General features: G+C 38.9%; 2 protein-coding genes across 7 annotated transcripts; one reads left to right on the top strand and one right to left on the bottom strand.

The window, feature by feature from the left end:
* Window positions 1–1,902: 1,902 nt before the first annotated feature.
* Window positions 1,903–96,171, bottom strand: dock4b (dedicator of cytokinesis 4b). 5 transcript variants are annotated; one of them, XM_047803774.1, is made up of 54 exons: window positions 95,978–96,170; window positions 64,753–64,836; window positions 61,816–61,856; window positions 61,594–61,649; window positions 61,144–61,240; window positions 60,750–60,898; window positions 59,719–59,803; window positions 55,511–55,662; window positions 51,287–51,368; window positions 51,118–51,178; window positions 50,774–50,906; window positions 50,366–50,454; window positions 48,489–48,614; window positions 45,849–45,973; window positions 45,420–45,582; window positions 44,509–44,615; window positions 42,463–42,616; window positions 42,177–42,274; window positions 41,558–41,641; window positions 40,906–41,006; window positions 38,916–38,997; window positions 38,125–38,295; window positions 35,213–35,278; window positions 34,397–34,589; window positions 33,880–34,007; window positions 32,611–32,745; window positions 31,574–31,672; window positions 31,100–31,194; window positions 30,915–30,990; window positions 30,594–30,694; window positions 30,439–30,497; window positions 29,967–30,115; window positions 29,778–29,863; window positions 26,966–26,992; window positions 26,698–26,793; window positions 25,304–25,364; window positions 24,711–24,804; window positions 24,433–24,581; window positions 23,560–23,646; window positions 23,332–23,436; window positions 22,686–22,827; window positions 19,735–19,901; window positions 18,406–18,492; window positions 18,139–18,315; window positions 15,072–15,155; window positions 14,659–14,778; window positions 14,413–14,534; window positions 13,963–14,083; window positions 13,430–13,511; window positions 12,426–12,535; window positions 9,714–9,786; window positions 8,794–8,895; window positions 6,869–6,930; window positions 1,903–4,391 (listed from the first exon to the last, which is right to left on the bottom strand). In XM_047803774.1, exons 1-54 carry the CDS (start codon window positions 96,012–96,014, stop codon window positions 3,990–3,992), a joined length of 5,934 nt encoding a protein of 1,977 aa, XP_047659730.1. In that variant the 5' UTR covers window positions 96,015–96,170; the 3' UTR covers window positions 1,903–3,989. The 5 variants fall into 5 exon arrangements, with proteins under 5 accessions (XP_047659730.1, XP_047659734.1, XP_047659732.1 ...); XM_047803778.1 differs by lacking the exon at window positions 8,794–8,895 and having other exon boundaries at window positions 95,978–96,171; XM_047803776.1 differs by lacking the exon at window positions 35,213–35,278.
* A 29,023-nt stretch (window positions 96,172–125,194) lies between these two features.
* Window positions 125,195–129,648, top strand: ifrd1 (interferon-related developmental regulator 1). 2 transcript variants are annotated; one of them, XM_047804288.1, is made up of 12 exons: window positions 125,195–125,427; window positions 126,494–126,631; window positions 126,753–126,831; window positions 126,937–127,061; window positions 127,147–127,304; window positions 127,385–127,435; window positions 128,087–128,265; window positions 128,423–128,531; window positions 128,619–128,753; window positions 128,845–128,973; window positions 129,067–129,162; window positions 129,281–129,648. In XM_047804288.1, the coding sequence occupies exons 1-12, from the start codon at window positions 125,397–125,399 to the stop codon at window positions 129,365–129,367; spliced, it is 1,317 nt and encodes a 438-aa protein (XP_047660244.1). In that variant the 5' UTR covers window positions 125,195–125,396; the 3' UTR covers window positions 129,368–129,648. The 2 variants fall into 2 exon arrangements, with proteins under 2 accessions (XP_047660244.1, XP_027007647.1); XM_027151846.2 differs by having other exon boundaries at window positions 125,196–125,427; window positions 126,518–126,631.
* The last annotated feature ends 14,531 nt before the right edge of the window (window positions 129,649–144,179 follow it).

A 144,179-nucleotide genomic window follows, 5' to 3' on the forward strand; every position in this document is an offset into this window, starting at 1 on the left:
TCTATTATCCTAAGCTCTCTCCGAAATCTCTTTTTTTTCGATCAATGGATCATGCTCCCTGAAGATGAGCAGGAGTCTGAATTCTTCCTCAGGGATTTGTCCTACCAGAAAAAACACCTCATGCTTCTCCCAGCATGTGTGTTACTCTAAAACCACTGAAGACATCACAACACAAAGGTCTGCTTATCAACACACACACTTTCTCCAAGTGTTTAGCATTTAGAGGCAGGGCATGTACAGTACAGTAGATCCAGCATTGCTGATTTCAGGGTTCCAAGCAAAAATCCTGCTCGAGTCTATGAAATACGAGATGTTTTATATCCGTAGCAGCAAGTGACAGGTTTCTCCAACAAACCTTACAGCAAAGTCACATGAATAAGGTGATCTAATAATCACGTGAAATTTACTTTAATTTGTCTGAAGGTTCAGTTACGCTTGTCATTTTTTTCACATTATAACTTGCGACTAAGCTTATATTCAAATTTCTTTTACAAGATTCACTTTTCTTTTTTCACATTTTTTTAAAATATATTTTTTATCAATTATTTCTGATATATTCCTATTTTCACAAGTTATTTACACCTTTGTCGTTTTGTTTTCAGATGCGTTTTATAGTTTCCTTTTTCTTCACATGGGATTCGCATTTTCTGGCATTTCAATGTGACAGGTGCAATCTCAGTGCAAAACATACAGTAAATATTTATGTATTTGATCAGTGAACGATTTAACAAAGTACATATGACATTAACAAAAAAGTTGCTTCAGATTGCCTGAAATGTTTTGCATTGTGATAGAACTGGCACTGAATTCATTTATGGCTATAATTTTGCTATAGGTAATTGTGTAATCCTACTGAAAAAACCTGGAGCAAGCCGAATAGTAAATCCAGGTCTCACACAAAGATCTGACAACTGCATGAATAATACAAAACTTGTCCGCTCACACACACACGCACACACACAACAAGAAAAGCTAATTAGCAGTGATCTGTTTTTATATACATCAATAAATTCAGTGCTCATGTTAGCTGAACAATATGAAGATTGTACATTCCTGCATCATAATTGTATATCAAGGGTAAATACACCTGAGAAAATGTCAGTGTTGGAAAATATCTTCCTATTTAATTTTTAACAGCTCATCAAATATATAAAAACAGATTTCAGGTCAATTACAAAGACTTTCGTCAGGTTATGGCGATCAATTGGAGTCGGTTTGATATGAGGTTCGATAATCCGTAGCAATAAAAGCAGCAGAATATCAAAAGGAACACGAAAGCAGCTGTTTTGAACAGCAGTGCTTTCAGCATTATAACACTATCACGATCACACACACTTCTCTTTTTCTGTATACATGATGCACACAAAGAGGTAAAGTGAAGAAAAAGGTGGGGAGAGAAATATTTGTAACAATAATGTGCTTGTTGAAAACTTTATTACACAGAAGGTCATTAGAATTTACAGTAAGGACAACTTCATTTGTTCTACAACCCAACACCCACCCACCCCCACAAAAAAAATCATAAATATTTAACATTTATAATTATAATTTGTTCTGACATTCAAAGCTGTAAATTTGTTATAGCTACACTTTCTTTTAAAAACATTATATGTACAATAGAGAAGGTATTGTATTTGGCATAATTACAACGTTATAATATAATTTATATATTTTTTCCAAGCACTGATTCTTCCGAAGATGTTTATTTATAGATCTCAACAATTTCAGATTCGAAAAATGACTTACAAAACGAGAACATCGTTCAATTTTAAAAAGAATCAGAAACAACCAGAGTTAAGAATGTAGCAGTGAGAGAAGTGATCAATATTTCTCATTAAAGGTTTACAGATTGATGCTTGAACTCCTGTTCATTTGCAGACCACAAAACAGGCTCTAAGACTGTTAGAACTGTCCAAATCATGCTGTAAATGTTTCCATATAAAAAAATGTGGTTGATAAAATATAGATTAAATTATAAATGGGGCTGTAACAATATACAAATGTATACAAATGGCCATTTTAATCAATTATGAGGCAAAAAAATTTTACATTTTGAATTTTAAAACCATTTTCCTAAAAACAGACTACAATTATATCACAGAGCTCCTGAATCCTGATATCTGATTGGTCAAAAGCTAGCCGTAGCTATAAGGTTATTTACAGGTGTATATTGCAGTGCTCACAGAAGGTAAAGCTCTTTTAGGTTTTCTGCCAGGGGAAAGTCTTCAGGATGGACAGATTGGCTGTTTCTTGCTAACAAGCTACATTTTATGTCCTATTAACTTCATCAGAAAAAAAAAAGACAGGTGGGTGAGGAACTGTTTATAGCTGCTATAATCTACCTCATAACAGTAACTAATTTGTTTTCCAGATGCTCCATGACATTAAAAGTAACTGTAAATGGATAAAAATGATGACATTTTCTTTAATTAAAAAAATAATTGCTGGCAAACTGTTCTTAGAAAATACATTTCAGGGTGTTAACTGTAACTTTGCATCTGAACGACCACATCAATGATTTTTGCCTGAACATCATACACCTTTTTTTTTTTTTTTTCATTTTATTTCACAGCTTAAAACTGATTCATAGGATAAAATGTGCAGCATCTGTGAGGCTGTATGGACTAGTCTGAGAACCACTGCCTTAAACATCAATTAATGAGGCTGTACATTATACAGTATATGTGCTACTACACAATGTACTGTGGGTAGAATCCTGGTACAAATAGAAATGGTAAACTCGTAACATTATAATTAAAATTTGCTCGGATATATTGTCACAGCCCACTATGCGGTCTTATGTTTGGGACTTTTCAACCAACAGTTCCATTAAATACCTACAGTACTGGCAGTTTTATGCAAGTGAGAATCGAAACAACTTGGGCAAATCTCAACGCTTTTAATTGGTGAAGCTTGCGAATGGTACACGTAATTGGCATAACTGAATGTGAATACGAAGAATGCCAGGCTTCGCTTCTGTAAAGACTCCCGCAATTTCAGTACATGCTTAAAAAATTCAGTTACTGTGCACTGCACTGTAATTAGGCTAGCTTCTTCCATGCCCACAGGCAGACGCATCTGCCTTCAGCTCTTTTCCTAAATATTACTCAGGTGGTGTAACGTGAGTACCAGCCTATCATGGCATATCCAGTTATGCCGCTGACTAATCCAGTCGTACTTTAACATGACTGTCCATCAAAATAAAAATGATGAAACAGACTTAATGTGAATCTTGAACAAGAGAATGGAAATACAGCATGACTTTCAGCATAGGTGCAGTTTCCCTGTCCCTTTGGCACAGAACTTGGTAAACTCAAGCGTTCTTGTCTGGTCAGTCTTTAATTCTAAAGTGTCAGCTATGAATACTGACCAAATCATGCATGTAAACCATAAACCTCACCCTAATAAATGGGTGATGGGCTAATGTTCTGTATAAGCTGATCATGGAATGCTGTTCTATCTACAGGTCATGGAAAACCCGCTCCTGCAGATGAATAAAAGGGTTTGGAAGCAGCCTCTTTTGAGTCCAATTGTGTGTGTGTGTGTGTGTGTGTGTGTGTGTGTGTGTGTGTGTGTGTGTGTGTGTGCGCGTGCGTGAACAAAGCCATGGATATCATCTAGTGCCTACACAAAGAGCCGAATGGAGGCTATTAGCACCTCTGAGCCATTTAAAAAAAAAAAGCCGAATGTACTCAAAATGTACGTAGAAACGTGCATTACCCAATGGTAAAATATTCTGTTTTCAATACTTAAGGCAAAACATACATTTCATATCAGTATTTACATAATGTAAAAATGCCCTGATACTCAGAGCAAGAGCATCTCGATCTGTGATTGCTAAAAAGTGCAGGAATTAGCAGTGATAGCCCTGCCATATACTCCTACATACTCAGTCTGTTTGTTTTCTAAATTTGTAAATTGAACATTTGGGTTCATCAACCCAAAGAAACAAAGTGCAATTGGTGGTGGTGTATCTTCATCCAGCAGCACTAAAGCTGAGAGACTTTTCGTGGAAGGGGGCGTGGTCTGGGCAGCGGCTCCACAGGCTTCACACTGCGAAGCTGGCGGGGTTTTGGTGGAATGGGTGGAGCATCAGCACTAGTTGGAATGGAAAGGCTGTGAGGGAGGGGCACAGGTCGGCGCGGGTTGCTGCTATAAGGAGGCGGAGTCTTGTTCTCACGCCGAAAAAGATCATCCAAACCACTAGAGGCAGAGGTAGGGAGAGCATGGTCGGTAGAGGGCGTGGCTTCAGTGCCTGAGGCTTCAGAAACGCTGCAGCGGCTGAGAGAGGAGATGCCACTGCTGTAACTGCCAGAAAGCACTGGGGAGTTGGGTACGAGTCCTGTTGGTGGGCATTCCGTGGGCGATGGTGTGAAGGAAGGCACAGAGTACTGCACACACAGTAACAAATGTCACATTGATTAAAGACAATCAGATATTAGACAGTCAAATCTCACAACTATAATTTGAGCAGTTTCAGCTGATCAAAAACTGAATCGATCACGTCTTTGCTATAAATTAAAAATTACATGTTGAACTGAAGTAATACTGATAAACACACACAGCTTTATTCCATATATTTAGTCTACCACCAAATAAAGTAGTTTATTAGCATATTATATATACCTGGATGCATACAGTATTTCAGAGGTAGAACACGGAGTATAATTGAAAGAAAGAAAAAAAAATGAATGGTGTTCAATTTTCCATGCAACAACTGGCACAGTCAGACCTACTCCAGAGAAGGACTTCACAATTAATTTAGCGAGTGTATACTCAGACATTTTCACAGCCACCCACTCTTTGGACTTTATAAATGATGCATATTGTATGAGATGCCTAATTTAAAACAAACTGCTAGCCAATTCATTTTCAAAGTGCTGTTCAGCGGTTTTCATGGCTCTCAAATACACGCTACATTCCTGTTAAAGGACAAAAGTCATTTCACAGTCTGCAACCTGTGAACTGACAACTCAGTAACAGGCTCTCTGAGGACTTTGTGCATGTGTGTGTGTGTGTGTGTGTGTGTGTGTGTGTGTGTGAGAGAGAGAGTGAGTGTGTGTGTGTGTGTGTGTGTGTGTGTGTGTGTGTGTGTGTGTGTGTGTGTGTGTGTGTGTGTGTGTGTGTGTGTGTGTGTGTGAGAGAGAGAGTGAGTGTGTGTGTGTGAGTGTCAGTAGCTGTCTACCTGGACTGATAGAGGAAGCTGTCTCAAAGAGAGTGAAATATATATTTTACACACTTTGAATGTTGCACACTATATATTTTTACAGTCTACACTACACCAAGATTATAGCATATCTAAAACCTTTCAGCACTGCCTCAAAACACATCATCCAGCTTGCAGTTTCTACACAAACTTTTTTTTTTAATGTAATGCAGAATAAATGGGTAATTAGTAATAATCTGACTTGCAGAAAGACTGGAATGAAATCAATATGCATTGCTCGATGAAAACATGACAAAGGGGAAAAGGGCACAATTACTGGCTCTGGATCAAATGGATTCTAACATCAAGCGCATGAAACTGATTAGTCAGAGAAGCAGAGGATTGTAGTGGCTTAAAGCCTTTTCACCTCTGAAGGCAAATATATTCCTTTACACAATGATACTATCTGCTTGCTCATACAGCAGAATGGATTAAAATGTGAATTTAAAGAAGTCGTATTACCCATTTTACAGTGTGGCTCCCCTGCAAATTAGTGTGCACAAGTATTCAAATGCTGAAATCACCATTCGGTTATTCATTATACACAGCATGAACATGGAAAGTCTATGAGAAGTAAGAAAAGAAATGCCATGTCGTAATGTTCTACTGATGTTCAAATGTGCATCAGGATTAGAAATAGTTTCAGAAGCAGGGGTTTTACTCTCATGCTGCTAGAAGGAGCTGGTGAGATATAAAGCTTGGGGAAGAAAAGAAAATAGAATATATATATATATATATATATATATATATATATATATATATATATATATATATATATATATATATATATATATATCTCCAACTGCATTCAGTGCATCCTCGAGTGTTAAACTACACCAGAAATTTCATCAACATCACGGCTGCTCTGATTATTTGTATGCTAGCAAGGAACATTCGCTTATGTTTTAATTCAATTGTTCAGTAAATATAACATATCTGTATTATCTGTCAGATTATTATAAACATCTAATGCCATGGAAGGTTTGTCAGTCCAACCAAAGTCAGTGCACAGTGCCACAGCAGGGCTACAGTACATGCTGAAATGTTATTGTAAAGTCATTCAGTAAAAGTTTAATGGTGCGTTTAATATTTCACATTTATATTGTTCTCACACTATATTAAAACACATGTCAAATGCAAATCCACGTGCAGGCACCAACTGGAAGAAAATGATAATATATTATGCCACGTCAAAGACTTTTCTTCCTCTGCATGCAGTTATCCAAGCGATAGCCATTATATCACATTAATAATTAGTATATGCTAAAAGCAGAGAGTACGTGTGTGCTCGATGGGGACAGGCATAAAGAGAGATTTCACAAACTGGTATGATTCCTCGTGTGGTGTATATAATGACATATTTTAGATCACGGGTGGTTCTGCCTAAAACATTGCATAACATTAAAATAAACGTATATTTGTTCAGTAATTTGGATAAACCCTGGAATGAATAAACATGGTTATATAAAGTCACTGGTCATTTCCGCTGTTTTCCGGCTGATCTGATTTTACTAGGTCGTAACCCGGTTCAGGCGACTCCACCATCATTTTCACAACAGTGAAACTAAAAGGATTATCAGATTAAACTGAATGAACATTACTATAAGTGCCATCAAAATAAAACACTGAAACTTTGAGAGAAAAACAAAAACAAAAACCTACCTTTTGTGGTGACTTTGATACTGGACCTGGGGACTGGGATCCCAGACTTTTAGCAGGGGAACCTGTTCAATAAAGATGCATAAATATTCCTCAGTATTTTACAAACATTTGAGATAATTAACTTTAGCCATGAGCCATATGTCCACAGCCATCTTGGAGGGAAGGAAACATATTGCTATATTCTGTGGGTCCCTGCTAAGTGGCATGCACAACTCCCAGCTGTTATTTTTCAGGAAAAAAGGCTCCATTAAAAGCCACCACTGGCAGCTTTAAAGGGGGGTATATAACAGATTATGGTCTATTACATTCTTCCTATCTAGGCTGTGTTCTGAGGTCCAGTCTGGGCTTTATAGCAAGACGGTATCCATGAATCCTTCGATTTTAGGTAAGGGCCAAACTGATTTAACACAAACAATACTTTTATATTAATGAACCTTAAACAGTATGTTTTACCACCTCGCTCACTCATGCTCAGTAACTGCTTTATCCTGGAGAACAGTCCATTAAAGAGAAGCATTTATAGACAGACACACAGACAAAGGAAAATTCTTAGTTAATTCACCGTCTGGAATGTTATTGAGAAGTGGGATGAAAGCAGAGAACCCAGAGGAAACCCACATGGACATGGGGAGAACATTTTACCAATATTTAAAAATTTAAAGCATGGACTGCTGAATATCAGATCTATTGGGGACTAGGCAATTAATCTTCATTCCTCATCTACTGCACTGGATATTTATACAGTAATACAGAGCCATCTAAAGCAAAGGTAGCAACAGTCTGTAGCAGTAATCTTACTTGAGTAAAGGGAATGTCACTTTATAGGTTCATAACTTATCTGCTTGCTCAGTGTAAAAATATTTAGTGAATTTTTTGCGGATATAAAAATGCATGCCATTGCTCAAGGTGCTGTTTTAGGACCGCCGCTGTTTTCCTTTACAAATGCAGCTATTTGTACACCCGGCAAACGATCGCTCCTATTCCTACAGTGATGACATACTACTATATTTATCAGTCATACCAGAAGATGGGAGCAATTTACTAAAAGTGTGTGAGGATAAAATTGTGTAAGAATATAAAAAGATGCTGAGTAAATATACTAGTAACTACAGGACAAATCTATCTAAGAAACGTACACAAGAAACTTGCTATGCTAGAAAATGTTTCCTTTATCACGTCTAGTTTGGACAAAATAACATCATGTTTGTTTTTTTTTAGATTTTTAACTGTTCTAGTTTATCATGAATGCAGCAGATTGCAACACCTTGAATATGTGCTCCCTCGTGTTGTCTCGTTTTTCACATCTCTATTACTGCTAACCAAGATTTTTTGGATGCTTTGTAACAATGGATGTAAAAGGAGCTACACAAATAAGGTTAAAATGAACTCATTGAAGATAAGCCAGTTGCAAAGTGATGAAATTGTGAGAACATACTAGAGCAAGGAAAAAAGAAAAAAACAAACGCAGAGGCAGGTTGGAAAGCAGGAGTTTTAGATCACCATTTGAGGATTTAATTAAGCCTAGAGGTGTCATGCAGATTAGAGAGAAATGCTATGAGAAGGCTCAGCTCTTCAACCAGGATTATATCATGAGTGAAAGCAACTGCAATCCCTTTAAAGCAGACGTGCTTTTTTTCACCTTTACACATGCAGGTCAAGTTTACTTTCAAATTCCAGCTGACTGATCCACTTAAAACCAAAAAAGTCTTGACAGCGCAAGCAAATATAAGCCCTTTGAAAAAATATACTTTTACTGGCTGAATACTAAACACAGACGTGCAATAAGGATAGAGTAGGAATAATGTTAAGGATCGTGAGAAACCAGGAAGAAGTCAAAGCTGACGGTAGATGTAAAGTCAAGGAGTTTACAAAGGTATTAGTAATCAGTTTACGGCGGGGTTTTTTTGTTGTTGTTGTTGTTTTACCTGAGTATGGAGGCCTAGGAGGGACAGGGGGGCAAAACTGCTTTCCGACAGAGTCAGAGAATGTTGTGTCAAGACTCCAGCTGCTTGGGGCAGGCTTGACCACTTTCACACACAAAACATGCAGCTCTAGTCAGTTCAGATAGCTTAGCATCATCAAAGTCCATTAGACTACAGAGGATTCTTATTTACAGTTTTCAAAAAAAAAAAAAAAAAAAAAAAAAAAAAAAGAACTGCCACAGGCATGGTCTGCTACACATCAGGTAAATATGGGAAAACAAGTTGTATTGAACGTGCAGCTGTCACAGGAGACCTACTTCTACTTTCATGCCAGGATAATAAAGCCTTCTCATTTTAAATTCAATTTCTGCTTCAGTTTCATGTCTTCGAACCTTTATCAACAGTTCAAAGCGAGCAATCCCTTTTTTAATTAAACACGGGACTATCTTAAATATATTTAACGAATCCCATTGGAATATACAATGCTAGGCTGTGCCGTACCTTTAGAACACATGCACATACAGTACAAATTCATAAATAAACATTTGACTTAAATCTTCCATTCAGAGTAACTCAAAACAGAGAAAAACCCACTGCTCTTGGGAATCTAGTCCTGCCTCTGCACTCAAATGACATTAAATCCAGGTTTCAGTGAGAAAGCAGATAAATGGACAAAGATACTCTCTGTATCTGATGACAGCAGCACTGAAGAACTTGGGTGAGTCGCTCACAATTTTTGCTGCTGAAAGACCTGGAGACTGTATAAGAAAGTTGAGCTGTCAGCCATCCTCAAATCAGGCTAGGCAATCTTCAGAAGGTTTCACAAAACAATCCTTTCAACCGCACTGCGACCTGATGTATGTAGGAGTGTGTGTGTGTAGGAAGAAGCAATGCAAAGTTGTGCACTGATAAATGTGGCTCACCTTTGTCTGGAATGGAGATGTTGGGATCGCTGCGAGGCAGAGAGGCATCACCTGCCGGATGTGGGATCGTCCTCTGCAGAAAGGGCACATGAGTATGCTTACGGAAGCCATACTTTATTTTAAACCTCTCATATTTGTGTGTCAACTTTTGTTAACACAAGTGCTATTAAAAACTGCAGCATGAAACTTCTAGAAGGCAAATAGACTGTGTATTGCTGCAGAATCTATGAGTTATATGGAGTTATATAGATTTATTTTCCTGTCTGAGCTCCACAAATATATTGAATATACCCGTGTTATATAGAGGTACAATACATTTATCTGTGTGTTTATTAGCGTAGACTTTTATAGGTCTCTTTGAGATTAGAACTTGCCCCAGCTTGCCCCAGTACAAATATCTGACATCCGTCGGCAAAAACGTATTGTGTGGCTAGGATAGCTGTGTTTTAAGTAGCACCATAACACTGTTGCATTTCACTGCATTTGTACTGCATCGGTTATAAATGGTTGAAACGACTGTTCCTGACTTGACTTAATTTAAGAGATGCCGACAAAAGAACACAGCAATGAATTGGTGATGCAATTAGTGCATTCGTTTTGGCAGCACTGCCAGGGTTTAAACTGGCTATTTGTATTTGTATTTAATAGCAATAATAATTATATATATTTATGTCAAGTGAAAAATATGTCAATTTCTGATCTAGTTTTAATTTGTACCTATGGATGAAAGTGATGTAATTACATGTAAATAACAAAAATCACTTTGTTTTCACTTATTAAACAAAATAAGCCAACAAAAATGGAGTATTTGATGGGAGGAAAATGTTAGGCCACCCTATGCCCTAATAATTAGTGCATAGAAATAATAAGATTAATAATTAATCAGAAAGTTTCCCACACTCCACCATGCAGAATCTTTTCAGCTGTGATGTTTAAGTGGTTTCTTTAAGTGGATTTAGATCTGGGCTTTGACTTGGTTGTTCCAAGAATCTCCATTTTTTACTTTTCAGCGAGTCCTTGGTAGATTTACTGGTATGTTTCTGTCATGTTTCTAGGTTCAGTTCCACTTCAGCTTCATATTTTTGACAGATGGTCTCATGTTCCTTAAGCAGCTTCTGAAACAATGTAGAATTCATAGTGGATTGTGTGATGGTTAGCTGGCCAGGTCCTGCTACAGCAAACATCCCCAAACCATAACATTTCCACCTCCATGTTTTACAGTTGGTATGAGGTTCTTTTGCTGAAATGCTGGATTTGGTTTACATCAAACATGCCCTCTGTTATGGTGTCCAAATAATTAAATTTTAGACTAATCTGTTTAAAACACATTATTCCAGAAATCTTGGCCTTTATCTCAGTGTTCTTTGGCAAACTTTAGTCTTACCCTCATGGTTTTCTTATACAGTAAAGGTTTCCTTTTTGCACACCTCCAATGATAATGGCATTTGTGCAGTCTCTCTGATTGTAGATTCATGCACTTTCACATCTACTGTAGAGGTCTTCACGGGTCCACTTAGATCCGAAAACCCGAGGTTCGACCCGAGACCTGAGCGGGTTCGGGTCTAAAAATTTCACGTGTGCCTCGAACACGGGTCGGGAATAATTATAGCGGCATCGGGACTCGGGTAATTTAAAATGAATGTGTTGTTACTGAACAGACCCGAGAAGACCTGAACTACTGTATCTCACGTGTGTTCATCGACTCGAGTCCTTTTCCAACCTCTCCTCTGTTTGCCGCTTGCGACATGTGGCTGGTGACGTGTGGCTGGCGGTAAGCCAATTTTCGTTGAAACAGACCTGTCAATCAATGTTGAATCCACTCTGTAGCGGTTACTTTAGTGTAGAGTTATGCAACATTCGGGTCCAGTCGGGTTCGGGTCTTTCTTAAAAAAATAATAAAATTATGCACGTTGGGTTCAGGTAAAAAGTGATTCGGGTCACTTCGAGTCAGTTACATTTCTTTAGACCCGAGAAGACCTCTAATCAACTGTAACAAGAGCTTGCTGTAGGTTCTGTGATGATATTTTAGGGTTTTGGAGACTTTTTGAGCAACTTGCGGTCTGCTCTTTGGGTGAATTTGCTTTAATGGAGTAACCTGGCCATGTTGGCAGTTTTTTTATGTGTTCTCTACTTGTAAATCATTTCAGAGTGTGGAATACCTGATTATAAATTCTTTTAAGATCTTTTTATTAAAAAAAAAAGGTAATTTTGTCAATTCTATGCAAGTACAAATAAATGTGGGGGTGTCCTTACTTTTCCCTCACAAGAAATAATTTTTTTAATTGCAGTTTTACAGATCATCATTTACCTTTCTTTGTTTTTATTTTTGTAGGTATATATTCCAATATTGTTAAAATCAGATAAAATGCCCATATGTTTAACTATTTAAAAAAGAGGTATCCTAATTTTTTTCACATGACTGCATATATATATATATATATATATATATATATATATATATATATATATATATATATATATATATATATATATATATATATATATATCCAGTGTTTGTGTATGTATGTACGTATGTATGTATGTATGTATAAAAAATAAAAACCAAAAAAAGACAAGTTATATCCACTATATTTTTTCACCAAACACAGTGGCTATAAATGGTCTACACATCCTTACAAAATTGCAGGTTAAATATAAAACAGAAATACGCAATATATATGCATACATACACATATGAGCTAGTATATTTACCAGTGTGGGATCAAGTGGATTGGGAAATACAGCACTGCAGGGTCTCTCTCTTGGAGAGAGGCAGGGGTTCTCTCTGACATGTTTGTGTTTCTCTGACAACTGAGGGGAACCTGAGAAACATATAGACAGAGGTAAAAATAAACCACACAATATGCTCATGTACATGACACACAGCCCTAACTCCCCCTCTTTGTGCCACATTTTCTGTCTTGCTAAGTAGCCAGCACAGAAGCTATATTTCTCTCCCCACGTATCCCTCCTGTCGGGGTGAGAATTGGCCTCCGATTGTGACAGGCGGCTATTTGGCAGCGAGATGGAGTTCCAGACGGACAGAACAGCTCGTGCTCACTCTGCTCCATCACCAGGGAACAGCACTCACATGCCACTTCACCTCGACTCGATAGCCACCGGCCCCACGGTTGGGACGCTGCTGCCTGTAATTCTCCTGAACACATTACAGGTAGCCTGAGCTTCAGTGAAAGCAGGACTAAGAGAGCCTGGAGAGAGGAGGCCATAAATGCTGCCTTATATTTCTATTTTTAACCATCTGTTTACAATAAAGAGCCAGATACAGCTGTAGAGCTGAATGTTTTGAGATAAACAGGTTTTCGGGCATGTGCTTATATGTGTGAGGATATACGTATATTTAGATAATATACATCCTGGTTACTCTATAAGGTTCAAACCAATGTACAATGACACTACATAAGGTGTCTTAGTGAGGTGATTACTGGTTGTAAGAAAAGCATTCTTCCAACAGATCTCCCCATAGTTGGTGGCTTGTGCATGCTGGAGAAATAACAGATGTACAAACGGGTACCACAGTATTTGGTGAGCTGGTGTGAGTATATACATGCACACCAACACAAATGGATAGCGTATGTGTTAAAACAAGGAGTGAGTATAGTTTTACCTAAATAAGTCCTTAGGCAGTGTCTTACACTTGCAATCATGATGAAATACACACTCTGAGCTTTGTGGCCATGTGAAATGTATGTCCTCACCTCGGGCACTGGAAGGGGCTGAGCTGGTCACGTTTGGAGAGGCTGAGTGGTTGGAGCTGAGACTCGAGGTAGATGGGCTAGGCTGAAAGTCGAGGGGGAAAAAAAAAAAATCAACGCACAATCACTTTATCGTGTGAGAAATCGGCGAGACACTCTGACGGAGATATAATCCAAGATAAAAGCTTGAGGGTGTCATTATCATTCTAATCCAGTTTATTTTTCAGCTCCTACCTCAGAATCTTATTGTCATTGAGCAAAAAAAATAAACGTGAGAAAAGATTAAGCAAGGGTTTGAAATAAAAAGAGATGAAAAAAGAGTGAGGGCAATTGACGGGGAGATAAAACCGAGAGTAGGGAGTGTGATTAGAGGAAAAGATGAAAGACTGAAAGGGAGGGAGAGTATAAAGAGATCTAAGAGGAGGTGTAGTTAGGGTTGAGGGGGCCGGCTGATTTTGAGCCTGACTGAGCCTGTGTGTGTGTGTGTGTGTGTTGAGCTGTCTGCCAGGAAGTGTGTATTTGGCCAGAGTGCTCACCTGCATGTTGAAGACTTCGTCTGAGCTTTCTGACTGCCCGGTGATGTTGCTCACTTCATTGGAGGCTTGCGATGACAGAGAGGATGAAGAGTACCGGTTCACTGCTGGATAGCTGAGTGGACTGTGTTCACACACACACACACAAACAGGGTGTTAGAGTTCAGCTACCATATGCTGTTTTTATATAAATATAAAGCACTGATGGACTAAAAATGTTGGAATTTAGCTGGCATTACAGCTTGACAATTTTTAAAAATTGTGCTAAATATGACAGCTTTGCAGCTTAACGAGTGTGAATGGATATAGATGTGGTGCCATCATCTCGTAGCAGTGCTAGGTTTTATCTCCACACTCCTACGCAGCTAAACACCCCATCTTACATCTTGAGACTGACTCCTACTCTTCCATATGGATCACTGGATCAGATCGCTCAGCCACCAAGTCTCTCACCTGCGGCGGGCCACCACGCGTCCACCCTCTATATTCAAGATGTTGGGCATTGAGTTTCGACCGACCCGTGGGCTTCCGTTGGGAAAATGGATCGGACTTGCCCTCATGTACGCTGGGAGCTCCTGTACGACGTACAGGGAAATAATAAAATAGGCAAAAGTGAGATATTACACATAACACATGACTATGCAACACAATAAATCTTTTCCTGATCCCATATATTTGACTGCAGCTTTGAGGTTTTACCTGAATCCCTAAGCTAGATTTCATGAGATGGAACTGATCCACCAATTTCTTATGCAGCGGCCGCATATCCTGTGGAACAAACTTCTCATGGACAGTCAAGCCAAACTCGAGTATTTGTGCCTGAGAGAGAGAGAGACAGAGACAGAGACAGAAACAGAGAGTAACTCCAATTTTGTTGAATATGTTGACATGCATACCATGTTACTTTAACATCACAGCATGAACTTATTTTATACTACAGAGATGACATCAGAGTTTCCTAATCCTAATTTTATCACTAATACATTTTTATTTCCCCTATATGTGCATTGGATGAGTTAATTTGTTGCAAATGATGAAGTGAGTTAGAAGAAAGCAAGGACTGGGAGGGTGAAGTATATTGCCTTTGTGTTAAAAGATGAATCAATACTGACCTGTTCAAACATGAGCTCTCTGAGGCGTCCAATCTTATCTCCGTCCTCCGGGTGATTCATCATGTAGTCTTTCACAAAGAACGCCTGCATAACACACACACACACACACACACACACACACACACACACACACACACACACACACACACACACACACACACACACACACAGTTACTTACAATCAGTTACTCCACCCAAACAACCAAACATGATTGATGTTGTGCACACACACATCCCACACACTCTTCAAAGCAAAATAAATAAATAAATAAAAATGGAGGATGGTAATCTGTAGCTGCTGCTTTATATGTGAAACCTTGGCAGCTAAATCAAAAATAAATTACAAAAAAGGGAAAACTTTAAAAGTTCTATCAGTTGAAAGATAAAAATTTCCAATGCATCTAATAATCTCTGAGTTTGGAATCTCATTTGAGTGCCAGTTCTTTGGTTTATTTTCAGGCACATTTATATCAGCAGCCATTTTCTAGCCTCCGGGTCCTTCGTGCTGCTATGACATGCACTATTTCTGCACTGTATTTACATTTTACTCTTTGATTCTACACATTTTGATGCTATTTACAGGTGTCAAGGTGACAAACAAAAGGCTTTGTTTCTTTACAAATGTAGTGCAAAAAGCATGTTTGAAGAAACACGACACTTTAATGTAATGCCATTGAGAACAGTTCTCACAGACGTTTCAAAATCTCAGAGAGAGAGAGAGAGAGAGAAGGAGTGAGAGCATGAGGAAAACTAGAAAATGGAGCTAGATATGTTTGCAGTCTCTTCCAAGAATAATGGCTGCGTATCTCCAAAGAGCCAGCCAGAGAGGAGAAGCTGCAGGAGGGTGCACCATCCTGCCACCACAAAGAGTCACACAGAGCAGCTTCAGTGCTGTAAATCTGATATGCCATACACTCCAGCATCACTCTTAACATCTGAGGATAAGCTAATAAACTACTACTGTTTGAACTCCTACAGACTGTTTCCCAGGCAACGATTACGCCGCTTACTACATCGAATGACGTTCGGGGAAGAATTACCATTATCGCTGTAATTAAGTGCAAACCTTAAGGCTCAATTTGTGTCTAGCTCTACTGCGAATAAACAAAAATGCCTGCAAATGCTAAGTATAAGTCAGTGAGCAAACCTTTATTTCTCACTCGATGAAGATAAAAATGCACTGTTTCATAAAATACATCAAAAATAAAGGAGATTATTCATAGTCTTGTTTCACATCTTTTAGGAATACAAAATAATGCCGATTTGTGAATTTACTGTTAGGGAGGGATTTTAAAAAAAAAGAAACAGATGAATAGAGAAACAATTAGAGTGAGTCAATTAAAACTGAGAGGTTTACAAATGTGAGCAGAGAATTAGATTTTTCCTCATGGGCTGAAATCAAATAGCAGCAATAAATCTAAATAGTAATTAAAAAAAAATCTGATCGGTGAAAAACAAGCAGAATGAGGCTACTATAATAGATGTAATATTTCAACCGGAAATTTTTCTAGTGTAAATTAAAGCAGTGTTGCAGGCTTAGACAAACACACATCAACACTAATGATTCCCTGCCATGCCATACCTCGCTTACCTGTGCGCGCGCACACACACACACACACACACACACACACACACACACACACACACACACACACACACACACAGGTGGGCAATGCCACATACAGGCTTCACCCCTTATTAAAACAAGGTTGCTATGCAACAGCTGTCCATCCAACACTTCTGAGCATGGCAGTTCTGACCCGGCTCAGCTTTCAACATGTTGAATATTTTCGCAGTTTTAGCACCACGAGAAAAGAAAGTGCTTTGAAGGCTACACTCTTCATTTATTTCTCTACTGCACAGCATGCACCAGGAGTGAGGGGAAAAACAGCAGGCTATCTAGAAGATTCTATCAAAGAGACGACATAGCACCACAAACTATAAAAGTCGGATGCACCGTTTTGCAATTAATGAAGAAGTGTAGAATATCCTAATATATTTCTAAGCTTCTACAGGAAAAGTTTTAAAGCTTGGAGTCACAATCCTACATGGTGTCACCTGACCTCAGAAGTCAGCAGAGCACAACAGTGTCCAGTTACATGTCCAGCTACATGTCCAGCTACATGTCCAGCTACATAGTGTAGAAATAAAAATCTCTTTGGATTATGGTGTGTGTGAGTGCATACAAAGGTAACATTTGATTAGAATATTTTCAGGTATTTTCGATATGTTATTTTATTTTGCAAGAAAGCATAGAAATAATCATTTCACTCCCTGGTGTACATGGGCCAAATTCACTTTGGAGTAAAATGGGTTTTAAACGCAAGCAAATATTAAGTGAAATGCAATGTGATGCCTGAACCTTCGTACCCAACCATTTGGTAGATCTATATACGAGATGCTGGGTTTGCAGGAATTGTTGTCACAGGCTGAAAACGTTTGAGACAGCCTGAGTCTACAGCTCAACCTATTGATAAGGAGCCGTGCTGAGGGGAAAGGAATTACAGCGTTTTATTTATCTTTAACGTTTGCATGCTTACAGTACATAATATCTTTATTATAAAACTTAAATACTATTCCTATACACTACACATTCACAGTAGCACTGTGTGTGTCTTTAGCTTTGCAGGTGTCCATCTTACTTTAGTTTATTCCATAATTCTGTTTATTCCATAATAATTACAATAAACATGGTGGACCGAACTGTCACTCTGAGTATGTTTACATACAGTGAAACTGCTGGTGTTGTTGCTAGCTTACATTTATGTAATGCTTTAGGTAACAGTTCTATTTGAGTTTTGGGGATTGCCAGTAATCATGTATGCATCCTTGTTCGATTATTCCGTCAACATAAAGCTACTTCTGGTCCTATTTGATGGGGGGAGCCGTAAACACATGACTGTAATGAACGCAACATCCTACACATGAAGCATGCTAAGATTCTTTTTGGTTAAAATGCTGCCCAAGGTATATTGCAAGCTCTTGTAACACAGCTATTGGTACATTTGAAGTACATCTTCACAACCCGAAATTGAAAGTGGATCATTTTAGCAAGATCTCTGCACACCTCCTGGTAGCGAGCAAGGCCTCCATTCACAGCAGCGTCGATCACGCCGTTTAAGCACATGGTGAGCGGGTTGATGTTCTGCATCTGGCGTGTCTGGCACTGCGTGATGAGTGTACGCAGCTGCAGGTTCTTGTTTTCAATCACCTCGATGGCGTTCTCCAGCGGGCTCACCTCCACCTGCGCCACAACACAACCGTTACAGACAGGTCACTGCAGAAGGGCAGCTCAAAATCAAAGAGCAGTGGTGTCCGGAATTGATTCTCTCACCAGATCTCTCTTGTCCACTTCAAACCAGCGGGAAATCCCTGGGAGACTCTGCACTAGGGTCATTGTTGTCCTCTCCACCCACAGACTCTATGGGCCAAAGCAAAAACACACAGACACGTGAGCTGCTTGTGCCCTCAAGTACAAGTCATATGTAGTTAAAAGGCTAATAACACTGACAGTTTTGCGCTGACTCATGCTCGAAATACAGTAGCATCACTGCCTACGCGATCATTATCATCTCTTACTTGACAGCTACTTTTAAATGCTGTTCTGAGTATTGAATGCCATTTGTATTGTCTACTACAATGCATTGTACATTTCACTGTTTTTTTTTGTTTTTTACATGCAACATGAGTTATTGTGTAAGACAGTTTTACAGCATGCGCAGTAGCAGCACAGTAGATTCAGAAGATACCTGGGCTAAATCAATCAGCACTAAATATTTTAGGTCCTAATAACCCTGCAGCATTACTGCACAATACCAGTGTACAAGACCAGATTATTCCATGGGGCACTGCAACTTACAACTTACTTCTTTCTCCCCTTCTCCTGAGCATTGCCTGCACTCAATTTCCACCAAAACAAAAGTTTATCCTCGGTCTGTTAAGTGTTTTTTTTTTTCCAGATTAAATCTCATATACCTAGGTCTTACTCCACCACATTCTGACTACGTGTCTTGGGCTTGGTTCACCTAATGCATAAAGAACAGGGAATATTATGAAAGGAGAACTTGCCAAGAACTTTAGTTACTGAAGATGAGACTCAAACAAACTGCTATCTCCGGTATAATCTTATCATCTAAATATCGTCTCATCTTAAGTTAGCTTCTTAATGAGATTTCTCGAAAAAAATATTACTTGGTGATGAGTGAGGCAGGACGAGACACACCTCGGTGTCAGGGAAAATGTAATATCTGGCAGGCTAAACTGTTTATTTCAAACGTTATACCCACTAGAGGACGCCGGAAATCTAACCCCAGCGGTAGATATGATCCGCATTTTGGATGTGATTTTCTGGGCTGGGTATTGAGCGAGAGATGAGGGAAATGATATTTGGAATGAGAGCGTCTCCTGGACTCTAAAACTTTAATTAGCCTCACTGGGCTGAGAGTGAATAATGCAACACATGAGAGCACACCTGAGCTCTACAAACATGCCGAAGACCCCCCCAACACACACCGCATCCACACACACATAACAGGCATAAATACCCAGGTCACATAGAGAGGAAATAGGGCTGATATACCCGAGACGGGAAATGAGAAAAGAGACAAAGCAGCAAGTATAGAAGAAAATACTAGCTATACTACAGCGTGTGGTGTCTGCCCACCTTAAACTCATTCTCCTTGTCTTTGGTGCCCTTGTGGAAGGGGCGGTCATAGCGGAAACGCCAGATGTTGTTGACTTTGTAGAAACTCTTGATGTTGTCCGGAACACCATCCCTCTGGAGGACGTCCTGGCTGTCTGGGATTGGAGTCACTGCGTAGATTTGTAGGTCTGAGTCAGGATTGTGTCAAGGAGTGTTACAGAGAGGTGTTCTGGTCTGAGAATGATAATCAATAGATCACTAAACGCTGTTGCCGATACTGAATACAAAATATAAACAACGCCAGAAACGCATCAGTGCATCTCTTAAAGGTGCATAAGGATAAAATTTTCTTCCCCGCTCTGTCTGATCAATCCGAATAAATACAGTGCATAAGTATTCGACCCCATGATCATTTCTACATTGTGAAATGTTAAACCTGGAACTAAAAAGCACGTTGCAGGTACTGTATGTCATGAAATTACATAGAATTGCCCATAACACTGATAACTGTAGCTTATAAATGCTTGTAACACTGCAGCTATAATTGTATAGAGTATAAATGTCTATTACTTCTCCTTACACACTGTAATTATTATTCATTTGACATTTGATTTGTGTTCTGTTCCTGTTGGGATTTATTTTTCAAATAAATACATTTACTGATAAACAAGTGTCCAGTAATGATGGGTAATGAGGGAATTCTTTTCAAAAATGTTTCAACTCAAAGTATAAAACCCTTTTTTTCCTGTCTAATGAGCGATGGAATGTCTGCTTCAACATGAAGGCAATTCATTATTTTTTCTTTTCTAATCAATTCATTTCTCCAGTCCATAAATGCTATTTCCATTGCTGCCCCATTATAACACTGAATGGATTTTTATATAGATAAATAAATGTCACATTCTCCAAGAATTTGTACAGTGGCATTCATTCAATCACTCACTGACAAATAAAACTAGTGGTATGCAGGGTTATTCTCACCCTGAACAAGCTCAGACATCAACAACTACCAACTCTTTATCAACCAAGTCTTTATCTTTATCTAAACCTCTAAACCAATCGGACTTTAAAGCAGCACATTTCACAGAATCTGCCAGTAATGGAACAAGGGCACTTTCTGTGAAATGTGCTGCTTTGAAGTCTGACTGGTTTAGAGGCCACAATCAACCAAACTATCCGTCCTCATTCGGATCAATTCAGTTTTATTGTATAAAGGTTTTCAACAATGTCAATAAGCAGATTTAGAATTTAACAATTACCAACAATTTCTATTTTTTTATTTATCCCTAATGGAAAAAAAAACAAGTGGCAATAGTGACAGGAGAAAAAAGTATTCATGCTTCTCAACCTTTCAGTAAACTTGTGACAGTTTACCACAATAGTCCTTGTGCTTCCTTCCTTCCTTTCCGTAACACAGAGGGAATCTGATTCTGCTCCATGCAGATTCTCCAGTGGTGTCCCACAAGGCTCAGTGCTTGGTCCCCATTAATTCTCTCTCTTTACATTATCTCTTGGTGAGGTCATATCCTCACATGCGTTTTTCACGTCACTGCTCTATCAATATCGACAACTTATTCTCTGCTTCCTTCCCTCACGCACTTATATTTCTGGTCAGATCTCTGTGTGCCTGGCAGATATCTCATCATGGATGGCAGCTAATCAGCTGAAACCCAGCAAAACTGAATTGCTGTTCATCCCAGGAGACAAAGCTCACAGATCTCACCATCTGTCACTGCAACCTCAGGGTAACCATGGACAACTGTCAACTGTCCTTCTTTTCTCACATCACTAAACTCACATGCCATTAAGCAGAAGTTTTGTAGATTTCTGTTCACAGAAGTCACTCAGATCCTGGTCATTGTGGTACTGAGCTACCCCATGTTGTCCCACATTGCCCCATTCCTACAGTATATTCCCTCCATTGGCTTCGTAAAGCTACCCACAACAGATTTAAAACAGAGAAGAGCCTTGATGCATTCCTGAATTGTACCCTGATGGCGGGTCGAGCCGAGCTGCGCTAGCAGATTGGAGGGAGTGTGGTGTAGGGTGTGAGAAGTGCTTTATGGTAGGTGGGCACTGGTCCATTTTTAGCTTCACAATGATGCTTGCCTGATGAAGCTAAAAGTGGACCAGCACCAACCTACCATTAAAGCACTTCTCCTACCCTACACACCGCTCCCTCCAATCCTCTAGCACGGCTCGGCATAAATTAGCACTTACAACATATTTTTAATACTCTTGTTCCCACTGGATAAGGGCATCTGACAAATATAACATAAATGTAATTGCATACAGGCTCTGCAGATTCAAAAAAGTTGTTTTCTAAGACAAAAAAGTTTTTTTCTACACTGAATTGTACTGTATGCACTAAGGACAGTCAACTCCATCATATCCCCTGAGCAAATGTTTGGCACTGTGTGGGTCACAGAGCACATCTTTGAGAACTCATCAGCACAGAAATATGAATTAAATATGGCGGCAATCCAGGAAGGGTACTGATTAATTGCTTGCAAGGATAACAAAGCACTAGGCTAATGCAGTTTGACCGCACACGTCTGCTCTAATTGCACTCAAGAGAAAGGCCCACATTCTGCATGCTCCAGCCTTCCACATATTTGTCCCGCCAACCGTGCAAGATTGTGTCCACTGCCTGGCGTCACCTGAAGCCAGCTCGCAGTCGCAGTGGGACAGAATCGATTTTCTGCCACCATACAGATGCGTATTTACAGCCATAGTCCTGAGCTTGCACAAAATCCTACTTTCCCCTCATCAAAAGCGCTGTTCACATCAGAAAAGCATCAGCAGCTGTGATTCATTTTATACTACATACAAACATCTGGTCACATGTAGAGCTCATAAATAATGCAAGAATTTTAATTTGTAATAGTCATTATTTTGTAGTGTTTGTGTGTGTGTGTGTGTGTGTGTGTGTGTGTGTGTGTGTGTGTGTGTGTGTGTGTGTGGAAGGATACACTGGGCCTCAGCCTGGTAGATGGTCTGGTCAGGCTGGTTGGCATGTTGCATGGCGATGGCATGAGGGAATTCGTTAAGCATGCGCTGCTGGAAGGCTTCTAAACGCTCATAGTCGTGACCACGACATACAAACTCCTTATTCTGAAAAGTACACACATACGAGCACACATGCAAATACCCTAATCAAATACACAGAGTGGGTAAGAGTGCCACCAAGTGGACTCGAAAGCAATCAATGAAAACACTGTTGACAGTAACATATATTCTAAACATAGGGAAATCTAGACTAACACTACATCATGTTAATAGCTTTGGTTCTCATTTAGATCTATAGACATTTCGGGGAAAGAAAAAAAAAAAAAGTGTGTGAGTAACATCGGCAGTCAGTCCATCATCAATCAGTGGCTTCCAGAGCTGAGTAGAAAGCCTCGCAGTGACTGAAAACTAAACATTTCCTAATAATTAATACTCTAATACCTTTAGTTCATTATTCTTAGTTGCCAGTGTACATACTGTAATTCCCAACATTTTCAGTGACCATAAAAATCTAAAGTATGTTCAAAAGTCTCATCTGATTGTGTGTGTTTTTAAACCTTTAGAAAAAATGCCCGACAATGGAAGCTTTTTGTAGGCGTTCCCACTTACCCGTAGAAAGAAAGGAAACTTCTTCCCGTAGAAGCCCACTCGAAAGAACTCGGGCTCCAGTCTCTGCTGGTCCATTATTTTATCATACAACGAGGCCTCCATCATCTGCACATATTCCAGAAGAAACATGTAAGTGCACAAAGATCAGACAAAGCAGAGTGGCTTTGTGTTTCTCTGTAAAACGAAACAGCTCTTGAATCTAATGATATAATACTCAAAGAAGCCAACCTTCATTTTGCTCAAGTTCCTGTAATCATAGTACGCTTCGTACTGATCGGCCAACTCTCGACACAGGAGGATGCCGTTCTCCCAACACTGAGAGGAAAAGATAAAACAGGCGTCATACCATGTAAGCAGCCATGTTAACTTCCAGTGGAGGGCAGTAGATGATCATCAACAATTACTTGCAAAGAAAAAGCATTCACGGTGGAGCTAGAGTGTTTTGTTATGAAGCTAATTAAACGAAATATTTTCCTCCCTGCTGCTTCCTAATCCTTTAGCAATGTCACACACACAGGGCTTGATTCAGGAGTACAGAAAAAGACAAGACAGTGGGTGCAATGAGCTTTTATTTTCATTCAAGCTGCTTTTGATGAGGGTGCTAATTATGTAAATGCCATTGTGTTGTGATGGGTAACTAATGAAAAGACGATCTCCAGCTGATATTTTGATCAGTAGGTGATGAAGTCGAAGTCATGAGATGCAAATGCTGCTATGCAACAGGCGGACTACAAACAACCTTGAGAATAAAGAAACAAGCTGAAACAAGAGCATTGCCTGAAGGTAATACTGCACTTTTAAGGAGATAAAAGTGACTAAGGGGTGACATACGGTATAGAAGTCTAGTCCTAATAGCAACACAAATGAAATAGAACAGAAGTGTTGTTCAAAAACAAAAGGGTAAGAAACAAAACACGAGAAGGAAGGAAGGAATTAAAGAAAGGAAGGAAGGTGGGAAGGAACAGGAAAAAAAATAGACAGATAGATTGACAATCTGAGAATGACATCGAAAATAAAAGGGACGGAAGAAAGAAAGAACGAAAAAAGAAGAACGAACGAATGAAAGAAAAAATAAAAAGTAAAAATCTATAATTAAAAGACCTTGCCACGGTCAAAGTTCTGGATGATGGTGAGGTGCAGGTACTCTTTCCTCTGCCACTCGCTCTGCATAGGGTAATTCAGGAACTCCCTCAGTGGCCTTTCTGACCACTCCAGCAATTCGTCGTACAGCAGCAGTGTGTAAGAAGCCTCTAAACACACAAAAAGCACACAAAGTCACGACAAAACACCCACCAGGCTGCCATCATTCTCTTTTCTTTCCAGCATCCACCCCACATGCCCCTGCAGAGCATCGCTCTTCCACCTACATGTGCCATTACCTGTGTAGTTCTGTGCTTTCAAGTGCAGGTCATATAGCTTGTGGATGTAGCGGATATACATCTCCTCCTTATTCAGCTCTGTTTTATAGAAGTTCTGCACAGACAGAGAAAAATGGAGAGAAAATAGAGAGAGAGAGAAACAATGAGAGATAGAGAGAGAGAGAGAGGGAGAGAGAGAGGCCCAAGGACCAAGTGTTTTCTGCTTTAGGAATTAATGAGACCCGCACTGTCCACCCACATCCCCAGGCTATTGCGATGGATTCTTGTATGGGGAAGAACTCAGAAAATAAAATTAACAAAACACAAATTGTTGCGGGGGAAAAACTCACTCATTGACACGAGCAGTAGAAACCTTTTAAACATGACATTTAAAGACTCAAAGGATAAATACTCCGGGACACTGCTGCTCTGAAAACGATTGTTAAATTAGCAGGTTTACAGAAATCAGACCTTATCGGTGGCCTGTTAGGTTTGGATGTGTGGTTGACGGCTTGTTGTCTCCACAGCAGAAGGATGCAGTAAAGTGTGAAAGCCAGTGTGGGCTGGCAGGTGTAGCATTAATGCTGGTGATGAGCACGCAGAAAGAAACTCACCAACAGACTGACAGTACAGCCAATCTTCTTTCCATCCACTTCTCCAAGTTTCATACAGTCCCTGGAGAAAAAAGCAACACCGAAAGCCATAGCCTTAGACTCGGGAATTAAAGGATGTTCGCTGTTCCAAAATAAATGTCAGTTCACAAGAATATTTTGTAGGGTTTTTTTCTTACATCCTGTGAAGATAATTGCATTTGTATTTAATGTTTATAGTCTGCGTCAGAAAGTGTAGAATTACTTAAACTGCAATTACGCATGAAACGTCAACCTAAGTGTCCTGCTTCCAACCAACCAATCTGTACACTTCCTGAACTTTGTAGCCAAAGGATCTTCTGCCGTTGAGTAGGAGCAAATCATTTATGGCACACAAAAACCTCCTATGTCATTTTTTTAAAATGTTTGTTTTATTATTATTTTACCTAAAAGTAATATTATTATATGTAACAATTTTCCACATGCAACTGCTATAAATAACTAATTTGTATTGTTTTTTATATATATATATATAGTAATTTTTAAGGGATAGTGTAAGGGATAGGGAAAATTTCTGCTGTTACAGGAAAACAATCAACAATGAAGTCATTTTCTAACAGAAGATCCTGAAGTGTTTTATTCCATTTCTCCTGCATGAATTTTCAAACATTTTTAAACTATTTAAGGTTAAAATATTCATGAAGGACAGAACATATTTGAATCTTTTTTTTTACGCATACTTACTGCTGAACAACAACAAAGCCGTGATTTTAAGTGCATATTATCCCTTAAATTACAATAGCTATTAACATCATTGTGAAAAATCCCTGTGAATAGAATTTCTGCAATATAGAAATATGGTAAAACGGTAAGCGCATGAATACAAGCCGGTGATTTGAGTTACAACCAGCGTTGTAATGTATTTGAGTTACAGCCTGAGGTGCTGTTATAGAAAAGTAATCAACACCTTCTGACCAATCAGATTCGCCTGCTGCATGATGTAGGCTCTTGTATGCCACTGTGTTAAACCCCATATAGTGTCCATGTGTAGTGAACAGTAGCTCGTTTGGAATTTGACGTGAAGATGGCAGATTTTTACATGGATTCAAAGTTATATACTGTATCAGTGTAACATAAATAACTATGAATAAATTAAAGAAAAACAAAAAAACATTTATAATATAATATAATATATAATATAATATAATATATAATATAATATAAGAAACTGTTACCTGTAAATCTTTGCTGTTTATGGCACATTATAAACTCATTAAGCTTCAAACACATTAAAAAAAACCTTGAAGGTCGTCCTTTGAAACGCACTTTGAAAGAATTTGGGTGAAGACAGTCATTGTGTGGGTGTGTGTGTGTGTGTAGAGACAGAGAGAGATAGTGTGCATGCATGTAACACTCACCTGTAATCGAGCAGTCTCTCCATTAGACGTGTTACAGTCGCGATTAATGAGATTCCGCTCTCTCTCCACGTCTCTCTCTCGATCTTCTTCAAAAGACTGAGACACAAACACACCCAGAAGAAAGCAAAAGCCAATGATTAATTCCAAACTAGCATCATGCACACAAACTCACAGTCTTCCCATAAGCATTATTCCCACACAAACACAAAAACACACACACACCCTACTCACAGGTCTAACCACAGAAACAGCGAGTAGTGCGTCTTACCTAGGATACGGACCGAACAGAGGAATTCTACTCCAGGAAAGCAGAGGCAAGACAAAGTCATATTAATAGATTACAGTCAGAAACACTCACTCATACAAGTTAGTAACATGGTTAGTAGAGTTAGTGTGGAAAAGATAAAGAAGAGAGGACATGAGCGAGCGGTTTAATAAATCCTAATTAATACCTGAAATATAGATTCTAAAGACAGAAAGGAAAGACAGTGGGCTAAGGCAGCTAGTAAATGTCATGTTGTGCATATTAAACAGAAATGATATTTCGGGGATTCTTCTGTTTGGCACCAGCTTAAACAAACAGAACAGTGTAAATACAGCTGTGATGTGCCCGCAGGCAATGTGATCAGAAACTGAAGCTGCATACACAAGCCTCTCTTTCTCTTTCTGACACACACACTGGTAGTTCAGCACAAATCGATAAAACACAAGGAGCTCATAATCCCCCTTTATGTTAAATATTTATAGATAAGTACCACACAGACATGCTGTTTGCAGGTTGACTATAAACTGCCCTTATACTGATGTATGAATGCAGCCATATTTGGATGCTGGGAGGACTGCATGATAAAGGCTAAACTAATAAGCATGAGTATTTATAATGATAATTATGCCAAAACATTAAAGTCAGACATGTAAAGCCTGTATAGTTTACAAATTACTGAAAGGAAACAGTATAAAGTGAAAATTGAAGGCTAGTAACAACCTTTCTAAAATTCAGAATAAGGACAACTTCCTCTACATTTACATACGGTTACTACGGTGACCTGTATGTGCAAAACACAAACAAGCTAGAAATACAACAACAACAACCCCAAAAGTAGAATACCTCCAAAAGTATCTGAAGAGCAAGAGCTATTCTTTTGTTTTTGTTCTACACTAAAGACGTCGGTGTTCAAGATAAAAACGGGGGCAAACTAAAGGTGCCACGTTCTTAGTTGTTGAATACATCTACATTTAAATATCAGGAAATTAATGCTGAAATTCTGATCTCAGATCACTTGATCTCAAAACCAAATGTCTTCAGTGAACAGCAAAAACAAAAGAATTGGCCCTCGGATTGACGGTGCCTCGAACAGAGAGGAAGCTTTTGAGGGGGAAGAGGAAGGAAAAAAAAAAATCACAGCACTTCACAATACAGTGTCCTTTGACCCTTTGGATTACAAATAAATCCTGCAAATATTCAAACACTTGTTCTTGCGCCTCATCCGATCATTTCTCTGTAACCTAGAGCTCGAACCATTAATACACAACAGCAAATTGAGACCCGCTACATCGTTAACTCAGAACAGAAAAGGCCACTCCATACTGAACACCACATGCGCACTGATGATTTAAGATGTCTCACATACCCACTTAAATAAAGTATACAACTTGCAGTGAAATGAAAACCTGGCCTAAGTCGTGGCCTAATGGTTACAGAGTCTGACTCCTAACCATAAGGTTGTGGGTTCGAGTCTCAGGCCAGCCACTACTGAGGTGCCCTTGAGCAAGGCACCGAGCCCCCCAACTGCTCCCCCCGCAGCATAAATGGCTGCCCACTGCTCTGGGTGTGTGATCACGGTGTGTGTGAGTGTGTGTTCACTGCAGTGTGTGTGCACTTTGGATGGGTTAAACCCAGAGAGCAAATTCTGAGTATGGGTCACCGTTCTTAGCCGTACGTCAGGTCACTTAATGTGAAGTTAAAGTCATTACAGCCCAGAATAAATCTTTATTTTCAGCACTTACATCCTCATATTAATGTTATGTCATGTTTTAGATAGGTTAACAGCCTGAAACATCAGCATACAAACAATTTTATACTAATAAGGACAAGTAACAAGATTCAGTAGAAATACCGAGGCTGATATTTGCTCTTTAAACCTTGTCCAGTGTTTGGCTCCATCTCTCAGACTCCTGCTCTCTGTAGACCATCAGCAATGATCTTGTGATGCTCAACAGCTTTGAGTTAACATTGAGGTGTTTCTGATTTGGCGGTTGAGTTTGTTGAGCACATTCATTGTGGTGTTTTTGATGTGTTAATGTGTACTGCACTTACAGGCCATCGTACACTGCAAGGTCACACATTTATATGTTTATCACACTTCCTCATATCACTGACTGAATGTATTACTAAAAATAATGACTCGTTATAAACTGCTCACTTTGGGACTTTTGCACAGCTCACTTTAGTCATTTTAGGTCAGTCAGTGTATTCACAATGGCATACAGTATATCCGCTCATATTTCATCTATTATTTTACTTTGTACAGCCTCCCACTTTATTGTACAGCTTTACTGTGCATCATTTTATTTTGACATTACATTTGACATTTTTTAGTATTTTATCTAATTTCCTCTTATTGAAATTTTACATTCCTTTAAGAGTCTTGACCTCATCTCGATCTCTTTCATACACGGACGGTCGTAAAAAAGGATTTTAGCGCACGTGCCAGCGTGTATGGTGACGGATATTATCCAGATTTTTATTTGATAACAACATGCTTGTCTTTGTCTAGTTAAACTGTGTGTATTAGTCCTTTGAATTATAAATACACTGATTTGGAATTCCAACGCATTTAGAATATTAAAGTAGCTCTAGATAGATTAGTAGCTCTAGATAGTCAGATACACGGTCACATCCTTATAAAGTTGAAAATATTTTCTGAATAAAACAGATTCAATTTAGCAACGCTCACACATCACGAGTGTTTAAATAATCACGGACTCATAACTGTGACTACTTCACTGTGAACTCCCAGCTGCCCTGTAATAATGCTTAGTGAATAAGAGAAAGGGAATCGGCATGCACTCTCACTCACATGCTGTTGAAGAGCTCTCTGTAAGTTTCATCGCCCTTTCCCTCTGACATCAGGCTGTCGAGTTTGTCTATAAGTTTGGCCTCCACCTAAGGCAAATAATCATCCAGGGTTATAGGTTAAATCATCCCATGTGCAATTAAAGAGAATTTGTGCACTGGCTCACTGAAGCAGCAGGGGGCACTGTTGCACCTGTTTAAAGTTGCCGCTACGCCGCTGTTCCCAGTCCATCATATCGTGAAAGATGGGGATCATCACGTTCCTCAGATCCGGCTGAGGAACCAGCGTCACCTCGAGAAATGGGCCGATCATAGCAGGGATGAAGTTTAATTTGTGTTCTCCTTTGAAAGCGAAATAGAGAAGTTGTCACAGAGAGAGAGGAGAAAGACAAAAATGGAAATTCTTTACGTTACATTAACCACATTTGTCAGACGAACTTATCCAGAGCGACTGACATTTTTTTATGTCTTATTTATACACCTGAGCAATTGAAGGTTAAGGGCCTTGCTCATGGGGCCAGCAGTGGCAGCTTGGTGGACCTGGGATTTAAACTCACAACCTTTTGATTGGTAGTCCAACATCTTAACCACATGTACCAAATTCTAAACATAAGCTTGATTTTTTTTGAGCAGGAAAAAAAATGAAGATGTTCTCAATCTCCTACCTAGATTCTGCCACATACTGAAGATTTCACAACCCATCATCACCCTCATATCTCCATACCTACAAACACACATGGCAAAATAGCTGCATTACAGAAGTGCACGAATGTCTATTTTGATATATAGCTTGTAGAACAGGAGTGTGTGAGCTACTCACTTTTCTAGAATTTTCTTGCGTTTTGAAGAAGAGAAGGTCTCAAGCTGGAGGCAGGGCTGGTTAATGAACATGACCGATAGATAAAAGTACGAGTCCCAGACCTAAATTAAACACGTGAACACACACCCAGTGTCAGTGAGGAAGCATTCATGTTAAGTACAACCTTCATCTGTGATTGTTTTAATAAAATGGAGTTAAAGGTGTGTGTGTATGCGTGTGTTGACACCCAGGAGTGCATTTAACACACACATCAGGAGCCCGCAGCCTGAACACACACACTGAGCCGCATGCACATACTCAGACACTACAATACACACATACCTTGTAATCAAACCTGTCATTGAGAAAGTTTTTCCTCAGAGCATCTGACAGGTAGAGCACCGTTGTGATGATGACGCTGTAAAGGAAAGGTGTGTATCGATCAGCGTGAGCGCTAGCACCACCACATTCCGTTATTTATTTATCTTTATCAATGTTTAATCATCATTAACTAGCACTGGACTTACTTATTAGTGACGAGCCGCATGACCGTCCAGTCTTTGGGAAACATCTCGGGCCGGATCAGGATCCGGAATACGGTGAAAATCTGCAGGAGGAAATCCTGACAGGAACAACAACTACTCAAAAATCAAAGTCACCCGCTTCAGTTACTGAAAACATGAAAATGTCCTGACTTTAACATGATATAAACATAAATACGAGAAGATATAATGCACTGAATAGCTCCAAATCAATCCATTTTAAAAGCCCACTGCTCTCAGTTTTACTGGTGCTTGCAGAACATGATGCTAGATTCAGGCTTGATGCAGCCAACAAGGTGTAATTCTATTCATTAGGGCTTGGAGGCTCGGTGACTGTACGCTCAGCAGTTTTGCAAAAAAAAAAGTACCATTTTAAAGCAAGTACACAAGTTGCTGTTAGTATATTCTGTGAATAAGCATATTTGTTCACGAAAAGCATTACTCCTGGGTTATTCTTACCCTCAGCTCATCTTTACTGGTGAAACGCTGCAGATGCTTCTGGTAGTGATGATCTCCCATCTGCTTCAGGAGAGCCAAGAGACACGATACAAACTCCCCCTGAAACGCAGAAAAGTTACATAAACTTAGACAATAAGACAATTTCAAGTGCCTATGTATTGTTTTGTGCTTGTTTAATTCCCACTCATGCCCACTAAAAACTGACCAAACCTGCCTACACAAACAGCTGATTTTAGAGAACATTTAAAAGGTGGCTTTATTTCCCTACATACACAAAAAGTTTACCCAGACTGACTCAAAGCAAATACGTTACTGATGTTGCACGAATGGATGAAGCAAATGCGTCATTTTAAATGCAGTACATTCGAGCTGTAATCCTGTAACCTGTTAATGAAACAGCTTTCATATTTAACTGCCGGTATTCTGCTCGCTCTCATGATTACAGTACTGTTACGTAACCTCTAAACCGACGAGGCTAACCACTGATTCCTTATTAGGACAGACATCCTGTTTTACCTAACCCTCTCTCTAGCCCTGTGGCTCAGAGTGGACCTCAAGCCCCCAGCTGATGACCTCTGAGCTGATAGCCAAAAAAAAAAGTAACACACGATTATAAAAAGAAGACAAAAGAACAGCTCTGGTGAACACGACTAAAACATAAAAAGACAGAATTTGCCTCCAAACTGATCTCCTTCTCTATTGACACAGTGTTGACTGAACACATCCTGCAGACTAAATACCACAGGAAGATCAGTGCAACTATAGAAAAGCAGCTTTCTGTAAAGACACGGAAAGGCTGGCATCTACAATACAATACGACACGACACAAACACACATCACGTCCGAAGGAAAAGCTCTCCCACGATTCACCTGACACACAGCGGCTTTGATGTAGAAAAATCTTTGTCTGCTGCACAGTAATTAATAGACCCTCGGGGGCTTTTGTCTTTTTCTTCTCTTTATTCTTTATTTCCTGCTCTGTTAAGTGCAGTATTGCTCTCACTCTAAGTCTCACGCTGTATCTTTTGTTTCCTCACCGTGACATCCTGACTCTGCGGACGCATGGTCGACGCTGGGGTTTGGGGACGATTGGAAATCTCCAGTATGGTCCTCAATAACACGCTCAGCAAGCTCTCCACTATCAGATCCACTTCTTCAGACATGGCTGGCTCCTACGTGCACACACACACACACACACACACACACACACACACACACACACACACACACACACACAGAGACACACAAATGAATAAGAACGTATAGATAGCATACTCTTTTAAAATTGCATTAAAATATAATTCTTGGTGCTATACTGCAGGGGTGTCAAATATACAGCTTACACTAACATTCGTCTTATATACCGTAAATAAAAAAAAAAGTAATGTAGCTGTGTCTCTCCCTCTAAAAGAAATAATTTAGGGTTTAAAAACAATGGAGGTGAATACTTTTTCTGTTTTATTTGTGGCCTGTCATCTGAACTGAGGCTGCTCTGTCATGCTACAAGAATTTTGGAAGTGCATAAATAGATTAAACCCTCTGCAAATATAGCATTCGAATAGAGCTGTTCAAAAGTGAATCTGATTATAACAACAAGGCTTTAAGTAGTGAGGTTAATAATGAGAGCAGTGGAGCTGATGCCTCTCTTAAAAATACACACACACACACACACACACACACACACACACACACACACACACACACACACACCTCTTCTCATGCCAAACAACAGAGCAATCAGACTACTAATCTACAAAACCATGCTTACTCACAAAGAACTTTTTTTTGGACGCTCCTCATATACTAGAACATCATAAAGTTAAGAGACCTAAATATTCAATTATGGCAATTTTTCTAGAACATTGTGCCATCAATTTAAGAAGAACAATTAATTAAACAAACAAAAAAAAGTAAATAAAAAGAAATATATACTTTTTTACCTTTTATTTGGATTTTATTTACCATCTCAGGTTTTTGGGGATTGAGGATGTATTTTATTACGCAATTGTGTACATTTGGTCTACTAATTGTTGTAGATTCTGTCCAAATCTACCTCCAAACAGCCATTCGAGAGCATGAGCTGATGTCTTACTGCGTTCATCTTACCTCTTTTAGATCTCGCTTAGCAGTAACTCAGTAACTGTGTTGTACTCTAGTTTCAAGTCCTCACTCTTTCCTGCCATTATTTAGAGAACTGTGTTTCTCATAGATTGCATCACTCTCTCAGCTCAAAAGCATCTCTCTTTCTTCCTTCCTCTCTCTTTCTTTCTGTATAGTTCAGGCCACGCTACTGACTCGTGTCTCACCGTATCGTATCTCTTTATGATGGACATCATGCTGGTGAGTATTTGTGCGCACATCACCAGATCCCGCTGCTCCTGCAGGTGAGTTTGTAGCAAGCGCAGAACCACAGGAAGCAGGATAAACCTCGATTCTGAAACGCATACAGACGCACGTTCGTTAAAGGTGATGTCAGTGACCTGGGAAGAAGCTATCAGGAGGTAGCAGTTTTGAAATCATTAAAGCAATACAGCCCCTCTGTTTAGTGTTCTCTCCACAGACAGACAAACAGAGACATGTTCTTGTCTTGACTGGTTGGATGTTGGTGCTCCATATTATCTGTCTTTTTGACTCAAAGACCTTGAGGCCTCCATTATAAATGATCCATCAATATATCTTATTTATATAGGCCAAAGAGTTCTGATTTTAAAAAATCACTTATGCCACCTTTAATTATGGTACAAACTTACAACCAGAAACAACATCTAATCAAATAGCCAAGTATAAACCTGCAACGTGGAAGTGTGTGTGTAATGTATGTACCTGGATTTGTGTAGATTTGGCTCTCTACAGTTTTGGAAATGCACTGTAATTTGACAGTTTCTAGGGGGCAGTCTGGCTGTGAGGAGTCTGGAAGACTCCCCAGTGTCTCCCGTACGAATGAGGCCACCTCTCTGACCGTGAATAGCTTCAGCAGCTCCCCATAGACTGCAGGAAATGCCTGCAAAAACACTGCCTGTAAACACACACGTACACACACACGTACACACACACATTCACATGAAACACACACACAAACACAGGTTGTAGTTTATTACAAATATGCCAGATATTCTTCACCAAAGATTATTCTTAAATGAGCATCATCACAGCAGTCACACCCTCAAATTTTAATAAAACATTTTGAATCATTTTAATACAGAATCATTGACATGCAGTCATCAGCTACCCTTTGGTCACGGTTGCACTAAATCGTGTGCTTGTGAGATTTGTCACATTGTGTTCTCAAAGATCTCAACACACTGAAAATTCTTTTACCATGGTGCCATTTGTTTTGTCTGTGGCACTAAAATCAAGCCGGTAGATTAGGATTCTATCTGTTAAGATCATTCTAAGATTAATCTGTGCCGGTCCACAGCTTTTAGTGGACTGAGATCAGACCTCCGATCAGATTTACTGACTTTGATAATTTTCCTGAAGCATTCATGGGTTCAGTAGGTGATGTGTTTTGCATTATCGTCCTGTTGAAAGCTAAAATAACTCATGCTTATGCCTTAGATAATGTGAATCTTTTATTGTTAAGAAAACACCCCTGTCACAAAAAAAACAGTCCTAAGACAAGATTCTGTTATCACAAACCTTCACTGGAAGCTGTGTGCATAGAGGTGTTTGGGTGATGAGCAGAGTTGGCACTGTGCCAATCTTCTATAATCAAGACCAAGACAATGCACATTAGACACCAAGATTTTGGATTCTTAGTATTTCACAAATACAGACATATTGAATTTCCTCTTCTTTCTCCCATGAGTAATAAAATACTCGTAATAGTAAGTGAGGGTCCACTTTGGGGCTCATTTTAAGGTTACCACTGGACTCACAGCAGCTCATCTAATGACCTTTGTCTTTCTACAGCAATCAAAACGCACTTCTAATGATGGGTCTTTACAGTGTTCAGTGACATATGAACTGAACTGGAATTAACTATTTTATATACAGTATATATCTGCTAAGTTATGCAATTTAAAAGAATGGGCCCATAAATCTTTAGATAACTCTTACTGGACTACAGTAATTTACATTTACGGCATTTTACATCCCTTATACCACATCATTTCTCCACTCTTCAACAAAGAACCTGTCAGGTACAAGTTGATGGAGACAGAGCCTTGTATTTAGGTCCTAGAGAAACAGAGTCATATTCATTTATGAGACATGAAGCATTATGTTTTGTCCACCCCATGACTTAGTGACTTAGGTAATGCAGAGTGCACACAAGTATGCAACTAGCTAATCAACTGGACAGGTTTAAATACATCAAGGTCCAGCGTGCATGCTTTGCTCGCCCACAAATGATACTAAAATTAACCAGCCGCAAAACCTTTTCATGCGAGTTAGAGAAGTCTGTTAGACAAGTGTCATTTCCAGCAGTACACACAACCCTGTAAAGCCACTCATTACAGTCTTCTGATGTGTGTAGTGCAGTGTGTGGAGCTGGTGCTAATGAATGTATTAAACATGCATGTCAAACGACAATTTTTGCAACAAAGAGTATCTTTTTTTTCTAACAGCTACTGATTTTCGCACCACAAATGATTTAAGACATTAAAGGTTTGTTAACATTTAGCCATGACTTCTAAAAGTAACTAAAATGCTGTGTACAAAATGACCTATTGTACAACACATATTACTATAGGCACATAGTCAGTCTGCAAAAAAAATAAAAAACAAAATACACAACAATTCAGTTTAACAATTCAAAGGAGAGAAATTAGAAAGCAGATGTTATAATATATTTATAATAGTACCTATAAGTATTATAAGCTCCACCTGCCCATTTGCCAGTCTCAGCAACCCTACTGAGGGCATAATGTTTAAATCCAGAATATTTAAAGTGTGTGACAGTGCATATATCTGTAATCTCTAAATTCCTCTGGTTAAAGTTAAAAACACCTTCAGGGTTTTCAGAGTGTGTATGTGTGTTTGTGCACGTGTGTGTGCTTGTGCATGTGTGTGTTTGTGAATGAGTGTGTGTGTGTGTGTGTGTGTGTGTGTGTGTGTGTGTGTGTGTGTGTGTGAGAATGAATGAGTGTGTGTGCGCTCGTGTGTGCGTGTGTGTATGTGAGTGGGAGTGTGTGTGGAGAAGGCCAGGGATTAGCGCAGATTAAGACAGCTCTGACCTGCATTCTCTTACTGCCTTTGTCCCACTCTGTATAAAGATTAAAACACTCAGGCTTAACAACACATGTGGCAGCAACCAGATTAACACCTACAAATGCTCTTCTTCCCCAGTAAAATAAAAACTTTATGGGCCAGAATGCACAAGGAATCAAATTAATTAATTAATTAATTGTTTGTTTGCCTGCTGCTGCTTCCTCTTCAGTTCACACTTCACCAAAGTGTCAAGCAGATCCAGTAACACAGTGTCTCAATGCAGTCCTTGACTATCATTTATGCGTTTAATAATAAGGACTAGGTCTAATTAAGAGTCTACTTTGATAAAATAAGAGTCTAATTTGATCTGAATATTAAAGCTATTCCTAAGAAAGGGGGAGTTAAAAATAATACATTTAAATAAATACACAAACAAATAAATAAATAAAGTCAAACAAACAAACAAACAGACAAACAAATAATTAAATAATAACAAAAATGAAAAGTAGAAGAAAAAATACATATGTTTAAAAATACATTACAAAAAGAAAAAATGGAAAAAATAGTGTGTGTACAACTCAACCCCACTTTAGCAGCAAAACAGCAATAAACAGATGAGTTTTTTTTTTAACCGTATTTTTTTTCTATCAGAGAGAATACAGAAAAAAGTTAAAACAGGTCACGTGTAGCACGTGTAGTCGTTCCAGATTTACTTCTATTCTCTCAGCTGTGTGTGTTGCTCTGTCTATCGAACCCCTGCTAATGGATATAATCTGATGTAATGAGAAAGCAGTCGATACATCAGATTATATCCATTAGAAGGGTTTTATTCGAGGAGTTGTGGAGTTTGAGGAGTTGTATTTCCTCCTCCTCTAACAAACCAGAAGGGATGAATCATTTTCCTCAAGGACAAATCTTCAGAAATTCAGTTAAGGATATTATACAAAGAAATAAACAAGTTTAAGTACAGTAAAGTTCTCACTAACTTATCCTGCTTAAGGGCTAACGAAAACTAAACTTTATCATTTGCATTGCTGAATATAGTGGAGGAGTAGGTAAGTCCTCGAGCTGTGTGGAATCTGTCTTTAAGGATAAACCACTGATCAGGGAATAGTACTATCAAATCACAACTTATTTATGAGCTGATATTACAAAGCAAACGATAAGAAAGATGAATTCTCTAACCTAAAGAGGAGTAATGTGTAGTGTGACATTCAGGCCATATGTTCCACTGTTCACCTGCAGCTGATGCTCTAATAGCTTAAACTCATCTGCTTTATATTTGCCTTTTTTGTTTGTTTGTCCAAGAACCAAATACATGAAGTTCCCATACTAAATAAAATTTAATGATATTAATTGTAATTAATAGATAAAGCTGCCTAATGTTTAAACAGTCTCACCTGTGTGTGTGTGATAGGGCCGGACCCTTTGTTCTCCTGCGACAAGAAGAAGCGAATGGACATGAAGAGTTCGTGCATACAGCAGCGAAACTCTTCGTCATTCTGGCCCCCTGTGGCGAGTGCAAACAGCCTCCGAGATTGGATAATGTATTTAAAGATGTACTCTGTTGCCTGCAAAAATAAATATACACACACACACACACATATATTGGAGTTCAAAACCAAAGAAGAATTTGTGAACACTTTTATTTCTGAAATATTGTCATTCATCATTTGGTGCTCAAAATGTGAAGGAATATCACTTGTTGGTTATATGAATGACTTCGGCACATCTGCAGCTGCAGGACATCACTAGTATCTCACACTGCTCTGGTATAAACTTGGTCTACTCTTATGTCAGTCTCATAACACCAGTAGACCAGGATCACACCAGAGCACAGTGAGAAACCAGTCGTGTCTTTGAAGCCAGATCGCCACACTTCCTGAATTTCTGACAGCTGTAAGGCTTAAAAATATAGAGGCAATCTTTTGTGCTAAAGTGGTTTCTGTTCACTAATTTCGATCACTCTAGTAAAACTGTGGTATACACTCAGCTAACATTCCTGCCAATTTTGAGCAACGAAGACCTAAAAAAAAGACCTACACACTCACACACAAATAATGAAACTACTATATTATCAGAAGCTCTTAATGTCCAGAACAAATACAAAGAAAGGACCTTTATTGTTATAGCATAGAGCAAAGTGCTCACAGCCAACAGTAAAACAATAAGAAACTGCATAAGCTCCTGCCTTGAGTACACGCTGGATGTGGTCCTGGTGTTCGGCTTCAATGATGCGGTCCACATACCACTTCAGTACCTTAATCAGATCCCTAAACACAAGACATCATGGTGTCATGATCATTAATGCAATTTCCAAGTCATGGTGTCATTTTTACTATTCTGATAGATTTAACAACACTGTGAGAAATGACAGATTTTGATTTGCCACTGAAGATAAATAGAATATATGTTAAAATGAGGCACTGTGGATGCAAACTGTTTTCAATTTCCCTCCTAGAGGAAACAAATAGAAACGGCTTCACCCAAAACACTTAACGTTAGACTTCTGTTTCTGCGAGCAAGAAGTGTGTGTGTGTGTGTGTGTGTGTGTGTGTGTGTGTTACGTGATTTGTTGTATAATCTAAGAGGCTGTGTAGGAGTGTGTTCCTGATAAATCCATCACTAAAACAGAGGAGTTAGTGATGAAGCCTTTATGAGACACCACGGTGTAGCTGGTAGCATAAAGGGCAAGAGAAGTTGGAAAAGTGATGGATACGCCAGTATAGGAAACATCTGCCTTCCAGGCAGGAAAAGAATAAGTGTGTATGAAATGAACAGTGTGTGTGTGTGTGTGCGTGTGTGTGTGTGTGTGTGTGTGTGTGTGTGTGTGTGTGTGTGTGTGTGTGTGTGTGTGTGTGTGTGTGTGCCTGACTATGAGCCCTGAATCAGTGATATTTCTGTAAGTAAAGATAAAAATCAATAAACACAATAAACAACATGGGAAATAATTGAATGAGTGTTTAATTTATTTATTAGTTACAGTAAGTCTTCTACCAGACATAACCATGTAACCAGAAATGTGTCCGAGTTGTGATTATCATTTTAAACTGTAGTGATTAATTATACTGGCACTGGCAAAAACCTATAATGGCAAAACTGAAGATATGCTGAAGACCACACATTAGGTCTACCATGCAGTGATGTAAACGCACCACAGATTTAAACCTAGATTTAACGCATAAACCTGGTGTTAATGCACATTTGTGTGGCAAGGCACAATGAGGTTTATGGGTAAGTGTTGAATACAGAGATGTATTTTGCATTTTCTGCTAGTCCATGTAAACTGACAGTGTGTCATTTGTAACAAGGGTTCCACTAATATTGTTCCAAATAACTCTAATAAATGTTCATGCTGCCTTACCCAACACGATGCAAAACATATATCTAACTTGTATTATAAATGATATAGACATTCTCAGCATTCTTGTTCTAAGTCGAAGTTTTAATAAAACATCTCCTAGGATAACAATCTTGCTTTGGCAAACAGCAGATAACACTCAGATTGCATGCAGGTATGTAGACTTCACCCTGTATAAGTGTCTGTGCACAACGCCCTGATGTGCTTGTTCATAGACGTACAGTATAAATCAGCTCTTATGCACCACAAAAATGCTATACAGCTCTACAGCCAGAACACACCATTTCATTTAAAGACAAAATGAAGATGTTAGACAGGCTTGAATAATGTCTTGTAGCAGATTCAGGCTTATGGACAATGCTAACAGTGTAGGGAGAACATCACAGATGATAGTAAATGAATTGTTGCATTCAAGAGTTTGGTAATGACACAAACACAGTGGACTGTATCATGATGATAAGATCAAGCCCAGTCTAGTCTTCTATTTCGGATTAATCATGGTGTCACCCACTAGAGGGACACTCTGTGTATGCATGACTGTGTGAGAATGTGTCGAAGACAGAAATCCTGTTAGGACTGTGTGAGGAGGGAGAATAAGAGACTGTAGAATCACACCGAGACCCAGACCGCTGGTGGAATGTAGGTGACCAGTTCACACTTCACCAAAGTGTCAAGCAGATCCAGTAACACAGTGTCTCAATGCAGTCCTTGACTATCATTTATGCGTTTTATTCAGAGACACTGTGTACACTAGTAACATAAAGGCACAGTGTAGGCAGATCTCCTAAACAAGAACACTTGTGCTCCAGAACGTACATACCTGTATGACAAAGCTCCTGCAAAGTGGCCCTCAATGTAGGTGTCCATGACGGGTTTAAAGTGCTGGAACTTGCTGTCCTGGAGTAAGTTTATAATGTGCACCTGAGGAGAGGAATGGGAAAAAAAACATTCATTTCTGAGTTGATATTAATGTCGAGTTCAAATTGTAGCTAATGTTAAATTCGGACATTTTTTCAATAACGTGTCAGCGGTATACGAACTTTTAGCTGTTTCCCAAAAAGTGGATCATTTGTCTATTAAATAGCATCTCAAAGTGTGTTGTTTTTATACCACAATAATATCTGAGAACATTTTGCCTTTTTAAACATTTACAGTTACATTTTATGTTGTGGAACATCCCCAAGACAAGGAAAATAAATTCACACCTTTAGATTTGTGAACAACAAACAGCCCTACAAGCTACACATGGATTTAGCAGTGTAAATAAAAGTGAAAAAAAAAATCATATGGTATTTAAAAATGGTTTAAATCCTTCTTGCTCAGGCCTTGCTAACACTGAACGATCCAAAATACTACAAGTTCACAAAGTTGCAAGAGGACACATATTGGTACAGTTACCTTTTTAACGTATTCACATAAATATCTTAAGGCTAAAACTGAAGATACAGCTGACACGGATTTAAAAATCTTACAAGGGAATCAAAGACTTTGAGGCCGTATCTCTGTGGGTTCTCATCCAAGATTCCAAAGAGCGTGTCCAGTGTGTCCTGTAAGAACTGGAAAAAGACCGATTTCAGTTACAAAAGAAAAACAGATATAGTTCAGTGCAAAAGTTTTCATCTCCATGGTTTATGGGTGGGAAAAGAAAATGCACCTCTTTTGTACTGGACAATAAATTCCCTGATGTTGAAATGAAATGTTTGAGGAAAAAGCCAATCCAAAATACAAGGTTTTGGTTTGACTCAGTCTTCAAAAATGGCTTCAGAAGGGAATGTATGAAATATGAATAGTTACACCGGGAGGAACATTACATCTGAGAGCATCCTAAGCTGTTTAGATGACGTATATATATGAAGATGTAAAGAGTTAAAAGAAAAAAGGTTGGCAAAGTTAGACAACATTAATATCCCTTGTGTATTTGTTCACTAATAACATATTAACATGTGCTACTTTATTATTTTTTTGTTACTTAATAAGATACATTTCTTTGCTTGATTTTTTTGACCCAAGGGCTCTAGCACTTGTAAAGTAAAACAGAGAACATGGCTAGTGACACACTCATTAGTGAAGTTACATTGCAGTGTTGTCTACCTTAACTATTTCAGAGCCATCAATCTCCTTCAGTTTGGAAAGGCTGTCATTGATCCTCTCGGGGTGCATCCTCCATTTCAGCAAGTCCAGCATTTCACCTGCACAGAGATCAGTGCAATACGTTCTCTCTGCATCACTGCTACTCCGACTGCTGTCCTACTGGGTGCTAACTTCTCTAAGTATAAGATTCATCTAAATATAAGTCACATTATGTATAATGTTCTTGTATAATGAAATATATTCCAGCACACATCCAGACACACCCGATATGAGGAGAATAATGTACCATTTTGAGTGAGTTTGGTGGAACAGAGGAATGAGGTGATCCAGAAGGACTCTTTGCTGCTTTTCACAGCTTGATTGTTGCCCTGCAGGTTGGTTTTGAAGACAGGCAGATTGAGGTAGCGAGCACAGTCCTGAAGATTAGCATTCTCCTCACACTGCAAAAAAGTAAACGAAGATATCATCTCTACCGCACAAGAAAGAAAAAAAAATTACTAGAATCCACCTCCAGTATACTAAAAAAAAAAAATCACTGACTCTCCATGAGGTGAGTAAAAGTTACCCAGTTTCCACCCACAGGTGAGTAAAAACTGTAATTCAACCCACAGATGAGAAACAACTGCCCTCTTCTGCCTACAGGTGAGTAATAAATGTCTACGTCCACCCACAAGTGAGTAAAAACCATCCACTCACATTCACAGGTGAGTAAAAAACAACCACTCAAACCCACAGGTAAGAAAAAACTGCTCTTTGCTGCCAACAGGTGAGTAAAACCCACCCACTTCCACCAACCACTCCTGCCAAAGAGTATAGAATGCCCTCTAATACCAACGACAGTAAAAATCACCCACATCAAGCACTGTGACTATAGTCAATTACAGTCAATTTGTAATAATAAAAAGAGATATTCCATAATATTCCATAGACATTTAGAGAGTGGCACAATGCCACTGTACACCACCGCAATCCACCTGAAATAAAGCAAAGTGGGAACTTTCTAACCATTTGAGTATTACAGGCATTTCCTACATTGCCTCCACATTTTCACATGCTCAAATATAACTAACAACTGACAAAGAAATGGTCTTTAATGGGTCGGTCACCTGGCCTTAAACAAAAGAGGGAGAAAAAACCTACAGAGAAATCCACAAACAATCATCTGCAGTAAAGGCCTGGTAAAGAATCTATAGGGAGCAAGCATTTGGAGATGTCCGTAGGGCCCAGAGAGATTTGTATCCTAGTATTGTAAATAATGCTAATATTTAGATGCATGTATCTGTGTCCAAATCCTTTTGAGCCTGTGGAAATGGAGGGGCTTCATTCAGATCCATTATAGCTTCACTGTTGTGATATAGAAAGGTGCGTCACTGTCCAAATACTTATGCATCCATTATATAATATCATGCATCCAGAATATAATAAACATAATTAAAAAAAAAAAAAACTCCAGAAATAAACCCCCACAGATACTTTGTAATTCAATTTTAATGACTTTTTCATAGAAATTGCCTCGAGAGGATTTTTTTGTTGCAAAGTGTAATATATTTTATATTCTATTACCAGGTTACCATGCTATAGTTTTTTTGGCTATATAGCCTAGCCTTACTCTGTTCTGCCATCATAAACACAGAGGCTTAACAATAGCTATAGAATAAGCAAGTTTCCGAAGCAAATGTTTGAGTGTGTGTATACATATTTCCCAATTCTAGTGTAAGCCACTGCACTCATCACCATGATGACATCTTATAAGATCATATTTTCTACATATTTCTACAATTTCTGTGCAGCATGAGTTACTGGAAGGTCAGCTATTCACTAAGGCAATAAAGAGGATGTGGTTAAAACAAGGGGTGATGTATGAGTTAGTGGAAAACAAGTAGACTTTTGGTTTCTTGTCTATTGTTTCTATTCATAGCGAAGGTGAAGAGGATATTGCACATTGGTGGGTTTACTCAAGCAAACGTGCATCTTGTGGCATGCAACAGTCTTTCAACACAGTGGGCTGGTTATGTGTGTGTGTGTGCGTGTGTGTGCGTGTTTGTTTAAAGAAGGTGGTCATCCAATACACCTAGGGACAAACCGAGCTCCTTATTGTGCTTTGTTCTGTAAATTCATAGTGCAATCGAAAATCTTCATTTACTAAGAGACACATTTAAATAGCAAGCTTCACAACCCTGGAGTCCTAGGGGTTTGCTCTGGTATATTCATCCGTGCAAAATCACTGTCTGAACCTGACATACTGTTTGCAGGAATGACAAAGAAGTTGTATGCAATGAAAGAAAATGTATACGAAGATGTATGCATGTACACATGATCGGAAAGTAAATACCTTATAGACAATGAGCTCATGGGTGCCATCAGGCAAAGTTCGTCCATCTTCCTGCATTAAGGGGACAAAGGAGAAGCCAAACAGCTTCTTCTCCCCCTTGTCCTTTGCTGAAGAAGTGACAAACACAAAAAAAGACTCAGTAAATAACTTCTCACAATTCACATTTTTTCAGATGATTACACCAGAGTGGCTAATTCTCCCTGCAGGACATAGAGCCACACCTGATTCCACCCGCTTCACCTTTCAATCAGATTTTCTAGCTATTGTTCACTAGATCATGAGGGTGGCTTCTGCTTGGTTAGTATAAAAGTCTGCACCAGCACTTTATAAATAAGATTAGCCAGCCATGCATTAGGTGGAACTCTTGTGTTCCAAATGTTATCAACATTCGAAATAAACATAAATTTTTTTATTGACCAACTAAAAATATGACAGAGAATTTCTGATAAAAGCAAGCAAACAGTTTTCCGGCTCAATTATTTCTGCTGCCATCTATATTATATATAAAACATACTAGAGAATTCAACAAACTTACACATGCAGCAGAACTTCTCCAGCTTGTATTTTAAAAATAAAATTACTGCATGACCGCAGAGACAAACTTAGGTTTGGAAATATGTCCTGAATAGTATATAACCTGGTTATTCACGGCATACTAGAATTCTATAATGTTTGTTCATGCAGTGCTACATTCTGCATTTGTGCAGAGATGAACACAGCTTATGTCAGCACTCCATCACTATATGATTTCACTATGAGAAGCTTCTATCTATAGCAACATCTCTGCATGACTCTTCATTCCAGGTCTAGACAAACTGATGCTGAATTTACATAATCACACACTACACAGGTCAGTCATCTGTTTGTCCTAGAAGTGTCAGTGTAACAACCATTGTAACAGGCATTCTTACTGGAACAGTGGCGAAACTCGAAACGGACATGAGAGCCACGGAACATGTCAACAGGGATGGGCAGCTTAATCTGCTCAGCCCAGCGTGGGCTGTTGTTGTGGTACAGCACAAAGGATTGGTACTCATCAGCCCCCGGTTCCCCTGAACCTGCTGTAACACAGCCCTGCACACACACACAAGCACACACACACGCACAATACACAAGTTGATGCATGCTGTCCATCAGCTCTTATTTTCCACTGAACCAGGAAAACCACAAGCAAGCAATAGCACCACCACCATAATGAGTGTGACGTTAGTTTAGCTTGTTGATCTTTTGTTTAGCTGTTGATCGGTTTCGGTATTGCATGCTTGCAGTTATTTCCATTAATTAAACTGAGGTGTTGATGTACAAAAAGCTTAATCAAATCCTGTGTGAATCCTGAATACCCTGAGAATTTGTCCGTTGGCATCCAGTGAATAAACGGTGACTTCCACATTTCTGGCCACCGTCTTCCCGCCCTTCTCAAATTCTCCTTTCTCCAGCGTGATATACAGATCGTTCCTCATCTCTCCTGAGAGAAAGCAGACAGATGACAGGTGTTAATGCAAGAAAGGCTCTATAAAGTTAAAACGAAACAGTAGATCGCTGCTTTTAAACTCAGTTAATGACACTTGTAAGTCAAGCTTAAATAGCAGCTCACAGACATAGACACTACCTACATTTTCAAGCAGTTACTAAAGCTACTTGGATTAAAAGCTCTAATAAATAATATAACAGATAAACAGAAAAGAGAATAATCCATTATCAGAACGCAAAAAGAATGAGCCCCATGCAAAACGTGTAAATTAGGTGCATAGTTGTTGGCATACATATTAAGAGGCATGCATATGAGTCACGATGCACGCGGAGCACCGTAGCGGCTGCACAAACAATTCAGTTCGCATCACTTTTTTTTTTAAAACTGACACCGATTTCACTTTCGATCATCTCTACTGAGTTCATTCAATTCTATCTTAAACATGTAGCAAGATTTAGCTTAAATGATATATGATAAATATGTTGTGGTAAAGATGTTTTTGCACCTTAAACTTATTCTTGAAGCTTTTGTGGGGGGGTGAACAATTTAATAACAACAAATGTATTCATCTTGTTCAAGGGGCAAACGAAAGCTGTAGTGTGATGCTACATTCCTTGTTTTGGTCACCCAAAAACCTTACTGACTACATGTTATCATCTACTTTCAGCTTTTCCTGTCAGGGGTCACCACAGCGAATCATCTGTTTCCACTTATCTCTATCCTCGGCATCCTCTACTCTCACACCGATTACCTTCATGTCCTCATTTAACACATCCGTATATCTCCTCTTTGGCCTTTGTCTTGACCTCTTATCTGGCAGCTCCATCTCCAACATCCTTCTACCAATATAACCATCTCCCTTCTCTATACATGTCCAAACCATCTCGATCTAGCCTCTCTGACCTTGTCCCCAAAACAGCCGACCTGTTTTGGGGACAACATCCTAATCTCTGATGCCTTCCACCTCTGCCTCATGCCTCATGTCTTTTCCCCACTGCAACAGTCTCTAACCCATACTCACTACTGTCTTGTACACCTTGTACCTGACGATTCACATTAAATTTGGTGTAACCCTTTCAAATGATCTGGGCTTTGGACCGGCACAGAAGTCACTGGCTTGCAACTCCTGTGGCTAGACTCTGACTATGTAACATAATCTAATAAGATTATATTGTAATAAAATATCACATAAAATATATTACTGCAGTCTCTCTCTATATCTTTAACTGTGAAGTGACGGCATGCAGGATTTTATTGATTTCATCTGTCTTTCCACATTCTTGAATTGTCCATATACATTCATTAATCTGCATAGTATAAACCATTTTACCGTCGACCAGACAACACGGATATGTGTAGTCCATCAGCTGGTGAGAATCATGGAGCATGTACTATAGATACAGTACTATATAGTGTACTACACGCTATAGTGTGTTTTTTGTTTGTTCCTCTTACAGAAAGCCCATAGGCAGCAGGATATTTTCTCTTGTTGTTGAACCTACATTTCTGTAGGCCAAGGAGAAGAATACCGTAATAGCCAAGTCCACAAATTTCTCCATCTCATGATACACAAAGTCGTACTGACATTACCTCTATGCACACTTACACACCCAGAGCACGCACACAAAACCACCATGACCTACAATAATGCTCTCAGCAGGTGCGTCCTGTGCCACACACACACACACACACACACACACACACACACACACACACACGTACAGGCAGGAAGGAGGCCTATGTTATCACACCTTCTCCATTCTCGTCACCCATCCACACCTAATCACGCACAACGAAAGCGCTGCACAAGCACTGTTCCTATGCTGGGTTTCAAAAACATGATTAAAAAAATGACGCCAAAGGTTGAGTGTTAGCCGATAAGTATGTTACTTCGCTGTAGCACAGAGTCCCACTGAAGAGAGAGCACCGAGGAAGCCTGCTGTTATGAAAGGGAAGTAATTATATGCCAGACAGTTTCATACATGGGTGTGCTTTATGCAACTTGGGTTAAAAGGGAAGGATGCACAGTAAAGAAAACAGAACTGTGTTAAACGTCCAGACATAAATAGCTTCTGAAGAAGTAAAGACAAGTATATAATCTGTACAGAAAATACATAACATTTGCTGAAGAAATGGCCAAAAAGCACATAAATATAAAAGTAAATATATTGAGTACATTAAGGAATTTTCTAAATGATCAAGGCTATGGACATCACAGAACACGCTACTGTTTAAAAGCTAGCGCACGGGTTTCTTATGCACTTACACATACAGTATATAGCTCATATAAACCAGGCAGGGCCTGTGTATTTGAAAAACCTCCTTAATTATTTAATACTTGTTCCCAGCTAAATCCTGTACTTCTAATATGTCCACACCTGTGGCCTCGGTACACAATTTGAGCTCTACCATGAAAATAATGAAGGTTACTGGAACAGTGTGGTATAGAATACAGTGATTACTGACATTCTGTGAAAACCCATAAAGACAGACAGTGGAGTTTCCTCACCTGGCATGATGATGTCAGAGAAGCCCAGTTTCCTGGTGATGGACACACCCCGAGAGAAAATGGCCATGTACTCCCGCCGCAACTGCTCGATGTCCCCATGGAGTAACTGGAGAGTCACTGCTAGGCCTGCAGACACAACAACCATACCAGGTATTTAGTATTTCAAAACTTCTACTTGTACATAGACGAAATACTACACCATATAGTGTTTTTCCTGCTCTAACATACATGCTGTGAGTGGTCAGTGTCTTGAGTGGCGGTTTTTGCAGCTAGTAACCGCAAACCAAACAGAAAATATATAATTCAGTGTAACACACATCTATGGTGTGTGTAAAACATGGCTTTGATATCATGTACCGTGTAATCGCTTAAAAAAAAAAAAAAAAACACACATCAACATAATACAGCCAACATACTACTGGATCAGTTGAGTGAAATTTTGCCTGATCAGAGCAGCACAGCATCACAGTTAAACAGGAAGCTTGAAAGCCCCCCTTCTTGTCTGCTGCATTCCCCTCCGTGTGCTTTATACATACTTTCGCTTCTCTTTTCTACCTTTAGTTAGAAAGTTCACACATGTCAGCCATGAGCTCACAGAACATTTATGGATGACAAGAGAATTTTTCCTCTTATCATTTTCCCCAGAGTTGAAACCGATCAATGATTTTTGTTTAAACAGAACGCAGTGTAATAGATAAATGCTTTAGTAAAGGACAAAGCAGGCAAGCACTCCGTAACATGGCTAATAAGAATTATTGTAATCGATAGCATAAGGGTCTACAAGTTTCATATCCTATAAGCACATTTAGTAGAGAGAACCAGAAGAGATTCATTGACTGCACGCAGCTATAGAGGGATCTCAGTTACCCGGACAGTACGAACAGTAATTCATAAAACTCACACACAGACACACACAATTATACTTAAGCACTCAAGTACAAATACATAAATACATACAGAAAACACAAAGACACATTAATAACCATCCAAATGCCCAGACAGACTTTAAACCCGATGTCTTGATCGTCTTTTTCCGTTATACAAACATAAGAGTCGACTTATTAAATCTAATAATGCTGTTAACAAGAACATATTACAACCCTTTCATTGTCCCAGCCGACAATAAATCACGTAATACGGTTGGAGATTGATGTAACAATGTAGAAATGATCTATATGTAATTATCATTTCATGGACATTAATAAGAGCGCTCTTAGCTTTTCCCAGTGAATTGTTCGTCATAATAAAATGAAATGTATTCCCATCGATTCCCATTTGAAGAAATCATATCTCTGTTTATTCAGAATGAATCAGTCAGAGGAGATTTTGAAAGGACACGAGTTATTGTCGCTTGCCAGACGCTTGCTACACATCAGTGCTGATAAGACAAACGAGTAAATGACTTCAAGTCAGTCACTGGATTTAATATATTCGCTCATATTGCTTGTGATTATTCAAGATCCACGTTTTTGATGCTACCAGCATGTATGGGAGAGACATGAAACGCTTCATATGTAAATCCTTTGGCTCTCACGGTACAAAATATTGCAGTTATAAAGCTTTAATAAGCAGACATCAATACACAACCTAAGCATGCATGAGCCACCACGACACTGCCTTTATTTTAGCACCCGAATAAAACCTTTTCTCGGATGAAATGGAGCTTGAGTGAGAGCCGTAGCACTAACTGGTACTCTGTTAAATCCTGCATGCCTTATGTTGTTGCTAGGTGAAGTCTTTGCTGGGTAAATGCTGCTTTATGAACTGCCGGAGGAAACTCCATAGTAACTCTGGAAGAAGGCTACTCCTGCTATAAGCTCTCTAACTGATGCGAAAGGTACTTTGGGACCTTTCCTAGGTGTGGAGCTGAAACTTACCCGTGTTGGATCCTGACAGGTTATATCTGGAGTTCGCTTTCTTTATGATGTTGTCGTGGATTTGACTCGAATCACTCTCGGTGTTACATCTACAATACAGAGCACGGAATAATAAAAATCACATATTTGCATATTCACAATGTATTAATAAAGAGCTTATTCTACCCACTTCGGTGCAATGTAGGTCATGCAGGCAACTGTATAATGTTCTCAGTGCCACTGATTGACAGCTTATACTTGTACGGATTATACGGCTGCAGATGTTCCGAAGTCGTTCAAAGCAAAGGCTTTAATATTAAACGATGACGATTAACAATATTGATCCGTGCTATAAACGAGTCCCATGTGTCCATATGTGTGTAAAGAAAATCCATTGTGTCTCTGCAGTGAATATGATGCATCACTCACGCATAGACTTTAAGGACCTGGTCATCTTTAGTGTCAGCTGTGAGTAGATCTGCGATGCTGAACACAGCACAGCCAAATGGGCGCCTGTACTGCACGCTGCATGTGTTTTTCTTCTCACCGGCACCCATCCTCCCTACACACACACACACACACACACACACACACACACACACACACACACACACACACACACACACACACACACACAAATTTAGTCTGACCCCAACTACAGCAAATGAGATGAGAAATATATATATATATATATATATATATATATATATATATATATAGTTGAAACAGCTGTATTAGTCATTAAAGGGAATTAAATAAATGAGCGTTCGTACCTATTCTAATGATGTGCACAACAATATACACATCTTTTCTCAGGTCACTGCTCCCCAAGTCCTAAAAGAAAAACAGCGATCTTTAATGGACACAAATTGCTGCAACGCTACACAAGCCTTCTCTTTGTGCAATTAGTAGAATTGTTTTGACACTCTCTTTAACACTCACCACAAAAAGGGTACAGTGTGTCTCTGTCTTCTCTGGAGACTTGGGCACTCCGTTCTTATTCAGCTTCACAAAGAACCTTTCACTGGAGAGGAGGGAGAAAAAGAGTTGGAAATGAAGAGAGAATACGAGACAAATAGCACAGGATAGACAATGAGGACCAATGAGGTCTCAAGGCTTCACAAAGCATCATGTTTTTCAGCGCTGGGACGAATGGGTTTTTAAACACGCAAAATAACTGAATGCTCTGTAATATCCCACACAGGAGCCTAAGCAAAGCAGCTCAATTATTTACAATCCAGCATTGCAGAATCCAGATCATTTCAGATGGATCTACAATTGAATTCACTTTTTGTACTAAAATATTCATTCAATTCTTCTCACATCTTCAAAAGATTTTTCGACATAGATGTCGAGCTGTGAAGGAACTGGAGCAGACATGAAGCCAAAAGATGCCTTTAAAAATAAAGCAGGAGAGGCAACTCTGCATACACAGAGCTCTGAATGTTAGCAGAAGTACCAGGGTCAGTCCCTCAAGAATCTCAACAGAAAATCATTCTTTGTGCATCCAGTTTTCAATATTTAGGTATTTATTCCCAGCATGACAATTTCCATATATGCTTAAAGTTTAATTAGGATGTTTTGTGCATCGTTGCAGGACAGAGAACGTTTTAAAATTTAAAAATGGGAGAAAGCCTAGAGTATGTACAGGACATCTGGTATGCAGTGACTCCATTGTACTCCAGATTTTTTTGAAATGCAGAATACTACACGGATACAAACACATACAAGCACGCAAACACACCCACGCTCCGAGGAACACAGGCACGGGGAGGGACAGTGATACACAATATCTCACTAACTTACACTTATACACAGGGACATACAGTGGGGAGGGAGGGAGGGAGAGAGAGAGAGAGAGAGAGAGAGAGAGAGAGAGAGAGAGAGAGAGAGAGAAAGAGAAGGCAGAGAGAGAGGGAAAGAGAAGGCAGAGAGAGAGGGAAAGAGAGAGAGAGAGGGAGAGAGAGAGGGAGAGGGAGAGAGAGAGAGAAAGAGGGAGAGAGAGGGGGGGGAGGCAGAGAGAGAGGGAAAGAGAAGGCAGAGAGAGAGAGAGAGAGAGAAGGCAGAGAGAGAGAGAGAGAGAGAGAGAGAGAGAGAGAGAGAGAGAGAGAGAGAAGGCAGAGGGAGAGGGAGAGAGAGAGAGAGAGAGAGAGACAGAGAGACAGAGAGAGACGGAAAGAGAAGGCAGAGGGAGAGAGAGAGAGAGAGAGAGAGAGAGAGAGAGAGAGAGAGAGAGAGAGAGAGAGAGAGAGAGATACAAAAGACACACACAGAAATACACACAGAGAAACACACACTTTCCTGCCAAGTGGTCATGTAATCCGGTTACATGACTTTCACAGCAGTGTGATAGGCAAAGGGAAGCAGACTGCTTGTGTAGTGAAGCCCATTATAGTCTGTAATAGCCACCAATACAACAATTACACCTCTATAACAAACACACACACATGCAGCATGACCGTACATAACTAACACAAACATATGAGCCATGTGTACTCATATACACAAATACACACAGCTGCTACTTAACTGTGCTTTATTGAATTCCAAGCTTTCAATTAGGCTGAAGTGAGCAGTGTGGGTTGTGTGTCCGGTGATAACGCTTCAGCATCACTTCCTGAACAGCAGTATGTGGGCACTGACAGATTCTTATCACATGATATGACCGGTCTGATTTCCATAACTGAAATGCTTATTCCCCAAAGGCTTCTGCCTGAACATGATATTTTCTCCCATGGTGGGTGTGATCGTCAGGCAATACGTTCCGACAGGAGCCGCGAATTAAATGACCGCCGCGGACACAGATTGGCAAATTAAGCATGCCCATGACTGATCCCCATGCGCAGTGCTGAAAATATAAACCATGACAAAAATGGCCCCATGGGACAAGAAAGGGGAAGTCATTATTCTGAAGACTGCCACTCAGTGCTTCTGATACATCCATCTCTAAAATGCAGGACACACACACACACACACACACACACACAAAATGACATCTGTTCTTCCCTGTTGGTCTCTATATGAGAAGGCAGTAGATCCACATCTTTAATCTTCCTGTGGATGGGGAGAAAGTGCATTGCTTCTTCCGCCTTCAATGTATACACACACACACACACACACACACACACACACACACACACACACACACACACACACACACACACACACACACACACACACACACACACACACCTGCATGTTGTTTGTGAGCTACAAGGAGATAGGATTAGGCTTGTAGCAACACTCATCCAAAGCTAAGAGGGGACAGAACAAATGATGTGTGTGTCCATGCTGCTTTTGATGGCTAGGATAAGAGTCAGAGGTGTGCATCATTTCAGTGTGATGGTTAAGAGCTGGACGACTCTTTGACTGAATTCCCTGCAACCTGCCCGTTTTAAAATCTGAGCGTCTCTGGCAGCGGCCCTACCGAAGATAAGGAGCTGTCACACCATCTGGACCTGAACGCCAACCTCACGCTATAGCCGAGAGAATAATTAGCTGGAAGCCATCCAGCCGAGCAGCCATCCTGGACGAGAGCCATTAGCAGATTCTCCATGAAGGCAACAGCAGGGCAAGATACAACTACCCCCCACCCCCACCTTCGGATACACGGGCCGGGGCAGCCTTATCGCACCAGTGAGCCTGCCAGAGTCAGTAATTACCAATAGCTGGAAGAGCTTAACCCACACATGCATTATAAAAGATGCAGCTCTTTCTTCCACATCTTCTACAAGGTGAGAATCATTCTAATGTTTCTGACAATTGGTTCAACTCTTTGATCCACAAAACAATAACCTGTTCATTATTCAAAGAAAAGGAGAAAGAAAGAATCCTCTAACGATTGCTGTTCTGCCATCAATTTACTGGAATTTATCCACTTATAAAATGGAAATTGATCCAAATGCCAGTGAGTCAGAAAACACTGTCTTGCTAAAATGTGAGGAGCTCAGAAAAGTGTTTCAGCGTAATGTGACATCGCAAATTCTTTTTTTTAATTAGCTATTTTTTCCTCATGCACAGGAAAAAACGAATCACATGCAAGACAGAGCAGTAAAATATTAAAGTAGAATATATAGTTAAAAAAGCATGCAACTGGAAGACAATGTGAGGTCCATCAGCCGAGGATACAAAGCACTGAATCTTTAACCACAGAACTAATTTGCTGTGCTCTGTACAAACCGACTGTGATTTGGGAACTTACATTATGGTGCTAAAGGAACTGCTAAACAATGTAGAATTAAACTGCATTTTTACTCATCATCATTATTGGAGATGAAGTCATTTGGTTTGGTCCATTAATGAACCGAAGTTCGAAGATTCTGTCATTAAGTCTGTTCTAAAGGGACCGACTCACGACAAACGGCACAACAAGAGCTGTAGCTCTGATCTATCTCTGAAGGGTAAAAGTGCGAGGGGCATTTTTTTTATTTAAAATAACATGGGAAATATGTTGAACATGCTTAACTATAAATACTTAAACTATGGCATCAGCATAGGTGTATTCGGAAAATCTGTGTCACGGTACCACAGTGCTTGTTTGTATATACATCTTCCCCCTGTCAGTCTTTTTACAGCCAGTCCCTAATGCTCGGTTACTCCACCCACATCTCAGTCTGTTAGAAATGTAAAGATGGCTGAAACGATTAACCCAGATCATTCTCCAGTGGGCAAAGATCAAATCGATGCTTCTTTGAAAACACTTTAAAAACTTAAAGACTTTTTTTAAATGATGGAATAATGTATTACTTTAGAAGGCAATGAAGCTGGATACAGAATTCTGGGACACTGCATCTGGGCAGGTCTGTATAGCAGCCTGTATAAAGCTTCAATGGCCTGTTTACATAATGAATGATGTTTTTATCACTTTTTTTTATTTTTAAAGAAATCTGTGTCATGTTGGCTAAATCCCATGCAGCTAGCAAAGCTTTATAAATGTCGTCATGACACTCCTTGCATAAGCTAACTCTAGCTGAATTTGTTGGCTCTAAACATCAAACCGTTAGAGACCTAATCTTGGCTAATTTAGTGCCGAATAATTGCTTAATGAAATTACAGAAGCCACACAAAATCAGAACTCCCACAATTAAGAGTAATCTCTAAATTGTGAATAAACAATAGCATAATGACCAAATAGCTCCTATGTGCTGTGGTGTGCTAGAGGCTTACCTGAGCGGTCGATTCTCTCTGCTGTCGTAGATGTAGAAAAAAACTTCCAGCTCCTCGCCCAGGTTTGAGCTCATCAGACTCTTCATGTGCACGAACAGGTGATGTGTGCTGGCTGGGGCCGGCGTGTCCTTTTTCCGGTGCCGATGTTCCATCTGAGATCATTTACACATTCATGGACACACACATCGCCAGTTAGACATTCACACAACATTCCCTATCACTAACAGTTTTATTCATTACAATTCAACACTGTGTGTATAGCACTTTTAGCAACAAGATTGTCACAGAGCAGCTTTAAAGAAATTTGGATGTAGATTAAAAATTAGAGCTGTATTTATCAAGCCAGAGGCAGCAGTAAAAAAAAAATAAATAAATCTTCCTGAAGCGACATGAGGAACAAACAAATTAATAATTATAAATCACTACAGCACACAGTTCCACAGATGAAAGACAAACTGTGCTCAGTACAAACCTATCTGGGCAGAAGTACAATGCGGTGCGATGAAGGTTCTCTTTAAAGTACCAAGATTTTCCAAACCATAATAGCCTAAATGCACATATCTTCACAATGATGCCACAAGGCTTTATAAAAAGAATAGCAGAGCTGCACGCATGCCACAGCCACATCCTGGAGTCCCTCGATGTGTGTACAGAAACAGTAATGGCTAGCTTTGAGGGATTCAGCCAAGAACATTGCCCCCTACTTTTCCAGATGGCCTGCAAGAGAGGTGCCAACAAGCAGCTCTGCATCCTTTTTCCTTAGCTACCATACAGCTGACAGACTCAGAGAGAGAGAGAGAGCGAGAGAGAGAGAGAGATGGAAGAGGAGGCCAGGAAGATAAGATTGCACCTAACCAGGAATGAGTTGATATACATAAAGGAAATGGAATGGAGGAATGATTATGCAACATCTGAAAATGAACAGGATAATGTGATGAAATTGGTGAAATTTTATCAGAGATTTCACCTCTTATTTATAGACGCAAAAACTATACATAACCGTAAACCTCTTAGTCTTGCTGCTAATCAATGTCCAAAGGGTCGTTGTGTCCTCCCCTTGCTCTCGCAATCACAAGGAGCACAATCAGTGGCCAGTGTGTAGGCAGGATGCTCTTTAATAGCAACATTGCTTCAAAAATGAGTGTGAGGAGAACAAATACAGACCTGAAACTAGGCTGACGTATTAAATGATGTCAAGCTTTCCGCCAACTGCTTTCCCATATAGTGTCTTCCTTCCTCTATCTCTGGCCACCCTCACATATACACACACACATGCATGTGCTCACACATGCATACACCCTATAAAATATCTCAGCACCTCATAAAATGTGTGGGTGGACTGTGGGTGTATGTGGGGTGGACTGTGGGACCTTCTTTAGACCTGTGGCATTTATCACACTGCACTGAATTTGTGTGTCACTGTTAATGAGTCAAAAAACACAAATATTTAAGCTACACTGCACTGGAGAACTCACACCCACGATACAACAGATGCACACTCCCACACATGCCAGCATGACACAAACCACAATGCTGATAAATGGATGCAAACTTTGTTATTCTATATGCATTTGACTCAACTGGAATTTTTGTAACTGAGGTTTACAGATGTAACATGCACATGTACGAAATCATTAGCTTAAGCATTCAGGGTAAGAAGACTGGGCTATTAGCTTTTCTATTCATAGCTGCCAAGTAGCATAGCAGTTTTTTCTACTCTCATTCAACAACCAGACAGAAAGCAAGATCTGATCACCATCAACCTTGGCCAAATTGGCTTATGCTATTCAAATTCATGTGCATGCACAAATGACAAACATTGTATTCAGAATCAGAAAATGCATGCAGGTTGTAGAAACCACCGGCAAAATAAATTGTTATTTATTAATAAAGACATTTACAATACTCAACTCTGACTCGATAACTGACATTAACCATACTCAAATAACAACACTAACCATACTCAAATAAAGACGCACAAACATACTCAAATAACAAAGACTAAAATATACTCAAATAACAAAGACTCTCAAACCTACTCAAACAACAACACTAACCACTCAAATAACAAAGACACTCAAATATACTCAAATAACAAAACACTAACCATACTCAAATAACAAAACACTCAAATATACTCAAATAACAAAACACTAACCATACTCAAATAACAAAACACTAACCATACTCAAATAACAAAACACTAAACATACTCAAATAACAAAACACTAACCATACTCAAATAACAAAACACTAACCATACTCAAATAACAAGACACTCAAATATACTCAAATAACAAGACACTAAACATACTCAAATAACAAAACACTAACCATACTCAAATAACAAAGACACTCAAATATACTCAAATAACAAAACACAAACACTCAAATAACAAAGACTAACTATATTTGCAGAACTGTACTCGAATAGTTTCTTTCATTTGTGATGTGACGTGTAACCTCTTAAGCTCACAACAAGATTTTTACAGCTCCAGAATCCACAAAAATATGTCAAAGCTGTCACAGATGTTATGGTCGGTTCTTAAAAGCTACCGTTTAATTCCAAACAAGAATGGATAATATTAATAAATGGAAGCAGTCTCTGGACAGTTATGAAGGATTTTTAAGAGATTTTTAGGCACAATTCAAGTTTTATTAGAGAGTTGATACAGGAATACCAATGGAAATTATTCTATTATTTTTAGTTTATTTTAGTCATTATATAGTTACAATCATACATTATTGCTGTTCTTGAGGAAGTCTTAACTCTTGCTGAAAAGGTTTAAAGTCTCAGTATCCTGTGACTAAGGAACAAATGGGAAGAGTTGGATAAGTGCTAGGAGTAGGAATGAAAGTCTGTTTGTAATGACTGATGTCCAAAAAGAAAAAAAAAAGGTTATGCTCAAGCCAGGATGCACCATTTATACTCCAGAGCTGGGTAAAATGAACAAAACGTGGTACCATATTAAACTGCCTAGTAAAAGTTAACAAATCCAACAATGATGATGGCATAAGGATATCACAAGCTCAAATCTCCGTGTGGGACGGATGACATTACGTTCTTCCGCCTCGTCAATAACAGTGACACTAATTAATCAGACGTTTCTGTAGGAGCATATATGTAGAGGAAGGTGGCTAGTGCTATATTTTGTGTTATGCTGTCCTGTGATGCAGCACAATTAAACCTGAAGCAGTTTAGGTTCAATACAAGTTGTGATAAAAAATTATTATTATATTACCCAGTCATGCACTGAGATAATGAGCTCTTATTCCATCCGTCCTCATTAGGGAATAAATGTGTATAGAAGTCCTTCGAAAATGTAGTGGGGTGTCAAGCTAAGACCGCTCTTAAAGTGTTTCGAGGGATTATAGGGCATATAAAGTGTCTAACAAATGCAGCCAAAGAATAAACAATGGTTTGGAAAATTTCTTTTGGACTAAAAAAAAGCAGACGTATTAGAACGTCCAGGATTCATTTTGCATATTTTGGTGAGAAGACAGAAAAGGACTGAAGCAAGAATCATCAGGGAGATAACCATCGGCAGGCTGAACAATAGTGTCATTTCTTCCGCTGAGATTTTATGTGCCAGGTATTCTTCCTAAAAGGCATTTTAAGTTGTTAATTTCTCAGACACAGGTACTGATAAAAAAAAATTAATTAAATAAAATAAATCAGGTGATTGGAAATCTAAAGAGGGAATTAAATTGTGTCTGTAAGTCTGGACAATCCTATTACTAAAATGTGCTGTCATTTAAAGCAGGGCATTCACTGGGGATGTGACCTGTAGGTATACATCTAAGACCACTGGATGAGCTCAATCTATAGACTGCATTAGAACAGAGATGAAGGAGACCTTAGGTCACATGTTTCATAGGAGCTATAATCATGAAGCACAGCATGCTCCATACAAGTGCACACAGTCTCCCTACTGTCAAGCAGCATCCTATCATCTACTGGTTACCTCCTGCCTCTGTAAATACACTAATTTGCACTGTTTTATCTTGTCAGCTTGTTGCTGAAGTACAGTAATTACCCAGTGCTCTATTTCTTTCTATAATGGAGAAACATTAGGCATTTTCAGCTTCTTATGTTTAGCAGAGGGGTATTAGGTAAGTAGATTATATCCCGAAAAAGCGTTATGAAGTCGTGAGGCATGAAAAGATGCAGTTGCCTTGGCAATGTGGTTTCCAGAAAAGGAACATACCAGTCTGTACAGCTCAGTGACGCTGATGTCATCAGGGTCCACCATGCTGAACTCTATCCTGGGCACCAGGTCCAGAGACAACTGCCTATAAGAGCAAATATGTCATTTTTATATAGTGTTTAATTTATATATATACAAAATTCTTTATGACTGAACACATTATCTCCCACTATGTCTGATAGGGAGTGTTGAATTTCACTGTACATAGAGGCTTAAAGCACTCTTTATGTACATGACAAACTTAAATCTATAAAAATGAGCCTACTTTTTGGCACATTGAATTTTGTGCTTGATATAAGAAAAGGGCTGATACTAATTAATACGCAGAATGTGTCATACAAATTTTACATTTTCTACATAATTTTATTTAAAAAAATCAGTATGATTTGATATGACTCCTGTCTCTTGGAAATGTGCAACAGTTCATACCTTCCATGATTCATGTGATACAAAACAGCACTAATTTGAAAGCGTTCTGAAAGTGCTATTTTCCAATAACCTCACTGGGACGTTACACTGTATGTGTCACTCCACTGTACATAGAAATGGATGTGAGCTAGCCAAGCCTGACAGCCTGAAGTAGCTGACACTCTATAAAATTCAGGGCGGTGTCTTAGAAATTTCCTCTAGCAGAACTTTTGGCCATAATGAATCTGAAACATCATTTGCTTGATATTAATTTCTCGTTTATGGAATTTTTAAAAAAAAAAAAATCAGTATTACATTCGCTGTCGTGTGGTTATCCTGAATATCGACTGTGATTCCCTACTGTATAGAACTCAAACTACAGCCAGGTCACCGGTGTGCCCATATTGAGTATAACAATCTTGCTTGCACGATATTGCTCAGGTCTATTGCTATTGTCAGGTTTGCCTAAGTAATGTAATGTAATGTAATATTACTGGAAACCATACACATAGCAAATCATCAAAATGCTTTGTCATTTTTTAAATTGACAGCTCAAAAAAAAACCAGAAGTGAGAAAGCTCGAGAAGAAAGAGATTAAGAGATGGAGAGAATGTCCTCCTCACTCATTTCCCCAATCCAGGCGTGCAGTGATGTGTTGTTTGACGTCCTTCATGCGGTCGTGGGTCAGGTGACCGACCAGAACCTGACGGCGCAGATCCAGGATCTCATTCATCACATGCCACAGCCTGTGGAACAGATCACCTTCATTCTTCTGTGGGGTAGAGAGAAACACAGACACTGTGACATCAGTGACCGGCGAAGAGATCTATTCCTGATGTGAAACACCCTCACTGTCATTTCCTCTTGACTCTTATAGGGCTATAATGCTATAAATGTGTAAAATAAAAATAAAGGGGCTGCTACAAATCTTGCTCGCATGGGAAGCAGTTTTTGGAGAGATGTTACAAAGAAAGACGTTTCTCTCAGGGTGTGTTAATTCAAGAGCACACGATTTACCACATAAAGCTGCTTCCAAATGGTTCCCCATTCCCGCAATGTAGAGGTCATCTCCGTAATGACCGTGTCTTCTGTGGGCACCACGGTCTCAAACTGCCTGCAGATCAAAATGGAAGCAACACCCAATCACATAGAGCACATCACAAAACAACGGTGAGCTCTGTTAGTTTAAAGAAAATTGGGAAAAGGAAGAAATTTTATTTATTTTCAGCATAAGAAGAAAAAGAAAATCAGTCATCTTTGAGTGACACCAAGCATAATCTCCCTAGATCTCCCTAGATCCCCATTCAGGAACTCGAATACAGGAAGTTAACCTACTGAAATGACACGCAGACTCGCAAGGTTTGGCCTACGGAACAATGAAATGCTTTGCTTTGCATAAATAGTGTGAGCTGTGGAAGCTTTAATAAAAGCACTTCCACCTTGAACGGGACCATTCGGTTTACTCACCCCTTGTTCTTGATTTGAGCATTTTTCAAATGAATGTAGGTGCATGGGAAAATCCCCTACAACAGACAGAAGATAAGAGACATGTGAGCAATGCTAATAATGAGGTCAGAGGACATAACACAGTGCTTCCATCTTGAGCATGTAAGGATAGGGTGTGAACTGAGAGGGTTTCGACAGATACAGCTACATCTTAAAATAGATTTCTGTCTGTCTCTGGATTACCTTGGCATTCGGGTTCTTGATGACGAAGCCTCTGTACCAGCCTACGGACACAAAACAAACACATTTACGTTTATGGTATTTCGCAGACGCCAGCAGCTGAGCAGAAGAGGGTTAGGAGCCTTGCTCAATGGCCCAACAATATTAAAGCTCAGGGGACGTTACACTGTGTGCATCACTCCACCGGTGTGTGTTCACTATATTAACATCCACTTCCCATTTTTAACCAGAAGCACCATTTAATGTGAACGTAGAAATGAATGTGAGCTAGCCAAGCCTATCAACCTGAACTAGCGGACATGCTGTAAACTCAGTATTAGGGTTAGCCTTGCTCAAGGGCCCACCAGTGGCAGCTTGGAAATGCTGGGATTTGAACTCATGACCTTCCAATGTCATCACAGTCAGATCACAGAGGATATTGTAGAGAATATTATTATTACAGTGAATTAGCAACAAATTTCTGAAATATGATTGGTCTTTTTAATTAAACAGCAAACAGCAGCCTTGATAGGTTTAATGTATTCGCGTCATGCTTATATCAATGAGCTTTTTCTAATACATTATTGTTTCTATAGTAACAACACACTCACAGAGGCTTGTATGGCACATAATCTAAGTCCTATAAACAGCTAAAAAAAAACAGGATGCTGATTTACTGTAACATTAATCTAGTGAAGCTTTATGTAAGGAGACATTTATGTAACCTTTATGAAAGGAGTTTCTAGTGTCAGCCTTTGTATATTAATAGACGGCGTTGTGTGTTGTCGTTTCTCTGTAACAGGACAAGCTACATTTTCTTCTAGAAGTGGCGAGGGAATGTCTTCGCAGCTGCTATAAAGTGTGCGATAAACTAAACTGATTAATTGCCGCTACGTTCCGCTGCCTTGAATGTCAAAACATACAGAGAAAAGTAGGACACGTTTAAATAAAGTGCTGTAACATTTAGCGATTTGCTGTGGTGTAAGAGGAATGTAATCACCTAAGTACATACAGTCAGTGACACTGATTATTCGGCATCTAACAGCACACACGGTCATATTTTACTCCTTAATTATTGTAAGTCTCTGGTCAATAGTTTTTATTGAAAAAGCTGTATTCAAGCACCATGTAAGGAGCTTTTTCCCCAGATCACTCGTTCCACCTTCGGAGAAAGTGCTAGCATTTGATTGTTTGGGTATTTATGAGTATATGCTCTTCTGAGTTCGCCCACACTGGGTTGGATAGCATGTGTGTGTGTGGGCTGTGGCTTGACTGACAGTATCCTGTTAATCAATGGCACGACTGTTAAATGGCGGTGCTAAATACCAGTACACTTGTTGACTGGAGCCTTGTTTGTCCAAAGACAGAAGAGAGATAAACAAAGAGCGCAAGGTCAACACTCGGTATATTACACACACGCGCCTTCACGCATCATCACTTCACACAGCTGGATCTCATCATTATAAAGGATAAAGGTTATAAAAATCAGAGAGTAGGAGAAAGATAAATGAACATGACATGTCAGTGCTTTCTTTGTTATGTGTACACTCTGATATGATCAAAAATCAGATGCTTGGAGGCAGTAAAATGTCATGTTATGTTTTTTCCAAAAATGTGATGTGACGACAATGTGGTGTGCTTCGTCGCAATCTCTTCGTTGTTACTCCTAAACACACTACCTAGCATGAGACATCTCCTTTCCTTGTAATAGTGGTTTATGCAGTCCAACCAACAACCATCTTTCTACCACTCAAAAACAGGAAGTCAGGCGTGCGCACCCCAAGCTTCAAGGAGTACGTGTTCAAAGAGTGGAAACAGGAAACAAGGACGAACAGTGGAGGCAAGATCACGTCGCAAAGCAGTGCTGAACAGCTTGAACAGATCCAACCTGTGTGTGAATGTGTGTGTTTTTTTTGGTTTTGTTTTTTTTACTGTCTGCATGAACTGAGACATGTGGCACTAAGACATTAATTCATGTATTGAATTAATATAGAAAAGCCTCCAGATTAGTCATTAAGGCAGGCGGTGGAATGGAACAAATTGTCAAGTGTAAAAAATAAATGAATAAAATAAAATGATCAATGACTCAGCTGGTGAGGTTTTTTTTTTTATCATTTATAAAACAAAATGGTATCATAACAAATGAGTCCGATGATATCTGCAGAAAACAGTGCTAAATATACTTAAAAATGTAGAAAATAAAGGAAATGTATTATAATGTAATAAGGTAGTACAATTTTGCTTCAGATCCCTTTTTTTCCATCAGTATAAAAGCTGAGATTAGATTTAAACATTGGACTAGTATTAAATTATAAATAACATTTTCTGATCTGTTCCATGTTTTGCTGACTTTTCAGACAGAGACAAGTTTGGATACGTCCCTTATATACAGTGGCTGAATAAAATATGATTTTACTTAATTTAAATCTGTTATCTTCCCACAAAGATCATGCTGGGTAATGAGCTTGTTTAACAAATATTGGGGGGGTCTGTGATGCTCCAGCACTGAGATCAGAACAGAAGTGAAGATTTTGTAGTGACTGTTACCTCGGATGATGAGAGACACGCGTGCAGAAAATCAAATGACGAACGGATGATTTATCGTAAACGGGTCATTCTTTACAGTGTGGCAGTAGATTGAGGTATTAACTGTGCAGCAACTCAGGGTGTGTAAAGAAACTTGGGCGTAACCGGATTTTGAAATACTAGGTGGGAGAGATGCATGCAGACGAGGAAACATCTCTCACTTCAGGAAAGCATGTAGTTTCAGAACTAAACGGTTGAAAATGTCTCAGTTTCACAGTGTGAAGGGTTTCCCGTGCCTCCACATATTCAGTACATGCAAAAAATAAACTGCTTGCTAATGCCTTGTATAGTACCGTGTCTGTTTAATCACAGCTTCCATGATGCATCACCTTGATGCACATCCGAGCTTCGAGCAGGTCTAAAGCATTGTCATACCTTCACATTTCTCCAGGATCTGCACCGTGTCGCCGATCTCCAGAGGCAAGCCGTATTTTACCGTCCCCCGAAAACTGGCCAGCACTGCAATACAAAAACAGAGACAGACAGGAAGGGTAAACAAACAGCTCATAAATCAGTCCGCTCACCTCTATAGAAAAGTAGGTTCCTGTAAACTCAATAACCCAGCTGCAGTGATGTACAGCATGCTTTGTGTGCTATTGGGCCCGTGTGGGCAGAGGCAGAGAGTCTGCAGTGTTCTCTACCTTCTATTAAATAGGCCAGGTTGCCTACAGTGAAGAGCTGAGCTTAGTGTGAACTGGAGAGCTCTGTGCACAGGGCAATACAGACATCCGTTTATTCAGCTTTTCACAGTCCGGTGAAAAGCTAAAATATTTGAGTTATTTTTTTTTTTTGTGGGGTGGAGAGTCATTTGAAATGATCCTCTTTAGCTCTTATACTAATGACAAGTAAAATAAAACTAAAAAATAATAATAATAATAATAATAATAACCTGAAAAATCTGCGCTGCTGCGTCGATTCGGATATAAACTTCTGCCAAATGAGTAAATATAAATGTATGTGTAAATGTGATTCTTGTGACTTCAACCTTCTCCTCTGATGATCTAACAGTATAGCGGTCTGCTCTATAGTGCTATAGTACAATATAGTACTGCAGCAGACTTCAGGCACATATCTGTAAAACGTTTAATGGTGGATCCCACTTTGTTTTGAGTAAGGCACAATCAGAGACCATACTGTATGTAAGTATCAGCACACTGTCTTTTATGAAGAAAAAAAACAAAGTGGCATGGGCTACGAGTCTCTCACACAATATACATCATCAAGATGAAGCACTCAAATGTCCATAATGAAACACTTCTCCATCTCCACATCTCCATCAGCATCTCAATTATGTTTATTGTACAAACCCTCTTAAAAAGACCCTTTCAAAATTTTCCTTGAATATTGATAAAAGTCTACAGTAACTTCATCTATTATTCACAACGTTCTCAAGTCTATTATTCGCAAGACTATTTGTAAACAGTTACTAAAGACTCTACTAAAAGACTAAATTATTTGTGCCTAATGCCTTACATTGCACTAAAAAGTTACAAAAAGACTAGATATTTATTTATTAAAAGATTATTATTATAAGATAAACCCTCTACCAACTTAAGGACTCACTAGAAGCCATTTTCATTTTCCACTAAAAAAAAGTGTCATACAACTGGCACGTGGGTCTGTATGAGGCCGTAATGTTACTATAATTACAGTTAAAACTATAATACAATATGGTTTAACTGCAAAATATCTGCAACACGGCTCTTTAGAACAGCAGCATGCTAAACACATCAGCTGGGAGGAGTGTTATCTTGACAAGAGCCCAGTTCCTTCCTATTCCACATCCCAGCTGTTGTCTGTCTGCTAAGTGGGCTGGCAATCATCCAACCATGATGACACTTAAACAGTAGCCACACAACAGGGCTACTTTTTTTTTATTTCCCCAAGGGAAGTTACATACAGCCTTGCAAGGGAAGTACAAAGTCTAGCAAGTCCTCTGTATCTGATGAATATTAAACCACAGAATCAGTACAACACAAACACACACAAACCCTAAGCTAAGGAACTCATTGCTGTAACTGTCACACACATCTGCGTCCATGTGACCCACTGTCAACCTCCGGCGTGACACCAGCAGGCCCTGCGCCCACACACACACACACACACACACACACACACAGCTGAGTTAATGTGAAACATTAACCAGGGATACTGACCTGCTACTCTTCAACAGGGGCAGAGAGAGTGAGAGAGAGAGACAGAGAGAGACAGAGAGAGACACAGAGAGACACAGAGACAGAGACACAGAGAGAGAGAGAGAGAGAGAGAGAGACAGAGAGAGACAGAGAGAGACACGGAGACAGAGAGAGAGAGAGAGAGAGAGAGAGAGAGAGAGAGAGAGAGAGAGAGAGAGGTCTGTTGATGTGAGTTCTATGTATTCACTCACACTATGCAGATGCTTTTCGTTTTTCTGCTCAGCCCATTTACATTAAATGACCTGGGAGCTAATTATGCCCAAAAAGTTGCTGCTTTCACTCTTTGGTTATTTCTTCCTTATTTATTTATTAATTTATTCATGTTGTAATAAAAAAATAAAACGCATGCTGAATAAATATGCAGTATTGACTCAATGCTAGAAAATTATCAAGATTATTATGTTAAAATAAAAAATGTAACAGTCGCAAACTGAGGGACAGTTATAGAGAGAGAGAGAGAGAGAGAGAGAGAGAGAGAGAGAGAGAGAGAGAGAGAGAGAGAGAGAGAGAGAAAAATCCTACTTCTCTCACTACAATATCAGTAAACTACATTAAGCCTGCATGAGGCTTTAAAGCAGGACAGTTATGACTGAGCAAAGGGGTTTTCAGTTTCTGTCTATGCCGCTTCATCACTTTCACAGGCACACAAACCCCACATTCTGGCACAAACAGGTGCAGAAGTCAAAGACGTGAAATTAATCTCAGCATGATTTAACTATAATAGTATTCTCAACTGCCCTTCCTCCCTAAAGGCCCATCAACTGCAGTGCTTCAGTGCATCGCTCCTGCTAATGCTGCGTTCAGACAGACAGAACACTCGCAGCGACAACAGCCAGAGACCATTTCAACTTCAAAGACCGCTTCCAGTGACATGAATGACGATTGTCGGCACCTACAGTAGGTGTGGGCCACGACCAGTGATGTCACACAGTTGAGAAAACTTCATGCAAATATGGTAGGATTTGATGCAGCGTCGCTCAATGGAAGTGAAGTCAGTAGAACACGTCAGTAGAACACGTCAGTAGAACACGTCAGTAGAACACGTCAGTAGAACACGTCAGTAGAACACGTCAGTAGAACACTGCTTTTCCTTCATCTTCTATCACACGATGCATATGTACTGTACTCTAGTGAATTTTCTATACAAACTCTCTCGCTCCAGAATGTCTCATTTCAGCTGAAATAAAACAGATTTTTCAAACTCGGCAAGACATAACGGCATTATTCACATATTTATACGAATTATACGAATTTTAGAACCTTACATCCTCAGCTGAGGGGCTTTTTACACCTGGTCACTTCATGCGTTTTCTGTGATCCGATAGCTAAAAAGACCAGGTGTAAATGCCCTCCGAAACGTTTTCGAGACGGATATAATTCGGATCGCTCAAACCCCTTCAGGAGGTGGTCTGGGCCGTATTTCAGATGAACTGGACAGGTATAAATGAATGTGGTTGTTCAAGCCAAATACGTCAGCACTATACTCCTCCCAAACAGAAGTACGTCACTCGCAAGTGACTCACGAGCACTCACGAAATTGTTTGTCCTCAAAATGCTATTGGATAGAAGAAGTGTTTATCTGTATAGAAGTGTAATCTGGCCATGAACTCACTCTACCTGCAAACTTTGTGTTGAGCTCATCTCTATTTTTTTTTGCATCACTGGATTAGTCAAGGTTCAAGTAAGTAAAATTCCTCACATATTTTTTTATGTGTTTATTACAGTGTCTAGAACACATATATATTTAGTTATTTTGGAATACAATAATCAAATTTGATTTAGAGCTTGTTAAGTCCATGTTGTAATTGAACAACGCTAGACCAGAGTGGTAGTCAAAATAGCCTGTGCACCTTACACATTACATAAGGACACTGCATCTCTCACATGGCCGCAAATTGAAATTTAAACTGTTAGGTGATTTATTATAACTAATTTCTAACGGCCTTTTTACACCTGGTCACTTCATGTGTTTTCTCTGATCTGATAGCTATCTGATTTGTTAAAACTGTTCCATTTGCATTAGGTCAAATAAATGCATCTTGGCGAATCGGATATCAAGCTGATCTTTTTACTCCTGCCCAATATGCAAATATATTTCATCTCATTGAAATGGAACACGCTTTGGTGTGTGCGGTTGCTACAAAAAACAGCATTTACTGCATTTTCGCTGGCAGCAGCAGTGCTGTTTCAGACCCAACGAGACCCCTGGGTAAAAGATTGGAGCCAGCGCTGGTGGGAAAACATGTTTGTTTCTGCCGCGATGCACGACTCAAGAGTCACCTGCAAGTGACGTACTGCCGTTTGGGAGGAGTTTAGCGCTGACGTATGTTTTTTGTTATTTTACGTCTAAACGGTTATGAGTGTTGCCCAAGTAGCAGTTTATAGCATTAGGAGATACAAAAGCAGGCTCTGAATATTCTGGATGTTTTGGGGGGATGCCTGTTGCATTGTTCAGGGACAGGTATAAATGGTCTTGAATATGAACCTGTGATATGGGGGGATGCATGTGTTCCTTTTAGTATGATAAGGTGATAGCATAATAGGCCATCCAGAGAGTATTGTTTGAATGAAGTGGTGGAATTTTGATTAGCATTTGAATTGAAATCATAATACTTTGATAACAATCACAATACTTAGTCTATTCTTTCAGTTTATCTACTACAATATAAAACCCATATGTATTATTCACTAATATATTTATCTATTTTTACTTTTTCCATTTCAGAATGCCACCAGTGCAGAAAGGTCGGCTAATCACTGTGCAGGATGTTATTGCTGCAGTCCAAAATGGAGAGAGCGATTTTGAAATGGACTCATATGACACTGATGCAAGTGAGTCAGAGAATGAAGATGCAGGTGAAATAGACAAAGAAAACCACCAACCCGTTGACTGCCCAGCGAATGAGGATCTGTACATCAAGCCCCAACCAAAAAAAAAAAAAAAAAAAAAAAACACACCTTGCCCCGTGACAGATGTCGCTGCCTGAAAAAGGAGTTTATCAGTCCCAATACTGAATTTTCTGGCTCAGAAATCACAAATGATGCCACCTCCCTCCTCACCCCACTGGATTACTTTCAAAAGTTTGTGACAGAAGGCATGATTGAGGCTCTGACAAGCAGCACAAATGAGTACTGCTTTTAAAAAAAAAAAAAGGAACATCTGTAAACACCAATAACAAGGGAATTGAGAAGATGCTTGGCATGTACCTGAAGATGAGCCTAATGCAAATGTCTGGAGTCCGTATGTATTGGGAGACAGACGCGTGATACACCCCTGTTTCTGATGTGATGTCCCGCAACAGATTCCAATCTCTGTTGACTTAACTGTGTCAGAGATGGAAAAGAAGGACCAAATCTGGAAACTCAGACCATGGCTGAATTCATTCAGGGAGAGATGCCTGCAGGTGGTACCTGAAGAACACAACTCAGTGGATGAAATGATGATTCCTTTCAAGGGGAGATTCAGTAACATCGAGCAGTATATGCGAGGCAAGCCACACCCATGGGGGTTCAAACTGTGGGTGAGAACTGGAAGCTCTGGCATGCTGTGTGACTTTGATGTGTACCAAGGGAGAGTAGATGGAATACGACAAGCCAAATCTGAACTTGGACTGTCAGGTGATGTTGTGATGAAGCTTGCCTCCACACTTCCAGAGGGTCAAAACTACAAGATCTATGCAGACAACTACTTCACCGGTGTCCCATTGGTAGTCAAGCTCCTTGAGCGTGGAATCCATTATGTGGGAACAGCGAGGCAGGTACGTCTACCCAACTGCAATCTTGAAGACGAGAAGAGTTTGAAGAAAAAGGGGAGAGGAAGCTTTGATGTCCGAGTGGAGGGGAACCACAACATTTGCACTGTCAAATGGTATGACAACAGAGCGGTCACCCTTGTGTCATCCTTTGCTGGACCAGAACCTGTGCAGAACATTCAACGCTGGGACAAAGCCACCAAATCCATCATTGATGTTGAGAGGCCTTACATTCTTGGTACCTACAGCAAACACGTGGGAGGTGTGGATTTGTTGGACTCATTTGCCGCCAAGTACAAGTTCCCCATGAAATCCCACCACTGGTACATTTACATCTTCTGGCACACCATCATCCTTGCTGTGATTAATGCCTGGCTCCTCTATAAGCGGGACTGTAAAGCTCTGAAGATGACCAAGAAAGAGATACTGCACAGGAGACCGTTTCAGGCACAACTTGCAACCTCTCTCATCCTGGTGAGGACACACAACACAACACCCAAGAGAGGGCGACCATCTTCAGGGAAAACATTCATGCAGAACGTGACATCAGGGAGCCCTTTGGCTCCTCAGAAGAGACCATCCTCAACAGATGTGAGTCCCCCAGCCAAGAGGTCAACGGACCAACCCCCAATAGATGTACGCAAAGACATATTTGCACATTTCCCAGTTAAGGCAAAGAGAGGACGCTGCAGACACGGCAATGTTCGCCTGTGCCTTTTAGAAGAAAAGAACTGTTTTGTGGACTATCACTGCAATTAATCACAGACTTCAAACCACACTGAAAGTGACAGAAAAAAAATTTCTCCCAAATATACATTTGTTTTCAATATTTATATTAATAAATGTATATTCATAAAAATATGATTGTTGTGTGATTATTACTCATGATATATACTGTTATGGGGCAAAGTAAGCAATCAACCCTGCAAAAGAATGCTTAAATGCTCTGTATATCTTTTCAGACAAAGTGAATACAAAAACAATATATGAGAGGTCAAAAAAAATTCGTATTTTTTTCAATATTTTGGTTTTACAGAGTTAAGTATATACCCCACAGCGTGTTCCATTTCAATTACCCTGGAAAATGAGCGGATAGATATCAGATTCGCCAAGACGCATTTATGTGGCCTAATGTAAATGCAATAGTTTTAACAAATCAGATAGCTAAAAACACATGAAGTGACCAGGTGTAAAAAGGCCCTAAGAGTCATTTCCATTTGAGTCACGAGCAACTTCGACTTTGAAAAGATTTACGCCGGTAAAGTTCTACATCGTCAGTCATACACAGATGACTGTGCGACCCAAAGGGTAAACGTACCCGAGTGGAGTTCTGGATCGTTTTCTTTTTTTTTTTTTTTTTTTTAGCATTGTCAAGATCAACATAAGTCTTAAATCTGTCATTTTCACACATCCGTATTTTTAAAACCCGATAAGATTTGCTGAATAATCGGTGAACTGTGACTCCAAGAACGTGTGTGAAAAAAAATGCACGAGGGTTTGAGATGACAGAAGCAGAACCAGGGAGGGAAGAGTGTGTCGAAAAATCCTTAACGCATTTGTCTTTCTTTAAATCAGTAAAAGGCAAACCGAGAGAGAGAAAGAAGCATGAAAGTTGTTCAGTATCGGTTGGAGAGCAGAAACAGTGGTGGTTCGAAGCTTTGTAGAGCATGGTGCAGTAAGCAGTATGAGGGGATTTAGCTGCTCAGTTCACAGGACAGACCACATGTGTAATGCTTTCAAAGCTTTTTCTTCTGAGCCATTCAGCAAAAACAGTTCATTTCAAAGCTGCATGTTGGACTGTTTTCATGGTAGGAATGAATTACATTTGCATCACCCTGATGTCTCTGTCTCGCTCTCGCACACACAAACAACATCAAATGACTTTGAGATTAAATCTGCATGAAAATGTGCTTTTAACCTCATTAATTGATGACACACCCCATCCCTTCTGATTTCTGACCTAATGCGTGCCGCCGCTAATCATCTGGCTTTTGTTTCATTAAATATTCATCAGCACAGTGAAACACAGATGCAAAGCAAGTGATGGGTGGATCTCTGACCCTTTTAAATATCCTTAAATTATTAACGCATCATTTGTAGATATTTGACCCTTCAACCCTCTGGAATCCGTTTGGGAACGGTCCCGTGGTTGCACTGATTCAAAAGTTGTTAAACAATTAATCAGCAGTAAATGGTGTTGCGTAGATGTGGGATGTGATGGACTTCCTCCTCATGCAAAGTAAAACCCTGGCAGTTCGTGCTCTGCAATCAGCCATCTAGGGAATTTGCATGTCAGCCCACAGCCATTTCAATCCTATAAACCTCGACCACACTGAGCGGCATTCATGTAACACAAGCTTTAAGATGTACGGCTTTGAATGAACTGCCAGGAACACAAACAAGTGATTCATGTGGGCTTTCTAACAGGAGCTTGAGGCTCTTTGGCATTTGGCTTGGCACGGCTGCGACGATCGTACCATCTCTGGAGACAAATTCGCACACAGACATGTGCAGGCTATAAAAGCCCCCTTTTCACAAATGCACTTTAATGCACTGATAACTCTGTAGAAAGACAATTAAAGTGTAATATTGCTAAGAAGTAAATCCTAGCAGGAGGGGGGAAAAATACTGATTTTTTTTGTTTACCGTGAAAACCCTAGAGCATAATGTTGAATGAGACAGCTTCATGCTAACAGCAGAAATGATATAACACGTGCTGGTTAAAACGTTATATAACTGCAATCTGCAGAAGATTTGCAAGCAGCTGAGAGCATAAGCTTACTTCAAACAAACGAAAGAACAGAAGAAAGAAATTTGAAGTCAGACCGCATAAAGTGAAACTGCACAACAGCACTGTACTCCCTCTGAATCGTTGGATGACACAATGTCTTTTTCCAGATAAAACAAAATAAGGCATTTTATCCCATTTGCATACAATATTAAATTCTCCCTAGTTTATTAGCAGCCAGGTTTCTCAGAGCCAGTCGAATAACTGATCATGTCATACTATCTTGTCTTGTCATATAAACAACATGTTGGGTGTCTCCCGTACCACACAACCTCCATTCTCTTCCAGTCGGTGATTACTGTCCCACTGCTTGCTCTCGATTTGCTCAGCAGGTTTTGTGACATTTCAGGTTAAAGAGCCTAGAAAAAAAGGTGCCAATTATAGCAAGCTGGGAATTATGAGGATTTACTCATACAGATCTTTCTAAACTGCCAGGATAAAGGTCAATGATTATTTGATCCTGTGATAGAATAGCAGTTTTTAAAGATAAGCAACTTAAAACATTAACACAATAAAGCAACAACAGGAGGAAACGTCTGAAAAGTAACAGGAGAAATATCTAAAAATTGAAGAGATGCAGAAACATGCGTCAAGGACACAATGCTTCAACAGAGCAATGGCTCAGAACAGGACACGGCCATTAATAAGCCTGAGAAGATGTAAAAAACTATTTGAAGGCTGTGGGTTTGAATATGTCATACTAAACGGCATTATCGGCAAAGTAATTCTAATAATGATCTGGGATTTAAGTGTGAAAGTACTAAAAGAGTGAAAGACAGCCACAATTTTCAGTACTTTATACAAAGACAGCAGCCTTGCTGGGTCTGGCTTCTGTTTGCGAATGGAATGTTCCACTTTGAGTGTTTTTCAGCCTGGTAATGTGCTAAAAGCCCAATCCTGCCGAAAAGACTTGGCCAAGAAGTAGAAATTCTTTATAAAAAGAAATTTCTTTTACATATATTTATAAAAAAGAAAATCTATATAAATATACAAAAGTATCTATATAATGACGGAGGGAAGAACGACTCGTACTGTCTGTCTACTCCAGCGTTATGGACCAGCGTGATGAGGAGTCATATGACAGACTGAAGTGTTTGGTCTTTTTACACATCTGGTTTTCAGAGATGAACTCAGAGGCACACGGTGTTTAAAATCAGCTGAGCCTGTCGACAAGCCACAAGCTCCTTAGAGCTTCCTGACAATCAACTAATATATATATATATATATATATATATATATATATACACACACACACACACATATACATATATATATATATATATACACACACACACACATATATATATATATATATAGATATAGATATATATATATATATAGAGAGAGAGAGAGAGAGAGAGAGAGAGAGAGAGAGAGAGAGAGAGAGAGAGAGAGAGAGAGAGATATGGAGGAGTGGTCTCCCTGCCTGCATACTGCTGAAGGAGGCATGCCCTGTCCCTGTATACATGTACAGGAGGTGTGGCCTATCTTTGCAGAAGGTGTGGCCTGTACTTCTGCATAGCTACCTAGTGTACCCAGGGTTTGCATTAACAGCTGTTGAGCGGTGTAGTTTCAGCTGGCTGCTGATATGGCGGTTAGCCATAAATGCTGTTTGTACTTCAAAATGTACTTTTCTTTGATATGGACATAAATATAATACATGCTCGTTGGTTTATATTACCTGGTATGACATGCGTTATAATTGTAGACTACTTCCTGCTGAATTCTGCTGACTGCATCACACCTCATTCTGGCCATCGATAAATAAATATTTCGCAAAAACATAAAACCTGTAGCCCATAGCTAAAACATTACACTTATTGAGGTTGGCAGGGAGTTGGCAATATCCCTTCCAAAAGGGTGTATTAATGCACTTAAAAAGCTAACTTGTATGTGCAACATTAGGGTTAAATTACATATGCTACATTTTTAACCTAGTTAATTGGGTTTTTGGGCAAGCAAGAGATTGGGCATGACATAGGGTTAGGAATCCTCTATGAGGCAGCATGGCTGAGAGCTCAAATACATCGTTTTTTTTTTTTGTTTGTTTCTCTATTCAATAATAGAAGACAGGTTCCCTTTTCATAGAACTCATCAAAGTTTCAAATCCTCTGTCTGCTCTGCGGCCAATATGTGATAGAAACAGAAAGAACCCGAAATGCCCTCAACAACTCTATGATAGTTTTCTCCTCCAATCGAGAGCTAAGCAAACTGGTGGTCCAAACAGAAAGACAGAAGACCAATGAGTCACCAGAGTGGGAGGGAGAGGAGGAAATGGGTGGTGAGTAGAGATGTAGGCTATATAAAAAGACAAGAGAAAAGAATAGGTGTGAGAGATAAAAGCACGTCAGATCATTTCAGCTTCAAGCCCCGGAGATATTCCACTAAAAAGTGCCGGGCTCATGTGGCTCGCACAGTGCTGTGTTCCAGACACACACACACAAAACAGGACAGTGTGTTTCAGACAAAAAAACACACACAGCTCCAAAAATGGGACATCAATTGTGCGTTCCATTCCTCCTCAGAACCATTAGTCTAGTTTTATTTCCAGAGTTTCAAGAGGAAACAACTAGGATGTCAATATTTTGAGGCCAATTATATGCCTTACAGCAGCACCAATGAGTTCTCATCTTAAAAAATAAAAGTCTTAAACCCAAATGGCTTTGTGTAGACTTCGGATAAGAAAATGCCATGAGGATCAACAAGCATTTCAGGATTGAGCTGCAAAATGTTTTGTGCACTATAAATTTCAATGAAAGTCAAAGAAATCGAACCAGGGCTTCCCGTAGCACTTCGGGCGGCCCGCCTAAGCTGGGAAACCCTACCGCCTTAACTAGGTCATACAAAAAATAATAAAAAATTCCACGCGGACGCGCTTCACACCGCGAGCGGGCACGGGCGCCACAGGGCCGAAATGAGAGTAAGATGTGGTCCGTCACTGTCTGGAGGATAACTAGCCAGTTGATAAAACACATATCCGTGAGAACTGTAAGTGGACTTATGTTTTGGGTTTATTTAAGCCTGTTATTGTATTAGTCTACAGTTCTTGCAAAGGTAAAGTAGGTTAGCTGGTGATTTTGTTTTGTTGTTCTTCACCTGCTAGCTAGGTTGCACGTGCCTGTTTTTAATAATTGTTAAATGTAGTACAGAGTCTGTGGTCTCTCTCACAAAGAAGCCCCACCCACCCCTATCGCCTTAACTAACAAATTTTCTGCAGGAAACCCTGAAACGAACCCAGTGATATCCATCCCAAATAATCACACTCCGTTTCATCTTCACTCGCTCAACATTCCACTTGAATGCCTGTGGCTTTTGAAACACATTAATGTATAAAACTCTACATACAGTGACTGGGATCCCACGCTAAGGTCGATTATTTTCCTGATTATAAACAACACCATAACTTACGATTTTTATAACGCAGCAACTTACGATACTTATATTTTTAGTTGTCTAGGACTTATTATTACCCAGAATAATTAATATTAACTCTTAGCTGAAATGAACTGCACATTATCGACTGTTCTTGTGTATGTTTGTACATCTCCATCACTGTGCACGCTTTACTGAATTAAAAAATGATTTAATTCCACAGCAGTGACGATAAATGTAGGTGAAGTGCGGAGGCAGCTGCTGTGGTGTGGAGACAGAAGGTTCAGCAACAGCAGCAGACCCAACATACAGCCTCCCCGTGGGGCCACGGTCAGCACACTGCTGCCTAAACTGATTTAAGCACTGCCCCAGGCTGCAGAGCACAAAGAGAACGAGATAAAGCATAGCAGCTATGAGATCTTTCACGTGCCGAGTTGTCAAACTGCTGACCAGTAACAGGTTTGACAATTCCAGCCTTGCCTAGTATAAAAGTGGGTTACAGACCATTCTGTAAAGCAATACTCATATTGTGGCCTGGCTGAGGGACCATAACTGGTTTAAAGAGAAGAGTCACATTAGAGTGTATGAGGTTATGAGAGTGTATGACAGACAGACAGACAGACAGACAGACAGATCAGTGCTTGTCAGTCCTATATGAGACCCTCCAATCACAGCACCTCCCCACTGGAGATTATTATTTCTATAATCACAATATTCAAGATTACCATCTTCATCTAAATCATCATTCATCATTAGTGACATCCACATAATCAGCCTACAGCCAGAGGGCTTATAAGTGAGCCAAAGGCAGGCACAACAAAAAAAAGTATACAAGATTGTCTAAAATCATGGTGCAAACACAATGGGCAATCTGTCCATTTACAAAGAGCAAAAATCAATTCAGCCATTAAAACATCAGTAATCACCAACAGCTATTTACATTAGAACAAACCGCAGACATATCATGGCGCTGATATGCAGGAATATTAAAGCACAGGAGTAGCCTGAGGAGGGATTCAGCCAGATATAGAGAGATGTTCAGCTACAAGGACAAGGACACATCAGAAGTGGATAGACAGAGAAAGAGGTCAAGAGATACACAAGAGACACACTAACACAGACATACAGACAAAAACAAACATACACAAAAGCACACACATATGTACATGTTCACCTACACCTACACACACACACACACACACACACACACACACACACACCACTCTGGAAAGCCCCAGCTGGCAGACCACAGTCCTCCCTCTTTCCAGGAGAAGCCTTAGGTCTTTGAGCATTGTGCATGATCAACCTTATTGACCTCTTGAATTGAATAATTTGCAGTTACAATTCCACATACACTCTTCCCTCCTGCTGAGCTGTCATATAAAGGAAAGAGGCACCCACACAAATAAGATATTTTGCAATATTTCATAAATGAACCCTCAGTCAGACATGAATGCAATCTCTCCAACTATGCAGCACAGAGTTCTGACATGGAACAAGACTGTAACAGGTGAACAGGCGAATCATGCGACTGGGTCAGCCGCCCATATGTTGGTGGACAGAAAGCAGGACCAGCGGTGTTCCGGAGGCAAGTGATCAGCATGTGTTTTGGCAAAACACATGGTCTGTGAGGATGCAGTCACTTCAGCTGCTCCTGGTATGAACTGAAGAATATTATGACGTTCCTGATCCTCGATATTCAGATTAAATACAAGCTATGAGCGTCTTAGGAAAAAACGCTCACCCACTGCCTCACCGCATCTGATTCAGAGTCAGGGCCACACAGAGACAAAGGCTATGCAGGATCCAGCTTGGCAGGGTGCCAGCTGTGAGATGCCCTGGAAGAGAGTCCTGAGTGAGAATGAGACAGTGTTGTACAACAGCTAACACAGAGGGTGTGTGACAGTGAGAGCTTGAAACACTTCAATAATTCCTGCTATTGTAATTTGATGCTCCTTTGCTTCTGGACAAACAACTAGCATTTGTGTATTTTGTCAGTAAGCGTTCAGCCTGTCGGAGAGATGCACAGGCTCTGGAGCACAAATGGGCCAGTAATGGCTTACTGTTTTCTTGGCTCAGGGATGCTAATAACCCACAGTGAAGTCATAAACTCGTCTGCGCCATCAATAAAACCTGCTTTACACCATAAGCAACGCAGCAAGGACGACAAGCCAGAACCACTCGGCTGTGATTTTTAATTCACACTGTGAGCGACTCATAAACATCGTTTTTGTGCTTTCTCACTATGCAAATGTGCTAATTAACTGTCTGGAGAACTGCGTTATCAATGTATGTGATCGAATGAGTTCATTATTCCAATCAGTTCTTCTTCACTTTCATGTGGAATGCTAAAGAGCATAAAAAAAAATCTCAAAAAAGAAATAAAAATATATTTCTTTTAATAAAAATCATACTTCCATAGCAACAACAGAAACACTTATAACCTATTAGACTGCATCTGTTGTTACTAATGTTACTACTGGAGCTTTCGCCAGGTAACATGATTGACAGGTGAGTAGAGCTACTGTCTTGTCCTGACTGAATTAATGTTAACAGTTCACACAATTCTCCCATATTTACAGAACCTGGGACACCACAGAAAGGAGTGTTTGTTTTTCTTTAAAGCAGATATTTTGATAGCTGCCTGAATGTGATATTTCTCAAAATATTGCATTGTTTAACTAACCGCATCTTTAATCCATCACAGTTGGAAAACTACTAAATGATGGAATACAAATTTAATACAAAAGGACATTGTATTAAAATATATAAGTATATATAGCTACTGTATTTGAAGATGGACGATTTTCTATGACTCCAGCTTTTCTGTTTCAGGAATCCTACAAACTACAAAAACGAATACCACAGTCATGCATGCAGGCTGTCCAAGATGAGTCCATGTCCAGAGTGTTTTTTTCCCCTCCAGCCACAGAGAATGAAACCTCAGAAGCATTTTGCATGTGCCTGTCATTTTTTCCTTGTGAAGAGCGTGTGTATGTTGCACTGGGCAGCAGCGAGAGCGTAAGCCACTGGTATGCCAGGGTCGCCCTCAACATCTGCTTCAGCTTAAAAAGAGTCAATAAACTCCCATCCATCCAACTGCCACTGATCTGATTCGCCTAAGAACTGAAATACCGGCGTGGGTAACATGGAGCGTAACATACCCAGCCAATCACAGCAAACATGCTCATAAACAGGTGTACGACAGAAACCTTTACGGAAAATACATTAGTGCTGATATAAAATAGAAAGGTGATCGGGCAAACTTTGTAAAATGGCTTAAAAAATTCCACAGAGGCTATGGGCTTCAGCTATCAGCTTATTTCCCTGCTATTCGAGGAGCCACACACAATCCATGTGTTTTCATAAAAGACAGAATAATAGAGAGAGCGAGAGCGAAAGCGAGAGCGAGAAAGAGCGAGAGAGAACGAGAGAGAGAGATATTTAAGAACATGAGGCACTATATATGAGGTTACACTGCAATCTGAGGTCAATATACTCCCTCCTTCTGTGAATGAGCTCTTCATAGCATTTCATTATCTACTCCACTGTTAATGAGACTTGTATGCTTCTAGTCTAATCACAACAAGCTTATTATGCTGCCTTCACTAGAGCACTTCAGCACTTGGTGTACTGCACAGAGCAGGCCTTTCTAATCCGTCCATTAAAGCTTTTGATTAAATTGATAGGCAGACCAGAAAAAGACATAATTTGACTTGCTTTGGAAACTTGGCTAATTTGTTCACGCTGAGCTCTGTATGAGCAAAATATTGACTGTGTGAACCCAGCTAATGCCCCAGTTTCTACCTTAAAGTGGGTCAACAGCATTTACACCCTCTATAAATAACTAGAATAAACCAACCCTGACAAACCGTAAGCTAAACCTGTACTAAATAATGGTGAAGTACAAGCAGAGTGTATTAAGAGGGTGAAAACATACATGGTACTTGCTGTGTATGTGGATTTCTCTTGTATCCTCTAGTTTGAAGAAGATCAGCATCAACAAAACAGTAAAACAGCCTCGGTTGTGCAAATTTGTCCCATCTTGATGCATCCCCAGAGGCCAGGAAAATAGGAGTTTTAATGAGGTGCTACTGCAAGCATTCACGAGTGAAGGAGAGGGAAAAAAACAGCCAAAGCTAGGACACATATCTAAAAGGAGTGTTTGCATCAGACTGGCACTGCATCCCTGGCAGACAGGTTTCTATGGTGACCTGTAAAATGTTGACAATTTCACAGCAACAGCAAAATGGTATACAAAGTTCACATCCTATTAGCTTCTCTTTTAAACTTTACACCAGTGACCGTTGTATTCTTGAGTCAGCTTGGTAAAGCTTGGGTGGGGTCTCCGTCGTGTGTAGCGACAAACATCTACGTTTACTTTGACCTACTATCACAATTTGTTAATTAATTCTATGAATATAATGGCTTATTTAAAACATGTAGGAGGACACGAATGCAGCAAGACGGAACAGGAAGCAAGGCGGGATGAGAAGAGGAGGCATCTCCATCTCTCCGCTGTAATCAGTGTGCTGCGTCAACCTTACAGAGTAGTTAGACAAAATGCTTATATAACGTGTCCACGATTTGTATGGAAATCCATATGCTTAATGAATGAAGCTAGAGCGATGAAATTTAACAAGGCATTTCTCAACAACACAAATAAATGTCCAAGTAAAAATGTCCACCATTCTGGTTCGATGCAGCAATAAATATACAGCTAGATTTATGTGCACAAGATGCACAGTATTTTGTTTATGTGCGTCTGAAGCTTCCACTGCTCCGGACTAATGTCTGTGGTCCATCGAATAACGAAGCAAATTCTAATTAAATCCAAGAAAATAAAAGTGGGTGAATAATTCCTTCCAAGGGAACACCTTAATGACTCCGTACAGTAGTGGTAGATAAAATTAGATGCTAGAGTCTAGACAGGTAACGACTCACATGGTCTGTTTTGCTCAGTATAATCTAGTTTTCTCTCAGTGGGATTGTTATACTGAGAATTAGAGTGCAGACATGCCATGAAAACCTGGCAAGTCCCAAATTGTTTAGGATGTTCTGAAGGATATTACTACTTTGCCTGCTGCCACTGTGTGCTATTTGAGGGCTGCTTAGTTGTCGAGGACACATGTGTGTGATGCAGAGTGTCCCATTTGCACTTCAGTATTTTTAGCCTCACCACTCGCTATGCTAACCAGGCTACACAGACAGGCCGATGGTACTGCCTTTTCTCTGCCGACCTCAAAAACATACAACTGCCTTTACATACAGCAATCGGTCATCCAAACTTGGGTGTCCAAACCTTTATGCATGTAATAAAGATGCCCTCTAACAACTGAGCTATTATTAGAAAGAGGTATTTTAGGGATGTACTGATCTGACACAGAGCATCCATTTGGAGCTCATAGTATTCGCAAATTCTGGTTCGGTACTGGATCGAGTTCAATGCAGGATCCGATATATTTTATGCTGTGAATATATTCTTTTTTGTTGATATCTTGTTTTGGATACAAATTAAAGATGGATCCCGTGATGTTTTGCTTACATTCACAGCACGATCTTTGCAGAGTTGTCCAGGTTACTAAGGTGCGGTCGCACATACGGCTTCTTTCGCTCGGGTGTGGATAACAGGGACTCTGTGCTAAATAATTCATTACACATTTTTATAAACATTTTGTGCATTGCATGCAGAACACATAGCATTCCTGAAGTTCCATGGCTCTGTCCTTTGGCCCAGATTTCTCTAGAGAAAAACATTGCTCGCATCCGTTAACACGCGGCTTATTTGGTTGGATTCCTACGGTTGGCTCAAGTCAAAGCCAAATCACTTTCCCTGCAATCAAACCACATTAAAGTACATTTGGAACCTGATTATTCTGGTCTCTCGAGTGAGACTGCGGTGTAATCCAATCAGTGTAAATGAACAACGTCAAGTGGGAAACCAGACCAGAGTTTGATTCACACAGTGAACCACTGCATATGTGGAGGCACCCTAAAAGAACAGTAAGATGGGTATCAGGTGTCGACAAATATCAATACTCCATTGAAATTTGAAACTCTATGGTAAACCTGGGGATTTCATTAGAAAGAGTCTGATGATAGAGCCGAGTTATGTAATGTTAATACACTGCATTGGTTTCACAACAAGGCAAGATTTGTTTCAACACCTCATATTTCTCTATTTTTATCCTCAGACGACCTTGAGGATGCAAACTTGTTCCACACTAAATACCGCAGAAAGCGGCTGGCTTACTGCCCGAGTTATTGGCCGGGTTTGACCTGTAATGTGTCAATTCTTCCAAAGAATGGTGAGTAAATTAGATTGGGGTCAGGGCTATTTTTATCAAGAGAATTCAGCACACAATGCATGTGGCTGTGTAGTTCTGCTGCAGTTTGTACTACATTAGGCATCAGGCTTGGTTAAGTGGAGAATGGGCTACAATAACTCACTGTACCAGACACCTCCCCGTGGGGACAGGACAGACTTACCCAGCCGTTCGACCACACTAAAGAGATGCATTACAGTTCCTGATGCTGAATGGCAACGTGTGCCCGGAGGGACCCAAGGAATCCAAAGAAAAGATAAAAGGTGGAAAAAAGACACGGGGTCTGATGAAACAGCTGCTGTCAGACAACCGATGAATGCAAACCAGATTGACACACAAGCCTCTATTTGCCCTGGCATGAATCAATGCATGGTGATAACTCTTTGTGACAAGTAGGAGTGCAGGACAAACCAGTTCCTGGGAAACTAAACCACCTAATCTACTCTACTGTAGAGCAATTTAATGAAAAGCTCCAACCTGAGACACAAAAACAAGGAAACCAGCATTAGTGTGGTGCAGGATGTTGCTTTTAAAAATTCTCAGAATGGTAATTATACGACCCAATAGCAGGGCTGCTGGATTAACCCCTATTTTATCATGGTGCAAGTTTTAACAATAAAATCAATGATTGGGAATAGTTTGTAGACCAAAAGTGACCATCGGAGTCTCGAGGCTCATGTATAAAAAAAAGTCACTCTGGCATTTTTGTTAATTAAACTGTACTTTAAAGTAGATTTAATATGGGATTACTTGGTAATCTTCACTTTATGATACCATATAAAGTGGCTAATGAAAGTGAGTGAGGGATTTTACATTAAGCATTAAGCATTTTTGTCTCAATCTCAAATGGTATGCATGTGTAGAGGACCACACCTTTGCTAAGCATGTAATTAATGATCAAGAAGTCAAGAACAATGCACCTAGTGAAGTATTTTAAACTTGTTTGTTGTTTTATTTGATTCCCTGAGTCTAAAGATGTAATCTAGTATTCAGTTCTAGATTGTATATACTGTACAATGAGTTAATGCCGCTGATATGTTAAGAAGACGATAAAAACAACATGCTCCATTCATTCATTTACTTTCAATTAAAGCACACACACACACACACACACACACACACACACACACACACACAAATCTTCAGAATAAACATTAGCATGCCACTTGTGTAATTATCTATGTAAATGTCCCTGTTTTACATTTTCCATCACTACTGAAAATCATCACATTATCTAAGACAACTCAAATGTTCCAATTTCAAAATACCCTGAGAGGCTTGCTGTTAGTTGTTTAAAAAACAGTTTTCTCTTTTAAGTTGGTGTTTTATGAATGATAACTTATCACTACACTATTTTACAAATCATCCCCAAGACCTGCAGTGAGATGATACCATCACATTGCTCTGTTCGATTTTTTAAGTATATATAAAAACTTAAAAAGAAAAAAAGAAAAAAAGAAAAGAAAAAAAATTAATGAATGCTACATAAATGCTAAAAAAAAAACCTGTTTAATCAGTGAGGAGGAATCAGAATTCAGCATTTCAACAAACACCACTAATTAGAAGGAAGAGTGATGTACTAAAAACGAGGAAAATTGCATGCATTAACAATCATTTTCCTTTCATATACAGTATACACCACAAAAAAAACAGAGATATCCTAAAATGCAATGATACTTGTGAGCAGACTCTCAGCAGACTGAATAAACTTCCTTTCGTACCAACCCATGAAGACGACGCTCCATGCTCTATTCATGATTGTGGGTGTCTGCAGTTCAGGTACAGTATACATACCACAAACTGCTGCTACTACATAGCATGTTTACAACTGCTCTAGTTGCCCAATGTTCTTTATAATCTACATTATGCACACTGGTCAGTGCTATTACGTATATTTTGTGTATGTCTTCTATTGTCTGTCACTAACTTTTGTCGCACACTATTGCACACACACGTTGCAACATGTGGCTCAGACTTCAGTCCTAAGCTCTGTGTTGTTTTATTTAGCTTTATGTTGTTTTTTTTGTAGCAGCATGGTTCTGGAGAAATACCGTTTACTTTCACTAGTGCATCAGCCATGTACAATGAAAGCTTTTTGCCTTTGGACTTGCACATAGAGGAGTCTAGAAATCTACTATGCTTGTGTAACTGAGCTGGTTGAGAGCTGGTTTATATCCCAACTCCAATCCAGCTCTGCAGAAGATTTGACCAATCACACACACACACACACTCGCAGACATTTTGACCAATCCTGCACACACTCGCAAACATTTTGACCAATCCCGCACATACTCACAGAAGGTTTGATCAAAACCACCCAGTTTTCAGAAATTGCAACCAATTCCACATACCCCTGTTAAAAGTCTGGCCCCATACACTACCCCTGTTTGTCTAATCCTACTTACTCATAGCAGTTATTACTTTTATTATTAGTATCCGCAAATGATGTCCAGATCTGTGATTTAAACCAGTCATCCTGGCAAAGAGAAATTATTTATTTTTCTTAGATCCATGAGCTTCATCTCTGATGTTTCACTTGCATGAGAGTAGAAATCATCCCCTTCTGTAACTCCCTATGCACGGCCCATAAACAAAACATCGAAATGAAGATGTTGCAGTTTTATATAATACATATTATGTATGATAAATGAACTCTAAAAGAAATAAGAAAAATTTTTACACTTAAAACTTTGCTCAGTGTTTCTATTGTTTGCTCAAAAAGCCCTGCCAGTTCCCACCTCCATCTACACCTCAACACTGCTCGTCACTACAGAGGTGAGCTCCATCTTTGGACAGCTCTGCATGCAACGCTTCCCAACTGCATTGCCCCTTCTCTGGTCAACCTTCAGAGGATTTGGATAACAGTTTAGAAAAGAGCATACACTTAGCTAGTAAAACAGCAATCCTCTTCAAATCCAGCAGAGCATTCATGTGTGTGTGTGTGTGTGTGTGTGTGTGTGAGAGAGAGAAAGACAGAAAGACAGAGAGAGACAGACACAGAGAGAGACAGACACAGAGGGATAGAGGGAGAGAGAGAGAGAGAGAGAGAGAGAGAGAGAGAGAGAGAGAGAGAAAGACAGAGAGAGACAGAGCCAGACAGAGAGAGACAGAGAGAAACAGACACAGAGAGAGAGAGAGAGAGACAGACAGAGAGACAGATAGAGAGACAGAGGGAGACAGAGAAAGAGAGAAGAGAGAGACAGAGAGAGAGACAGAGACAGAGAGAGAGACAGAGAGAGAGAGACAGACAGACAGAGAGAGACAGAGAGAGAGAGACAGACAGAGAGAGAGAGACAGAGAGAGAGAGACAGACAGAGCGAGACAAAGAGAGAGACAGAGAGAGAGACAGAGAGAGAGACAGACAGAGAGACAGACAGAGAGAGAGAGACAGACAGAGAGAGAGACAAAGAGAGAGACAGAGAGAGAGACAGAGAGTTAGAGAGAGTTTTCCAACAGTGAGCTAGTTTCAGTGCAGTGAACTTGACAGCAGCAGCCAAGTAAACGTGAGTGGATGTGAAACTCCACACCTGACAGGCAAACGTCTCCGGGTTCGTAGCCATCAAACGAAATGATATGGTGAACTAAGGACATGTAAGGAGATGTGTGTTTGTGTCTGGAAAAAAATTCAGACAGAAAGATATAAAAGACTTCCTGTCTACACTTCAATCTCCCTCGTTTTGGATGTGTGCCCTTCCTCACTGCTCCTGAACGAGTGCAACACTGTGTGACGAAGCACCTCAGACAGGCGGAAGCTCTTAATGAGGTGCCTGTGATTACACGTGGCCGAGCCAAAATCCTCAGCGATCTTCGTCACGTACATCAATCAGAGACGTCAACATAACAAGCCCCTAAAGTCTATGTTTATGGCAGAGCTGCGGAACAGCAACATTTTAAACCACAAAGCTTCGTGTTACGTAAAAACAAGCAGCTTGATATTATATAATTGTTGCCTCGCTGGGAAAATAAAACCAAAATGTGCAAAAATCTCATCTGTTCACGTCTGGATATATACTTTTACCTTCGGTTCGCCTACACTGTGCTTGTAATAGCAGCTCTGGGATGTCTGGCATTATCGTCCTCATACATAATTTCTGTCTGTGTGAAGGAGGACAATGTAAAAACTTCAGAAGAAATTGGAAGGATCGCTACATGGTGAAAGGAAATACAAGGTGGCTAAAAAATACATGAGAAAAGTGACAGGAAAATGCTTGTGTTATATTGATTTTTTTCTTTCTCCCTGCTCGTGATTTAGCAGATTACAAAGTCTTCAAAATTGAACAGACTGAAAAAACCGTCCATCATATCGGGTTTAAAGAGCACATGGGAGGGTGTAATAATATTATCGGCTGTGCAGTCGGGAGCTGCTTACAGGTAGCAGCGATCACAAAAACCTAGCTAGATGCTGCAATTTTAAGTGATTCTGCAGTAGTGAGAAATAACCTTGTATTTATCACCACAATTAACGTTATCGGTAAAGTGTTGGATTTTACGGCTCATTGCAAACCGATTTATTCCTTTAGGTCCAAATTTTCTCTTTCGCTCAAGAACCAAAAGCCAAATTTGTTAACAATTTCATTGGAATCCCAAACAAATAGAATTAACTGACTATAAACGAATACTTAGTCTTGTGTTAGTAAAATCAAACATACACTGCTACATTATAATCCACGTTAATGAACTCAACCATTACCTGCAATAACCCAGTGGTGAGCCAATGAGATTGTGTAAGGGGGCGGGACTTCCAGGATGCGTCGGCTCAAAAACCCCCGTGCAAATCTTTACACGTTCATATGTTCATTGTCTCGTGTCCCCTTTTACTGAGAAGAGAAAAACTGCTCTATTGCCATATAATGACAACTCGTCCTAGCGTACCTCTGTTCAACTGCCTACACGTAACGTATAAAGATTGTCAGGTTTGGAAATGGAATCAGAATAAACGTCAGCAGAAATCACCGCTCTGTAACATCATGGAAGGAAGATTAAAGTATTATACTGACAAACTTTGAACAGTATTTCTGCTTTTCTGCCTCTTGTCTAAGTGTGCCAAAGGAAAGAAGACAAAGAATGGGGAAAGAATAAGAGGAAGGAACACACAGAATGTATTCTCCTCCCCTCACCCCCTCTCAGGCTGAAAGGACTCTGAAGTGGAAGGACAGATGTGAGGACGGGGGCAGCTATGCACAGCACAAGCCTGAACACTACCCCTGTCTGCAACAAATAAATAAATAAATAAATAAATAAATAAATAAATAAATAAATAAATATTTTTCTTAGCAATAATATCGACCTTTGCTCAATCACTGTTTTACATTCTATTAAATGTGAAATTTAAATATTTGACGTATCTGTTCTGTATTCCATCGTATTGACCGTTTGCGCCGTCTCTTGTCTTTTAATCTTTAGCGCTTAGTTCGGTGTTGTCTTACGTAGCGCCCGGTGTCCTGGGTGTCCAGAAACGTTGTTTGATTTCACTCTGTACTGCATCAGTTATATGGTCGAACTGACAAGAAATCTTCTTGACGGTGATTCAATAAATGTTAGCAGAAATGTTCAACAGAAAACAGCCTTTCGTGCCTTTCGTATATATTACAAGCCAGCATTTCTTCAAAGGTATAAAACATCACAAGAATCCTCAGTTATGTCGATAATTACAAAAATACTACAACGAGGTATGATCTATAACGAGAGACGGATAAATTTGGCAATTCAAGGACAAAAAAAAATCTCTGCAAGTTATATCGCAAATTTTAGAGAGGAAAAAAAAAAAAACAGCTGCCAAATCATGTATATTTTACTGTAAAAATCACAATCTCTGTAATCCAGGAGATTATGACTAGATTATGAAACAAATCTTATGGAGAAGATTCCGTGTTAAAGTTCAATACAATGGCACTAACGAACAGTACACAAAGTATAACAGCGCTAACGTTGAGAAAACATACGAGACTGAAAAGCAAAGCCTTCACTTCATTGCTCTTACGTTGGTGGCTGAGAAGTCTGTTGCTGTAACATCAAGATTCTCAACAAACTTACATTTAGAAAAAAATATCTATAAACCATTTGAAAATGTCTCTGCTTTTGAAGGCATGTTTTTAAAACGGGTCTCTGAGCTTAATCATTATCTCAGATCAGACGCTGTATGTTAACACTCCTGTCACAATAAAACTGCACTGCACCTAATAACACACCATCATCGATCTGCCAGGCTCCTACCTCTAGGCTTTTAAGGTCATGTGGGTCACAGGGTCAGGTCACTACAGCCAGAATAGGAGTTATATAAGAAAATTCTGGGACAATAAAACGATGACATAAAGCACTTCCATGCTGTGTTGAGAACGAGTCAGTGTTCTGTGGGTCCTGATTAAATACGAGCTAGACTGTGAGCCTGATCCGTCACTGTGATACTACTTTGGTCACCGTGGTCACACTGAGCTGTGGGTGACAGATTATCACCCTTTTTTCCCAGCCACACACAGTGATAGCAGCAAAGGGAAACACAGCTACCACAACGTCGTTTTTCCCGTTAACATGTGACTCTGTGTAACTGATGATCTTCAAACAAAAAAAACAACACATGGTGCTGCATTGTAGCGTCTAAGCAGCATATTTTCCCCAAGTTGAAGCAGTGACACCAAACACAAGGGTTCTGCTCGGATTTAGTTTTCTATTTGTTAACGTTTAGAAGGTTATATTAGCAGCTATCCAATTAATCGTCATCTAACAAAAAATAATGTTCCGGTGTGTACGAAGTATGTTGACAATACGGGGTGTAATCTTTCTCAGACCGTTAATAAAACATTTACGCTCCCGTGAATGTGCTCGCTTTCGTCGGCGATGTGAAAAGATCCACGAAGCATATGGAATAAAAACAGTGTCAATAATAATCGTACGTAATTCAAAGCATTGTGTGTAAATTTTAATTTAGTTGTGCGTAATTTAAAACTATTGTACGTAATTATGTTTTTTGTGGAGTTGGATCCCAAAATTTACGGCCACAACAGTTTACAGATATGAGATTTTGTGTGTTTGTTCAAATACGACTACAAAATGTACGACTATGACAGTTTACACACACAACGCTTGTTTTCACAACACCTCTTTTTTACACACGAAAACGGTCTGCAAAACAACTGTCAAAAATACGTCATCACGTTCACCGGCATTACTATCCGAGGGAAGATGAATCGATTCCACGAAGCGCGCATGCACCCCGCCCTCTTCTAAACCACTCATAGAAACCACTGGTGCCGAAATGGCGGGTTAGTTATCACTAATAACAGAGAGAATTTTGTGCTAACACTTTAAAATAATGGTCTGTTGGTAACGAGTGACTATGCAGGAAGTAATAGGTAGTACTGCATTAACACTGAGCTTAATACTACTAACTAATATGGAAGCAAGATGAACTAAGCAGTATAAGTAATAGCATAGGGAATCGAACCGCGACCCTGGAGCTGTGAGGCGAACGTGCTAACCACTAAGCCACCGATATGTTTTCAACCAATTAATCTTGAATGTCCTTTAATACCACCCATATAGTCTTTAACCAGCTGTGATTTCTTAATATAATGAGTTTTGTTTTTCCACAGAAATTGGAAAACGATCGAATTAGATTTCTTAACATTAACTGTAGAAACATACAGGGAGTGGCATGGATAGATTATTTTGGAAATAGCTCAAAGATTTCCTTATATTTATTAACTGGTTAGAAAAGTTAACGTCTTCTCTTCTAATAGCATTTTTAGATAAAACTATTCCTAAATATTTCACTTCGTCTTTAACCTAAATTGAAGAGATGATAGAGTCCGTTGATGAGTGAATGGGAAGTAGCTCACATTTTTTAATATTAAGGGTAAATCCTGAAGCTTTAGGGAAAATCGAGACTGAATTTAGGGCAACATCAACCATGAATTTATTCTTTAAAAAGGATTGCTGTGTCTTCTGCAAATTGACTAATTTTAAATTCCTTTAGATCCCATGCAAATCGGCGTTATGATTAATGAGTAATATAAGTGATTGAGTGGCTAGAATAAACAGTTTGGGAGAAATCAGGCATCCCTGCCTAATACTGCAGAGCACTTCAAACCTAGGAGTTATACTAGGATTCAGGGATACAGAACTATATGTCAGTATAAAACATCTTAATTATTTTACAAAAATTACTCCCAAAACCTAAAAACTCTAAGATTTCAAATAAAAAAGTATGTTCAACAGTATCAAATGCCTTGTAAAAGTCAAGAAATAAAATAAAAAACATTATTTTAAAGTGTTAGCACAAAATTCTCTCTGTTATTAGTGATAACTAACCCGCCATTTCGGCACCAGTGGTTTCTATGAGTGGTTTAGAAGAGGGCGGGGTGCATGCGCGCTTCGTGGAATCGATTCATCTTCCCTCGGATAGTAATGCCGGTGAACATGATGACGTATTTGAGACAGTTGTTTCGCAGACCGTTTTCGTGTGTAAAAAAGAGGTGTTGTGAAAACAAGCGTTGTGTGTGTAAACTGTCATAGTCGTACATTTTGGAGTCGTATTTGAACAAACACACAAAATCTCATATCTGTAAACTGTTGTGGCCGTAAATTTTGGGATCCAACTCCACAAAAAACATAATTACGTACAATAGTTTTAAATTACGCACAACTAAATTAAAATTTACACACAATGCTTTGAATTACGTACGATTATTATTGACAGTGTTTTTATTCCATAGAAGCAGAGAATCAGGTGGAGACGGTGTGGAAGAAAATTTTACAGGGAAAAATTTACAGTTGCACTTTTGCCCCAAGTACAAATGTAATTCACAGGCTTAGATAGATAGATAGATAGATAGATAGATAGATAGATAGATAGATAGATAGATAGATAGATAGATAGATAGATAGATAGATAGATAGATAGATAGATAGATAGATAGATAGATAGATAGATAGATAGATAGATAGATAGATAGATAGATAGATAGAGACAGACAGACAGACAGACAGACAGACAGACAGACAGACAGACAGACCTACAAAGAAATCACATTGTACAACCCAAAATATCTGTCCTCTTAACATAGTCCGAAAACAGAAAAGACGCAAATGAACGAAAAAAAAATCACTCCTGAATATAGATTCATTAACAATTCTACAAAAATATGTCTAAACCTTTAGTGATGGGATGTAAAACATACTTTGATTTATTAATATCTCAGACTTGCGTGTCGTCCTTCTCTTGTCACAGTACGATTAAACGTGTTAAAAGACTTGACTGTTGTACAAGACGCATTTCTTTAACACAGGTTAGCTGGGATTAATACTCAAAAGATCTTGACAAAATCCTCCTTCTGAATACATACTTTTGATGTAGAAATTTTCACATGTTCACGTCAGTGCCATGATGTTTATATATTCATCTCCTTATTTTAGCAGGAATGCAATTCAATTCATGGGGAACAGCACGAACATTGAGTAGCTCCAAAAGCATGAATATGTAGCCTTTTAAAAAGTATGTGTATGTGTGTGTGTGTGTGTCATGCTATTCAGGCTATCCAAGAGCATCACCTCCAAATACATGATTCAGCTCAGTAGATGAAGAAGCAATTACACATGAGAAGGTGTTTTTTTACGGCCCTCCTTCTCTGACCTCAGGACCCCAGTCATAACAGCATGCAATGTGTAATGAAGGAATGGCCTAGAGTATTGCCAAACAACCTGCTAATCCCACAGGGCATCGCGCAGGGTGGCCACATACACAATGAGCCCAAATTACACGCTGCCAAGCCTCTCGACTCTCACCTTCTGCCCTCCCTGGGAGGCGGGGACGGAAATCGACAGCAGTCTGAGGGAGGCACAAAATTACCTCACTATTATCTCCTGGCTGTCGTGAATATTCACGAGCACTTTATTCAAACACTTTTCCTGCCAGAGTTTCCTACAGAGTTTTGGCACATTTGCATAGCTTCACATAACACTGAATCAACTCAGAGAAACTAAAGTTCATTTGAATTGTTAAAGAGATATCAAAAACCACACACACACACACACACACACACACACGCACAAATCACTGATGCATCCCATGCAGGGGATGTGGTACTAAATTATGATGAGCTATAACATGCTTGACTGACTGTAATATTGGACCTAATGAGGGACAATTTCTTTTGCTTCGCTGCTCAGAAATCGAACAATAAATGTTTTGGACAAACACATCCAGCTACTGACACAGCGCCGCCGAGGTCACATCTCATGCTCTGTCTATTTTAAGCTATTTTCAGCTCATTCAGTCTGTTGAAAATGAAGAAGAAGGAAAACATTAAACACCTCCCTGAAGCATGTGGGAATTCCCAGCTGTCCAATCACAGCACAGCACACGTCACCTTTACCCCCGTCCAGCTGACCTACAGCAAAAGCTCTCAAAACAGCGACAGGTTTGTTTTCTTATTTATTTTGGTTCTGTAAATCACAGCCCACCATAATCACACTTATATCTACTGTTTCCTTATTAGAGCCGAATTCACCTGCTCACCTACATATAAAATGTCTTTAATCCATAACTTAGTAACTGGAAAACAAGTCTGAGGAATGATGATAACTAGGACCTAGTGTGGGTTGTGTTGGAGGACAAAAAATATATTAGATGAATAAATAAAATGTACTGAGGAATTTTAATTATTATTATTAATTAATTATTAATTAATTATTTTAAATAGCGGACAAACTGACCATGACAGAGAGAGCGTGACAGAGAAAGAGAGCATGACCGAGAAAGAGAGCGAGACAGAGAGAAAGACACAGAGAGAAAGACAGAGACAGAGAGAGAGAGACAGAGAGAGACAGACAGACACACACACACACAGAGTGAGTGAGAGAGAGAGAGAGCGCGATAGCTTCAGAATCTATTCGTATTTTATCAATAGCTGACTATCGTCTCACTTCAGCTGCTCACACACATGAACATCAAACAGCAGAATCTCAAATTAAACACTGGTATGTAAATCACAGCCTTTGGTGAAAACTGAAGCCTAGATCAAACATGCTTTACACTCTCAAGCCCATTTTAAATGAGATAAACCCACACAGGGAAAGTGTTCAGAACTCCTCTGTAAGATCAGCGGCATGGGAAAAACTGTGCAGTTTCTGTCCAAACAACTGCGACCAACTTCACCTAAAGATGAATAAATCAAGAATGATACAAAATAAGCAGTGATTTTTCACTGAGAATCCCAATACTGTGATTTAAACACAAGTTTGTTTGACTCGTGTAAAAACGTCTGTTATAAACGATGTCCTGTGTTTTATTCTCACAGTCCAAATACTTTTAATCCATACATTCAATATGCAGGTAGGTTAAAAATATGTTACAGTATTCTTTTAACATGGGCTTGCTGGGATTAGTACTTAATTACTGACTACCAGGCTTGAATATTTGACAGAACAATTTTATATTCATGCTCCGTTTTCATGCCATAATGTGGAAACTCCCAAAGACAATAATTTATAACGTGACTATGGACAATGAATTGATAAGTAACATAAAACTAAATGTACAAAATGTGTAGCTACTCATTTCAAACCTTTCTACAAATCTCTACAAAACAAAAGGAACGTGAAATTGGCACGAGAGTTTTGCCATGGGTGAGAACAATGCATAACCCAGTGTTAATCAGGAACAAACCTGACATGGCTTATCTCAAACTAATCATGCAACGCAAGCCTCTCAAACATGCATGATTCCGATCACAAGCATAAAAACAACATCAAGGAAATGAGGTTATATAAAATAGCTTCTGAGGCCACAATGCTGCTGATAAAAATCTAACTCTTAACATAACTCCACTCTCCATCAGCCTAGAATCAATGTTTAAAAGAAGGAAAAAACTAAACAAAAGAAAACATTTAACACAGGAAGCAAATGGAGGACTTATCGATTTTCTAGTCAGCAGAAATCAGCTCTCAGGGGAAAAATGTTCAGAAATAAAGGTGTCAACCTTATAGTTTTCTGTGTCTCTGGGGTGGTGCCATTAAAGGGACATCAGCTGTGTTTTGTATCTTTTACCTGGGACAGTGTATGTACTGAGCTCCTTTCAGTGGTCTTTACGGTCAGATTTTGAGGTACATGATGCACACTACAGTTGTTAAAGATGTCCTGTACATGGTACAACACCAGCGACAAAAACACTACGGCTTCGAACCTTTATTTCTGTTAGCAAAGAAAAAGATCTCTGAAAAAAATGAATGAATGAAACCTAGAGGCAGCTGGTACACAAAAGCAGCACACTAACAGGCTGAAAAGCATTTTTGTTTACATGTGTGTGGGCATGTTTTTATATATTGGTGGGGACCAAAATGTCCCAGCAAATATAGGAATATCTGACAGTTCTGACCTTGAACAGGAAAATCTGTTCATGCCCCTACGAAGAAAGCTTTGTTTTGCTTGACAAAAACTGCTGCTTTTGTTTTTTTTAAATAGGAACCAAAATGTTTCCTTTTGGCTACTGTGGTTAAATGCAGGCACAGCAATAATGTCAATGGGAGGTTCTCACAAGTGTGTGTGCGTGTGTATGTGTGTGTGTGGAGTGAGTGAGTGAGTGAATATATATATATATATGTGTGTGTGTGTGTGTGTGTGTATATATGTGTGTGTGTGTGTGTGTGTGTGTGTGTGTGTGTATATGTATATGTGTGTGTGTGTGTGTGTGTGTGTGTGTGTATATGCGTGTGTGTGTGTGTGTGTGTGTGTGTTTGTTTGTTTTCCTCTCACTGATTTGTTTCCAGGCTCCGGGATGCTGCTAAAACAATGCTGTATAAATAAAAAACGTGTTTATATGTTTATATAAACGTGTGTGTTTTTGCTTTAAAACAGAAATATAACATCATTAATGCACGAAACGATTCAACAGACCACTGCTATACAATACACACTGTGTGCCACACAAACACACACAAACCCAAACACACACACACACACACACACACACACACACTTGTAGGAAAATAAACTACACTCCCGGTGATGAATTAAACAACCCAAACCTGGACAGACACCACAGCAGCTGTGCGTTTTGTTTGTTTCCCAGTGAGAGACATTAAATAGCTGCACAGATTCACCAAACTCGCTCGTGCTCCGTATAGAGCTCACGCGCACTTTACACTTCTGTCAAAATCACGCGAAAAACTTACCCACTCCGAATTTCTCATGTTCCGTCGGTATCCACATGTTTACGGTTTTTCGCCCATTGAAAGAGCACACGAGGCGAATCGCACAGCGCTGAACATTAGTGCTAAATCACACGTTCACATTCTCCGGGCTGCTCGCGCACCGCCGACACTCATTGTTCAGAGCGCCCGAGCGACCAAGTACACACAGGCGCGCGCGAGCGCTCACACCAGCGTAGCGGCTGCACCGAGGTGCATGCTGGGAGTTGTAGTGCAGTGGCGTCTTCAAATCCTTACAAAACCTCAGATTAAAAGTTTTAAAAGTTTGTGTAGTTATAAAATGGTCATTTTAAAATACTTTTTGTCAAACTAAACGTTTATCAAAAAGTCCACCCTTTGACGTGAACCACAGAGACACGTGTAAGATGAAAATAGTAGCATTATGACTTTAATGCTAAAATCACACAATAAGGCTGCTACAAATCCCAGGCTAATATCTCACTGCTGACACATCAACATTGTACACAAACATAGGTCAGTGTTAATGTTAGCGTACAAAAGGCACAGAATCCTGAAGTTACACTGGCAAATAGTAAAACTTACATTAAAAATGTTATTTATTCAAACACACACACACACTCGCACACACAGACACCCTCTCACACACACAGACACAAACACACACACACAAACATATTCACACACACACACACACACAAGCTGTCCATTATATGATTTATACTTTGATTGGACAAGGTGTGTGCTTTTAGTTTTTTGTGTTGTAGGTTGATTAGCATCTCTAAATTGGCCAAGATAAGCGCAACAGAAAATGGGTGGATAAACTAGCAAATATTCTAAAAAAGTACAACAATTTAATTAGCAAACACTTTTTTTTCATTAGCCTAAATAAATAAATACTTTATTTCTATAGTTCGATGCAGACAGCACTGAAACTGTTAGATAACATAGATGCTACAAAAAAACAACACTTAAGCCACACTTTCCCACAAACTAGCTGCTTATCTTTAAAATTTATGCTACAAAATTAGAACACAAAAAAGCATTTGGACACTTCAGACTATTTTGGTTGTCACAATTAATCCATAGTTAGTGTGATGAACTATATCTGTTGTTACTCTGACAGGGACACATGCCAGAAATTTAATGTAATTCACTATATAAATCTAACATGGGCACCAGCTGGTTAAAAGTAATCCCGATCATTATTAGGAAGAGGGAAGTAAGTTTTCTTCTGGTTGCAGAATGAAGCCACTCTACATTTGTCAGAGCAGCAAAAAACAAATTCCTTGCAAGGATTGCTTCAGACATCAGTGAAAATGAGCAGATAACAATTCAATGCACAAAAATATTTGAAACAGGAACAAGAAGCACTGCTAAGGAAGGAGAGAAATGCAAAGGAAATTATTCATCAGCATCAAGAATATAAAAGCAATGATGCACAGAATGATAGCTGGTTTCAGGATAAAGCTTCTTTTAGAAAGGAGATCTTCTAGAGTCCCTGAACCAGGGATTTTGCGAGTTTATCTGTAATGGGCTGGTGTGTATGCAGGTTTTTATTCCAATCAAACAGGAGCAACACCTGATTCCACATGTTTAATCAGCTGAACTTGCCGTTCAACAGACTCAGGTTTGGCTTCTGCTTGGTTGAAATAAAAAAATCTCCCTTCTGTGTTAAGAAACACCACTTACTTGTTATGGACACTACTGTCTTGGCCTAATTCCTATAGAGCATCTATGGATGATATAGATTATTGAAGCTTTAATGTGGAACTGACAATTTTGTTGCATTAGATATTATGCATCTAATTCGCTGTTATCCACATAATTTAAACATATAGAAAATGCATATAGCCTAGTGTTGGACTACTGACTGGAAGGTTGTGAGTTTGAATCCGAGGTCCACCAAGCCCTTAACCCTCAATTGCTCAAAAAATGAGATAAAATGTAAGTCTCTCTGGATAACTGGCATCTCCCAAATGCTGTAAATACACAAGCTGCCTTGTGATGAGTCAGTATATCAACTTAATGTGGGAGTGTATATCGAAATTTGAACGTAGAAAAATAATTATATATATATATATATATATATATATAACCTCATATGCACAAAAACATCTGTGAATGATGTTATCATCAGTCGAATAAGCATACATGTAATCATTAATGGACGCTCATAATTCTGTAATTTTCTGTCAGTCAAACCCCCCCAAAAAAACAGGTCAATAACATTATCTGCAGTGTGTCAGTGTTTATGTGGAGTGATAAAAATTGAGGTCATGCTCATTATAGTAAACATACATGTTACATACATAGCAATTTAATCCCGTACACAAAAATAACCAAACACATGTAGAATGATGGGAGAATAACCTCTATCAAATGCCTTTCATGCATGAGCAGGCACGCTGTCTGATCGGAGAGCTTTGGAAAAACATATCTGCACACTGCGCATATCACAAAAGAATAAAGCCAGGGCAAAGGGAGAACAAAGTCATAATAAAGCATCACAAGAATGTCAGAGTGTGTGTCTTTCTATATCTACGTCACTGTGATGTGTATGGCACATACCCAGGGTAATAATGAACTGTTTAAAAATGTGTTAATTTAACAAAATATGTATAATCGTATGATATGGTGATGTTTTCCGTGAGGAGTCTTTTATTTAATATTTACGTTAGGAGTCTCTTGTGTCAGCACTTCATAATGGTCAGGAAGTCAAGAATCAACAAAAACAATCAATTACATATTAATAATGTAATTAAAACAGCTTTCTTTCACCTCACATGCATTGTCAGGGTTCATCGCTCTGTTTCTCTCTTCAATGTGCCATTGCTTTTGTTACTTCCAGAGCTAATTCCTATATTACTGTTCTTTATAGACTCCTGGTCTGCACATGCTGACTGCTTGGGTTCTTATCCACACCAGACCACAGAAACACATCATCTCCACCCTCTTGGTTCCCTGTTTTCTTTCATATATATATTATAAAATACCTTTCTGCTCTTAAAAGCCCTGCATGGTCTGGCCCATACTACTTATCTATTGTCAGTTCGTCTGTCAATATTCTTTTACAATATTTATATGAGGCTTGCCTGTGTCTCTGTATAATGTTAGGTAATCGCTAGATTTAGTCAAATGTTCGCAGTTGCCTAACAACAACTTTTCATGACTTTAATTACTGTACTTGAAGCCAGAATGTGTCATATGTTTACCTTCCTGTTTCCTTGCCACAAAAATTATTGCAACATTGAAAATGCTAAAAGACAATTAGATAATTGTCCTAATTGTGAAGAAATTGTGCCAGTTCTTAATTATTCATCTATTAATCCATTTTTCCTCTCGTTATTAAAAGGCAGACACTGTGTTAGTAATCCACAGAGGGCCGTGAGACAGTCCACAACCAACCCTGCATACTAATTACATGCAGAAGTGCACACTAGTAGTAGTTTGCCCTGTGCTCCAACCTTTAAATGAAGCCACAGATGCTACAGATTGGTCAGTAACGTGTGATTAGATGGTTACTGGCTTTATTAAGGAATGTAATAAAACAGCCAATAATCACAGGGTACTAGAAATGCTGTTGGTTTTCAGCAACTATTGATCCATGCTGTCTAATAAATGGAGACTAAGACCAACACATCTTTACCTCCATTTACGGAGGAATGGACGATGGATGTTTTGTACTACAGGAGAATTAAAGCATAAAAAGAGGTTAAATGTTTGATGTCTGGCTTCCGGTTTAAAAGACAAGACTACACTTTTTAAGTAAACTTACCAGCACAGAACATCACAGGTGCACAATAACAATACTGAGTTTTTTTGAGAAAATGAGGACTGGGAATTTACTGGAAGGTTATTAGGTTCATATAATCATAGTGTCAGCACCAAATGTCCTGTTGTTTGTACTGATTGCTTGAGTCTTTAGTGTCTTTTGTTCTAAGGCTTTTATCTCACAAAAATCACATATGCAGATACACAAAGGTAAACCCATTAGGGAGATTTGAGACTGAACAGAAGAGCCTGGAACATCCATGTATGGGTCTGCAAACTGTAAGCACATGGGAAAGAAGTCGACAGTTCTGGGTTTTTTTGTGCTGAAACTCTTTCCATCGTTCACTGAAATGAAAAGACATTTCAAATCTTTTTTGGTAGACTGTTTTTCAGCTCAGGGTCACAACCGCATTGTTATTTTACATTTACAAATCTTGCAGATGTTCCGTGTGTGTGTATGTGTGTGTGTGTGTGTGTGTGTGTGTGTGTGTGTGTGTGTGTGTGTGTGTGTGTGTGTGTGTGTGTATGTGTGCGCAGGGGGGCATTATATCTCGATAGTACTGCCTAACCCTGACTCCCACATGTGGAGCAGAACTGTGGTATAACAACATTCCTCAAAGAGATGCATGCTAAATCCTCTTGCTAGTTGGAGCTTTATCTCTGTAACGGTGGGGGTGGAGAAAGCTAGAGCGCTTGTAAAGTAACCAACAAACAGCTTATACTGTAAATATTGTAAACTGCACCTTGCAGAAGATTTCAATTTCTATAACTGTGTTAAGGAAATTTGATAGAATATTATAACTCTAACTGTAACAATGGCATCATAAGTTTGTGATGAATGAAAATTAATGTAAAAAAAAATAATGTTTTGCAGGAAAGACACATTTGATCATAACTGTCCTGTCTCTTCAGGGTCTGCATTTGAGCAGATGGGCAGCATGAAATCACAGAGAGTGTCAACAATATCACTGCTCTGTAACAACTGTAGAGAAAGTGGAATATGTTAAGTGGTAATGTTTGTCTATCATAAGAGGGTCTTGTACGGATATAATCAAATAATCTAAAGCTAACCATAAACTGAAATATGATATTACTATACTGTATACTCATGGATGTGATATGTTCTATAAGTAGATGTATTGACCTTTTTTTAGATAAGCAGTCTTCTTTTTTTAATAGCTTTGTAATATTCGGTTTTTACTCAAGTTTTCCTCAGTAGGATAGTCTTCAGGACATCTCGTCAGTCACTTCTACACGCGGTAAGACACGTGGTAAGCTGCATTTAGTTTTTCTTATTAACTCAAAGAGAGAAAAGTGAGGCTGCTGAGGGAATTACTATGTACTGCTGCTTTAATGGACCAGAGAATAGGGAGTTTACTGCTTTAATACTTTAATACATAAATATTCTTTCTACCACATTATATGGAACAAATACAAACACAAATACATGACATTCCTCTAATGAATAAAAGATTACCGTATTTTCCGCACTATAAAGCGCACCGAATTAAGGCGCAGTCTGAATTACGGGGCCTATTTCCGTACATAACCCATACATAAGGCGCACCGTATTATAAGGTGCATGCTAAAACATACGAAAAAAGGTAACAGAAGCAAAACAGTGAGTTTAGTTGAACTTTATTCTACTATTGATGTTGAATTCTTTTGTGGCTCCTCTATTCCCATTTACAAGAGTGTAACTGATAGCCTGTTTTTTCAATTGTGCCTCGTAAGCATGTCTCTTCACTGGTGCCATTTTTGGGGGGTACCTACCGGAGGCGTGGTGGAGGTAAGCGTACGTACTGTACGTATTAGGTAATGTTCTCTGATTGGTTTATCGCTGCCAGCGTACGTAGTGTATGTATTACATCCCTGTGTCAGTGGGAAATGGTCCGACAGTCAATCAAGCGGAGCGTTTTCCAAAGTCGCACATCAACATTTTTCGGTGCACACATAAGGCGCACCGGATTATTAGGCGCACGGCCGATTTTTGAGAAAATTTAAGACTCTTATGTGCGCCTTATAGTGCGGAAAATACTGTATGTTAGTACAGGCAAATGGGGTCAAATGGCTGTAGTTAAAACAATTTGGGAGATTAAATACTGACACCAGTTGCGGTTAGTGCTTTTCTCCAGCTGAGTGTGTTCAGCTGTCCTGTGGTGATGCAGTGGCTAGCTTTGCATGTCTCCCAGATAGCTGCTGTGTGACAGAGGAGCACAGGTTTCTGGGTAGGAAAAGTGTGATTGACCGATTAGGGAAAAGTGGGTTTAAAAAAATGCTCCAGGTTGTGATGTTATTGCAAAATAGTCAACCATGGAGGTGTAACAGATCAATACATCACATCCTATTTTATACTTTATGAAGCATGTGTGCTAACTGCAGACTGAATACAGAAGCAATGAATCAGAAGACACTTTGATTCACTGTGCAGCTGTGACTGAAAATAAGGAGAATAGGCTTTTGTTTTAACATTTCAAAAGACACTTTGACTGGCTGTGGTGTGACCTCACAGGGAAAACGCAGATATTCTCAAAGTTGAACACCATATTATTAGATTATTAGCAATGTCAGGATTGTAATTTCTGTTTTTTAAAACAGTTTCAGCCATCTAAATTAGATTCTTCCTAATACGCTGTCTAAAATAAAACCCTTTCTTGAAGTTTGGCAAGTTAAGGAACCGCAGGGCTGCTACTGTAGATGAAGCACTTTTTGTCTGTAAAACTTTTCAAAGGTATAACATACATAAAGTCTCAGCTGTGTTGTCCCTGACAAGCTTCTAAAAACAACTGAGTCATTCGTCAATGTCAGTCATTAACAAAGCCAGAGTCTTGCAAGGCTGCCATTATAAAATCGCTGAACATCCTTCAAGCACTGATTAGTGGGTGCATGTCCCCAAACATAGATATAACCATCACAGCTACTGAACTCACAAGCAAAACAAACTGGCAAGCATGTCTTTAAGGCTTTACTAACATACATGTGGGAGAGAAGCACAGCAATGACCACCAATAATAACTACAGGCTCACAGTTCTAATTGTACAGGCAGCACATGTGGTGTTTCATTAAAAGTTGCTGTTCTGTGGTGTTCTTGCATAATGAAGCCTCACATTCTGGGTGGTGTTATAAGCTGCTAGATGCTGATTTCACAACAGCTTTGCTCTTATTTGATGTGTGTGGTGATGTGTCCCATTTCATTTTGTCTACACAGTAAACAGGGATGTGTAAGGATATGCTTTTTTACTGGCATAATAAATTTAAATCGTTTTTAATTCTGTTAGTCAGATCAGAAACACACACACACACACACACACACACACACACACACACACACACACACACACACACACACACACACACACACACGCGCACACACACACACATACACATACACCCCTACAATATGAGGTGAGCTATGTGGAGAGAGTAGACTCATCTGTCTTTTGCAGAGCAGACACTGAGCTAGGCTTATCTGTCAGAGAGATAAGACATTTGCCCTTTACCTATAATGACTGGCTCTCTCTGCACGTCAGTCGCTGTCAAAAAGCTTTACAGAGTGATTCAGTGGCCTAAACATTGTCTTGATTGTCAAGTGACTCATACATGAATTCATCCATTCATCTTCATTAATATCTTTAGATCCAGTGGAACTCTGGGGTCAAGATAGTAATACACCCTGAATGGGATGCCAGTCCAGTGAAGTCATTGTGATGGACAGAATCAGTCAATGTCCCCTTTCCACCAGAAAGAACCGGGTGCTGGTTCAGAGCTAATGCTGTTGCTGGTTCGAAGTTGGTTCTACTGGCGAGCCTTCTAAGAACCAGTTTGCCTTTCCATGGGCTAGAGAGCCATCACAGGGCCAAGTCTTACGTCACCGTATACAACGTTATACAGCAATGTTAGTGTAGCAGCGGCAAACACAAACACAACATCAACAATGGTGGATGTTGCTTTACTGTTAATGCTCATGGCTTTGCGAACCTACATTGGCATCCAAACGCGGCAAATCCCGATTTAAAATGATTTAAAAATGGCGCTAATGACGTTCTCTTTTGTCTTGTTGGTTACAGTAACCCCACCCCCAGCCCCTGATGCAAGTGGTTCTTAAGTCTAGACCAGCAATGTTTTGATGATACTTAAGAACCACTTTTCCGGGTTCAGAGACGGTGCTTTGGCTGTCAAAAAAGAAAGAACTGATTTTAAATTAGGCTCTGGCTCCAAACCAGCACTCAAACTGCCTCGGTGGAAAAGGGTCAAAAGTCACTTTAGTCCTGAAGGAATCATGTGTTAGCTCTAACCCTAACTCTTGGCTGTTATGTGATAGAAAATAACTGCCTTTTTAGGCCATATCTTGTGGTTATATGGTTATCCGATTCACATGCTGTAAAAATGAGTGGAAAAGTGCAGCAGCTCAGAGCCGTTCGATGGGCCGTCACCTTAGGCTTAAATGTCTGCTGTCAAACGCAGACAAGCCTGGCAAGAGTGTGAGTCAGTGTGTGTGTGTGTGTGTGTGTGTGCGTGTCTTGTTTCATTCGTTTCCTTCTCTTGCCATGTCCTGTTGCTCTTTTTGTGTGAACACGTTATTCCATCTGCTTCCCTGAGTGGAAAATTTGCCACGTTCCTCTGCATAAACACAGATCACAGATCACATCTTTTTCCAGGCCCAGTGCCTGGATCAGCCAGCAGAAGCCGTAACACTAGGTCTGGCTTTTAGATAAGGTCCAGACCCCACAATTATTAAACATCGTAGAATGATTTTTTTTGGCTTTTCTTACCAGTATTAATACATTTAGAGTTAAATACTTTATTGATTAATGCTACTATAATTCATTTCTCAGATGAAGAGAACTCAAAGCTCCTGGTTCCTCTTTCACTTCAGGCCTTCTGATTCTTCTTCTACAGCAAAGTGGACTATTTTTGTGTGTTGTGTTTCCTTAAGTCAGACAGTGTATTTGCTGCTTTTATACACTGGCTGTATTTAGGAGCTGAATGTACCATAGCTTCCACAGAAGTAGGGGCTTTTCAAATGATTCTTTTAACACTTTCAACACACTCAGTACATTCTTTGGATATAGTATATTTCATAAGATTTCCCACTTCTCTATTTCTGGATGGTTTATAATCAGTGTTTCCTGTTCTTAGACACAGAAAATGTGTAATGTGCAATACTGTGCAAACATCTCAGGCCATTTGAGGAAAAAAAAAATTGTAAGCACAATATGTCATTGTTAATATGATTATTATTGTACTGAAGTCAATTCTCAAACTTGAAGAATTGACAGAATTATGAATGATTCATTAATTCATTCATCTGTTTATAATAGACTCTTATAAACAAATGTGAAAATACAATTACGTTTATTAGTACTACACTAGTACGTACTGTATGTTTAATGTGATCATAAACTAAACAAAGTAACACATTAAGGTTGGTAAACACAGCTGAACCAAGGAAATGCACTGTTCAGGGACCATGCGCATGTCAAACAAAAAATCAATGCATGCAGGAAAAAATTGTTCTTTATATGTTTTAGGGAAGGCCTACAGACGCATTGTGTGTTTTACTTATTCCCTAGAAGGAATAAAGGCAGTGTCTCTTGTATCAGAGCTGTATGAATGGAGCAGGTGTTCAGCCTCCGTACACAATCAATGCGGTTGTATTCTATTTCTAGCATGCCTTGTACACACATAAACATGAAACAGCTGTATCTCTAAAAAGCTCTGCCGGATCCTTTTGGCTCAATGCTCATGTGGCATTCAATTGTGCCCATGACTGCAAGAAAATGCAAGATAGTGATTTTAAAAAGGACAGCACGTGCAGGGCATCTCATATCAGCTTTTCTTTAAAAAAAAAAAAAAAAAAAAAGGGCTGAGCATGGAAACTGAACTGCACGAAAGGAGCTCTCAGTGGGGGGCAGATGATGTAGAGACGCAGTAAATAGAGCAGACACTTGAGGATGGGGAGCATGCTATTGTCTGGTGGCCACTGCAGGTGGCATGATGGCTTTGAATCTGCTAAACTGTTCACTGTAAATCCTAAGAAGATGAGGACGAATGCATAAATTGAAGAGAAGGAAAATATTGTGGATTAAATTATGGACATAATGCATTATTAAAATGTTATCACAACAATTTGATTATAAATTGGAGTCTACACAATCATACCTGGCACATGCATATTGAACATTATCAATATCACCAAAAGATCTACAGCTGTATTCTTTTGGTAATAAAATAGCTCATTGTTGTATTAAAGTTCTCATTGTTTTTTATATTATAATTATATTTTATTGTAATAAATATCAGAGGAAATTGAGAACATTTTGTCCCTTTTGGGATTTCTTAACAGTTCTACCTAAAACCCTACAAAAGGCAAATGGTTCCAGATAAAACTATATTTTGGGAAGAAAAGAGCCTTTAACCCTGAATAAACCCTAAAATACTGCATGATATTTTTTCTAAGACTGATTGATGAGCTGAAGTGATTTAACCCATGTGTGGTGTTTGGGTCAAATTGACTAGTTTCATATTTTTTTTACCAAAAATTTTTTATAAAATGAAACAATGAAGCAATATTAGATTAGCATAGCTTAGCAAGCATAGTCTGGATTTAGGAGCCAAAGTAGAAGGGTAATGACTTGTTCCACGTAAAGTATATTTACATGACTCCTGATTCTGATTTTATGCAACCTGGAATTAAAATGGACTTAATTTAGACATTGACTTATATACCAATATTCATTAGATGACTAATGATAGTGCATTTTCTCATTAGCTAAGGATCTGAGTTTATTGCTTTATTTTGCCTTCAAGTGGAGTCACAGAGATTAGCTCTTTTTTCTCAAATATTTTGATTCATTTACGGTCCACAAGACAATTTTATTACGTACACAGACTGTATATTCATTTGATAGGCCAGACTAGAACCTATTTCACGCTGGTCCCAGCCCACACAGTATATCTTTGATACCTTTTGGACTGTTTTATAGAACCATACTGATCTCTATATTTTTCTTTTATGAAGGCTTCTGTCAACATGGAGCATGACATTCACAGAGACACACCGGGAGTGAGAGAGAGAGAGAGAGAGAGAGAGAGAGAGAGAGAGAGAGAGAGAGAGAGAGAGAGAGAGAGAGAGAGAGAGAGAGAGAGATATTAAGTGAGTGAGAGAGAGAGATTAAATGAGAGAGAGAGATTAAATGAGAGAGAGAGAGAGAGAGAGAGAGAGAGAGAGACAGAGAGAGAGAGAGACAGAGAGAGAGACAGAGAGAGAGACAGAGACACAGAGAGGGGGGGGGGCATCCTGGGGCTGAAAGAGAGAAGCACTGTGGGATTTTTTTTATGTGCTCTTTTCAGATTTGTATATGTTCATTTTACTTTACTGATCATTGCACTGAATTAATTCACAGTGAGCTCTGTTTCATTACCAAATTCAATAATATATATATTCATTTATTCCTTACCCACCCCATGCAAACACAAGGTCAAGGCACATCATGTACAAGAGGTTATTTGTTTGCACTTTGCATAGTCCTGGCAGTGCCATGTCTCACCTAAAACCTGATCTTGCCAAGAAGCAGGGTGTGTTCATCTTCAGTTTAAAGCTGTATTGCAGAGACGGAGTTGACCCCCTGTCACACATCCTTATACAAAGCCTATATTTTATAATTTAATAAAGTCTTGGGCTAGGATCTCTGCCTGGCCTTCTTTCTCTTTTGTGCACATCAGCAACATAGAAAAGTCACTTTTGTTCAGTTATATAAGAATATATCTATATATTTTGCAATTTTTTTAGTTGGATTTTTAAATATGGAAGAAAATACAGAATTGTGTCAAAGACTTTCATATATGTCAGTGTCACAAGAAGGTGAAGCTGATGGAATGAAATCACTCGCAGTTTATTGTACAATAATATCTGGAGTGAAGTGGATCTGGATTCAGGAGTTTAGGCTGGAGACGATGAAGCTTTGGGTGAAGGTGGAGTGTTCCATAGTGCATAGGATTATTATTCATATTCAATAAGACTATCCAGGGAATACTGGGTGTGAGGTGGAAATACACTCAGGGTACCATTCACACATACATTCACAAACTCATTCATGTCTAAGTGCAATTTATCATCAGCAATCCACCACATGTTTTTTGATGTTGGCAGGAAACCAGAGAACCTGTAGGAAACCCATACACAGGGAGAACAAGCTCATGATACAACAAGAGGTGCTGAAGTTTTGAGGCGTATACGCTACCAAGTATGCAACTGTGCTGCCCAATGAATCTGATTATGTGTGAGTTTCATTTTATCACTCATAAGTCTTACAGCAGTGCACAAACACAAAGCACAGTAGTTGTGTGACACTGATAACAAAATCTGAGCTTTGTTCTGACAGAAGGCTGTAACACAAAAAGCGGCCTAAATCATTCTCACCAGGAAAATGCAAATAAATGGATAAACTTTGGGAAAATGTGCATATATCAACATTCATAAGCATAATATTACAATATATCAACATTTGGAAATAGATCGTATCTGTGTAGGGGTTAATATTTTATACCACACTGATGTTGAATTCTCCATTCTGATTGGCCAGAAGGTGTTGATTCTTTTCAGAACTAACTTGTTTTATAGACATTCCTTCTTATAAAATGTAACTAGACATGTTTATAGACATTCCTTCTTATAAAATGTAACTAGACATGTATACAAAGAAAAAACTACCATTTTTAAATAAATTTAAGAATCATTGACAGATTGGTCAAAACCTTATAGTGCATTAGCATAAAATCACAGAATTGACAAATATATTGTAATTTTTTTTAAGAATACGTAGAGGTTCGCAAAACACACACACATGCACATACACAGCTGTTCCTACGAGAAAATCCCATGCTGCTCTGCTGTTTGTCCTCTTGTCAGATGACTCTAAGAGACATGAAAGTGCAGATTGGCTGAAAATCATTTCTCTATTCTCTGTAAAAGAAATTACCATGAAGTCGCCAAAATTTGACAAGTGACAGCGTACATACCCGACAGTGACACTGAGTAATGACTTTATAAATACACTGTTGTTATGCTCACGTTTGGTGTGAAAGATGCCGTCATCACACAGATTCTCTCACAGTTCAGGATAAATAGGGCAGCTAGCAAGCCAAAGTGGCAACCTACATTCACAAAATCCCTCAGTACCTGGCATTTTGTGTGGGAATGTAATTAGGACGCACTAGGAAGCACAGGATCCTGGGTAATCCTCTAGCATTTTATTAACAGATTAAATTTTACATGGGAGACATGCCATATAGAGACAGGACTCAGATGTGTCCCTGGTAGTTTGTTATATCTCTGTAATATTTCAATCCAGTATTAGCTAGCTGTCTTAACTAGCACTGTGTAGTGCACTGTATGAATTTTATGTATTAATTTGGCCTATTACTACATTATATTAGTTACTATTTTTCTGGGTGAAGACACTAGAGCTGTACTTTTCAATCTAAAGTGGACTGTCAACAGTTATGGAGTCGGTCATGGGTGCAGTGGTCTTATTTGCCAATTAAGTGCTTTTACACATCTGAACAATAGGAGTCTATAAAGCATTTCCCAACCCTAAACCTGCCACTAATCACCTAAAGCCAGAGAGAGCCTGCACACAGAATTCCACAAGCCAGAAAGAAGAAAACACAGCAGTGTGTTACACCAGTTTGGTCACTTTTTTTTGGCAGAAATACAAAACTAAATGAAAAAAATACTAACTATTATAGTGAACTGTGAAAAAAAGAAAGTTAACGTGTGTATGTGTGTGTGTGTGTGTGTGTGTGTGTGTGTGTGTGTGTGTGTGTGTGTGTGTGTGTGTGTGTGTGTGTGTGTGTGTGTGTGTTCTGAAGCGTTAAGGTAAGATCAAATGAAAGCTTAAGCTCAAGGAACAAAGAGCTGCTCTGCTTTCCTATTAGTTCAAAGCAAAGCACTGTGGTTTGTTAAAGGACAAAAGTCCACCCTTGAAAACCATTCAATATGTTTGTATTGAAATATTTGTGATGTATTTAACAGTTGTGACAGTAAATTACTAGTCATTCCTGTGAGAAATTAGTACGGGTTCAAATACAATTTATTAAGCTAAATAGAAGATACTATATAAACATAACAGATATAATGGTTTGCTTTTAGCTTCATTTTCCAGTGATGTTTAAAGAATGAATGAGAATTCAAATATAAATAAATGGAGATAACGAACTCTGTATGACTAAACAACAGGGGATACAGCAGTGATTTGTCTCAGCTAGTCAGTGGTCTGTGAGATGACAAGTGCAGTGGGCTAGACATCAGTATTAGCGAGAAAGCTTTGGAAGCTGATCTGTTTGAGCAATGTGAACAGATGAGGAGGTGAGAAAGAGGAACTGATTAAAGGGCTAAAGCATCCTGTCAACTGGCTCCTCTACACTACATGGAGGTTGTGGGTAACAAAAGAATCTATAAACCCAATTGGCAATAGATCAATGTATTGATGAATTAAGTAAATTCGGAATTTCATTACAAAACACATTATGTGCAAGATGTTCAGTGTAGAATCTTCCTGTGTAGGATATTTGAGATCAATAATAATAATAATAATAATAATAATAATAATAATAATAATAATAATAATAATAATAATAACGATTAATTCTTATTGTTGTTATTATTATTATTATTATTATTATTATTATTATTATTATTATTATTATTATTATTATTATTATTATTATTATTATTATAAAAACAGCCATTTGGTTTTAAATAGATTTATATACATCCATTTAAATACATTTAGAAATATTACAATTTTATTTTGTTTTCAGTGCATAAATCTTCAACCCTCTGCTAAATGTCAGTTTATGTAACTAATTAGAATTGTTAGAAATGTTGATTGCTGTAATGAAGGCTGACAAAGAGACTGTTTTTAAAGTGACTATGTAGATGGAACAATGATAAATAAAGATAAAAAACAGCAACGCTATACATAACAGTAGAAGGTTGGGTCTGGAACAATGGAAGGACTTCAGAAAGACTATAGAGAAACACAGGAACATGGACAAACATGAGAAGCAATTCTGGTGCTGTGAAGCAGGATGGAGCCACATGATGGAACTGAAGGTGATGATCGTAATGATTATGAGCATTTATAACTGGAGTTTTCTTACCTAGTGGTAATGAACACCCTGCCACGCCGTCTGTGAGCTACTGTTGGGTCCTCAGGATCTCTTGGTTGCTTAATTCCACTCCACTACAAACTGTTGTATAAAGGACATTATTTACATTTACATTATTTCCTGTCCAGTGTCACCCAAATGAGGATGGGTTCCTTACTGAGTCTGGTTCCTATCAAGGTTTCTTCCTCATGTTGTCACAGGGAGTTTTTCCTTGCCACCGTCACCTGCGGCTTGCTCATTATGGAGAGGTGTTAGAGATATATAGTAACTTAATTTAAACTTTAAACTGTAAAAATTCTATTACTATACTTATGTATAGTGGCTTTGAGACAACGTGAACAGTGAAAAGCACTATACTAATAAACCGAATTGAATTCAAATGAACACCCACAGTGTTAAAGATGTATAATCGTTATTTCCGTGCTCATGAATGTACAAATGAGTCCAAATGTCAATTTTACCCAAAACAAGAACGAACAAAAAAGACATACACAATTCTCTTTCTAAACTTTTAACTTTTTTGACCCAATTTTCATTACACTTTTCTTTTGTAATATTTGAGGTAGGGGTGGCACGGTTCACAAAACCCACAGTTCGGTTCATATCACGGTTTTAGGGTCACGGTTTTCGGTTCTGTACGGTTCTTGTTATTTTTTCTTTTAATCTTCAACACTAAAAAAATTCCTTCAGCATTTGATATATAGCTTATTAGCCTAATTATCCACAATTTAGGATACAGTATTAACATTTTTGTAATGTAATCATGCACTAACTGAATTTGACATTATTGGGACCATCTCTGAGTAAAAGCTAGGTGAGATTTTGATACAGCAAGAGAGAAGACATTGATGATGACATGCTTTTCGTTTATTTGGCAAAAAAGGAGAATGTGTATTGTTATCTCTACAGGAACTTGTGCCTTTTTAGCACACAAAAACTGAAATTAACTTGCATTTATCAAACTGCCAACTTCAGTGTACCTGTAGCTTTAACAAAAAAATAAAGAAAAAGAGAGGAACTCTTACAAGCTGTCTTTTAAACAAGTCAAAATATTTTAAACATAAATATATAATATAATGTAATAACATAATATAATGAGGCTATAACAATAGCAAAGGCCATAATCATAAAGACAAGCATAAGTTTAACCATCTTAACACAACTGTTATATTAGAAGTGTTGCCATTAGCATATCGAATGCATTTTGCACAATGCTTGTACACAGTCGCAGTTCTATCTACTGTTTTATTTCCATTGTCATCGTAACATGACATCCAAAATGTTCCCACACACCGGATTTGAACGACGGGCAGCTTTCATTATCTCCACCACTTGCCATTTCTGCAGCACTCCTTACTCAACTTTTACTGTCTATATGTACGTTCACACGAAACTGTCTGAGACGAAACTGAGCACGGGGCTACATTGCGCATGCGTCGAACCATGCGACGCACACACGAAACGAACCGAGATAAGCTAACCGAACGGTTCGGGTGTTTTTTCATGTACCGTGCCACCCCTAATTTGAGGTGATTCGAGGGTCAAGTGTACGTTTACATTTATGCTCTTTGGCGGTTCCCATTTAATAATCAACGTTTGCAGTGTAGTTGGATTATCTAATTATCAGTGGTGGGTCTGTGATTCCTTTCTGTCTGCTGAATTAAGTGGTCTTACTTACAATGTCTGGATGATGAGCTAAACAATGTAGATCTTTGTTTTTCTGTTTAAATGTATTACTGAAACCTTGTCTTGGTGAGTATACTAAACAAATCAGTGGTGACGGGCAGTTCAGCAGTGAATGAATGTGATATCGCTGTCTATACATCTGTTGTATATGGCTGGTCAGTCCTGTCACAGTCAATATTACAGTGACTTATTTTAGGACATAAACTGAAATGACAGGGAGTGGACACATCACTAGGCAAGTGCATGAGAAAGCAGATTTTGTGCTATTCATGTTTTTTTTTAGTCATGGACAAATCCCTACTCATTATTAACTTACTCAAAACAAAGGTTTTTATTTGGTGTGCATGTTTAAATGTGTTACTCTTTATTGTAGAACAATGCATCTCTATGCTGTAACTATAGCGTCATCTAAATCCGACCACCGATCAGCTGAAAAGATCAGACTGATGATGGTAAAGAAGCAAAATAAACTCCACCACAAAGCTAACGTAACCTTGCTAAGCAACAGTCACGTCACAGTTAAAGATATTAAAAGAAATATTTGTATGCAATGCAGACTCAGATATTATTTATTCATGCAACTGTGTGGGCAGAAGACCACAGCTCAAAACCAAACCACTGGCCAACTACTTCATTGCTACATTACTACATTGCTCTTACTCAGATACTCATGATGTCCCTCTTTAGCTTTATTGTGCTGTGTTTTGTGTAGCTTCATTCCTGTCTCCTTTCCTGCTTTGCCTGATTTATCGCCTGATTATTTATACCTGTTCTCCATTTAGATCCCGATTCGTTTGTCTATTTATAATTTTAGGCTCCTGTGTTTAGTTGCAAAGTCTATATCTCACATACAGTATGTATGATTCTAAGCCAGAGTTTACTGGTTTCTGATTTCAAGTCTTTTTTTTCACACTCTTGCTTGTTTTCCTTTTGTAACGATGACTACTGTTGCTCTGACCCTTGATATGGAACTTGACAATGATTTGTGGATCGTCCTAAAAAAAGAAGCTGCTGAGATTACACAAGCCCTTGACAACACACGTTACAGCTGCCTATGTCATTTAGGGATAAAGCCAAGCTAAATAACAAAATCTGAATAATATCTGAAATTTTACGTACAATTTTGTGTGTATAGTATGTTTTATGAATATATTGGGTATCTATTTGCTTGCAGATGTTAAGGGGGGAAATTTTACTATGAATGAGTGTATGAAACGAGTGATGAGTGCATCGTCTGTGGAGTTGTCATCTGAAGTACACCGCGTGATGCAGCCTGTCAGTGGACACATGCTTCAGAGGGAGGCAGAAATTAAAAAAAGAGTGAGGAAGTACGTGAGATGTAGTAGAACAGCAGATGAAGGCAGTCATGTGAGCCAAAGCAAAGCTGAGTTAAAGATAGATACACCAGGGACAGACCTGATTTGTGCAATCCTGGATGTTTATAATGACTAAGGCATCACATTTTCTTATTTATTACATCACTTGAGCCTAAAGAGCTTTTCAGACTGCACGGCACTGAATGAATCACAGTGAAATAACCCTTTAAGTGTTGTGCATCAAAGAACACAAATATCACCTAATTGTTTTCTTTCTTAACCATCATCTAAATAAACTATCCAGCATTGGTCGCTGCTTCCAACTTTAATGATTGTTAAGAAATGTTTGACTTTTTCATTACGGGTATTCTGTTGGGTGAAATGAAAGTCACTGCTGATTTGTCATCACAATCCTCCCTAACATTCATTCATTCATTTTCTACCGCTTATCCGAACTACCTTGGTTCACGGGGAGCCGGTGCCTATACACCTACACCCTGGACGGAGTGCCAACCCATAGCAGGGCACACACACACACTCTCATGCAATCACACACTATGGACAATTTTTCCTACCATGCATGTCTTTGGACTGGGGGAGGAAACCGGAGTACCCGGAGGAAACCCCCGAGGCACGGGGAGAACATGCAAACTCTGCACACACAAGGCGGAGGTGGGAATCGAACCTCCAACCCTGGAGGTGTGAGGTGAACGTGCTAACCACTAAGCCATCGTGCCCCCCCCAATATGCCCAGAATAAAAAAAAACAGAAATCAGACATAAATATGATATTAAAAAGTAGATAACCTATTCCTAAGAAGGAATTGTGTAGTTATTCTGAAAACAAATACTAATACTCAGAGTAACGTTTTCATCTAATGCTCAGATGCTCTAATCTTTTTTCTTCATTTTTATAGTAACTGAGTTGTAGAATCTAGCCTCGTATGACACGACAGGCATGTCTAGTGTACATCTAGAAGCAAAATCGTAAAATGAGGCTATTTTGGCTCAACAGTTTGTTAAGTATATTACTTTTGTTCCCGGATAGGCATGTATCAGAGTACACCAGTACCCAGAGTTCACAGATTTGCATAAAGAAGTACGTTAAGCTCGGGGCCAAGCAGAGGATGTTACCTCCATGCCATCTGAGAGTTAAAGCAGTTTTTATCTGTGTCATCAGGTGATTAGGTGTCTGTGGGAAAGTGAGATTTAGTGTGTTTAACTCCAGAGAATGGACTAGTTTATCCTCTGAAGATAGTCAATGAAATGCTTTGTTTCAATGTATTGATCAAAGAATGATCAGAGGTGTTGATTAATAAAAAAACAAGCAATTTCATAATATATATTTATATATATATATATATATATATATATATATATATATATATATATATATATATATATATATATATGTCTGTGTGTGTGTGTGTGTGTGTGTGTGTGTGTGTGTGTGTGTGTATCGCGTATCCTACACAGTGTCATGGGGCCTTTGAGCCTGTCCCACAGGACACTCTGAATGGTGTTCCAACTGTTCAAATTCAGCCTATAACACGTCTTTGGAATGGGGAGGAAATCAGAGTCGCTAGATGAAACCACAGGGAGAACATGAAAACGTATGAAGGTGAGAGACAATTGTGCTAACCACTAAAGCACTGCATGGCCTCCCCAGGTTCTAGTAATGTTCACTGTCATATTTAGCTCCTAATAAAAGAGAAGCTGATACAGCTGCACACAGAGGTTAACACATGGAGAACATTGACTGATAACTCAAATTCTGTTACAGACAGTGACACATTCTGGTATAACCACAACCCCGTTTGCACAAGGCATCGTCAAGAAAAGCACAAACTACACCAGGAGCCATGAAAACACATATCTACATATTATACAGATATCTAATTTATATCAGTATACTGTTGAATTAAGTGGTTAAAACTACATTTTATCTTTTATCTTTATGCTTTTCTAATGGAAACTGAAAGTGTTTGCATTGAGTCTTTTTACAGGATCAGCAGCAAATTATTGTAGCTTTATCAGCACCCAACTTCCTTACAATTTAGGTACACAACGTTAAGCCACATGGTGAGTTGCCTTAGGCCATGTCATATGAATTATTGAACATAGTTCAGCTCTCATATTCAGAGGCTCAACTCTTTCACAACCTGTTTTCTTTGTGTGTCATCTGCATTCACATGGCATGGGCCTGGCAATGGCAACTCTTCGTTAGCGGGACGTGACTGGCACACAGAGCACAACCACAAAGGAACTGTTCAGCCTTTCCTGTAGAACTTAACCTGCACTTCACACACAGCTAGCTTATACGGTGACACGTCTGTCTGGTGTAGAAGAACAACTCTTGGCCTAATTACTTGTGAACAATTCACACTGATTCAAACAGTGTACCACAAATGCTCCTTTTGGGTACTTTCTTCTCTTAAACTTCTGTATCTATTTTGGATTTCTACAAATGGACACAGAAATCCCAACCTTATATCACTGAGAACATATCCACTATGATTTAACTTAACTAAAATATGATTGAATGCAGAATATCAAAGGAATATTCCAGCAACAAGCATTGTTGACTTTATAAATTATTCATCAATGTCATCCATCAGCATGAAATTCCATAACAGGTACAAGTATGCAGATGGAAAGTATTTTAGAAGAAGGGCTCCCCCTAGTGACAAAATACTCCCACTTCATATAATACCTAATAAATATTTAATACAGTGAGCTCAGTTTAGTAAACTGCAACCTATAAACCTAGAGCACTTGCATTTGCTCTATTTTTTGACTGCATGCATCAATCCTAATATATATATATATATATATATATATATATATATATATATATATATATATATATATATATATATATATATATATATATCAAATCCACATACCACATAACATATAAACATTACTTAATGCAGAAAAATACCAAAAGACAATAATCATAGGCGTGATTAATAAAGCAAAGGACAACAAAGAGCTCATTTTCATAATTGGCTTATAGAGACTCCACACCAGTGTTATAACAAAAATGGAAAATATGAAATGTTTATTTGTCATTGGACAGTGTCACAGAGGGAGGAGGAAGGCAGACCCAGATACCCAGACCCATATACAGGATAACTTCAAGTTAACGGGTTTAATAAGTAATAAATACACTGTACAGGAACATGGATGAAAACTAGACAGGACAAAGGATGAGGAAGAACAACATACACTGACTGGCACGGTTGAATAGACAAGACAATGAACACATAGGAAACAGGTGTGCAGAGATGGGGTGGAGTAAACAGAGGCAGTGCAGACACGTGACACGGAACATAAACAGAAGCACATGGCCAAGCGGCAGATGGGGGGGGCAGATGGGGGGAGCAAGGCACATGGCGAGGCAGATGGGGGAGCAAGGCACACAGTGAGGCAGATGGGGGGCAAGGCACACGGTGGCACAGCCAAAAAGGGCCAAGCGATGCCCACAGCGAGCAGAAGGGCCGAGCGATGTCCACCGCTGAGCAGAAGGACCGAGCGATGTCCACCGCCGAGCAGAAGGGTCAAGCACAACCCCCGACACACCGCGGCCAGACCACGGATCGAAGTCCAGAATGGGATGCAATGCAGCATGACCCTCCGCGGAACAGAAGTGAGGCGATGTCCTCCGCAGGAAAACTAGAAGTGGAGGGGCATCCCTCATCGGATAAAATGCGGAGCGATGTCACCGAAAAAGGAAAAAATTAAGGGGAAAATAGGCAGACTGGAAGAACAGTACAGGAGGAAAAAAAGAAATGCTGCCAATAAGCCGGTCCAGGCTGGAAGCTATCCTGCTGGGTCCGAGTTTTCGTGGAATCATTCTGTCACAGTGGGAGGAGAACGGCAGACCCATATACAGGATAGCTTCAAATAAATAGGGTTTAATAAATAATAAATACACTGTACAGGAACATGGACGAAAACTGGACAGGACAAAGGACGAGGAAGAACAACATACACTGACATTGATTCCACGCTGTTTTCGACAACATGGCACGGTTAAATGGACAGTGAACACATAGGGAACAGGTGTGCAGAGACGGGGAGGAGTAAACAAAGGTGGGGCAGACACGTGACACGGAACATAAACAGAAGCACATGGCCAAAAGTCCGAGCTGAACCATAACACACAGCTATCAAAGCCAACCAGAAAGGTGACAAGCTTTTGTAAGCAGCAGCTTAACTTCTTTCATGCTTATTTGCTGTCAGAGCCATGCCTTGACACTAAGCTGTCTGAATCGAGTGCAAGCTGCTCTTGAGCCTATCAAAACAAGTTCTCAGTGCAGCCATGCGCTCAAACCCCCTGTTACACTGAACTGGAACTGTGATTTAAATGGGTTTAGTGAGTGAAGCCACTGTAGTGGAAACGTATAGTAATAACAGATACGTAAAACACCACAACACAGAAACTCATACATCAGTAAAGTGTGCAAGAATAATGTCTGTCATGAAACAGGTGCCAACATGTGAACAAAAAGAAGACAAAATTCATGTAGCATAACAAACTGGGGATTTATTAAAAATAACAGAACTACAAACACGAAAACAGTAGCTGAAGACAATCACCAACACCAGGTGACAAAAGTCAGGTATAAATAGGGCAAGTAATATGAACATGTGTGCAGAGGAGGGAGAGGAATAAGGATCAGATGGGTGAAACACAGTGAGGACACAAAACATAAACAAATACACATGGAACAAGACACACAAACCCTGTCTGAACATTCCTAGTATTCTGTCAGGTAATTGTCCAAACTGTCTGTTTTTCCGTTAAAACACCACCTGAATGCATTAATTCGCACTGAATCAACACACACAACAGCAGAGCTCTCAGGTTTTGAAGACAGGCAAGAGTGACCAGATCTCCAACCCTAACCAAATATGCTAAAAAAAACAAACAAACAACCAAACAAACAAAAAACCCTAGGGGTGTTATTGTGTTTGGTAAGGATCACTGAACACAATTTAACCAAATACTTATTTATTCAATTTCCATTTATTAAATTGTGTGTGTGTGAGAGAGAGAGACATTATGACTGCTGTTGTTCATTGTAAGTGTTTGTTGCCTTTTTCGACTCCTTTATCATTTGTAATCTTTCTCCCATTTAAAACAGACATTTTTAGGGTCATGATTGAGGACAATGTACCATTCAGAGACAAGCTGTTTCGTGTTGAGCTTCTGTTCAAACCGACCATCGAAAATACCCTCTCAGCATCAGCATTAAAATGTGGAAGCACTAAAACCAAGGCTGCTTGTTCTGAGCAGGTGTTGTCAGTGAACCGGGGCCCCTGGCACCATCTCAGGGCCCCCAGTTTGAGAACCACTAGCATAGGCTTCTTGTTCTGAGCAGGTGTTGTCAGTGAAAACTGTTGGCTAAGTTACACTCATGAAAAACTGATGCTGATTATCTGGGAAACATTCTCTAACAGCAGTCAAAATGTCATTGTTTGTGTCAAACTTTGTTTGTGAATATGTTGTAACATTAAAACAGGAGATCATGAGTTACTCTGTGCTCAAAGTGATGCTCGCAGCTCCAGTGGTTTTCTCTGTGGGTGAACGAGGATGATGCTGAACAATTCCAGGATATGCTTTTTGTATTGGTTGTTGCGTTAAATCTTACCCAGATACAATTGTGCTATTTTCTGATTGGCTATTGTGTAGCCTCTTTTTTTTGATTAGCTGATAAGTGTCAGGCTCGACTAAGAACTCCAGGGGAGACACGCTTGATTCCTGCCCGGTTCCATAGAGACAGCGGTGCGGACAGATACATTTTGGGTGCTGTGGCTTATTAAATATATGATAAATAGTCAACAAGTTTTTCTGTGTGAGAAATACGATGTGTGACGGGAAAGCGTGATAAAAGACCGGAATACGTGACTGTCACTCTCAATGCGTGACACTTGACAGCCCTGCAACAGGTTAAAATAAGGTCAGTATATAAAAATATAAGACCAACAAAGCCATTGATAAAGTAGTAAATCACAGAAAAATTTGTCATTGTCTGTTCTAAATTCTGTATGTCTTCCTGCACTCTCACCCTTCCCAAAACTGAGATGTATGTCTACTGAAAATATTCCCTCGTTCAGAGCTTTGTCTTCACAACCTGTCTGCACAAAGAAAGGCAGAGATAATTCAAGATTTTTATTGCTCAAACGTCATTTTATCCACACATTATTCTCTGTAAAAGTTAAGTATGGAATAAAAAACATTGGGTATGGTTGAGCACAAAAATATCTAAATAGCTAAATAAATAGATAGGGTTTCTGTCCCAAAGTTACTCCTTTTCAAATAACAGTACCTAAAATGTTTTTATTCTTAATACACTATGGACGTTTGCCAACATTAAAAAGTTTTAATTATTACAGAACAACTTTTTAATCCATTTAGAATCACATATAGTAAGCAAAACAGGTTAGTTTCTCTTATAACTTATGAGTTATGATTCAAGTCAAGAAGCTTTTATTGTCATTACAACCATATATAGCTGTTGCAGTACACAGTGAAATGAGACAACGTTTCTCCAGGATCAAGGTGCTACATAAAACAAAGACAGGGCTAAGGACATGTAAGTAGTCTTAGCCACATAAAGTGCAACTGTGCAACCTGGTGCAAACAGTGCAGTACAAGACAAACAAGACAGTGCAGGACAAAGGACAGTGCAGGACAAAAAACAGTGCAGACATAAAGTTACAAGACAATACAAAAAGTACAAAAAATGCAATACACAAAAGACAATAAACAGTAACAGAAACAGCGCCGACCGACCAGTGTAAATACTGATTGTTCAAACAATATTTCGTGCAGTAAAAGAATGAACATAGTTTCTTAGCAGCAGGTCCTTTGGATTATATATAGAGTTGTGCAAAAAACAGCAGATGTCTGAAATATTGTATAGTATGTGTGTAATGGCTGAGATATTGTACAGTATGTGCAAAAACAGCTGAAATGTTGGGCAGTATGTGCAAAAACAGCAGAAAAGTGTGCAAAACAGTGTGTGTGTTTTGTGAGGGTCTATGCAGTCCATACAGATGATGTGTGTGTGTATGTTGTGCTCAGTATAGTATAGTACATTCCATAGCAAGCCTCACTTTTTTAATGTTTGAATATCCGCAGCAAGAACATTTCAGCCCTCCATCCGTCTCCTTAGTGCTTATTAGGGCTTTACCTCTGACTGTTATGAAACACTCAAACTGAACTTACTTCCAAAGATGCTAAATATGCGTCTCACAAAAATTTTTACCATATCAACAGTTACATATTTTGTAGAGAGTATGTATGTAACATAGACGAGTTTTGCACCTAGAAAGAATTTTTGCATTTAACTGGATGCTATGCCTAATATACTATTTCACTTATCTTTAGTCTATGTTGCCAGGTTATTATGTAAATTTTACAGTTGTTTGAGCTGTATTTGATTTACATGCTGTTTACTGTATACTTAACAGGGAATTGGGAATGTTGCAACCTAGTTGGGTTACTGATTAGAAGGTTGTAAGCTCAAATCTCAGGTCAACCATGCTGTCACTGCTGGGTCCCTGAGCAAGGCCCTTAACCCTTAATTGCTCATGTAAGTCACTCTGGATAAGGGTGTATGCCATTAATATAATGTAAATGTATTATTCTTTATTCATTCATGAGGATTGTAGACATTCAAAATGAAGTTACGAACTCCATGTGATCTCGGGGACAATGTCCTAATCAATACACAATTGCCAGACTGTAAATGACTATAGAAAGGACATTATTCATAATAACACTATCCGATGTTTATAATAATTAATTCCCCAGTGTCACCCAAAAGAGAATGAGTTTCCTCTCCACAGTCCCCTCAGTCACCCCAGGCTTGTTCACTGGGGATAAATACAAACACATTTAATTATAACTCTAATATTAATCTTGAATCGTTGTTAAAATATTTGTATGATGTTAAACTTTTTGCAATATTTCTTGTGTTCTGTAAAGCTGCTTTGAGACAGTTTCCATTGTTAAAAGTTCTATACAAATAAACTTGAATTGGATTGAATTGAATTCCCCCTCTATAATTTATTAGAAAGATAATTAAGCAGTAGTTAATCCCTGTTCTAGGTGGATGCACAAAATATATAACACCGACCCCAAAAAAAAAAGATCCTTCGTCTGAATATTTGTGAAATCTTAATATTTGAGACATTGCAATACTTGCCAGTAAGGTTTTTTTATTGTTCAAATAATTATTTATATATGTAAAATACTGACAGTGTTCAATCATATAAAGATTTACTATTAGATTAAATGACTTGTCACTTTTGAACTGACATGACATGACTGTACTTGCCATCTAAAGGGTCAGAGGGGTGAAATTGAACCTAAATCAGTTTATCACACCAGTAAGCAGAATTATAAATAGTACAGTGCTTCACTCGTGCCCTTTTACACTGCAGCTTTTGATACTTGTCAATGTCTTTTTTTGACTCGGAAAATATGAAAATTCATTTATTAGGTTTATGATTTTAGTTTTTTACTCTTTATGTATAATATTATAATATAATAATAATAAGTATTATTATTATAGTATAATATTATAATAATGCTTTTATGTTTTTGAAGCAAATAAGCACATTTTTTGGAAGGGCAAATTTTTAACATTTAATTTTTTAACAATGAAATTGTTTCTGGAATGTTTTTTTTTTAATACACAACTTATTTATACAACCATGTTGAATTCGTTATTTATTTATTTATTTATTTATTTATTTATTTATTTATTTATTTATTTATTTTTCGATTAGTGCTATTCAACATACGTATTTGCTTCAAAAACATTTTAACATTATTATACTTCCATAATTTTTCTTTAAAAAATTTTATGAGGTTACACCAAATATATGAAAATTAATTATATATTAGTAATTTACTTTCTCTTTTTCATTTGTCCCACCTTACTCATTCTCTTGATGAAGTTATATCATCACAAGACAAATTTTATAAATTGCTTGCAACCTTGCATCACAATCAACTGATCTTTCCCTTGCATGCTGCTAATTTGACACACTTATTACATTTACATTTATGGAATTTGGCAGACACCCTTATCCAGCGCGACGTACAAAAGTGCTTTGTCGTCTCTATCGATGAATTCAATAACACTGATTCACTAAGTTGCAGACTTAAGATATTATCAACCTAAAACCTTTCACAAATAAAACAAACAGGGAACTCAGATGTTCAGGCATCTAGGGGAGGTTCATTCCACCACCTCGGTGTCAGAATAGAAAAGAGTCTTGCTGTATACCTACCTCTAACCCTGAGAATTGGTGGGACCTCATGTCTATATCAGAAGACTTCAGCAATCTTTATCCACACAGGACTCCCAGGTGCTTATTCAGTCACTTGTCATATTTAAAACACTGATGCCTGCTTAACCCAAGCTCTTATAACTCCTGGCACTGCACCATGCTCCCTCAGATTCTTGGGTCCCATCATTTCTCAGGGTACAAGGTAGGTAAGCAACAAGACTCTTTTCAGCTCTTTTCCGTATCTGTATCATGTCTTCAAAGAGACTCCAAAGCATTTTTTGTATATCCCTCTGGATAAAGGTGTCTGTCGAATGCTTTAAATGAAATATAAAATTTAAATACATCATGCTGTGTGCCACCTTTAGCTTTTTGCTTGGTTTATTCTCTAATTAATGCCCTGATAACTTTACTTTTTGCCCTTTTGTCAATTTTGAAGTGATGCCCTGTTCTGTGTGCTCCATTTTCTACACTTCATGACTCTTGTTGACAGTAAGGTATCCCAATATCCCATATGCTTTGTAAGGTCTTTGTTGCCCATAGATTTAGCAGTGGAAAGCAAGAAGATGTTAAGTAAATGTTACGGAAACTGCTGAACTTTATTTGGAGTTAAGAAAAACATTCAATCGCTTCTATCTTTCTCTTTGAGTGATTTTTTTTTTTACGTTTGTATAGATGAAATCTGATTCTTCCTTGTTATTAATTGATGTGTATTGTGATTTTGTCCGAAATTCCTACGAGTTTAAAATCAGGATTTTATCAGTGCGGAGCAACCATTTAGAGATGGCTTGGTAGTGGACTGCTACTTAACATGTATTCTTTACCTTGCCAGCAGTCCTGTCACTATTTCATACTAGCTCCAATGTCTGACAACCAGAAACATGTAAAACCTGAAAAAATGTAAATCAGACCTGCTTTATTGGGAATTTATCTGTATTAAAGTACAGCATGTGAGCACAGAGAGAAGGAGAGAAACAAATGGATATAAAGGGCTGATACTAGGCAGAATGCAAATATGGCCCAGTGATGTCATGAATATGCCATTTAGTGTATGGCACTAATCTAGTGACATTTAGTGAGGCAGGATACGAGGCTGCAAAAGTTTCTCACTATTTTTGGAAGAGTGTTATTGTACCACACCGAGGGCCTGTTAAGATTTGTTTACCCAATGTTTTCTTTGTATGTCTAGGAATAAATCCTTATTTTCACACAAATGGTTTAAAAAACGTGTAAAATTTGGCATAAAACTATTTAAAAGACATGGCTATATTATGTTCTAAGAAGATTTTATTGGTCTATATAATTTTGGTAATAATTATTTTTAGACGTGTGTAATTATTTTTAGACACATTACGTTGACTTGGATGAAGATCAGATCACATTGTATGACAAATTTATTCAGAAAACCTTACTGTGTGTGTGTTATACAGAAGTATGATGAATACCAGTTTGTGTGTGTGTGTGTGTGTGTGTGTGTGTGTGTGTTATACAGAAGTATGATGAATACCAGTTTGTGTGTGTGTGTGTTATACAGAAGTATGATGAATACCAGTTTGTGTATGTGTGTGTGTGTGTGTGTGTGTGTGTGTGTGTGTGTGTGTGTGTGTGTGTTATACAGAAGTATGATGAACACCAGTTTGTGTGTGTGTGTGTGTTATACAGAAGTATGATGAATACCAGTTTGTGTGTGTGTGTGTGTTATACAGAAGTATGATGAATACCAGTTTGTGTGTGTGTGTGTGTGTGTGTGTGTGTGTGTGTGTGTGTGTGTGTGTGTGTGTGTGTGTGTGTGTGTGTGTGTGTGTTTTGACGTAGCAACAGCTGGAGTGCTCAGCGACTGTCCAATCACATTAAAGTAAACGCCTTTACGGTCACTTTTGCCGAAACCTTATTGGTCAGACGGGTATGTGGTGCCACGTGAGAACCGTCCGTGTGACGCAACTGCTGTATAAAAGACATTTCCGGCGCTATTGTGACGCAGCCCTAGTTTTTTACAGGGAAAATGTATCGCTCTCGTTCACAGGCTTTCATCGGAATCGCTTTTAATTCTTTACTTTTCACGGTGCCATTGGAAGATTTCCAGTTTAAGAGACATTATAGTAAAAACTGGTCGTGTATTGGGTGATTTTAGGTTTAATCTAGTATATATTTATACAAGAACAATGCCCAAATCTAAGAAGAGGAACAGCAAGGGTAAGCGAGCTTGGAGTGGCTGGAACTGACCGGTTGTTTTGGCGTGTTGTATGGGTTCATGGGAATTGTAGTTCTGATGCGCCGCCATTACAGCTAAACCTCCATAGCAGCGGGTTCCTGAGAACTACATTACCCATGTCGCCCGTCTATTGTCAAAGTGTTGGCTCATAAAACGAGATTTTTTTTTTTTTTTTTTTTTTTTACTATTTTTAATATTAGAATATTATATTTTTATAAATCGGAAAGTACTGCGAAAATTAAAAAGAAATCGGTTAAAGATAGTATCAAGTTAGCAGATTGCTAAGCTAAGGTACGCTAACTAGGTTGCTAATATGCCTCAGGCTACAGTTGCCAAGGTAAATAAACAAGTAAATACAATGTTATTGCTTTCGTTTGTCTTTTCTATAGTTAATAATATTCGTGAAAAATCCACCTAGAACCTTTTTTTAACGCGGTTTCTGTAGGTGAAGAAGACGCTATAAAGAACTAGCTTGGCCTTTTTTAGCTTGTAGCCGACGTGAATCAGTGTGTTCACGGAAATGAGTTATTCTGGTTGTGGTTATGGAACCTATTCCTGTCGCAGGTCAGCATGCAAACATGTTCACAATGTCAAGTCACATCTAAGGGCAGTTCAGCCACTCAAACTCCTGGGAGGAAACCAGAGATCACAGAATAAACAGCTCAGTGTCTGTAACTCGAGCTCAGGATCAAACCAGGGCATCTTCCATCTTCTTTCTTTTACCAAAGTTGAACTGAATTATTACTTTAGGAATGTTTTCATTTTTCCTTAACCACAGGAAAGCTGCCATAGTTTGGCTCCATCTTTTTTTTTCTTCCTCCCCTCACTGCGTGTTTCAGTGGAAAAAGTACAGTTTTATCAGCAGTCTAATTGCCACGTATCACAGTGCCCTTGACATGCCCACAATATATAATGCCAAGCATTTTTCCTCACAACTCTGAGCATGACCAGTATCAGCCTTATCACCTGCTGTTACTGATCGTGTGGTCAAAGGTTTTTCTGAGTTTGTTTTTCTAACTACTCTGCCATACATCTTGCTCTGTTCAGTTTGGGAACTTTATTTGGTATCAGGTGTCCCAGGAGGACAGCAAGGAGCTGTGCAGCCTTTCAGCGATGAGGATGCTTCAGTCGAGACACTCAGCCACTGCAGCAGCTTTAGTGATGCCACAAGTGTGGCAGAGGAAGGTGTGTATTAACAATTCGGACATTGTTTTGAGTCACTGTGCAGCTGATCAGACTGTTAAACTTACTATTAACAAGATAAAATGATTGAATTGTGGTATCTTTTTTTTATTTGAAATTGCAGGGGGAGATGCTGAGGTTGCAGCTCAAGATGATTTTGAGTTCAAGCTAAAGGTTTACATTGATTCGACTGTTGACAAAAGGTTTGTGCTGGTCACATTACTTGGTCTATCAACACGTATCTGTTATTTCTCTTTCCCCTTACACGTCTAAATGTTTTGAAATGAAATGTATTGTTTTTCTTCCAGCGCTAAGACCAGGCAAGGTGCTCTTGATGGATTGAAGACTGCCATGGCAACCAAAATCCTGCATGAGTTTATTTTGGAGAGGAGGATGACCATCACAGACAGCATTGAGCGCTGCTTGAAGAAAGGTTTATAAAGCATCATGTATAAAACTGCTACTGTATTGGTAAATGCTCAGTGTGCTCAAACTCTTGTTTGTCTACCTATTCTTAGGTAAAGGAGAGGAGCAGCGTGCAGCTGCCTCACTGGCTTGCCTCTTGTGCATTCAGCTGGGTTCAGGGATTGAGAGTGAAGAGGTGTTCAAGTCCCTCAAACCTATATTTAAGACCATCCTGACTGATGGATCAGCAAACATCCAGGCGAGACAGGCTGTGAGTAACAGCTCCGGTCTCAAATGATATGTCAATTAAATTTTTTTTGGTTAATAAGCTTAATTTTTTTTTCTCTGCAGTGTGCAACAAGTCTGGGCCTCTGCACACTGGTAGCAGAAGATGACGTTTTGGTAAGTGCTGGATTTTTGTTTGTAGTGTTATGTGCTGCTATTAAGATTGCGAATAAAACGGTGTTCTTCAGCTTATATTGCCACTAGATTACTCTGGTACAACACCTGACTACATTTAGGTGTTCTAGCATGTTAAAACAACCTGTGAGCTCATACACTCAAAAAAAACCCCACATTGCACACAGGCATGTAACGCATTAAGCTGTAGATCCAGCCTGGTGGTTTAAACTATTTTCAGCACACCAAAATAAGCAATTGAATACTGTAGCAGTACATTAGTTGCTGAACTGAACCAGCTGTAGCTTAGCAACTCTATTATTTTAACCATGAGCCAGTTTGGCTTCTTTAACAGGTTTTCTGTTGTAGCTTTTTCTAGTCACAGGCATTTATGTAAATTATTTAGCTGAAGGTGGTTTGTTGCTTTTGCCTTGTAAAAATTTGGTGGAAAACGATTTTCTCAGACTTTCATAGGTTTTTATTTATTTATTTGTTTGTTTGTTTATTTAAAAAAGACTTCCATGCCTAATTCTGTTGTGGTGGAATTTGTCTAAAGCAGTAACCGGAAGCACAGCATTGCTTTTTGAAAGACTGTTTTTTCCTAAGTCACTGTATAGCTGAACGATTGTAGAGTTGATGTGTGTCTTTTTTCAGGACATTTATGCCACCATGGAGTGTTTCGAGAGCCTTTTCACCCGTTCGTATGTGCGTGAGGATGGCAGCAGGCCTTCTCTAAGTCCTCAGACTGTTCAGCTTCACACAAATGCCCTTCTCTCCTGGGCTCTGCTGCTCACCATCTGCAGTGGCAGCCACATCACTGGCATCATCCACAAGTACATAGCAGACATGCTCTAAACCTTTTGCAATTGCTTATTTTTAAAAGGTAAAATGGTATTCCGTAGTAGAGTTGTAGTAAAAGGTGAAGTTGATCTGGCACAGTGCTGGACTTCAGCCCTGCAAAAGTCTTTAATGCTTTGACTCTTCTTTTAGACATTTGGCCAAGCTGCCACGGCTGCTAGAGAGTGAGGATGTTAACATGCGCATTGCAGCTGGGGAGACCATCGCTCTGCTGATTGAACTCGCTAGAGATATTGATGCTGTGAGTTGTGATTATTACTCTTCATATGCATCATGATCTGTGATGATGGTAATAATTTTGGACTTGCTAATCTGTAAACCTGTCCAGGAGTTTGACTGTGAAGGTTGGGAGCTGCTGTGCAGCAAACTGAGCGCTCTTGCCACAGACTGCAATAAACACCGTGCCAAGAATGACAAGAGGAAGCAGAGGTCTGTCTTCAGGGATGTGCTAAAGGCTGTGCAGGTGAGGATCTGATGCAGAGAACATCTTATGAATGCAAAGGTTTAGTTAATAAGACATGGTGACCTAAAGGAGCTCCTTTGTATGAGTGCAGGATGGAGAGTTTGAGACGGAGACGATCCGGTTCGGAACAGAGCGCATGATCATTGACAGCTGGGTGCGAAAAAGAACCTACGATGCCTTCCGAGAGTTTGTGGGCTCTGGCATGAACTACCACCTACAGGTATAACTTTGTTTAATGGTGAGCTAGAATCTGCAGGCAAGTAGGATTGGGGGGGACACACACTGACGTTTTCTAATACTTTGAACCTGTTAGGCAAATGAGTTTATCAGAGACGTCTTTGGACTGGGACCTGCCCTGCTGATTGACTCTGCTGCCCTGAAAGCTATGAAGACTTCCCGGTTGGAGAGGGTAAGCCACAATTCTCCACAAACAATATTCTTTTGTAGCCCATTTCGGTAGCTTGAAATGTATAAAATGACTTCTTTTTTCCCCCCCTCATTTCAATCAATTTTTCCCCTCCATTCAGCACTTTTATAATGCTGCTGCATTCAAGGCTCGGACCAAGGCCAGAAACAGATTTCGTGACAAGAGGGTGGATGTGGGAGAATTTTAGGGTCGTGCTTTGTTCATCATTAAACATGTAATCTGTGTTTGGGTCCAATGTATTGCTTTGTGCTCCCCCCCCATATTTGTATCATTATTAATAGCAAGTATTTTTTAATGTGTTCACTATTGACCATTTTTGTGTGTAGTCCTCTTTTGATGTGTAAATTGTTTTGATCTGGTGTATTCAATAGATCCAGACTACTTCTTCTAATTATTATTATTATTATTATAATTATTATTACTCTTTACCAGGTAATGTGACTGATTAATAAATTTATTAGAAATGAATTCATGCATGATGGCTATTTATTTGTATTATTTATTTATTTTTTTGGATGTACAATCTCTTGTGAGCCAAAAGAGAGAGAGAGAGAGGGTTGTTTGCTTACTGTTGCTTGGCACACATCTGTGGGGAAAATCCCATCTCTTTCACAGCAATTAACTTTTTTTTTCCCCTTCTTTCTGTGCCTTGTTAAATTTGAGTAATGTTGAAACTTCTGAAACACACGAATGACTACATTTTTATACATATTTGAAAGAATAATTTGTTTTGCATACTAAACTCCACATATAACCACAAAGTCATAGCCACAAATAAAATGAATAGTGGCAGATTGTGTACATGGAAAAATAAAAATGTTGATTGTGCTGCACGTACAGCTTGACCACGTAACTTCATCAGATGGTAGTAATCCTACCTATTCGCTGACTAAAACCTAGCGTAGACAAGGGTTTGTAAGAGGCATATAAATAAAACTAACACACAGTCTAGAGAACTGTTTTCTTCCAGAGCAGCCGTACTGCAGTTTATCCTGGGTGGAAATTAAAAAAAAACACACACACACAAAACCTTGAGCATGTGAATTTGTATTGCTTCTCTCAGCACTGTCAAATGCAAAAGTACCTTTTAGGAAGTGGAAAAAAAACATTTTTTAAATTAGCATAACATGTAGTTCCTTGTTTTAAGATCTAATACCAGTTGAAATATTTGCATATGACTGGGATGTAGTTTAATAATAACTTTTGCCTTTCCTTTGCATCTGTATATTCTCTGGGCAGATTTTAGATTCTCTCAGTTGTGATAATTCTGACAGGTGTCAAGGGATAAAGAGAGTCCTGTATATTGACTTCTATCTATTTTTCAGTTTGAAATTCTAGTAGAAATGTTAACCCAGATGCACATTTTGTTCTTTTTTTTTCACCCCAGAGAAACGTGCACTTAACTGTATCTTTCAGACACATTAACTCGATGGTACCATTTCAGGATTCTGTGATTTCACAGCAACTTCCTGAACTGCACTTAGGGAGCTAGTTTCAGCACTAAAGATCTATAAGACAAACATTTAGAAGTATCTAGACAGACATTGTGCTAAATTACCCAGAAAACTCTTCAGAATTTGTTTTAAAAGTCGTTTTGAACAAAGAAAGTGTTGGTTACGAGGTTTCCCTAGCAATTTTATCATTTTTAATTTTTTGTCTTTTTCTTTCATTAATATTGTGTAAGGGTTTCTCATACACATCCTAATCTCTGTGAGTGTGGACACTTTATTGAAATTCACCTGCAACACTGAACATGAACATCCTGTAGACCAGCGATGTCCAATCTTATCTGGAAAAGGGTCGTGTGGGTGCAGGTTTTCATTCCACCCAAGCAGAAGCCACACCAGAGTCTACTAAAAGCCAAGAACAACTGATTTAACAGGTGGAATCAGCCTGCACCCACACCGGCCCTTTGTGGATAAGACTGGACACCGCTGCTGTAGACAGTTAATCAGTAGAACAATTATAGCTGGTGGATTTTATAGATGAGTAATCACAATTTACATAAGATACACTACATAGCCAAAGATTTGTAGACACCTGGACATCGCAGCCATATGTGGGACTTTATCAAACTATTTCCTACATATATATGTGCTGTGGAATTAAGATTTCTATTCAGTGGCACTGAGGGACTCAAGTTCCAGCATGACAATACTCCTGTGCACTATGAGAGATCCATGGATTCCCAGGTGTGGTCAGGTGTCCACATTTTGTAGGCCATATAGTGTATGGAGATCCTGTATCCTGCATCCTTTACAGTGGTTGAGTTATTATAGTCTATTCAGTTCTGGGCAGCAGTTTTGGAAAATTGACACCAAGCCATGTCTTTGGCTGGATTTAGTAGTACTAAATACACGGTAGCACATGGAAGGCAAAACATTCTCCTGAGAATCATTTGTAACTCATCGAAATGAACTGTTTGGGAAAATTAAGACTGCTTATAATTAGGATCCCTTTTCTACGTCAACAAGCAGGCTGTCTCACACATTTGAAAGCAGTAATACCTAACACACATATCTAAATTGTGTTAGTTACGAAAGGATTTTGTGTGTATGCATCCCATTATTTATACATACTGCTTCACCGAGGAAAAACTAAATTACACTGTTATTATATTAAAATAATAAGACTGAATTTCTAATGAGAAAACGTCTTAATGCATTTGCAATACTTTATAAACCCTTTAAGGCTTTTAATATTTTAAGCAGTATTTGTTATTGATTACCTTTTCTGTCCTTTTCAGTAGGATTATTGCAAGCAGTTTGTCATGATGGGAGATGACATTAAAGCTGTGATGAGTGAAATTATGGCTGAAGGTGAAAGGGCACCTTGGAATTGGACATGGTACTTTGCACTTTATAGCTTTGCATTCAAGCACAAACCCGTTTTGTGCAGGCCAAATGCTTATAGCTGTTATTTCCGAATGAGAGTGAAAAAGTGTCGCAAGGGCACAGCTGTCTGCCAGACAAATGCAGAGCAACGGGAACAGCCATCAACTACTCCGGTCAAAGCTTTAACAAGGCCACGCTTACCTGGCAGCATCCCAGCATTTCCTGTGCTTGTGTATAGCATGGGTTCTAGGTGCTTTTATGTGAAGGCAAGGTTTATTATAACTGCTCATCTAGTTTAATTTATAATCCATCATCTAGGCAGTTTATTAGTACTGTAATTCAAAAGACATCATTAACATAAAAAACATTTTGGATCATATTAGTAAATACATTTTATATCCGTGCGGGTAAACCTTTTTGTTTATAAGGAACTATAAAGCATTATGTCATTTTACTGGCAAACGTCAAGGTCAAACTTAATTTCCTTCACACCAAAATATGCAGATACTGAAATATGTTCTGCTGTCACTGAAGGATTTGTTTATTTATGTTCACAGTTTTCTCTTTTGGAGAAAAAAGAAAAGGAATTTATTCTCAAATTCACTCATCAATAACAAACCTTTTTAGTAATAATAAAAAAAGGGTATATTTACTATTTATTTTAGGAAACACACTGCCAAAACTTGTCAACCAGTGACACACAACACTATACATTTCCTAGCCCTCAAAAGAAAGCTAAGAGAGGAGATCATCTCGTATAGCCACTAGTGCGTGCTAAGATATCTAAGGGCCGGCTTGGGAGCTCTAAGCAACTGCTTACAGAAAGAAATGGCTATGAATACCAATGTTATATTCATATAAGAAAGAAAATCCTGGTTAGAATGTAAAGTATGTCATTGAGTCTGAAAGTACAGCATAGCAATTAGTTATGACTCAGATTTGATATTTGCATAACAGAGTTTAATTTTGTGTATGACACACACAGTGTATAAAGTGTATATACATTTAAAGCATATATACATTCACATTTGTATGGATAGAGGTTAGAATAAATATTTATAATTTTCACTAGGATGCCTCTCGTAAGCACATTCCTAATGAATGGTCTTGACCTTGACCTGTAATATAAGGAAAAATAAAAGCAACACTATTAAATTTAATAAACTTATCAAAACCCTTGCAATATAAGTTATGTTTAGAAGTGCTTTATTTGTAACAGAAGGTAATATATATGTAAGTAAATGAGTCTTTTTTTTTTGAGTGGACAATTAGTGTTTATTTAAGTGCGTATAAAGAAGATTTGCCCTTAATATATTTGAAGACTTAGCGATACAGACAAGGAAAAGTTCACCCCATTACCTGGGGACCAGTACAATCTTGATTTTTATCTTCATTGTATTTTGAAGTAAGGTGAGTCGAGTTGAACTGTAACCGTGGTCCCAAGATAGTTGACGGATGCTATCAGATATAGTGTAGGTAGATCTTTGGCTCTGCAGATAAGCAGAAGAATTTTAACCCTAATTTTGCAAACAAACAAACAAACAAACAAATAAATAAATAAATAAATAACGCTAGCTGAAGATAATTTAAAGATAAGTGTAGTTACTGATTTGTTGATCAGCTCTATGGAACTAATGGATCGGCAACAACTCAAGCCAACAGGGAATAAATAAGAAAATGAGAATAAATAAGCAAGTAAAGGGACTTTTCTTGGCAGAGAATTCTCAATGACAGAAAAATGAAACCTTAACCTTATGTTTTAGGAATATAGAGAAGCTTAGTTTCACTGGGATTCAGCTTTAGGTGATGAAACTCCATCCATGATGCCATATTGAGATCAAGCAAGGATCTCTGATGGTGAGGCTAGAAGGTTCAAAGCAAAAGTTTCCAAGCTGCTGTTGATAGACAGGAGGATATTACAGTTTTGTCGACAGCCTGGTTAGGCTCTTGGGCTGGTGGCTGAGTAAATATTAGTAGACATAAATACATGTCAAAAATGTATAAGAAGTAAACCTGCAAAAACAACAAGCTTTCTTCAGCAGGTGTTTGTACACTCTGCTTTCCATAAATCATACAGAATGGCCGGCTTCCTGCCTGCCTGCTTTCTCTCTCCTAGCATGTGGCCAACACTGTGTCCTGCCAGCATGAAAGATTGATAGAGAGATCACAGGCACTTTGCTACAGAATCTTTCTTTGGCCTCAGATGCCCAGACCGCACTGTTTATTAGTAGCAGGCTCACAAACTGCAGTCACTAACACGTACAGAACCAAGACGGCATGCTGTGCCCGTCTATTCCTTACAGCACTGACATGGATTCTGGTGTGCTGGGAAAATATAGTGTAATTTAGCACCAGATCAGATAAGACAGTACATAATACCATATCCATTTCACCTGTTTGTTCACAGTGTTCCTGAATGATGGAATTAAATAGGTAACTTTTTTTTCACACAGTGATATTTAAAGTTATTCCTCAAGCAGCAAATATAAAAGAGGTTTATATTCTAAGCTAACAGCAATGATCAGATTCTAAAAAAGGGGATTTTCCCTCAAGTCATTATGTAACAAAACCTCAAAAAAGTTCAGTCATCCAGCAAGTGGAAAAAGTCGTCTGTCTTTAATAATCATATGCAGGATATTTACAGAGATCCGAGGAGAACTTTTGTTAGTTTTTAGAGCATATATTCATTCTACTAATATGAGTGAAATCACAAGCTATTTGCTCATTCAACTGACTACTTTTATTTACTGTATATCATAATATGAGCTGAGCAAATGTACGTAATGTATACACACTGCCATTAAGTAAGACTTTAAAGGCTTTGGGTGTAATAATTACAATATGATGGTACTGGGGTTTAATTAAATTAAGAATACTGGAATATCCAGTGACATTTTATACTCAATTTGAGGTCTGAAAATAACAACCTGCTATTATCTTATATTATTTATTTTTATTACTGAATCCTAATAGTTTTTAACCTATTTAAGAGATCACTGGTCATGTTAGATCTAAACCTCAGTAACTTACAATCAAAACAGCCTCTTACACACACAAACACACACACACACACACACACACACACACACACACACACACACACACACACACACACACACACACACACACACACACACACACACACACACACACACACACACGCACACACGCACACATGCACAAACACAAACACACACACACACACACACACACACACACACACACGCACACACACGCGCGCACACACACACACACACACACACACACACACACACACACACACACACACACACACACACACACACACACACACACACACACACACACACACATACACACACACAGTTCAGTATCAAACCAGGGATTCTGGAGCTGTGCTGCTGCAATGCTACCAAATATTTATGATATAATGACATATTGTATTATAAATATTTTCCTAAAACTTATAACACTGCTGTGAGCTTTAGGAACTAATTGAGACAAATTTCTTTTTTCTAAAAGTGCTTAGTATTTCTGAAATTAGTCAACCTTGCTGAATAACTCACTGCTCCCTTTTTTTCCTATACTTATTTTTAATTAAATTTAGGTCATCAGTGTCTAAGATGAATGGAGAACATTTGCCATACAGAGCAATTACAGGTTTATAAACATAGCTGTCATGGTAAGTGATTATTCTGTGGCAGTTATCCTTTATCCATTATTTTCTAAAAGAATATCTAGACTGGATTATGAAAAATGAGTGAGCAGATTCTCCCTCCTTCAATTACATTGAATCATGTCCAACAAAACATTTTTAACTGTCAGTATAACTGTGTGTATATAAAACTTAGCATTTCTACAGTAGATATTTCCTAATCTAAAAACTGTATGTTTTATTGAATCCATAAATGGATTTGTTTTCTCAGTATGTCTTCCTGGTGAATACTTAGTGGTTCGTAACTCAGGCGGAGGATTACAAACACAGGCACAGTGATGTATTGCATCACAAAAGGCCATTATATTCTCATCACAAGGCTCATCTTGACTCACATCCTGCTGGCTGGCCTAGTCTGCTTCTTCTCTCTATATCTTAATACCACACGCCAGTTCAACTGGTATAAACGGACTAACATGGCTAAGCTCATGTACTGTATCTGTCAGAGATTAAAAGACATCAACATAAGCTTTCATTTTTGGTATCTACATCAGTGTGTTTCTGTGTTACAGTGGATTATAGTGGAATTTAGGGGAATGAAGGAAAACAGCAACACAAATGATTATAAAAACAGTATACGGAAATGGGGCATGGAAGCTTTTATTATCACCATATATACATTAAAAAAATATTTTTTTTTCACATATCCCAACTGAGAAGGTTGGGGTCAAAGCACAGGACCCCAGTGAGGGTTAAGGGCCTTACTCAAGGGCCCAACATTAGCAGCTTGGCAGTGCTTGGGCTTGAACCTCCATCCTCTGATCAACAACACAGAGCCTTAACCACTTGAACCACCACCGCACCTATATACTGAACGCTTTCAAGGGCTAAACTGTACATTTACGCAGTGACCGCCATCTTACACAACCCCTAGATTTGATCTCCATTTGGGATGATATTGTTTTGGCCTATGCCCTGACACATCAATAACATGTCATCAGCCATGACTGAGCAGCCACATGTGAAAGATGATGAATGTAAGAGATTACTTATTCTATCATCCTTCTTTTCCTACCTAATTAAGCAGACTTTGCACATATTTTCCAGCTTGAAACAACTTACACAGTTGATAGTACAGTAAATTTTAGTGCTTTTCAGTTTGAACAATTTCTATCTGTTAATCATGTTTGGTGACGTGAGAACACACAGAATAAAGCCAGAAGGGCACTGCAGTCTTGAATCACATATAAAACTTTAAAAATCATAGATGCATATGCTTATCTTTCTTTAAATGTGTCTGTGTTATAATTTTTTCCCCATATCATTCTCATTCTGCCATTGAGGAGTCTTCATGATATAATGCACTGCTCAGCAAATATTGCATTTTATTCCTCCTGTCTATCACTTGCACATGATACTACACTTGATCTTAGCCAAAAGGCACTTCCAGTCACTACTCTGTGCACTGGACCACTATGGCTAAATGATTTATTTACACTATACCCTTCTTTCATCCTTCTTTCAATCGCTTATCTCACAATACAACATTCACTTGCCTTGTTTATAGCACTGTTTAAAGCAGGCCTATCCAAGAAACAAAGCAAGAGAACCGTTCCATGGTAGCTCATTTTCATGTACTTTCCCTCCACTGCAGAGTAAACAAACAACATGTATCCTGCTGCATATGAAATAAAGAGATCAGAGAGTGAAAGTTTAATTTATAGTTAAGCTGCTCGTTCATCACTCTAACCCTATGGTATTGCTGTGATTGTGGGATGCTGTGTGTAGCTGTTCAGTTGGCACAGTCTGAATGTGCTCAGGCTTGCACAGAGTGTACCATTTACAGAAAAGTACTTGCTTTGTTATCATAATCGAACAATGTTCAGGCTGTCAGCAGCCTGTAAATATAGTCATGCAGAGAAACAAGAAACCTCCCAATCCTGGCTGTGAGTGATCCGATTACTTCTGTCTTGTTTGTATGCGTGTTGAATGAAAAGCTGCTTTGGTGAGACACATGGGGTGCACACAGAGCTACAGTCAGCTCAGAGCACAAGGATTAGGGCTCAAGGTGATGTATAGCCTTTGAATAAATGTAGAAAATGCCGAATGCAAGTGCTCTTTTAAAAAAAGATGGGACTGTATACAACTTTTTAGCATCCTATTAGGTTTTATAAATACTGATAGTCTGCATAAGGTGTAGATTAGGATTTTCCCCTGTAACTGGACACACAACAAAATATTTAATGATTTAAACATGCATCTTTAAAATGCACATAATTATTCTGCTGTAAAACTTGGATAAACATGTTATTATGAACAACTTAATCACAAGGGCTTGTGATTTTTTGCACTATTAGCTGTAAGACTTCTGCCTCTGATCCTACAAGGCTTCATTTACAGCTTCATAGCAAGTGAGCTATATTATTATTATTATTATTATTATTATTATTATTATTATTATTATTATTATTATTATTATTATTATTATTATTATTATTATTATCTAAAGCATTGCAGCTTTAATTGAGTATACAAATTTATAATCAAGATTAAAACAAGTTTATGTATGCATCACTAGGGTCTTTGTTCTCTTAATTCAGTTGGATACGTTTTCTGGCAGAACCAGAACAATATGACATGCATGGACCAACTACACACATACACACACACACATATACACACACATACACACACACACATACACACGCACATACACACGCTATCACACACACACAGAGGGTGCAGACGAGCAAAAGCATTAGGTACTGTACAGGGAGGAAATGTAGGGATGATGGATTATTCTAAGTGCCCTGACAAGACATATTGCCCCAAGTGGACCCTAGGGTCGTAATTTGTGCTGGAGGACAAAAAAAAAAGTCCAAGTGCATTAACTTGTGAATAGGCCCAAAATGTGTACTGTGTCTTGAGCCCAAGCTCTAAGACAGTGATGCTGTATTTACTATAAGAGCTTATTGACAGTGTGCAGTGCCAAGGACATCCAGCAGATGGCACTTTTTCCTCATTAAATTTTCCAACCAACATCTTTATTAATCATGTCACAGCATTTATCATCTAGAGAAGCATTAGGAGATTTAGTAGTTCCTGTAACACAAGACAATTAATTCAGTATGTCCAAAAGCAGGGACATCTCTCTTAAATATTACAATGCAGTATGAATAATTTTACAATGCTGTCAGCACCCAGTTTATTATAAGAATATAAAAACTACCTAGATTCAAACAATAAATAAAAACAATATGTAAATCAGTGAAGTCTTGGTTAAACTTTAGCCTCTACAATCTACATAGATTACTCCCTGTCTGTATATACCGTTTATGTATCTGAAGAGCTGGAATACGCTAACACTAATGTGTGTCCATTTTTCATGCCAAGCACAGATGCAATCTGACTCCTACTGCGTGTGACACATTAACACACTAAAGGCACGGACACAGACCTACTTTTCACTTGGCAGCTAGTCTCTAAGACAAACACACACACATATATACACACAGCCAGAGAACGCAGCACACTCAGTAATGGAGGCCAGTATCACACATGTACTCGTGACAGTGACACACACAAGCACCTACTGGGTCTGACAACTGTTTGGCAGGTGGTGATGGCCAACGGTGCAGACATGGCACAGAGGGAGGCACCTGTGCCTGAGCTTCACGAGCCAGCAGATTCTTGGCAAGGGCGTGGCCCAAACAGTGGGTGCCCAAAGTTTAGCTCCTTTTTAGAAATACACAACAGCACTGTCAGAGCTCAGCATGTACATGACAACAGTCTCCTCTCACACATGTTACTGCCACAAACACAACAGAGCACACATCACAATTTCTAATAGGACTTAACATTTATCTTCGCAACTGTTTTATGTGTTTAGGATTGCAGTGGATCTGGATGTAATCACAGGAACACTAGGAGCATGGTGGGAATACACCCAGAATATGATAACGGTTCATTGATTGAACCATGCACACACATTCATATACCTACTCACCTACTGGAATGTTTTTTGAAGTGTTAGGAAAACCATGCAACATAAAGGACACAAACCTGAGCTCAGGATACAAGTAATATATTTACATGTTTGTGTTTCTGTGTATTTTTAAACTCTCTCACTTTTCCATTGTTTAGTATTGTCAAAGTATAGAATATTTTCTATATATAATACCTGAGTCTACAGAACACAACCTCATGCCATAAAAATGACAATGAAAAGTATGAATGACAATGAAATATATGAAATCTGATTTGATACCAATCCAGTGTTGTAGGCCAATATCAAAATAGTAATGCTCAAAACTAAATTTGTACTATATTGTTTTATATACTGATTTTTTACATTGCCATTGAGGAAAATGTAATATAAATGTCACGATGAGACAGGCGAGTGCGTATCCATTTGCAGTTAAATCCTTTTAATACACAAAACAGAAAACAAGAAACAAACAAGCAGGCAAAAACAGGGCAGAACACTGAGCAGGACAGGAAACAGGAACAGAGACATAAACAGACAACATACTAAACACTAAAACAACGACTCACAACCGGGAAGTGAACAAAACAGAGTACATACTGTATAGCGAACAAGAACCAATCACAAGACGGAGACAGACAAGGACTAAGACAAAACACCTGGGGAAGAGACTGAATGCAATTAAATGTCCATGGTAACAAATATGTGGGCGGGGTCAACAATTAACATCAGGGAATGACAGCAGACAGAAACAAGGGAAAACACAGACTCATTACAATAAACCTGTGTGTATGTAATTTAAAATGAATTTACATAATAATAATAATAATAATAATAATAATAATAATAATAATAATAATAATAATAATTATTATTATTATTATTATTATTATTATTAGTAGTAGTAGTAGTAGTAGTAGCAGTAGTAGTAGTAGTAGTAGTAGTAGCAGTAGTAGTAGAAGTAGAAGTAGTAGAAGTAGTAGTAGTAATTATAATATATTAGATATTGGATATATATTGCAGTTGTTAGTTGTCATTATTATATAATAACAATTTTAGAGAAATACATATGTGAATATTTTTTTGTCTGTACTCAACTCATTTATATAGTGATATAACCTCGGTAAGTGCTTTATCTTCGTCTCTGCGTCCTTTCCACAATTCCCTGGATACACCTTGGATAAGATGTCAGTGTGTGTATGTGTCAATATTTCAAATATTATTGCAAGTGAAACATACTATATACCACCAGCTGGCTTTTGTATGTGTGTGTGTGTGTGTGTGTGTGTGTGTGTGTGTGTGTGTGTGTGTGTGTGTGTGTGTGTGTGTGTGTGTGTGTGTGTGTGTGTGTGTTTCTAGCATTGGCTACTCGCTGGAATGAGTAAAGCTCATGCTCACGGGATTGTTGCCAAGGCTCTGACAGAGTGAGAGAAAATGAGCTGATTGGTAATTGCAGCTGATTGGCTAGTCACACTAATCCACAAGGCATCCAAACTCTCTCTCTTTATATATACTGATATATATATAAAACCTTATTTTTTATCTGAGGTATTTTTTCCTTCAGGGGAGAGGGAGAGTTTAACTCAACTAGCCTGTTAATACCAGCTAGCCATGAAAACCCACCTTTTCTACAGGTGACTTCCGATTCATAACACCTACCACGACACAGCAAACTCCCCAGATCAACAAGCGCACTGTTAGTTCCTGTCATATATCATAAAGCCTACTTTCATTTTATTATGCAGTCAGCCTTCAAATATATTCCATCCACAGCCTTTTACAGCTTTAGTAAATTTCTCAGCATTGTTTATTGGGTGGTTGAGCTTTTCCATCAGGGAGGACCTTGCTGTGGGCTTGATGGTGTCTTTAAGGCTCTTATTTCTCTCCAAAGAAAAATGCTTTCTTGGGACATTGAGGTTCATTTTAAAAGGCTGCAGGCATTTAGTTTGTCCTTAGTAGCCCTCTAAATACAACTTTTACTTATACTACTTATTCTCTCACACTCAATCTTCCTAACAGAATTCCTAACAAAATGTTATCCTTCTATTTCACTGTTTTGCTTTTCCTTCTTATAAACAATTGAAACATATGTGAAAACTGAAGATCTTATATTATCTTGAATTCCATAATTTTTCATTAATTATATGATATCCTAGTATATACAGATTTCCTCCATTCTGAGAATTCATTTCCTTGTATAACTTGTCCATCAAGCTGATGGACAAGTTATACAAGGAAATGAATTCTCAGAATGGAGGAAATCTGTATATACTAGGATCTGTATATACATTCAGTGGCTTTACTAACACTGGATTCCACAAGGTTTTGCTATCGTTCTTTTGAGCTTCTGGTCCATGTTGACATGATTGCATCACATAATTGCTGCAGATTTGTCACCAGGTTGGGTCATGCTGTTGACACCAAATTCTTACACTGCCATCTGCATGTTGCAGCGGAAGTTGCGAATCATAAAACCAGGTTATGTTTTTTCCGTTTTTAACTGACCACTGTAGCTTCAGTTTCCTGTTCTTGGCTGACAGGAGAGAAACCTGATGTAGTCCTCTGTTGCATAACATTCTGTGCATTCTGGGATGCTTTTCTGCACACCAGGGTTAAAAAAATGTTTATTTGAGTAACCACAGACTTCCTGTCAGCTTGAACCAGTGCAACCGCTTTCCTCTGACCCTGCTCATCAACAATGCATTACTGGCTGGATTCTAGACACTGCTGTGTATGAAAATGTAAATAAACTCTAGAAACTGCTGTGTGTAAAAATCCCTGGGGATTTGTAAAATATTCAATCCAGCCTGTCTGTGAACATCCACCGGGCCACAATAAAATGTGTGTGGACATTAACATGGATCCTGGGTACAAGTACAGGCATAAAGGAGGTCCACTGTGCCTCAGTGATGCAATCGGGTATGATCTCTCTTTGGACTGTGGAAAGAAAGGAATGCATATGTCAAATGTAGTGTGCAAAAAGCTACATGTTTCAGCCATTCACTTGTGATCGGTTCAGTCGAGACATAGACGTGAACAGGGCCGATGTGATCACCTTTTCTACCATCCTGATGTTTGCTGTGAAGTTAATTAAAGATCTTCACCTGTATCTGCATGACTGCATGCATTCACATCTGCCAGATGATTATCTGCTTAGCTAATTGCATAAAGGTGCAAGCGTAAAAGTGTTCCTAATAAAGTGGCCACCGAGTTCTATATGACATGTCATAAGTTCTGACTGTAGCATGGCTATGAAATGACTCTCCCCTGGCAAATAAGAGTGGCATGAAGCTCATTATAGGCTAATAACTTCTAGAAATAGAATGAGTGAGTTTTTTTTGAGCTCTTCCAACTAGACATAACAATCCCCAACCCCCACTCTCTGAGTCTTCAATTTCAGAAATTATTACTGACAAGAAAAGGTTTTAAAAATACACAAAAAAAAGAGTCTCAGAAAAATGGTTTCACAAATGCCTAGAATGGATAACCAGTCCAAATTGACTGCCAAAGCCTTTACCCAAACTTTTCATCAGCAACATACAGACAGGGGATGTGGGGGTTGGAAATAAGTTTACTATTTTGTTCATCTAATTGATGCTCATTCCCTGCTGAACAGAACACCATACCCCACAGACCATATCTGGTGACTCAGGCATAAATCAGCAAAGATAATCACATTATGGAAATGAGGTCCACGGGAAACATCTTCAGTGCTGCCAAATATTGTTAGTGTATAGTTCATTCTGAGAAAACAATAGCAATAGATAGAAAATGGAATAAAAGGCTGCATAAACCATTTGAAAGTAACAGATCTGTTGTATACAACTCATACTCCATCAACATATTTTTTTTATTTTATTACCTTATAACAATCATTAAAACATCCTCTGAACCAATCATCAACCTGGATAGCTGACTGAATATTCTACAGTTGGTTGGTATTTAGATGAAACTTATGACATCACATAAATGCTTTGCTCTTTATTATGTTTTTGTGCAAAAAAGATACCGTTTTTGTTGTCACTAAATAGACAGACACCCTGGGTCTGAATTCTCTGTTTAGGGTTCAGCCAGATTTCACTAAATAACACAATGTTTAGTGTTTTCTTTTAGCCTGACATTTTACAGTCAGGCAAGATACCAGAGCGGTCATCTACTTAACTAAACATGGACACAGAAAGGAATTTTACTTTGATATTGCTGGAATTTTTAACAGCATGCAAATGACATGCACTATGACACCACGGCCAAATTATAGTCTAATATTTTTTTAATAAAGAAGGGTTGTTATAATGATTTATTACAATGAAACAACTTAAAAAAAGAACAGCCAAAATGACAGTATGAAATCTCATAGAGTTATTTCAATGTTGGTTTAAAACAATAAATAAAATAAAATTCAATTCTTCAATATACAAGCAAAATAACTATTGAAAACACGTGTAGTGTCAACTCTTCTTCATATTGAGCCTTATCACAACACCCTGTGATAACCCTATTACTTTCCTGTAACAATATGTTCTGTCACAATGCATATGGAGAATTT

The sequence above is a fragment of the Tachysurus fulvidraco genome, chromosome 19 (assembly GCF_022655615.1).
Source record: "Tachysurus fulvidraco isolate hzauxx_2018 chromosome 19, HZAU_PFXX_2.0, whole genome shotgun sequence".
Classification (NCBI taxonomy): Eukaryota; Metazoa; Chordata; class Actinopteri; order Siluriformes; family Bagridae; genus Tachysurus; species Tachysurus fulvidraco.

Bases quoted from the DNA above. Each gene is read 5' to 3' on its own strand.
- ifrd1 (XM_047804288.1), top strand. From the start codon at position 125,397: ATGCCCAAATCTAAGAAGAGGAACAGCAAGG. The intron at 128,266-128,422 runs GTACATAGCAGA...CTCTTCTTTTAG, and splicing joins ATCACTGGCATCATCCACAA to ACATTTGGCCAAGCTGCCAC. The intron at 128,532-128,618 runs GTGAGTTGTGAT...AAACCTGTCCAG, and splicing joins TCGCTAGAGATATTGATGCT to GAGTTTGACTGTGAAGGTTG.
- dock4b (XM_047803774.1), bottom strand. From the start codon at position 96,014: ATGTGGATACCGACGGAACATGAGAAATTCGGAGTGG. The intron at 61,650-61,815 runs GTAATCCAGAGA...TGTCTGTTGTAG, and splicing joins TCAAGAACCCGAATGCCAAG to GGGATTTTCCCATGCACCTA. The intron at 45,974-48,488 runs GTGAGGAAACTC...GCTTTCTCTCAG, and splicing joins CTCTGACATCATCATGCCAG to GAGAGATGAGGAACGATCTG.